This window comes from Neovison vison, chromosome 8, assembly GCF_020171115.1.
Source record: "Neovison vison isolate M4711 chromosome 8, ASM_NN_V1, whole genome shotgun sequence".
Taxonomy (NCBI): domain Eukaryota; kingdom Metazoa; phylum Chordata; class Mammalia; order Carnivora; family Mustelidae; genus Neogale; species Neogale vison.
The window spans coordinates 142,285,454-142,426,874 of NC_058098.1; the positions used below are offsets into that span (position 1 = coordinate 142,285,454).

At 50.9% G+C, this 141,421-nt stretch overlaps 3 protein-coding genes across 7 annotated transcripts; 1 reads left to right on the forward strand and 2 right to left on the reverse strand.

The window, feature by feature from the left end:
- Positions 1–48,405: 48,405 nt before the first annotated feature.
- SH3YL1 (SH3 and SYLF domain containing 1) lies at positions 48,406–82,691 on the reverse strand. Of its 2 annotated transcripts, none has more exons than XM_044262140.1 (10): positions 82,603–82,691; positions 68,590–68,700; positions 65,976–66,089; positions 62,786–62,850; positions 60,058–60,170; positions 59,001–59,129; positions 57,324–57,492; positions 56,650–56,728; positions 55,120–55,176; positions 48,406–49,256 (listed from the first exon to the last, which is right to left on the reverse strand). In XM_044262140.1, coding segments are annotated over exons 1-10 (1,029 nt in total). In that variant the 5' UTR covers positions 82,604–82,691; the 3' UTR covers positions 48,406–49,065. The 2 variants fall into 2 exon arrangements, with proteins under 2 accessions (XP_044118075.1, XP_044118074.1); XM_044262139.1 differs by lacking the exon at positions 82,603–82,691 and adding an exon at positions 69,435–69,673.
- Positions 82,692–83,280: 589 nt separating this feature from the next.
- ACP1 (acid phosphatase 1) lies at positions 83,281–98,516 on the forward strand. Of its 3 annotated transcripts, none has more exons than XM_044262141.1 (6): positions 83,286–83,396; positions 88,925–88,998; positions 89,248–89,361; positions 95,953–96,014; positions 98,029–98,134; positions 98,279–98,516. In XM_044262141.1, the coding sequence occupies exons 1-6, from the start codon at positions 83,354–83,356 to the stop codon at positions 98,354–98,356; spliced, it is 477 nt and encodes a 158-aa protein (XP_044118076.1). In that variant the 5' UTR covers positions 83,286–83,353; the 3' UTR covers positions 98,357–98,516. The 3 variants fall into 3 exon arrangements, with proteins under 3 accessions (XP_044118077.1, XP_044118076.1, XP_044118078.1); XM_044262143.1 differs by lacking the exon at positions 89,248–89,361 and adding an exon at positions 89,087–89,200 and having other exon boundaries at positions 83,289–83,396; XM_044262142.1 differs by lacking the exons at positions 98,029–98,134; positions 98,279–98,516 and having other exon boundaries at positions 83,281–83,396; positions 89,087–89,361.
- A 2,157-nt stretch (positions 98,517–100,673) lies between these two features.
- Positions 100,674–107,769, reverse strand: ALKAL2 (ALK and LTK ligand 2). 2 transcript variants are annotated; one of them, XM_044262145.1, is made up of 5 exons: positions 107,517–107,769; positions 106,136–106,189; positions 105,976–106,056; positions 103,170–103,235; positions 100,674–101,159 (listed from the first exon to the last, which is right to left on the reverse strand). In XM_044262145.1, the coding sequence occupies exons 1-4, from the start codon at positions 107,767–107,769 to the stop codon at positions 103,171–103,173; spliced, it is 453 nt and encodes a 150-aa protein (XP_044118080.1). In that variant the 3' UTR covers positions 100,674–101,159; position 103,170. The 2 variants fall into 2 exon arrangements, with proteins under 2 accessions (XP_044118080.1, XP_044118079.1); XM_044262144.1 differs by having other exon boundaries at positions 100,674–101,162.
- Positions 107,770–141,421: the final 33,652 nt, after the last annotated feature.

A 141,421-nucleotide genomic window follows, 5' to 3' on the forward strand; every position in this document is an offset into this window, starting at 1 on the left:
GTAAGCAAACACATTTGCGGGGATCCAGGAATTGGAGTAGTGGTCAGGGGTCACACATTAGCAGCCTGAGTGCTGACTGGGACTCTGAGACGCTGTTGTCATGACCAACATGATGTACACGCAACTCTTCAGCTCTGGGTCTCTCCAAGCGGGATGCAGACCTTTTTCTTTGCCAGAGGTCCCTTTCTTCTGTACGTCTGGTCAACGTACCCATCTACCTGCTGCCCACCGAGCCAACTTCAACAGTCCCTAACCTGCCCTGGTCCGGAACACATTTAATTCCGTGGCCTCCAGCACAGACTGCCCTGGCACATCCATATTGGTAGACTTGGACCCCAACTGACAACAGTATGGCAAGATCGTTTGGCCTAACTTCCAGGAGACCCAAGAGTCATAAAAGTAATAAAAATAATAATCCTTGTATTTTTCTTACTATTTACATGAAATATTTTCGTTCATTTTTTTCAGTTACAGAATAAAAATTAAACCTTTCTTTTGGATACATGTAAGAAGTAGGAACTTAGACTTAATGTACACTTTTTCTCTACACTTTGTTTTCTCAACATTTATATGTATTATATTTATATTATATCCCTAAGATCCAGAAAATGAAAAAAACGTCATATTCAATCAAAGCAGATGTGCAAATTCCAGGCTTGTCCTAAATACTCAATAAACATTTCTTGAATGATTGAATAAATGAATAATCAGGTAAATGAATAAATGAATGAATGGTTACAAAGATGGTAGGATTTTAGGTAGACTTTTAAGGAAGGACCTTTTTCCTGGAGAAGAAGATGAAAGGCATACCAGGCTGAGATGCAGCATAAAAGAAGGCATAGAACCAAGAACAAGAAGCCCGTGAACATGATTCGTGGTTGACGTCAGGTTTACAAGCAGGAGACTGGTGGCGAGAAGCTCAGAGAAAGTGGGCAGATCGGGGAAGACCTGGGAACGAGGCCAGTGGTCGGAGGAACACACCATCACCGGGGCATTAGCCTTGGGCAAGACAACGATGACACATCATCATGTGGACATGACAGGACAGAAAAAGGCATCTGAGAGGCAGATGCTGACAGACTCAGCTCAGCAGGGACCCAGACGCAGGTGACGGCAATGAGAAAAGGAAGAAGACGGGCAGCTGTTGTAAAGGAAACACAGAAGAGATATTTCAGCGAGAGGCACAGGGGACAGAGGGAGAAAGCCAAAGAAAGATGCCCCCTGTGTTCCATTAATTGTAATTCTTATGTGATACTTACTCATATACTGTTAAGATCTTCACTTGAGGAACCAGAACATACGCAATATGGAACACACATTCTCACCTTCTTTAAGCCACGGCAGTCCTTGGCTCTGATTGGCAAAGGACAATCTGAAATCACAGGAGACATAACTGCAACTTGGGGTTGAGACACGGAAGAATTTTGCATGATTGAGGCAACCCCATTATTTTTTCACAGGTGAGTAATAACTGATCCTGATCTCTTCAGATAGTCTGCTGCACAGTACTTGGATTTCAGCATGCTCAGCACACAACTTGGCCTAACATTGTTCAGAGATTGACCTAAACACGTGGAAGTCTAATTCTGAAACCTGTATTACTGTAATTTTCAGGGTTGGGTTTCATCTAAGTAATGATTTACCTTGGGAATTTTAAAAAAATACACCAATGCTCAGGGCTGCCCTAAAATAAGTGCATCACGGTGCCTGAGGAAGGGATCTGGGCATTGCTACTGTTTGAGTCTCCAGGATGACCTGGCTGTAGCCAGTTTGAGGATGATTCGTCTACATGTGTCCAGGAGGGCTGCTCAAAGGCTGTGAGAAGTGACCAGTCAAGATAGCGTGTTCTAGCACAGAGCTACGCGTCGCATTTTCTGAATCTCTTCTCATTCTTAGGTTAGAAGAGCAACCTCAGCCAGGAACTCGGCACCCTCGACCCCCAGGTGACGGGAGCGGCTTCAGGCCGGCCGTGGCTGGCGTCGTGGCAACCGTAGTTTCGCAGAACGACTTGTGGCTTCCACAGAATCTTACCGCGTCTCCTTTTTTTCGAATCTTCTAGAGCGTAGTTTCCTATTATAGAGATTCCACGTCTCCACTCACTTGGGATCATCTCGAAGCACAGAGACCTGTGAGCAGAAATGAAATGCACTTGCGGGCCATTCGCGTGAAGAAAGAACCAAGTGGCTTCAAGCTCCTCGTGGAGTGGAAGCCTTCTGCACGCGTTGCTGGTGATCGTTACCTGTTCCCAACGCTTCACTCTTGACTCGCATCCTAAAGAGGCATTTGGAGCGGTGTGATGACACGCTCACGACCGGTCTGGTTGGATGGTGCCGTGCATTAGAAGATCTGTCCTCCAGAACTCCCTCGTACCATGGTTGGCTCCATTTTCCTTGGACTGGGTCACAGAACTACAAAGCAATTGCCAGGCCCGGCAGGTTGCAGGTGCCACATTGCAGAGAGAATCCTGAACGGGAAGCCTGTGCTCTGGTCTCACTAGCACAAGTGCCTCCTCAGCACCATGTCAACATCACTTCTGGTTCTCAATGTCTAGCATTATTAACTCTAGAAGTCTGCATTTTCTGAGAGGAGGTACAGTAACTCCGAACTAGCTACTCAAGTAACTTTCTGGATTTGGGTGATTAAAAACGTCTCCCTCCGTTTGTCATGATGAGGAACAGGGGTACAGGAGCTCTGAGAGGAGGCGAGCAGGCAGAGCTGTGCCTCAGCCCCGAAGCACAGCGGAGGCTTTCAGGGAACCACGACCTCTGCCTCGTGGTAGAAGCAGAGAAATCACTGTGTTTAGTCTATAAAGGACAGGAGCGAAATCAAACTTGCAATGTCCATAGCTTGTGAGACCTCAAAATTGTGGACTTGAAATAGAAGGGGAAAATCCTAGCCCTGCTTCTGAGCTACATCTGTTTGGGCAAGGGTCATGGCGATGGGCATCCGGGGCCTGTTCCAATCAGATCAGAAACAGGGGGGCCGCTTCCCAGCAGGAGGGCAGTAAGCCTCTGAGGAAAACCAGCCCTCGGGAACCGCGAGTGGGAGCTGCTCGGGCTGCGGCGGAGGGTGGGCAGCGTGGCCCTCCAACGCCAGCCGTGGAGCCTGCACTGCACAGGAGGAAGCCTTTCTGCAGAAAGACCCACCACCTAAAGGCGTGTTCTTACAAAACCTGCTCAAGTAAGTGGTGTGGGAAACTGTTACCAGGGTGTGAAATGGGCACTGAAGCTGGGGTGGGCAGAGAAGGGGAGACCCAGAGAACACTCTGGCCACACCCATTAACAGCTGTTACCCATTTCTTGGGGCCAGAAGGAGAGGTGACCCGAGACCTCTCTGCACCACTTAGAGCTGCACAGCACACACCCATGGAGACTATCACGTTAGGTTTTATCAGACTCTAATTAGTTTTGGGGGCACTGTGTGGCTCCGTCAATGAAGGGTCTGCTTTCAGCTCAGGTCATGATCTCCGGGCCCTGGGATTGAGGCCATGCCAGCTCCCAGCTCAGCGGGGGTCTGCTTCTCCCTCTGCCCGTTCCAGCTCATGCTCTCTCGCTCACGTTCTCTCTGTCTGAAATAAGTAAATAAAGTCTTCTATTAAAAAAAAAAATAGTTAACTGTGCTAAAATTTTATTAATCAGATTCTTTTTTTTTTTTCAATTTTATTTATTTATTTGAGAGAGAGAGAGATCACAAGTAGGCAGAGAGAGAGGAGGAAGCAGGCTCCCTGCTGAGCAGAGAGCCCAATGCAGGACTCGATCCCAGGACCCTGAGATCATGACCTGAGCCGAAGGCAGCGGCTTAACCCACTGAGCCGCCCAGGCGCCCCTGTTAATCAGATTCTTAAAATGTGCTGGAGAATGACAAGAAGGACGTAACTGAAGAAGCTTTATTTCTTTTCGACTATAAAGTCGGGAAAATTGGGACACAGGGAGCAAGTGTAATTAAGTGTTTGAAATTTGGCGACATGTATAAATAATAATCTTTTATGCAACTTTTCAGAGAGAATGGGATAAGGGGAATAGGTTTATTTTTTAAATTAAATTACATAAAATTATGACATTTGCTTAGAAGAAAGAGTAATAGACACTTTACTGTGGGAAGCAAATTTAAACTCGGTTGAAAACTAACCCGAAGTACAAATCCTGAGCCAAGCAGAATGAATGACCGGGTAGCATCTCATTCTGGTTGAAATCCAAAGTGGCGTGGATCTGGCCTTGGAAGGGCCGACTTAGTCGCCTGCTAGCTGACTCCCCCTCCCCCGTCCTTGCAATTACAGAAGAGACACAGTAAAATGGGAACAGACTTGTGACGTAATGGCAGATGAGCGTGTGATCAGTGAACATCTAGAGAGATTGCTGAAAGACGATAAGCAGATGGGATTGGATTTAAAAAGAAATACAGAGTGAGCAAAGTGGCCGTAGACTGCCACTTTTGCGGGTCCCCTACCCCTGGAACTCAGGCCCAAGTAAGGGGAAGGACGGCTCTCACGAATCGGGGCAGAACCGGCTCTGGTGAGTCACCGAGAATGATAAAGAAGAGAACAAACAAACGAATAAATAAAGACGACCCAGCTGGAATTATTCACAAAGGGGATAAGCCCTCATCTGGGGCCCCCAACGGAGAAGAGGCCCCTCCTGTCCTCATAGTCCGGGCCCTGGGAGAGGGATGCCCAGCGACATTCAGGGAGACCCTGAATAGTCCGGGACCCGTTTCTGTGACACAATGGCATCTGCACCTTCCACGGAGGAACCAGCGCTCTCTGCATTCACCTAGAGAGCTTCCACGTTTAGACAATGGGTCCTCAGTTTTGCCTGCTGTAATGTTTAGGCATCTGCAAGAGAAGCAAAAGGCTTTCCTTGCCCTCGCGGCCCTTTCTGATTCCGTGTGAGCAGCGAACACGACACGCTTGTAGAGCGACACCTCGGCTCCCGTGAACAACGTGGCCTCCTGGGACGCACTGCAGCGTTGTCAGCATGAAGTCGGGTCGGAGACCCCGATGGTGATCAGCCTGGATGATGGACACCAGCCCAGTCCTGAGGTCAGCTATGTCACCAACGAAGCAACCTTCCAGAAAACAAGAACCAACGAAAGCCTGTCAGTCTGGGGTTGGTTCTCCTTAAAAGATAAGCCTTTCTCTGAAATGTTACATGATAAATCAGAGAATCTTTATTGTGGCCAAAATAAGCAAAAGAAACCTTCCAAACTCTCAGAGCAGCCGTCGGGTCAGGAGCGCCTGACTGGTAAACGCCTCTCCCGTGGTAAGGACGAGAGGGTCACTGTGTTGTGCCCGGTCAGGCTGCTGCGTGTGCACACGTCCAGCTCTTGTCTCTGTGTGAGGACACTTTGCAGGCAGCTGGGCCTCTGACCACAAAGGCTCTATCTCCAGCCACGAGATATTTAGCTGACACGTCCTACACGGGGCTGCTGCCAGGGGGTAAGTCCCTGAGACACGGGTCGTCCTGCAGTGCCAGACCAGCGGGGAACGGGCCTTGGGGGGCTCTGGATGCTTCCTTTTGAACCCAGCATGGACATTTCAGATCCTGACCACCTTATGGCCCCAAGGAAGCCCCGGGCCCTCGGTCCGGGTCCTGTGTCGTTCCTGGTCCCCATGCTACCTGACAGTGCTCGGCGGTGGGTGTCGTGTGAAACGGGTGGGAAAGGGAAGAACATAGTGCGGTCCTACGTCTCCCTGAGGCTTTAGGGGCCCATGTACTCCTCAACATAAGACTAGTGCGGAGGCCGGAACTCACAGCTTCTCTGCGAGCTGTTGAATTCGCCGCTGGTCTCCATCTGAAACCCTACACCGATGGCAAGTGTGTTGGGGACTGTCATGCATGAGCCAAATCGGGAAGGACAGAAGCTTTCTAATGTTGCTGCGATACCACTTCTGAGGCAGTGTTGCCCACAGTTTAATGACGAACCGTGCACTGGGGTAATACATCTAAAAGACAAAGCAGCCGTATAGAATCAAATTTTTAGAAAATTTATGTTCTTTGGCTTACTAATTCCACTTCACAATATCTACCCAAAGTAAATGAAGAGATTTGCTTACATATATTTATATGAAGATACATACACGGCAAAAAGAAAGTGAAAAAGAAATAAACTTATTGAAGGCCCCCCAAATAAACAAGTGGCTTAAATAAATTTGTTCTTTTTTAAGATTTTATTTATTTATTTGACAGAGGGAGATAATGAGAGAGGGAACACAAGCAGGGGGAGCGGGGGAGGGAGAGGCAGGCTCCCCACTGAGCCCAATGCGGGATTTGATCCCAGGACTCTGGGATCATGACCTGAGCCGAAGGCAGACGCTTAACGAATGAGCCACCCAGGCGCCCCTAAATTTGTTCTTATTAAATGAGATTTGACTTAGCCAATAAATGATGTTAATATTTCTGATGTGTAGAATGTGTTTCTAGCACAATATGAAGCGAGACAGCAGGAGACAGAACAGAAGGCGAAGCCTGGCCTGGAAGAAATGCTCCCACTGCTGACAGTAATTCTTTTTCTGATGGTGCTGCCCTTTCTGTCCTTTGGGTCCCTGTTGGGGAGGAGTCCCTGCCCTGCCACATCTAGGCGGTCAGGAGCAGTGGGCCAAATTCCTCCTTCCTTTGTACTCAGGCCCTCCGCAGATGAGATGATGCTCACCAGAGAGAGCTTTCTGCTGTGCTTAGTTCACAAACTCAAGTGCTAACCTCATCCAGAAATACCATCAGGGACACGACAGGAATATTGTTTAATCTGCACATCTCCTGGTCTTGTCAAGCTAACACGTAAAATTAACCATCAGATCTATGAGTTCAAGAAGCCGCATCCAGAAACCACATAAAAGTCAGTGTGGAAAGCAAACAATGGAAGTTCAGGTTATATCAGGAAAAGTTATCCCAACACCTGCAAAAGTATTCAGTGTTTTATTCCATTGATGGGATTATTTAAGTTGGGTAAACTGAGGAAGAAATAGGCCATGATCGTTGAACAGCCATACAAAACACAAACTATAATCCATAGCGGGTCTAGAAATGGAGCAACTATTTAGCTGGTCTTTTTTCTATTAGTTCTTACACAGGAATGAAACTTTAATTGAGGACAACAGAATGACACGTACAAGCAAGGCTCCTGCTGGGTGGAGACAAGTCACCGTGCCCAGAGTAAGGACAGAGACCGAACGACCCCACACAGGCAAATACAGGACCCGAACTAGAATGTGGGTCGTGGCTGAAGAAGAAAAGTGCCCCCTTTTCCTTCTAGATCAACTTTTAGAGGATTTTCCTGTCTTGGAAACATTTTTCCTTGTGAATATTCAATGGTGAACTATTTCCATTAATTCTCTTTAGCTGGTTTTAATAAACTAATACTAATGGGAAGTATACTAAATCCTAATGGCCATCAGCCCTTGTCCCCCCTCACTGTGCACATTACCATGTATACACGGAAGGTTATTGATTAATTTGAGATGGTCTTGGTCCCACCATGTTAAACATTAAAAAAAAAAAAAAGAGGCAAGATTGTGCCTCTGTCTCATCCAAGTGAAAATTCTCATTCAAGTAGATCTCAGACTAACCCGCATAGAGACCTTGGCATTCACCGTGTCACTGGACAGTTGGGGCGCAGGCCTCGGGACTCACCGCGCCGTTGGACAGTCTGGCTGCAGGTGGGGGAGAAGGCTCGCGTGCTGGCCACGCAGAAGAGGTCTAGCACCGTCTCTGTCCTCCAAAGCTCTAGATTCTGCGGCTCACGGGGACTTGGCATCTCATCGGTTCCTGGGTTCCCAGGTCCTGAGTCAGCGCACCTTCAGCGTGTGGCGTGCCTGCCCACGGCGAGAGCTTGGCGGCTACCACATCTTCATCAAGGCTGTGCCTCTAGGCCTGGGTTCAGAAATGAGAATTGACATGGAGAATGCTGAGTAGAAGTTCAAGGTCAGGTCTTCGTTTACTTAAAACCAGCTAAACTGGGCTTAAATCCCAGATTTATTGCTCAAAAGTAACTTATTTTGGACAGTAAAAACCCCTCCCTGTCCGTGAAAGCGTGACTGGGTTATGGTGAGGATGAAATCAGTCAAGCTTGTCCGGAGTGAAGACAGGGTCGCACACCGCGGACGCTGTCTTAGCTACAGAAGCCAGCGGGAGCCACTCGGACGGCTGCAGCGTGTGGCCATTAATGCAGGCAGCATGAGAAGACACCATGGCTCTCGGCTACTGAACTTCAGATTCTAAAGTGACTTGAATAGAAAAATGAGTATTTCTGTAAGCCCAGCCACAGGGGGAAAAAAAAGGTAGACACTTCAACAAGAGGAATATTGCCGTCCATTTTATTTCTGAGTTTACTGTCCACAGGAGTTTCAAATGAAAGCCAACAAGAGTGACATTATACGGTGCATATTGGCTCCTAAAACCCCACGCATGGCTCTTCCAGAGAACAAACGCATGAGCAAGTATCTCCCCATTTGATGGTTAAAGACCCTGGGGGCCGGAGGCGGCTCTCCCCCAGGGTCTCACCGTGAAAGAGCAGCACCAGGGTTGATTTCTTTCTTATCTTACCTTACTGCGGTCACTTCCTTTCCTTCCTAACTACGTTCTGCCCCGTCGGCCCCACGCAGGCCATCGCTGGTTGTCGGCGTCCTGTCCCCACTCACGGCCTGTGACACCCAGTGCTCCGTGGGACCTGCGCCCACCCCCACCCTCCGTTAACCGATGTCCAGAGTACTCTTTCCACGCTGTCATGTCTCCAAATGTAAAACACTGTTTCTGCCAGTATTTGTATATGCAAATTTTGTGGACTTTTTGTCTTCATTTGTCCTATTTGCCGCTTTCATTCTGAAGGTACCACGTCTCCAAGTGAATGAATAAAACTGTGGTTATCTCGGGCAGAGGTCCCGTACCTCAGCGTCTCGTCCCCAAACAGACCTAAGTCCACGTGAACCTATGGCTTACGATTCACGAGGAATTAGAAATGTGGTAATAACCGATATAAACACAGCTTTTATTCACTCCTTTTCTGCAAATGTTGGGAGTCTGATGTACTTCAATGTAGCAAAAAGTAGGATTCATTCCCAACTGTTTAGTGTTCTTTAGGCCAAAATAAATTTTAAAGATAGTTTTCTTTAAGGTTTTTTTTTTTAATTTTTTAAAATATTTTGTTTATTTAGGCAGAGAAGCAAGCGGGGGGGGGGCAGGCAGGGGGGAAGCAGGCTCCCCGCCGAGCAGAGAGCCCAACACAGGGCTCCATCCCAGGACCCTGAGACCATGACCTGGGCTGAAAGCGGAGGCTTAACCCCCTGCGGCTCCCGGGCCCCGGTTTTCTTGAAATTGGAAGATCCGGAGGTCCCCATGCGCTAACTCCGCCGACAGCCAGTCACACACGTTTCTTCATTTTATATCGCAAACAGAGCACTCTGAGATCTACTCCCTATTTTTTTCCCAAGTTTTAAAACACACGGAACGTCAAAGTCACCATCTCGACCACTTTTAAGTGTCCACGTTGTGAGGTTTTCCAGGCGAGACACGCGGGACAACGGGGAGGCCAGCGCAAGGGTTATTAAAGGCGCCGGCGGGCGAGGTTCCCAGACTCCGGGGAGGGGAGTCAGGAAGTCGCGCAGGGAGGGGTCGAGTGGGTCTTATTTGGGTTAAGACGGGGCATAGGTTCACGGCCATATACGGTAAGGTACTTGGTGGTCGGAGGGTCAGGGGAGTCCTGATGTTCCTCTCTCCTGCAAAGTTATCGGTTTACTTATGGTGACGAGTCCTCGGCATCCGTCCGGCGGGCTGGAGAGTCACGGGGAAGGAGGAGGGCGGCCTGGAGGACGACGACCCAGTGGCCTTTTTTACTGTTGCTCCTGCACTGCCAGGGCCGCCGCCCCAACACAGGCCAGCGGCATGAGGCCCACCCGGTGGCTGTGCAGCCCCACCTGCCTCCAGAGCTCTTCCCTTCTTGCCGAAGGAGACTCGGCCCGCGGGAGGCAACAGCTGGCCGGTCCCCCTCTCCGGCCCGCGACGACCCTCTGCTGTCTCCTGCCGTGAGTGTAGGTGGCATCTTCGGGGAGCCCTGCGCCGCTCACCTCACCGCGTGCAGCACCCGCCAGTCCCCGGCTGCGGCCGCATCAGGGTTTCTTCCTTTTTGAGGCTGAATCACGTCACCTCGTGTGACAGTCTCCCCGCCCATCTGCCCACGGACTCTGGGGCGGCTTCCACGGGGAGCTCCTGTGAGTGTCGCTGCTACGCACGCGGGGTACACGCATCACTTAGAGACCCTGCTTTCTGGAACCCAGTAATTCTTTTCTTTTCTTTTCTTTTTTGTCCTGAGGGACCGCCAGACTGTGCTCACGGCAGGTGCGGGACTTTCCGATCCCACCAGAAGCGTGTGCCGGCTCCGTTCTCTCCTGGTGAACACTCGTTCCCTGCTCGGCTTCCGCCGCTGCGGGCCTTCCCGCCGCCCCCGGGCTGTGCGGCCCACTGTCCCTGCGGCTGGGCTTGCGTTCCACTCGTCACGCAGATGGTTCGTAAGACACGACAGTTCTGGAACTGCTGGTTCTGGGAAATCGTATTTCTAGATTTCTGTGCCCTCTTGTTTGAATTCTAGTTGCCATTACTGGATATTCTGGGTTAATATCTAATTTCCTTATCTTTATGTTCACATTGTCCATTTCTCTGTGCCTGGGTTCAAACTTTTTGAAAAATTTCTCTTGTTAACTTTTTAAGTTTTTATTTAAATTCCAGGGGTGCCTGGGTGGCTCAGTGGGTTAAAGCCTCTGCCTTCGGCTCAGGTCACAATCCCAGGGTCTTGGGATCAAGCCCCGCATCGGGCTCTCTGCTTGGCGGGGAGCCTGCTTCCTCCCCTCTCTCTGCCATCCTCTGCGTACTTGTGACCTCTGTCTGTCAAATAAATAAATAAAATTTTCAAAAAAAAGAAGAAAGAATTTCCAATCAGATAAGGATTTTGTAATCATTCCGTAGAAAATCAAACAAAGCAATGGGACAATGAGCAATGTGGGGAAGTGGGGTGATTGGATTCTCATGTTATTTTATCTAGAGTCGGTAAGGAAGTTCCTTTGAGGCAAAATATGAACGCTGCGATAGGCAGCCTTGGAAAGGTGTGGGGGAGTGTGCAGGTGGCACGGACATTTTGAGGGGAAATAGGCCACGCAAGGCCAGGCAAGGTTCCACTTGGAAATAGCGACAGTGGTCCAGGTGACAGGACCCGTGGCTGCCACGTGGACACAGTGAGGAGGGATCGTAGTGGAGTCACGCTTCACATGAAGAGACACACGACGTTCTGGACTGGACACGGAGGATACAGACCGGAGGGACCACGACAGCGCAGTGTCCCCGTCTGAGCAGCTGGGAACGTGTGCCGTGTAGCGAAAAGGAACGAGTAAACAAGGGCACGAGGCAGGCTTCGGGCGACGGTGCTGGGGAATCGATGACCGTTTCGGGCTCGCCCAGAGCGGCTGCTGCTGCTTTTTGTCTTGAGTCGCTACGTCCGCGCTGCTCCGTGACGGCCCAGCGCATTTCTGCCATCAGGCCCTCGGGAAATGCCAACAGTTAGGAGAGCCGAGGTAGAAGGGAAAGCAGGAGCGCTAAGAAAGCAAACCCGAACAACCTATTTTGGCGACGTGGCATCTCCGGGAAACGTCACTTTCTGACAATGCGACAGACCAGAACGGCTGGGTGCGCGGGGGGGGGCGCCCGCTTCAAGTCCGGACGCGCGTCTGATGAACCGAATTGGCTGACCCGATTCTGAGGGAACCGAACACCCGCCAAATTAGCAGATGCGCATAGACGTTGAAAATGCATTTTAATTTACAGTAAGCATTTGCCCAGGATGCGATGTGAGCTCGTCATTCGCAGAGTCACGCCTCGGACAAAGCGCCACAGCACACCGCGCTCAGGCTGGACGGGAGGGACGCCCCCCTGAGACGCGCCGAGGGTCCCCCGACCGCAGCAGCCTGGGCCGCTCCCGGAACCGAGGCGCCTCCTCGCCTCAGCAGCTTCACCACCGTCTTCCTAGCCACGCCCTTCGGGGCCCCACGAGCGCCGGGACGAGGTCCGGGAAGGCAGGAGCTTCGCAGAAGAGGAACGTCTCTGGGGCCCCGAGCCTCGCGCTCCTGCTGCCCGACTCCGCTGGGTCTGGTCCGGTTCTCGCTCCGCAGGAGCGGTTCTGCCTCATGGTACTCGCCGTTTTGTCCTTTTCTCCTCCGTCCCGCAGAGTTCTTAGTGCCCAGCACTCGCGGCCGTGAGGGCCATGTTCAAGCAGAGAAAAACCAAGTTACTTTAAAATTAAAGTGGGAATGGTACGTAATTTACTACTTCATGGGATTTTAGTGAAAAGAAACCCCTCTGCCCAGTAAATCTGACGTTCTTCCTTACCCCTTTGGCCTTCCAGAATCTTTACCAGATCGGCTTCGTGGAGGTGGGCGGCTGATCCGCACAAGGCTGCTCTGGGAGAGATTAGTTACAGCCTTTGACGAGTGAAAGAAGCAAATCAAAGTTTGACTTTTGCAAGGACATTAAACATTTTTTTTTTAAGTGCAGAGAAAATTTGGAGGACACTGTTTCCTCACCGAATTGGAGTCGTGCCCCCACAGGAAAGGTGAAATTCTCCTTTCTATTTTTTCACCAATTTCAAAACAATGACGTATCATTTTTAATGTAGCATTCCCAAAAAACATAACTAGTGGTTTGAACATTGTAATTAAAATTTGGAAACAGCTACATATCAATGAATTAAATGCTAAGTTCCAAGGTGTAAGTCTGATTTCAAAACATTTCCACACTGGAATGGATGCTTAATAATGCAGTTGAATATCTGACTTCGCAGGAACACAGACGATGACTTTTTTCTTGCAGGAGCATGTGGGCCCGCAAACCCTGACTGTATAGAAAAGTCACACGGACGTTTTGTGGGTGCACAGATGCCTGCCAATGCCCGCTTCAACGCCACCCACGGAAACGAACCCAGCAGTTAGACTTGCCTTGACCGGCAGTGTCTCTCCCCTCCTGATCTGCCTCAGGAGACCCGAGGGGCACACAGCAAATGAGAATTCTACCAGGACCACCATAGATGAGAACGGGGCTAGGCTCCAGCCACATTTCAGTGACCTCCGTTTAGAAGGGAAAGAAAAATCCACATGACATTTGTGGTAGCGCCTAATCCACAGGTGTGGATGTCACGTCTCCCACTCTGTAAAGATGGCCAAATGACATTTCCTATAGTTCTTGGTAAATAAATGGAAAATACATAATTCTGAATAAAACTGCACTCAATTTAGAATAAAAATTCAAGTTCTAGGTCACCCGGGTGACTCAGTTGTTAATCATCTGCCTTCGGCTTGGGTCATGATCCCGGGGTCCTGAGATCGAGCCCCACATCGGGCTCCCTGTTGGGTGGGGAGCCTGCTTCCCCCTCTCCCACTCCCCGACTGTGTTTCCTCTCTCGGTCTCTCTCTGTCAAATAAATAAATAAAATCTTTTTTAAAAAGAAAATTCAAGTTTTATAGTTCAGAGTTCGAATACTGGAATCTTTTCCAAAGTTTAACATTTTATGAATAACCTAAATATAAAATTTAAATTCAAAGCTTCTGTTAAGAGAATGAAAAGACAAGCCATGTAATGAAAAAAAAATATTTGCAAAACTAATGTATGAAAGGATCTGTTTCTAAAATATACAAAGAGCTCTGAGAACAGCAATAAGCAAACGGAGCAGGTGTGCGGGTGACAGAAGCGCAGGGGAGAACCCGAGCACCAGCCGTCCGCAGGACACGCACACTGAAAGAGCGGGGAGCCAGCGCGCCACGGAGGGGACGGCTCAGCCCCAGAATGCGGACACACGGAGGGGTGCGGCAGGAACGCCGCGGTGTCGCCGCTGGGAATGCAGGGCTGCAGCCGCGTGGAAGGGAGCCCGGCCGTTGCTCGGGAAGCTCGGGTAGATTTGTCGTCCGACCTGGCAACCGCGCTCCTGTCCAACCAACTGAGTTACAGAGTCATGTCCGCACAAACCTGTAGACAAACGCGTGCAGGAGCTTTACTCGCACCTCGGGAAACCGCAGGCGAGGGAGGCGCGTCCCCAGGCGAAGCTCCACGCCACAGCCGCACAACGGAGACTCTCTCCGCAGAAGACACGCGAAGCACCCACAGAAAGTCGTGGAGTATCCAAAACTGCGTATTCCTGAGTGAGGCAAGACTATCTGAGAAGGTTGCACGGTGTCTGACGCCGACTCTATGACCATCCGGGAAGCCTCAAACCATGGAGACAGCACAACGGTCAGTGGTTGCCGGGGGACTGACGCGGAAACAAAAATCGTCTCTGGTTCCCACGCAGCGGCGCTGGCGGTCACGGAGGCGGTGGGCATTCATCCCGTGGCCCGCAGAAATACGGGGCTTCGCTGGCAACACTCATGTCAGTGCTCAATTTTAAAACACACTCGATGAGCATGTGTTAAATCTGTTATTTTAGATATGCCCAGAGTTACGGGCTGAACCACCAGAGAAATGACGGATTCGTAATATTTTTGTGCGCGCTTTGCGTTACCTTTCCCATTCTCCAAATCATTTCCCAAAGGCCGAGATGTGTTTGTATAAATTAGGGCTTTCTGTTACACACACACACACACACACGGATTTGGAGGTTCAAATAAGAAAAAAAAATGCGTGTACGACTCTCACCAAGGTCCTTCCTGAGGACATCTGGAACGAGCCCAAGCATTACCCTGGACTATCTCATGGGAAAACAAAGTGAAGGTCCCGGGGTAGTGCTGGCCCGAAGAGAGGCGTGCACACCGAGGTCCCCTGCAGTCTAAGCCCTTGTCAGTGCCGTTCCCAGGATGGGTCCTTGGGGCTGCAGGCCAGCATCTGCCCGCCGTGAAGTCTTGCAAGGAGGGTCCCTCCCACAAGCCCAGGGGGAGGGCCCGCACGGTGACGGACCACCACCTGGCAGGCGTAGCAAGGGACAGGAGACAGCAGCCAGGAAGGCTGCAGAGAGGGTCCTGCCAGCCTGCTGTGGGTCACCCAAGGGCCAGCGTTCGGCTGGAGACTCTTCACAGAGGAAACCTGTGAACTGGAGTTTCCCACATCTTGGTACGTGGAAGCTTCTGCTACGGATACCTTCGCTTATATTTTGAAAAGAAACGTAATCGTTGCGCATTTAAACATCGTAGAACGGCTAGTGGTCGTCGTCTGGACGTTCAGGTTAGTGGTTGTCGTCGGGATGTTCTTGAGTCTGAGGTCCTGAACTTCACGCCCGGTGGACTCGCGTTTCTCCGAGCCGTGGGAGAGACGTCAGAGTAAGTGCAGAGCAGCCAATGTACGGTGTGTTGTGACCTCAGAAATACAATATGAGAAACGAAGTCCTGGCATGGAGAGAATAAAGTGCTTAAACCCTGTTCGGCAGAGTTTAAAGAGAAACTGTGTAGGTCGTGAAGCTCCTTGAAGTTCTCTTGAAACATGGGGAAGCCACGGGCTCAGACGATGTCAGAGGCCTGTAACCCTCTCACGCGTCCCTAACCTAACCGGGCAGTTTATCTTTCCCTGGGGTGTTTGAATGGAATGGAGGCGGGTGAGTTAACAGAAGAGGGGGTCTGTCCTCCTGGGAACCTCAGGCAGGTCCCTTCGGCGCTGGGACGTGGCCACCAGGGGGCCCTGTGCCGCTGCAGGGGAAGGACCCAAGCGGGCTTGGCCTGTCCTCCGCGAAGCCCCAGGACGTGGGCCACGGGCCCTCTCAGACCCGCCGCCCCGCCACCCTGCACTAAAGGGGAAGAGAAAGAACTGCGGGCTTAGCACGGTGAGAGCAGGCTCTGCCCCCAGCCGGCCTAGCAAAGAAATCCACGCAGAAGGACGGATGCCACATGGTAGGAGAGAAGAACATTAACCTGTGGAACAGAAAACCAGGGTCTGGTCTCAATGTAGCCGCTGAAGAACACTCCTGAAGCTCGGTTTCCGGCTCCGTGGACGGCAGCCGTGGGCCCACCCTCCCTGCGGTCTTCAGCAACAAAGCCCGTGACTTCCCCGCCCGGCGGGATGGAACCAGAAGCGACACAGTGAGTGATCTGGTCATTTCCTTGCATCCCAAATCTTCTAGAAAACCAAGAAAGATACAAGAATTCCCAAATATTTTTTTTTCAAAATACAATATCTGCATTCTTATAGAGAAGAAGAGTCCATTTTGTCTCAAAGCTTTGGTGGCACCACAAGGATGGCCCTAAAGCTTAGTGGTTTCTTCAAAGAAAACATTATATCAAAATTTAATCTGCACTTTCTGAGTGTGAATAACACCACACAAACCTGTGTAATAGATTTAAAACAAAGCAGAGGCTAAATAAGCAATTATTCTCCTATCATTACTTTCAGGAAACTCAGGACAAATACTCAGTAGCGCAACTTTTGGGGACGTTCATATTGTCCCAAAAAGTTGAGCTACAGAGTATTTTTAAATGCTTTCCCCACGCCTAGAAGAAAAGGCCTTCCAAGTTGATGATGACAGACCAAGGGAAGCCTGGGTGGCTCAGTCAGTTAAGTGTCCGATTCTTGGTTTCAGCTCAGGTCATGATCTCAGCGTCATGAGACGGATCCTGCCTCTCTGCTGAGGTCCTCTTCCTCGTCTCCCCCCCTCATGCTCTTATGCTCTCCCTCAAATAAATGAAATACATCTTTTTTATTTATTTTTTTAAAAGAGTTTATTTATTTATTTGACAGAGAGAGATCACAAGTAGGCAGAGAGGCAGACGGAGAGAGAGGGAGAAGCAGGTTCCCCGCTGAGCAGAGAGCCCGATGCGGGACTCGATCCCAGGACCCTGAGATCATGACCTGGGCTGAAGGCTGAGGCTTTAACCCACTGAGCCACCAGGTGCCCAATAAATCTTTTTTAAAAAATAAAATAGCATTACACCAAACATTCACACATGTTGTCCTTCCTTCCCCAGAAACCACAGCACAACAGGCAAAGGGAGCCACGGGCTTGGAGCATAGAGGCCTGTGGAGATGAGGCCCTGATCGCTGGGCCCGAGGCTGCGGGCCACCGGCCTGGAGGGGCACGCGGACAACTACCCAGAAATGGAGGGATCGATTCAAATCTGGATTCAGTGGGGCCCCTCATTACCCCGCCACAGCCCTCTCTGCCGGTAGCATGTAGGACACCAGCCAGCAGGCAGCTGCCTTCCAGCGAGATGAAGAAGAACTTTTCTCCCAAAGAAAGGACACTGACTAGACCAAAGACCTCATTTCCTGATGTTCAGGAAATATCCAGAATAACAGCCTACTCCCTGCCAAATTACCCCAGAGAAAGCCCCTGAGCTGCTCTCACTGATGATAGCATGGACCCCGTCCACCTGAGTAATGGGGTACTGTAAAATGTGAACAGAAAGTAAAGGATCACCAGACATTCGGGGAAACTGCCTACAGGGAAAAGGACGTGAGCGCACACCCGCAGGTGCGCGTCCTCCGGAAACCGGCCCCTCGCGGGCAGCGCTCCTTGTCCCGCTCGTCCGGCCTGTTCGGGGCTTCAGCCCCACACATACATCGCGCTGCCGTGTTTTCACTGGTAGGATAAAGCATATGAAATTGCCAGTCTCACAGCTAAAAGGAGTCTAACATTGCCCATTTCCCATGTTTGACAACTTAAAAGAAATAGGAAGGATCGAATTAACTCGGCGTCTAGGTCAGCAACAAGGAAGCCACGGGACTGGAGGGTTTTAAAATCACCAAAGAGTAACAAGATCTGAGCTTAAAGTTTACAAAACAGGCTGGCGCACAGTGTCTTGTTTGACCTTCCAGCGACTCTGCAATTATGATTATTATGAATATATGCACAAATCTGCATGTAAGTCAGTCTCGAGAAATGCTGACTGACTCAGCGCCGCTGCCGCTAGCCCGCAGCTCTGCCCCGGCGAGTGACTGGTGGGGGCGGGGCCAGAGCTCCAGGTGCCTGACTCCCTGGCCCTGAAGTGACTCGGGGCACCGGGAGACAGAGGCGGCCGGAAGGGTGGAGGACAACATGCAAACGGGGAGAAACGAGCCTGAAACACAGGAGTTCTTGTCACGGAGCCAGAAGTTGCACGAATCCCTGTAATCAGAGAGCCTGGTGCTGGCAGCGACTCTCGAATGCTCAGGGAAACATTCATGACACTGATTCCAAGAAGGATAAACTTGAGATATTCCAGATGCGAAGCAATTAAATCCTCACTTGGAAAGAATGACCCACATAACTGCAAAATGTCCATGTTAAGAAATCAAAATCTATATGCCCACAGCAAATACAGCAAAGAAAAGACTCATCAGCTTTCTGGAGACCAAATTAGCAAATGTGGGAAACATACATGCACACACACAAGCATATACACACCCGCACACCTGGGCAGGCGTGCACACACTCACACACACACAAGCATATACACACCCACACACCTGGGCAGCGTGCACACACTCGCACACACACAGGCACATACACACCCGCACACCTGGGCAGCGTGCACACACTCACACACACAGGCACATACACACCCGCACACCTGGGCAGTGTGCACACACTCACACACACACAGGCACATACACACCCGCACACCTGGGCAGCATGCACACACTCACACACACAAGCGTATACACACCCACACACCTGGGCAGCATGCACACACTCACACACACACAAGCGTATACACACCCACACACCTGGGCAGCGTGCACACACTCACACACACACAGGCACATACACACCCGCACACCTGGGCAGCGTGCACACACTCACACACACAGGCACATACACACCCGCACACCTGGGCAGCATGCACACACTCACACACACACAGGCACATACACACCCACACAGCTGGGCAGACGTGCGAGCACAGATGTGCACACGCTCTTGTAAATACACACATATGCACACATACCTGCACACGTGTGCACACACCCATCATGAGCCATGAAAAATAGATCAAACAAGGCACTTAGGCAGCTGGGGGTGTGCCTTTGGCAGGAGGATTGTTGTCTCCCCACCCTCCTGTTCTCCTTGTTTAGAAATGAATCCTGTTCTCACACTGAGACCTGAGCTTCCTGAATCCGAATCAGCTCCCTTTGGAGACAAGGGACACCTGTGTGACTCACGAGACCTGACTCCATGTTCTCTGCCGCGTGCAGCCTCTAGGAGAGACAGAGAAAGAAAATGTAGGCAGTGGAGGGATGGAGACGGTGCCTGGAAAGTCACTTCCAGCGCGTCCCAGGACCAACTGTTTTCAAATATTCACACAGAGAAGAGAGCACAGTCGGCAAACCGAGACCGAGCGGGGTGAACTCCCCTGCGGCTCAAAGCAGTGGAAGGCGGACGTCTGCAAGAAAGTCCAAGACATGGCTGAGCCGCATTCCACTGTATACATGGACCACGTCTTCTTCATTCCTCAGCCGTCAGAAGGATGCATCCCACCGTCTGCATCAACACGGACGGGACCGGAGGAGATGATGCTGAGTGAAATAAGTCAAGCAGAGAGAGTCAGTTATCATACGGTTTCACTTACTTGTGGAGCATAAGGAATAACACAGAGGACATGGGCAGATGAAGAGAAGAAGCGAAGGGGGGACAGGAATCAGACGGGGAGATGAACCATGACAGACTGTGGACTCCGGGAAACAAACAGGGTTGCAGAGAGGAGGGTGGGGGATGGGAGAGCCCGGTGATGGGTCCTAAGGAGGGCACTGGGTGCTTCATGCTAACAATGAATCGTGGAACACGACCTCAAACACGAATGACGTACTGCATGGTGACCAACAGATCACAGTAAAATACAAGACCCAGACACGAAGCGCGACCACCTGTGTTGATGCCGGTCCATAAGGGTTGCAGGAAGTCCGCATTCCCTCCCCACCTATAGACCTCCAGCTCTGCTGCAGAAAGCAGTGCCTCGGGCTCTGGCTGGGCTGTGGGAACCAGCACCTGCCTCGTCTCCGCCCCCCGAGCAGGTGGCGGGGCTCTGTGCTCCTTGCGCCCGGCACCTGGGGCGACCAGAATTGTCCATGGGGACACTCGCCCCTCCTCTGGGGAGAGGGACTCCCAGCCCACAGTAGGTCGAGTCCAGGCCCTTCGAGGTCGCAGGCAGCTCTCTTCTGTGCATCGCTGGGAAGGCACACTGCGGGATGGTCACGGAAGCTGTGCTCTGACACCCAACTTCCGCTGCTCGGTTCAGATTTTTCATCCCAAGTGAATGAAACAGCTTTGATCTTTCAAATGATCTGTTTGGAAATGTAAAAACAAAACAAGTTGAAACTCTGTGAATCCCAAGAAACCAACATTCAGTATTAGCAGACAGCTCTTATGACCCAGGGCAACGCTCTCAGGCACCTGACTCCTTGCAGAATGAAGGACGGCGGGACGGGCTCTCAGCCGCGCCTGTTCTAAACTTTGCAAACATCAGCAAGTCCTCAGGCTGCTTATTTCTCCTTTTGGAAAAAAAGGCAGTGCCATTTGCGGTGTTCTAGGTCCTGCGAAGATGGATCCAAGCAGAGGTCGTAGAGCGCACAAACTGAAACGTGCAGTCTTGGGAAAGAGGGTTGATTATTTTTAGACATCATGAGCTTGGCTTTATTGACACCTTTTATTAAACAGACCTTCCTTGCCAAACACCGCAAGACCAGCGATGTGGAGGTCCCCGTGGGCGGGCGCCGTCGGAGACGCCGGTCGGTGACACGGGGAGGAAGGCTCCGCGCAGAGCAGCCGCCCCGAGAGCCTGTAAGTTCACAGGGAGCCGTTCTTTCTCTTAGAGATCCGTTTGCAGTTTAAAGATTGTTGTTACATTTTCTTATGTAAGCTTTATGCACTGCAAGGTCTTAATTAAAGATTTTAAAATGTTGAGTAAAATGCTCACCGGTCTAGTTTGTAATATATATAATAAACCTGTCATGTAATTTAATTTTTTTAAACAAGCTTCTTATACAAATTGCCCATGGAACTTTTATTTAGAATTTAAGGTCATTTGAGGCTTAAGGTAATATAAACAAAATTCTCCAAACGGCTAAGGTCCTTTTTGGGGCTGCATTGCTATACACCATCATCAAGCCAGGTTTGGTCAGCTATTGGAAAAACAAATCTTTCTTGGTCTGGGAGCTCGAATGCCTCAGGCTGTGCCAGATGAAGTTTTCATTACTGAGTCATAAATTCCTAAACGCAGTGTATTCTAGAAAAACAGACACACCTTTAACATCAACATTTTCATCTGACAAAGGCTTCACATATTTCTCTCACTATAGAAGTTACAAAAAGGTGACCCTGATTCCCGGAAGGAACTTGCAGAGGACCTGGGCTCATGGAACCGGTGAGACACAGCGTGTGGATCAAGAAGCCTCTGGACCTGAGCAGAAAGAACCCAGAGCGCCGTCCCACCTGCACTAGGCTCCAGAACACGGGCATACTTTTCCAAACTTCGGTTTCCTTCCAATTAACAGAAGACCACAATATTAACCTGTTAGGGCCAATGTGTGAATTAAATGTGCTGCCCCGTGAGGAGCCTGGAATGAGGTCTGGCCCAGAAAGAGGAATCAGGACACGGATTCATCCTGTATCAGGCGCTGGGTGAGGAAGGGCCCAGGCAGAAGGTACTAGAACTTCAGGGAGCTGCCCTTAATTCCCTCCTGCAGTGTCCCCGGGGCGTGAGGAGAGGGGCGACGGTAGGAGCAAGCAGGACTGGGATCCGGCAGGGCCCGGCGTGCCATACCCATGGCCGAATTCACTCGCCTGGATCCCGTCTTCCACGGTCACCTCTGCACAACAGCAGCCCCGAGTCCACTCCGTGTAGACAAACCCTCCTTTCCTGCGTTAACCCAAGAGCAGCCTAAACGCAGGCCTCCTTCACACATTCCCCAAGTGCTTTTAGAGGAGGAGGGTACATGGGGCGAATTAGCAGACGCGACGCGACGCAGACCTAGGAACCGTCTCAGGGGCTTCAGGGCTCTGCCGTGGGAGTCCCCAGTGGGCCTCGGCGCGTCGCACGCTCCGTGGGGACACCACCCGCCGCGTCCCCGTGGTTCCGGGCGCACGGTCCCCGCTCAGCCAACGAGCTCGTCCCTCCGCGGCCGGCGGAGAAAGCGACCCACGGGTCGACCCGAGCGCGAGGTGAAGGGGCGACGGGGGCCTCCGTGGTTAGCTCCGTGGCTCCCAGGGCTGGGGACCAGGAAAACAACACAACGGTGGAGCTTTCCGAACGCGCGCACACGACCGCACCGTGTCCAGAAAGCCGCCGCTCTTTCCTGGCGAGGAGGACCGGGGACGATGTTCTTCGCGGAAGGTGGAAGGTGGCGCTCCCAGGCCAAGGGCTCATCTGCAGAACCGGGTCTCGCTGTCAGTACCTGCAGGCACCTGGGTTCTCATTGCGCTGGATTCTGTACCGTAAAGCACAGGAGATCCAGCTGCCTGGAGGGGAGTGGCCTCGGCCCCCGGCGCGGGGTCTTCGGCGCGGACAGCCTCGGACCGGCCCGCGCAGCGCTGCCTCTGCCGCCGCCGCCCCCGGGGCCTGAACCCAGCGACCTGCTTCGGTAACGGAACGTGGCCCAGGCGAGGGCGAGCTCGTTCCCAGCCGCGGCCGCGCAGAGGCTGCGGCCGCCTCTGGCCGTCGTTCTCGCGCCTCTGCAGGGCTGTGGCCGCGCGGGGAGCCGCCCTCGGAGAGGCCCGCGTGGCCGCCCTGGGAGGGGCCGGAGGCGCTGCGGCCGCGGCCCGGCAGCCCCCGTGGAGGCGACAGCCCCGGGTTAGGGTGAGAGCCGCGGGGACCCCGTGCGGACCGCAGGACGACGCGGATCCGGGCCAACCCGCGGCTCCGGCTCCCGGCCTGGAGCGCAGGAACCCACCGGGCTCCTTGATCTCATTCGTTAATTAGCATCATATATTATTTTTTTGGTTTTAATTTTCTTTTTTTTAAAGATTTTACTTTTTAAAAAAATTTTTTAAATTTCTTTTCAGCATAACAGCATTCATTATTTTTTCACCACACCCAGTGCTCCATGCAATCTGTGCCCTCTCTAGTACCCACCACCTGGTTCCCCCAACCTCCCATCCCCCGCCCCTTCAAACCCCTCACATTGTTTTTCAGAGTCCATAGTCTCTCATAGTTCACCTCCCCTTCCAATTTACCCCAACTCCCTTCTCCTCTCCATCTCCCAATGTCCTCCATGCTATTTGTTATGCTCCACAAATAAGTGAAACCATATGATAAAAAAAAGACAAAAAAAAAGATAGTCTCTTCAATAAATGATGCTGGGAAAACTGGGCAGCTATATGTAGAAGAATGAAACTCGACCATTCTCTTACACCGTACACAAAGGTCAACTCAAAATGGATAAAAGACCTCAACGTGAGACAGCAATCCATCAGAATCCTAGAGGAGAACATAGGCAGTAATCTCTTCGATATCAGCCACAGTGACTTCTTTCAAGATATGTCCCTAAAGGCAAAGGAAACAAAAGCGAAAATAAACCTTTGGGACTTCATCAAAATCAAAAGCTTCTGCACAGCAAAGGAAACAGTCAACAAAACAAAGAGGCAACCTACGGAATGGGAGAAGATATTTGCAAATGACAGTACAGACAAAAGGTTGATATCCAGGATCTATAATGAACTCCTCAAACTCAACACACACAAAACAGACAATCATATCAAAAAATGGGCAGAAGATATGGACAGACACTTCTCCAATGAAGACATACAAATGACTATCAAACACATGAAAAAATGCTCATCATCATTAGCCCTCAGGGAGATTCAAATTAAAACTACATCGAGATATCACCTTACACCAGTTAGAATGGCCAAAATTAGCAAGACAGGAAACAACATGTGTTGGAGAGGATGTGGAGAAAGGGGAACCCTCTTACACTGTTGGTGGGAATGCAAGTTGGTGCAGCCTCTTTGGAGAACAGTGTGGAGATTCCTCAAGAAATTAAAAATAGAGCTTCCCTATGACCCTGCAATTGCACTCCCGGGTATTTACCCCAAAGATACAGATGTCGTGAAAAGAAGGGCCATCTGTACCCCAATGTTCATAGCAGCAATGGCCACGGTCGCCAAACTGTGGAAAGAACCAAGATGCCCTTCAACGGACGAATGGATAAGGAAGATGTGGTCCATATACACTATGGAGCTTTTATTTTATGATTAGATATGAGTATGTTAGAGCATGTGGAAGCTCTGGCCAGTGGATCAAAGGGAACAGGATTTTGAAAACACTGCACCATCCTCTGGTCCGTACTGATAATAACTACTAGGAAAACAACCTGGGGGCACCTGGGTGGCTCAGTGGGTTAAAGTCTCTGCCTTCGGCTCTGGTCATGGTCCCAGGGTCCTGGGATCAAGCCCCGCATCGGGCTCTCTGCTCTGTGGGGAGCCTGCTTCCTCCTCTCTCTCTCTCTGCCTACTTGTGATCTCTCTATGTCAGGTAAATAAATAAAATCTTAAAAAAAAACTTGGGGTAAAATATGGATTTAATTAGCTAAAGTGGACACCAGGGGAAAATTTAAAGAAAGTTTTTGTTGTTATTTTTAAAGAATATGCATTTGTGCCAGAATTCAAGAGCGATTACATAGAAAGTTTATTTTTCTAAGAATATTTATAAAAGGTCTGGAGAGATGTTTTATTTTTATATTCTTAGAATATGGTACACATGTCAAATATAATTGAAATAATACTAAGTTAGTTGTTTTCCACACAAATCGTTATCTCCCTGTTGGCTTAAAACCACTTGCTATTAAGATTTTTTAGGTAAAAACAAACTTTAAATTCCTCCACAACACCAGAATTTTCTCTCAAAGCCATTTGCACCCCATACTTTAAGCAGTGGAGAATCTTTGAAATGAGAACCTTTGGCTGTCCTTGCTCTGTGCTTCTCTCGCGAGGTGTAGAGACCTCCGCTGCAGTGCGCGACAGGGCTTGGGTGCGATCTCCACCGCAGTGGGCGAAACCCAGACGAGCGATCCCAAGGACGCCAGCGTCCCCACCAGGACCATGTGACTCCCCCCCACGGTGCTCTGTCCTCAGTCCCGAAGAGAGGCTGGCGCCTGCTTGTCACAGGGGCACCCGGCGGCTGCCCGGCTGTGCTGCTGCCCGGTACCCAACCCCGCGCAGAACAGCCTCCACCGCAAAGAGTTATCCAGGTCAGAATGTCAGCAGTGCTGAGGCTGAGAAACCCTGAATTAAATGAGACCTCAAAATGATACATTTTTCTCTCTCTGATTTTTTAAAATATTTTATTTATTTATTTGACAGAGAGAGAGGATCACAAGTAGACAGAGAAACAGGCAGAGAGAGGGGGGGAAGCAGGCTCCCTGCTGAGCAGAGAGCTCGAAACGGGGCTCGATCCCAGGACCCTGAGATCATGACCTGAGCCGAAGGCAGAGGATTAACCCTCTGAGCCACCCAGGCGTCCCTCTCTGTTTTTTTTTTTTTCACTTGCGTATACTCCGTAATACCAGACGACAGACTCTAGTCTTAGGCATCTCTTAAGGGAAGAAAATCACCAGCTTTCTTTATTAACCTAACTATGTGGTGACTGTGTGATTTAAAAGCACATTTGCTTCAGCAGCAGCAACAACAAAACAAATAATCTGTTTAAAAATGAGCAGAGGTCGGGGCGCCTGGGTGGCTCAGTGGGTTATAAAGCCTCTGCCTTCGGCTTAGGTCATGATCTCAGGGTCCCTTGATCGAGCCCCGCACCAGGCTGTCTGCTCAGCAGGGAGCTGTTTCCTCCTCTCTCTCTGCCTGCCTCTCTGCCTACTTGTGATCTCTGTCTGTCAAATAAATAAATAAAATCTTTAAAAAAAAATGAGCGGAGGACTTGGACGGACATTTCTGCAGAGAAATACGCAAACGGCCAGGCAGCACAGCCACGGGTCAGAGAAATCAGGTAAAAACCACAAGGAGAGAACAGCCTTCACTCGCTCAGATACTGATCGGGTGAGTAGAAAATACCAAGGGCTGAAATCAGAATTAGAACCACTGGCCCTACCGGTGAGATTGGGAATTCCACAGCCCCCGTGGAGACCAGGACGGAGGCGCCTCAGGTCACTACGGACAGAACGGCCGTACGGTCCAGCATCCCGCTCTGGGCATGCACCCAAAGGACTCAAGGCAGGATCCGCAGGACACGTCTGCAGTCCCCGTCCTCACTGCAGTGCTGTTCCCGGTCAGCAAGAGGTAGAGACAGACAGCCTCACGGTGCGTGGACGGACGAACGGATGAAAAAAATGTGGTCTCAATGTGCAACGGAATATTGTTCAGCTTAAAACAAAACAAAACAAAACAAAGCAAAACAGGCTGTGACACAGGCTGCCACCCGGATGAGCCTCAGGTCTTGCTCCAAGTGAAATAAGCAAGAGGACAGACGCGGGGGAGCCACCGCCACGAGGTGCGCAACGTCTGCAGAGCCCGGAGCAGAGAGGCGGCGGCCCGGGCTGCGGAGGGAAGGGACGCACGGAGGTCAATGCACCCCGAGGGCCAGTTGCCGGACGACGTAGGTATACTTAACCCTCCTCAGCCGCAGACTTAGAAATGTTAGGGTGGCAAATTGAGTGTCCTCTGACCGTCATAGCAATTAGAAGGGATATTCAGAGTTTTAAAAAAGTGCCCATGCAGTCATAGACATGACCTCCCAGACCCAAGACGCTCGGGGCTGGGGGCAGAGCCAGCGGGGGCTGAGGGACGCCCACAGCTGCCCCACAGCTGCCTCTGTGGACGTGGCCACCACCTGTTCTTCCAGATGACGGCCGGCTTTCCCCTCCTCTGTCTGCACCTATTCCTTGCTTTCTTTATTTTTTAAGATTTTATGTATTTAACCCACTGAGCCACCCAGGAGCCCCAGGATTTTATGTATTTATTTGAGGGAAACTGAGAATGGGAGAGAGAGCATGAGAAGGGGGAGTCAGAGGGAGAAGCAGGCTCCCCGCCGAGCAGGGAGCCCGGTGTGGAACTCGATCCCGGGACTCCAGGATCATGACCCGAGCTGAGGTCAGTTGCTTAACCGACGGAGCCCCCCAGGCGCCCACGTTTGCACCTGCTTCTGTCCAGCTGCCTCCACCCTTGCCACGCCCCAACCGGCCACTCCTGCCAGAACTGACCAGAGTGAACTGTCCCGTCGGCACAGGAGGGCGGCCCACTCCACGAGGCTCTCCTGCAAGCAGGGTCACTGCTTTAGGGAGCGAACGAAGGAAAGACGGCACTGTTTTCTCTGCAAGAGAGCGAAGAAGGCAACCGGAAGCATCTACTGTCGGTTGGACACCCGCCTGCTGCAGGGGCTTCTTCCGAACCCGTGCAAGAACCTGGTGGCCTGAGCTGCCGAGGGCCTCGCCTGGGGCCACGGGGCTGCCGTCAACCAGCCTTCCTGTCCCACCTCTGTGCTTTCCCCATGTCGAGGGCCTCAGCTGCTTGGATATCCTTAGCAGTTTCTCCATTTTAGCCAAATTGTCTCCTATTGGGACCAGAGGATGCCCTGGCCGTCCCGTCACCTCTGCCAGTCTGTTGGACAGGGTGTTCGTCAGGGGACCTCTGGGCTGTTTGCAGCTGGGGGATCGTGAGGAGCGCTGACGTAAGCATTCATGTGCACGTTTGCTTCTTCGCCCCGGGATATACGACCTACTCTCCGAGGACGCTCTCCATGTTCCGCGGATTGCTGGTCACTGTGCTGATGTGTCTGACCTGGCAGAACTGGGACAACGTAGACAAGTGGCCGCGCTGTGTGTTGCCGGCGGCCGCGCGGACAGTGGCCGGTGCTCGTGCTCGCAGTGCACACCCAGCGCCTGCCCGGAGAAAGAGCCCCTGGAAGAGGTGCGTCTCCCCGACGGCTGGGACCCCAGCTTCGCACCGCGCCCCCGCTCTCCCACGGCCTCCGCACGTGGCCTTCACGCCCTGTTTCTCGGGAAAGCTTGGGCCTGGCGGCTCCCCGGTCCCGGAAGATCAGCGGAGAACTTGACTTGCTTGACGACCCCACGGCCGGGCTGTCCGCCCCTCCCCACGGCCTTGCACCGGGCGTCGGGAGAAGCGCCGCGCTGGGCCTGGGACCCACACCAGCCTGGGCTGCCCCTGCGAAGGGGTCAGGTCCGCGCTCACGCCCACGGACGCCTGGACTCGCCTCCCCGCGGCGGCCTCCAAAAGCTCCTCTCAGGGCACCTTCCTTCACCCAGAGCCCAGGGTGACTATAAATAGGCCAAAGGCCCAGCTCTGCTAGTCAGAGTCGTAAACAGTCCTTCCTGGGACATTATTCCCTTCAGAAAACATCTGACTCCTACAGTTTTCTAGCTCTGGGGGAGGCACAGAAAGAGAGGGTTATTTTAGAAATTATTTTTAACCTTCCAATTTTACACAGTCTTGGCCCTTCTGTGGCCCAAATGGACATTTTCCCATAACTAATAACATGCCATGAGCCTGAGGAGAAGCTCGACAGAAAAACCACTAAGACTTAAAATGTATTTTCTCCTATGAGCTCACAACCTGTGCTGAATGAACAAGAGAATCAAGAAAAATGAGGTTTTTTTTTTAAAGATTTTATTTATTTATTTATTTATTTGACAGAGAGAGATCACAAGTAGGCAGAGAGGCAGGCAGAGAGAGAGGAGGAAGCAAGCTCCCCGCTGAGCAGAGAGCCCGATGCGGGGCTCGATCCCAGGACCCTGAGATCATGACCTGAGCCGAAAGCAGCAGCTCAACCCATTGAGCCACCCAGGAGCCCAAGAAAAATGAGTTCTTAACGGGGACCCTGTTTTGATGGGCTCTGGGCACGCAGCAGGGTCAGGAGATGGGAGCCACAGCCTGGGACGCTCAGTAGGTTTCGGAGACGGGAATTGGGTGGGACAGGCCCTCGAGGGCCGGGAGCCTGTTCTGGTCGGTTACGACAGTCTCCCAACGACTAGTCTTCGAAGGAGGAGGGCAGGACGGTGTAGACACTGACGGCCGTGCCCGAGCAGGTTTTCACGGGTGTTGCCACTGTCCTTCCCTCCACTCTGATAATTGCTCGCACTTCAGTCAGCTGCAGAGAGCCTGTGTAGAGCTTTAAAGAGCAACTAACGCAGAAACAGTAACATAAAAAAACCCTTGGATTCCGTCTTTTTCCTCAAATTCTCTCTACCCCAAATCATTTGTTCATACGGATAAATCACGTTTACCTCATTCGAGCCCTTGCTTGGAGCGAGTATCCCGGGACGGCGTTCCCTCTGCTCCATCCTCTAAGCATCCCAATGTCCTGCTACTGCGGCATGATGTCTGGGTTCTCGCACAAGAGCCGTAAGAGTGACTTTGCATGATCCCTCACGCTCACGTTTAGGTCGTATTATGATATTCCGTCTTGACTTGAGTCCTTTTGATCATCATCTCATTCTCCCTTTATTTTCTTGAGGTGCATGTCCCTATACTTAACCAGCTAATATCAGAGACAGACTTCAGTTTTTCCAAACTAATGCATATTTAAGGGATTGAAGTGTTGTGATTGGCACCATCCTCATACCCGGGGGAGAGAAACGCAGGATTTTTCCACCTCTCAACAGAGCCCTTCCCGGCCCCCTCTCCTCCCCTTCCTTGCGCCCTGAAGGCTGGCTTGTTTCCAGCCCCACAGGAATCACCTAGAAGCTTCCGGCTGGCTCAGGATTGGCGCCCCTTGCCGTGGTCACCCCCAGCCACGCTGTCTGCCAGGCTGCTCCCCCTGGGCCTCCTCTGGCAGCCCAGGGAGGACTCTCCCCAGACCGTCATGGGCAGCTGCACTCCATTTCCCTAAAACTGCCTCCCAGTGTCCACAGCCACAGACCTCTCTCTTCGCTCACAGAGATCCAGCTCGCTCTTTTTTGTGAGACTCGAAGTCAGACAGGACAGCCTTGGTCTTCTGAGCTGCAAACCTGCCAGTCTGTCAGCACTTGAACTCCGAGTTCGTCTTGCCTCCCAAGACAGCCAATGGCCTGGTCTGGGACAAATCGCCCTTGTCTGGGCCTCCATTCCGCCAGTGTGCCCCCACCACCGGCATCGAACCCCTACAGAAGGGCCTCCTGGTTCCCTGCCTACTGCTTCTGCCTTCCCCTCGCCACCTTCACAGCTGTGAGATCTGTGAGACCCCCACCCTGTGCCCAGCTCACCCCTGGAAAGGCTGTTGGCAGGACCATCCATGGCCTCCACGCCAGTGACCCAAGGACCTCTCCTCCGTCTTTGTCCTGTTCGACATCCCAGTGACCGCTGGCCTCACTGTGGCTGCCTCTCGTTGTAACTACTTTTTCTTCCTCAGCTTTCCTTTCCTTGAATCTTCCTGGCTTTGCTGACCACTCACATCCACAGTCCTGCTCAGTCCGGCACAGACCTCTCCCCAGACCTGACTCTCTTCCTCTGTGCTTTACTTCTGGTAAATGCACGCGTCCTGGGACGCCTGGGTGGCTCAGTTGGTTAAGCAACTGCCTTCGGCTCAGGTCATGATCCCAGGGTCCTGGGATCGAGTCCCACATCGGGCTCCTTGCTCGGCAGGGAGCCTGCTTCTCCCTCTGCCTCTGCCTGCCTCTCTGTCTGCCTGTGCTTGCTCTCTCTCCCTCTCTCTCTGGCAAATAAATAAATAAAATCTTTAAAAAAAAAAATGCACGCGTCCTGACCTCAACTCGCTGAGCTGTCCCCTTGAGAGCCCCCCTTCGACAGGCTCCCGCAGAGAATTCCTGTGCAAGTCCCCCATTTAAGCACGCGTCTGCCCTTCCTCCCACCACGCGGGTCCTTGCCCTCCCTCACTCTCCCCTTCACCCTTCGATCCGTGATGACGTTGGGGGTCCCCACAGCTGCTCTGCCACCTCTACTCACCCACTTTGCCTTCCTTGAGCCCCACCCCCAGCACTGGGTCACTCACCTACCAGCGGTCTTGTGAAGGCCTGAAACTCGGGGTCTTGGCCCGTATGAACCTAACCCTGGACCATATTGACAGCCCTTTGTCCCAAAAAGGATGCGTGTTTTCCGTGCCTAGTACCAGGCTTTACACTTCAGAATGGGAGTTTGGGGGCCACGCGGGTGAACTCAAACCCCAAGTCGAAGCATGATGTGATTTTTTTCCCCTCTTTTACCCCGTTTTCCCTTCGCTAGAGAGAGGTGTGTAGTTCTATGAGGTTGTCTTCCTTCTCACAAGTGCTGGAGTTGTCCCCCTTTGGAGGACCTGGATCCGTTCGACGAAATCCACGTTCTGGCACCGAGGACTACTGTCCTCCTCCAGCCTCTTCTCACAGATCAGACTTCCAGGCTCACTGTATGTTTCCACATGTTTAGCCATAAACTTTTTAATGTTTTGTTTGCTTTAATGGTTTTTCTGGCATCTTTGTGTGTTCCGGGCTGGGGAGGGTTCCCTGGTCCACGGATACGCCATGTTTTACGGAGTGAGCCCTCTCTCCACCGTTTGTTGCTTGTTGTGATGAAGGACTTTGTGTCATTCCCAACCAGTTTAGTTCAATGAAATGCAAGACGAATACAAATGTCCTACATGCATCTCTGAGTCGGTGAGGAGAGGGTTCATGTGAAAAGCCTCTTTCATGAAGCAGGGGGGCTTCATAGCAATAGGGAGCGCTCTCTGACCCCGACATCTTCAAACATCTCCTGGTCCAACACACTGGGGGGCTCTTCCTTCCTGAGGAGGAATCAGCAGGCCAGGAAGAACGGGATGGGCAGTGGAGGAGCCTGATGGGCAGGAGGTCAGAGAATGTTGGTTGCAAGGTCAGCCGTTCCCCAGGGAAGCAGTAGGGGGCCTGTTGCTCAGTCCAGTGCTCAAGGGAAGGGCAAAGGCCCTTTCTTAAGGGGGAATCTTAGCCGAGGTTTGGCTAACAAGGATTTTGTTCCAAATATCAGTGCAGACAGAGCAGTTCAGCTGCGTCATTAATGGGACCAAGAATGGGAACTTGGAGGGTGTGCGTCTGGCCTTGTTACTGGTGACCAAGGAGCACTAAGGACCTGGGGGGGAGGCAGCTCTGTCTCGAAACAGGAAGGGGGGCTGCCTCACCTTTGCTCTTTTCCGGGAGCGTGGGCGGGCGTAAAGGCTACATCTCCAGCAGCTACAGAAATAACTGTTGTCCAGCGTAGACCTCATCCTGTGTCCGAGGTCTAACGTCCGCGCCCTTCTCTGTGCTGCAATTCTGCGGGTTCTTATCTCAGCTCTCTCATCGGCCACAGAAGAATTAGCCCCCAGCACGTCTGTAACTCTGCTGGGGGTGCCCGACCCCTGCCGGGTCAGCTGTGCGCATGGCACAGGTGGGCGGACAGAGTGTCCTCTTTGGTGGAAAGAACACTGCTGCCCCAGGGCTGAACTGAAAATGGACCTCGTTCTGCAGAACACGAGAACCTCCGTGAGACCGCGATGACCCCAGGAACAGAAGTTAAGGGTTTTAATTACTTTGTTTCTGTAATCACGTGGCGTGTGTCTCTACGCATATACCGCACACTCGATCTTTTTCTAGTAAACGTGGGACAGCTTTTTGAAGTCCGAGGTTTAAGAAACCCTCCCAGAGTTGCTGCAGACGAAGAGCCTGGTCCAAGTGGGCCCCACAGAAGCACCGGAGCCCCCCAGTCAGGCCTGGGCCAGGCACCGCTGCTTTCAGAAGGGCCAGCAAGGGTCCCTCCTTCAGTCCACCACACAAAACAAGGACGCACAAGCAACCCCTGTGCTTCTCCGTGACTTCTATTGGGTAAAAGGCAGTTGCTTCTAATCATTTGAAATTAAGGGCGATCAGGGTACCTAGGGGGGCTTCGTCAGTGAAGCGTCTGCCTTTGGCTCAGGTCAAGATCCCAGGGTCTCCCAGGAAAGAGTCGCACGTCAGGCTCCCTCCTGCTTCTCCCTCTGCCTGTCTCCCAGGCTCATGCTCTCCTTTCTCTCTCTTTCAAATAAATAAATGAAATTTCTAAAATAAAATAAAAAGTTATCTGTTGACACGTGCTGTGAGAAAGTTCAATGAAATGCAAGACGTGTGTGTGAACTGATGAGGATTCCTGGTTAACTTCGTTTCAGGACTTTCGTACCACGAACCTGCGCACAGTGTAATACACTGACCTTGTTTCTAAGGAATCACCAGTGTAATTTCACAGGTAGGTCTCTTTCTCAGGATTTACGTTATAATTGTAATCCCCTTAGAGGTGCTGGGGAGGCGTCCCAGCTAGTTTGGCAAAGCTCAGCCGGAACAAAGCAAGACCAAGTGCTACCCTGCTTGTATCCATGTTTGTGCTTCAGAAAAATTAATTCTACTTGAATTCTTATTGTAGCTGTTACCATTATAAGAAAATACGACATGCTTTACAATGTTGGACCAAAAAGTCTCAGTGCACAACCTCAGCACCCAACACACAAAATATCTCCAGCTCCAGTTTCTTTCCAGGTTCTGGGCAGCTGCACAGCTGCGGCCACGGTGCACACAGGGCTGGGGGAGCTGGGTCTCTTCTGGACAGTACGCACCCGGCTGTGCTGGTATTTGACGGTCATGGTCACAGCGTTAATGGCGGGGTCACAGGTCGGTTTCTCCAGGCTGATAAATAAAATGTCCGTGTGCTGGTGAGCAACACAACATTGTACCACAGTGGAAAACACAACCCGAACCTTAGGCATTTAGAGAGTTAAATGTGTGACACGCACGGCCACAGTAGCCTACGCTCGTGTACTTGACAGTTCAGTAACTAGACCACAAGGAAATCAGTTCATCTCACTGCTGGATCCTTCTTGTCGAGTCGGCAACATGAGCTCCCCCTTGCCTGGGCCTTGCTGGGTCAGTGCACGGAAACAGAGATATTAGACTCGTTCTCTCTGTCATTCTCAGGGTCCCCTGCATTCCCACAGTTTAAAGTTAATTTTAAACCTTATCCTTTCCCACATTCTTTGGTTTTTCTTTTTTAGATAACGTGCATGTAATTAGGAAAATAGATTCAGATGGAAGCAGGGCCGTGCACGGCACAACTGCCACGGGCTGCAAGGACGGGTCCCTCCTCTCTGTGCTTACTCTGGGGGATAAGCAGCATCATCACCGCTTTAGAATGTTAAGAAAATAAAAATCCAAAACACTGAGTACAGTTGAACCCTGCCAGCCTGTTTGGTCGTCTCTGAGTGGCTCAAACAGACCCCACAGGCCGTTAGGTCTTATTCAGCCTTAATTTCTCTGTTGCTTTTTCTTGCAAGGGTGCAAGCAAGCTAAAGACTCGCTTCAGTTCAGTTGAGCATGCTGCTGACTGGACACGTGCCCTGACGAGAGGAGGACGGGGACAGCCCTGCCATCGGAGCCCAGTGTTGGGAGGGACACAGACAGGAGAAAGTTGTGGGAAACGCTTGGCTTCCATGGGTCCAGGGCAGGAACGAGACTGTCTTGCATGGGGTGGGGAAGACCTAAGTGAAGCCAGGCCAGTCTCGCCTTCATTTCGTAGCCGCTAAGGTGGAGTGAGGACCTCCAGGCACGGAGCTCATGGCCCATCCTCGGTAGATGTGTGACAGAAACTCCAGTCAGGCCGCTCGGCGCAGGGACTCCTGAGCTAACAACCCCGTGTGGTGCTCCGCGGGCTCCTCCAGCTCAGGGACGCAGGCGGGTCTGTCGGTGACCGTGTGGGACGGCGGCGAAGCCGAGGAGCACGGTCTCCACTCGCGCCAGGAACTGCACGACCCGTGGGTCGACGGTCGACGGTGATCACCGCTCGAGTGGGGGGTTTCATGGGGCGACAGGAGTGGGGCTTCCGTGGGGCTGCTGAGCGTCTCCTGGGTGCCCAGCCCTCGCGTTCGTTATCGCGTCTCGTACCTGCTTAGCAGATGAGGAACCGGGATTCAAAGACAGCAAGTCACCCAGATGGGCCTTGTGGCTGGTGGGCGCCGGGGCCGGTGTCCCACCCAGCGTTTGGGCTCGGGATCTGGCGCTCGTCCCCCCACAGCACAGCGCAGGGGCTCACGGTGACGCGCACAGCGGCAGCCACTCACAGAGCAGGCCCCTCGACGGACACCGGGGAACAGCGCTGGCGGGCTGTGGCCGTGAGCGCGGCGGAGAAGAGCTGGTCCCCACGGGGTCCCGCGGACCGGAGTCCCCGCGTGGCCTCGAGACAGCGCTGCAGACAGTCCTCACCGCCTGTGTTCGCACAACAGTCCTGACCCGTTCAGCCGTGGGGCTCAAGGAGAGTGGTTTTCTTTTTTATTTTTTTAAAGATTTTAGTTATTTGACTTAGAGACAGAGAGAGAGAGAGAAAGAGCACAAGCAGGGGGAGCAGCAGAGGGAGAGGAGAAGCGGGTTCTCCACCGAGCAGGGAGCCGGACATGGGGCTCGATCCCACGATCCCCGGGATCACGACCAGAGTTGAAGGCAGATGCTCAATGACTGAGACCCTCAGGAGCCCTGAGAGAAAGGTTTTAAAAATAAACGGTAAGCTGTGAAGCCATGAAGCCTGAGACACACACGTTAACACTTTCATTTGATCTGATGACAGCGTAGACATTTTTACATGTTAAAAACACTGTTCACCATTTTTAACGAGTACAGTTACAGAAGTTCTGACTTTGTGTTTTGTTGAGGTTTTACGCAGACTCTTTGATCACTTCTTCTCCAGTCGTGTTGTATTGACTTACGCTGTGGCCAGCGGGAATTTTGGGGGCATCTGGTGGAGAGATCAGCCCTTCAGAATCTGCACTGGCCCCGCAAGGCTTAAGTGAGTGTGGGTCTGAGCTCACAAGGAACGCCAGCCTCCCATACTGGGAGCCGGACGAAGTCCCGAGAGACGGGCCAGCAGGACCCGCGGCGCACGGGGCTGGGGGCTCTCCGCACGGCTCTGACCCGGCCGAGGAAAGAAAGAAATCACTCGGAACTGGCTTCATTTTTTTTTCAAACTTATCTCCAAGTCTGAGTAAGTTTCCCAGAAATATTATTTTAGTATTTGATGAGCCAACAGCCTAAGGGCTGCAGACGGACTTCAGGTGGCCCTTGGGAACCCCAGCGAGAAGGGCCCCTTGCCTCACGCGAAGTCGCCGCTGTCTCTACCCCCCCTTCGCTGACGTGGCCCACAGGAACTGTGTCTGAGGAGAGACAGCTTTGCTTTCACTGTTATGATAATAAAAACACAACTATGAAATAATGCAAATGTGCAAATAAAACATACAGAAAAGCCAAACTCAACAGTGACCCAGCCAAGTCCAGCCATGACCCCTAACAATGCCAAAGACAGACTCAGGCCTTAAAGGTTTATTCAAACAACACTTAAAAATATGTAAACTTAAAAACAAAACTCTATGCAAAAAATTCAAATGCAAGTCTGTATTTTTTAAATTTTGAAATAATTTTAGACTTGCAAGGAATTCACAGAAGTAATACATAGGTTTCCCACATACCCGTCTTCCTCTCAAGTTAGTATCTGATGTGACCTCAGTACAATTATCTGAACTATGACCTGAACGACAGGTCTCAGTCTTCACTGCCACCCTCACCGCCCCGGGACCCCGCGCAGGCCCCACACGGCCTCTCGTTGCCGAACCCCCTGCTCCCCGTGGCGTCCGCGGTTCCCGGTCTCTCCACATCGCTCGTGAGAAGAGGGGATGTGTTGAGATCGTCCCTCGATATCTTACCACCGAGGACCCCCACGCTGACTCCTCGGCGGCGGCAGCCTCTGCTGGGTTTCTCTGATGCTCCCCTTGTCATCACGTGTGTTGACTGACCCATGATGCACACATCGGGTGCCCCTAATTCTAATCCGAGACTTGGGTTTACTCCTGACCCTGGCCTGTGCTTGCCGCTTCTCTCTCTAAGGTGGGGATGAGCACAGCTCTCTTATGTTCAGGGCATCTTCCTGTTTCTCCGACCCTGGTACACACATGGGGTCTTTCTTAATGCTTATCCGATACCATTAAACAGCTGATTTACCAACTAGAATACAGTACTTGTGTACAAGTTTTTAATTTCTTTGCTACATTCACACTACGGGATCAGAGAGACACCGGCAAGTTCCTTCCCTTCCCGGCCCTCTGGCTCACATACACCATCCCTCGTAAGACAGCAAGTTTGCCGTGTGGTTTTCCAGTCATTTTAGGTCACTTTCCTGATCTCTGGCTCTGTTTAAAGTGAAGTTTTATTTACGTTGTGGCGTTCCAAAGACGTCTGCTGAGGTTGGTGGAAGACAGCCCTGTGGAGGAGAACGTGGGCATCTTGGCACCGTGGCCAGTGTCCCCCTGGGCTCCCGTGGGGCAGAAGCACTTCTGAAAGTACTCGGAGCAGAGACGGGACCCCAGACAGGCACAAGGTGACCTGCAGGTCATCCAAATCAGACACATCCACCTTTCCTGGCTGCTCCCCACGCACAGGGACACTTTCATCTATGTGGTTTGCTTCTCTGGACATTGGACAAGGGCAGTTTCAAGGTCCAGCAGAGATTAAAGGCTGAAACTCCAGGGGCTGCCATGAGGATGTGAGAGGAGAGAAGTATGTTTGTGGGACGGGTGTGTGCAGACTTGCAGACCTACAGGAATCTGTGTGGCTTATGGCTCGTCTGTCGTTCTCACCATCCCACTGCCTGGAGCTGCTGGGGCCTGACCTTCCCTGATGGTTTTCAGAGCCGGACTCCATGAGGAGGTGCCCCCCCCCCCCCGCCCGGGCAGGGCTCTTCAGGGAAAGTGTGGGAGGCGGGGCTCACCCTCTGTTTTTATCAAGGGTCAGTGGTTTTCCTTGGATAAATGCTTCTCAGCTTATCTTATGCTTAATTGTCAGAGTTCAGAATAGTTGTTTTTGACAATTTCTTCGAGCTTTTTCATGGCTTTTTGAAGAGAGTTACCGTGAGCTTCTACGCCGCCATTCTGCTTGTCCCCGGCCAAGACAAAAATGTTGTCTTCCCTTTGCCTAAAATAGATATTCTACTGCAGACTGACTGTGAGCTCCGGGTACGGAACTTCTCAGACCCCCGCGTTTGCTTTTTTAACCCCCTCCTTTGCCGCACTCTAATTGATTCAGTCCAAGGAGTGGGTTGTGGGGAGGGGGACGAGGCCGAATTATTTTCACCCTGCTTGAGTTATATCCTATTAGGTTTGGCCTTGGCTCTAGTCTGTAAATATATTTGGAGAGTGAAATATCATTTTACGTTTGTGCTCCCTGACACAGTTGCTTGATCCAGGAATGTGCTAATCAAGACTTTTACAGTGACACCCAACATGCTAATGAAAACTGTGAATAGGGATAGGCCCGGGAAGGCCGATTATCCTTCACGTTTTCCGCGGTTTGTGCTGGAGCCCAGCAGAGCCTTTCTGAGATCAGGGTCCTGCTCAAGCCCCAGGGGCAGCGGAGCGCAAGGAAGCCAGCAGAGTGTTCACAGCGCGCACGCGGCAGGTTTGTCTCGCGGCTTAGAGAAGGTGGGACACCGTGAGGCCGACTCAGACTGAGCTGCACACGCGCTTTTGTGGGATCTCGGGGACGCCACACCAGCCGCATCCTTCCGCAGCGCTCGCTTTAAGACACCCGCGAACCACAGAGAGGCACCCAGGTTTGGTGAAAGTGGGTGTCGAGATCTCTTAAGTACTATTTCTCAAACATCGATCATTTCAGAAGAGAATTCAATTTTTTAGTTCTGATGTTAAGTCAATCTCCAAAAACCAACTTGTGTGTTTGAAAAATCACAATTATTTTTCCTCGTCTCATTATTAAATTCTCATTAATTTATAATCAAAATCAAGAACAAATTTTTAAAAATCCTTCTGTTTCCAAAAGTTCTGTTACCAGGAGTAATGGGTTGTTCTTCTGTTTGCTAGGCCATTCTGCAAGGTCTACAAAGAAAACGAAAAGACCCATTTTTCCCTCTCTACTGCCACCTGGTTTGAGGAAATACTTATGACGTAATGACAATGTGGAAACTATTTCAATCTGAGATATTTTCAGTGACTTTCTGTGGCGTGAGGATGTAGTACTTTGCTCTGAGCATAACTGACAACGTTCACTGTCATTTTAAATCTTCAGCCGGCTTCATGGTACACATCTCAGGGTGCGAGTGGAAATGAAGCTTAGAGAATACAGTTTTTCTTTGGTTTTATTCATACTACCCAGAAATCAGAACATGAGCAGCAGACGATTTAGTTACTGAAATCCTTAAGTATAATGCTTAAGTATTACCCACATTTGTAAGTGCCTATACTTTGTATAATTTACACAATGTAGATTTTTATTAAAATACCACCTTTTGTCTTACCCTAACTAATTACGTTTACGAAACGATGTGTTTGCTGTGATACCTGCATGTTTTTTTCTAACTCACACAAAAATACTGACACCTTAACATTTGCACACGTCAGTCCAGACTCTCAGTTCGAAGGTAACTGAATAAGTGAACATCCCCCTTTGTCCTCTGGGGAATCACTAAAAAGCCACAAGGGCAAAGCATGTTTACAACATGATGAAAACTCCATTTCTAATAAAACACATCAGCAGGCGTAATCCGCAGATTCCACGTGAATTCTAAGGAACGTCGAAGAGAACGGACGTCGGGCGGCGCACAGAGAGAACCTGACAGGAGGCAGGTGTGGAAAAGCAGACACACTTCTGGGTGCTGAGAAGCAAAAGCCGGACAGGAGGCCCCTGGGGAGCCTTGCCGAACACCCAACCCGACCCCACACCAGCCCTTTCCACAAAAGATAGGTGTGCACAAGGAATGAAGACAAACCACGTACGCAGAAAGCAGCATCCTTCTGTGGCAGAAGGAACGTGAGCTTCTGCATCGTGCAAACCATGTGGGGAAGAGTACAGCTCCTCTCACCGCACAGGAAACTCTAGAAAATACTGGACGTGAAACACCCACTCATTCAGTGATTAGGGACATAGAAGAAAAGGGACAATATTAACAAAGGGAGGAAAACTAAGCAGATGCCACATGGTTTCCAGGGGGTTGGAACCGCAACTAAACATTTCATCGACCACAAAATCAGTGCTGTGGTAAAAGAAGATCAAGAAGCAGAAAAGCAAAATCTTCAGGGAGAGACGGTGAGATAGCACAGAAGATGGAGCCCGAACGAGTAGAAGTCAGAAAAGTAAGGTCCCGTCCAACATGGTCGCAAACCCAGAAGCAGCATCTGGGTGAGGAGCTGCCTCAGGAAACGCAATAGAAAGCAGAAAATGAAAGTTGGAAACAAGTGAAGAAAGGTTGGAAAGACTTTCCAACAGTGAGTCAGGCCTCAAAGTCTTTGTGGTGATGGGGGCAGAAAGGGGAGAAACAGGAGGGCCGGGGAAGCCGTGCTGGCCTGGCCTAAAGAAGGGGTCCGGCAGGCAAACAGACGGAGGGATCCTGTGGGACGGACCCCCGGGCAGCCAGACCCGCACTGGACTCCAGTGGAAGCTGGAGCTGCACGGGGAACACAGGACAAGCCGCCACGTGTGCAGCCCAGAGGCTGGCAGGAGACCCCAGAGAACCGGAAACCCCAAACGGTCACACGTGGCCAAAAGGGTTGGTGAGGAACGGGCTCTGCACACGGAAGGGGAAGGACGCCGGGGTCCCACGGCCGGCTGGCGCCCGGGCTCACACCGCCGTGGGGCCCCCGGACGGGGCCTTTCAGCGGGCAGTACTTCTGGGCTGCGAGAGCAGGCAGGCCCTCGGCAAAAACGCACTTTCTCTGCAGGTCTGCAACCGGAAGCCGAGACACACACACAGTTGCCAGGACATCGATCTGTTTCCTATCAAAAAATCGCCGAGCCGCATGAAAACAAGGCCAAGAACTGAGCAGAGTAAAGGGCTGAGGAAGGACTTGCAGCGTCCGAGCTCTCGCAGTCGCACAAGCACAGCAGAGGCCAGCGGAGAGACGGCAGCACGCGACACGCACAAGGAGCAGCACTTCTCGAAATCCGGCTGCAGAAAGCGCAGTGAGTACAAAGTGGGGAGAACCGAAACGTAGACTCGATGGTGCGTTGAGCCGCGGCCACAACTGAAGGCGAGTTTAGGGAGCGGAAGGTCGCGTCTGGAAACATTCTCCGAAGCACAGTCTGATGAGACCAGGGGACGGGAAGACGCGCGAAAAGCGTGGCCACGGCGAGGAGGCGCTTCTGCGAGCTCCGGGGAGAAAGAGGGCACGAGAGACCACGACAAAACTTTAAGGACGTTTGCTCAGAACGTTTCCGAATGGTTGAAAAGGCAGCCCTTGGGTCCAGGGAGCCCAGGGAGCTCTCATCCCAAGGAAAAGGGTCAGCACTGAAAATAAAGCCACTGACGATCAAAGGGTTTCGCCGCGTCCCTTCTCAGGACAGACGGAACGGCTGCAAACGGACCATCGACCTAAGTACAACCCCAAGCGGTCATGCCGCAAGGAGAGCCCTGAGAGGCTCCTCGAGGCTGAGGGTTTGGCGGAGACGGTTCAGGTTCACAGGAGAAAAATCGACAAAGAGACTTGACAAAACGCTTGCGCTCTGAAGTGCGCCGTGAGAAGAACGGGAACGCGGGCGGGAACGCGGGCGGGAACGCGGGCCGCGCGCCGTGAGGAGAACGGGAACGCGGGCCGCGCGCCCTGAGGAGAACGGGAACGCGGGCGGGAACGCGGGCCGCGCGCCCTGAGGAGAACGGGAACGCGGGCCGCGCGCCCTGAGGAGAACGGGAACGCGGGCGGGAACGCGGGCCGCGCGCCCTGAGGAGAACGGGAACGCGGGCCGCGCGCCCTGAGGAGAACGGGAACGCGGCCGCACGCCACGAGAAAACCCTTGCACATCGGATAGCTGGTTTTATCCAAAATGTATAAAGAAACCGCAGGACTCAAAAAAAAAAAAAAAAAAGCAAAATGAAAATGAGGAAAAAACGGGCTTGGGGAGTCCGCTGGGTGTGGTACAGGATGGGCCGAGCACAACACGGTCCGTCGGGAAGCGAACACGGAAGCCGCGACCCAGAGCTGCGGGGCTGTGGGACGCTGGGCAAGGCCAGCGCTCCGGGCCTGATTCTCACAGCGTTTGCCCACGGGCGCCCTGGGTCCCACCTGCAGCTGCGGTCCCGCTTCCCACCCCCGTCCTCAAAGCTGCCTGTTGTCCAGCCAGTGAGCGGCTCTGGAGCCTGTGTGTCCCTCACCCCCCGCCCGGCAGCGTCCCAGGAAACTTGTCTTCTCCTTCCCCCTCCCCCTCTTTGTCTCGGCGTCCGGTCCCGTAAGCTCCCCCCAGGGTGCTGTGCCGTCCACGGCCACGTCCCTGACCACACCCCGCACAGCAACTATCACTGGTCCCCGATTCTTCCCACTTCTTCGCAGGTCCCTCTCCAGACACCCCAGATTGCAAGAGACCACGGGGGTCCTGGCTCGGCCTCTGTCCCTCACCAGGCCTGCCCATCTGGAAGTCTCCGAGCTGATGCCAAGGCTAAAGCAGGGGACAGGCTGCAGCCACCCTCCGTCCTGCGCACAGCCCGAGTCCCACTGAAACCGCTCACGCCCGCCCTCCTCCCAGCCACACACCTTTTCGCCTCGCTTGAAACCCTGGCGGGCTTCCTGCCGTGAAAAGAAGGCAGGAGCGAGGGACGAGCCCGCCACCCGCAGCCTTTCTGAAACTCTCCCCCACCCTGCATCAGCCCCTCCCTGGTGACAGAGGGCGTCTGCTTCCCCACCTCACCCTTCTCAGGGAATTCGGTGCCCACAGGTGCTTCTGCTCGGGAGACATTTCCTGCAAAGCCCCCAGCACCGCCCCCCCCGCCTCTGTTTCCCACTGGAGCATCTTCACCTCCAAGAGACCTCTGCACCCCCTGAGGAGCTCTCTTCCCCCACCCAGGAACTCGTTATGTCTTCTTTCTAGCATTTCTCTTTCTAAAATTATTGGGGTGGTTCTTGTTTTATGTCCTAGGAACTGTGCATCCCTCCTTCAGGCTAGCTCCCCAGCACGCCGATAATACCAAGCAGAAGAAGCCCTCAGAAAAGTGTTTCCACAAACCACCTGAGTCCGCCTTGGAGATGAGGGAGTTGCCAAAGAGCAAAGAAAAACCACCCCCCCGGGGACCCCGAAAGTCTCCCCCACGGGCCGCTGTCCTCAGGCAGCGGACTCCTTCCCGCGCAGGCGGGCCTGGCCGGCGTGAGTCGGTTTGGGCTGGAAGCCTCATTCCTCCAGGGATGACCACCGAGGAGACGAGGAACCTGTAGGAAGGGACCCTGAGAAGAACTCGGGCTCGCAGACGGGTATCCTAAGGAGGCCTTGTGTGCAGACGGAGAGAGAAGAGCCCCGCGGGCTTCTGCATGAGCCAGGCCGTCTTCTGTATACATTCGGCAAAACACCTGTGAGCAGAATAAAATTGCTTCTTCCCTTTCCGATGTACCTTATCCAAACTCTCAGTGCCAGAGAAGAGTTGAAAGCGCATCTGGGATTCTTCCGGTGGCAGAGAAACACTAGTAACCGCGATCATCGGAGCGAAGCTTCGGGGGCTGCTTACCGAGTACACAGACGCCCGGCCCAGGGCCTCTGTGCGTGCACCCCTGCTCCCAGCCCTGCAGGGCAGGTGTGTTCTGGAGAGGCCGAGCGAATTCTAACCTGTTGCAGGGAGTCATTTGCCAGCCACAATGTGCGGTGGGCGCAAAGTCCAAAGTCCACTGTCGGCCTGCAAAACCATGTCAGAGGACGTGAGGATTCTGCCCAAGGCCAATATTCACATTTCAAAGTTTCGGAAGAGGTAGCCATCTCATAAATTCACAGGACAGTCAGATTCCACTTTTGCCTCAGATTTAGGCGGAGTGATCTGACTTTTGGTTGGAAAATCCATCATGTCCAAAGCTCTTGGGTACAACGTCCTCACTGCAGGGAACAGGGGGGCCCAGCCGGCGTCTCTCTCACCTGATGGACTTGTTAGAGTGTGTTACATTGTTGGAGATGTTTTCAGGAAACCCTGTGGCCTCATTTGAACTCTCGTAGAAGCAGTAAGGTAAACCACATTTAAACAAAATTAAGACCTTTCTGCAAAAAGGATTGGTGCGGTGACATCGGAACACTTGGGAAGGAGTTGCTAACGTTCATTACAATCTTTGTAACTGTCTGCAGCTCCGACGGACAGCGCGCGATGCTGTCTCAAATCCCCAACCAACCGAGGGGGAACCTAGACTGCTTAGGTAATCAGGTAAACAGGAAGCCGAGAACGCTGACATCTAGGAGAGAGCACATGGGAAATGTGTGTTTTACCCCACAGATGGCAACGGCCAGTTCAAAGTGGTTCTTGCTGCTGGGTTAGAGTTTCTTTTTTTTTTTTTAAATGTTGTTAATTCTAATTGAAATCTTTGTTAAAGTTTCCAAATTGTAGATAATATTGAAGAAATGCTCATGAGCATTTTGGATGGAAAAATGTTTATCTTTTTACAAAAAAGTTGCCTTTTAGTGAAGTCTAAAATGTAAAACATCTTCATGGTTGGACGATTTGGTTGAATTCTTCTCAGTACAGACTATAGACTAAGAAGAGTGTTCTAGGGTCCAGGTCTTGGTAAAAGCAAGGAAACTTGGGCACGCTCTAAATCTCCCAGGCCTTCTCTCTGTCTTCTGCTCAGCTGGGAACTAGATGTCCCTTCGGAGACAGACCACTGGGCCCAGCACTGTAAACAGACGGGGACACAGCACCTGCTCTCCCCACCAAAGCGCTTGGCAGTATGCGGTGTGGGGGCAGTAATTAAAGTAGGCAGACGGCAAATTAAAATATCCACAGTAATGAGAAAGTGCGAAAACGTAAACGTAACAAGAAATACGCAAGTTACGCGAGGGCACTTTAAAACATCCCTAAAAACAACAAAATTAGTCTTGAGCCAATGGAGAGATGCCCTTTATCCTCGCTTGGGCAACTGACAATCATAAGGGTGCACGAATTTAACAAAATTCCACTAAAAAATACACCAAGTCTGTTTTCTGGAGGTAGTCAAGCTGATCGTAAGTTCACATGTGGAAATAAACACAAGGAAGAGCCAGGACCCTGCAAAGAAAGCAGTGGGAAGAGTTGTGGTCAGTTACAACGTGACGTCCCCTCGTCACCTGGTGTGCGAAGTGAGTAAGCAGCCGTGACTTTCCTGCACTTCATTTAAGATTTCACCCATTTATTGACAGAGAAAGAGCCCAAGTAGGGGGAGGGACAGAAGCAGACGCCCTGCTGAGCAGGCTCCTTGCAGGACTTGAACCCAGGACCCTGGCACAGAGATCTGAGCTGAACCCACCAAGCTCCCAGGAGCCCCTTTCCTGCAGTTTAAATAAGCATATGTTTCTGACCTTCAGTACAGCAATTCTCTTTTTGTTGTGTCTAAGTTACTGTTTTGATAATTTTTTTTTCAAGATTTTATGTGTTTATTTGACAGAGATCACAAGCAGGCAGAGAGGCAGGCAGAGAGAGAGAGAGGAAGCAGGTTCCCCGCTGAGCAGAGAGCCCGATGCGGGGCTCGATCCCAGGACCCTGAGATCATGACCAGAGCTGAAGGCAGTGGCTTAACCCACCGAGCCACCCAGGCACCCCTAAGTTACTGTTCAATCCATTCTTTATCTTCTTGGGTTATTTTCTTTTCAATTCCAAGTTTTCCATTTAGTTTTCTCCTATTATATCAACTTTCTGTTAAATTCTACACTTTATCGTGTGTGCGTGTGTGTGTGTGTGGTTTCAAGTTCTTCTTTCAATCCCAGCCAGTCGGCACACAGTGTGAGTTTCAGGAAGAATCTGCTGACTCATGCACCCGGGGGCCATCACAAGTGCCCCCTTCGTCCCCACCACCCAGCGCCCCCACCCCAGTCCTCCTCCCGGCAACCCACAGTTTGTTCTCTGTAGTAAAGTCTGTCTTGTGCTTTTCCTCTCTTTTTCCCTCTATGTTCATCTGGGTTGTTTCTTACATTCTACGTATGAGTGAGACCCTATAGTATCTGTCTTTCTCTGACGGACTTATTTTGTTTAAATCCTACCATCTAGTCCCATCCACGTTGTTGCAATGCCAAGATTTTGTTCTTTTTATGACTAATATTCCATTGTACGAACATACCGTAACGTCACCTTTTCATCCTTGAGTGTATACATCATCACTTGTTTATGATAACTCAATGGAAAAGGAATACTGTATCATCTTTGTAAGTTTAAAAGTTTAAATTTTGTAAGCTTACAAGTATGTGAGACCATAGCACACAGAGCCCGGGGACACAGGCGCACACAGACCTTTGAGGAAGGAGAGGTCAGGAGGGCGGAGGGGGACACTTGGTTTTGTTTCCTGCTGGGTGACAATAACGCGGGTCTTTGGGCTTTTCCTCCTGTCTTCAGAGTTGCCTCTGAACAGATGCTGGCACGTGTGTGATGTACGGCTGTCGGGAAAGCTGGTGAAGGTCACGATGTAGTTAAATCCAGAATATTCTGATACTGGAATGAGGATGGGAAAATCACAAAACTCTAGGATAAATAGTAAAAGTATTGGGGCCCCTGGGGGACTCCATCGATAAGCATCCGCCTTCGGCTCAGGTCATGGTCCCAGGGTTCTGGGATCGAGCCCCGCGTCTGCTCCCGGCCCGGCAGGAAGCCTGCTTCTCCCTCTGCCACTCTCCCTGCCTGTGCTCGCTCTCTCTGTGTCTCTCTCTGTCAAATAAATAATTTAAAAAATTTTTAAAAAGTATTAGTAACTATACAATAGTTTCAATGGATATGAACTGTAAAAAAATATAAATTGTGACATCAAGGAGAAAATGAGGGTTTAGAAAAGCTTTTATGTACATCAAAGTTGTTATCAGTGTAAAGTGCACAGCTGTAGCTCTAAGATGTTTTGTGTAAGTCTCACGGTAACAAGCAAAAACCCGCACAAAATGCACAAAAGCAAAGAGAACGGCATGAAAGCATACTGACCGCGACGGAAAGCCATCATAAAGGGGAAGGCGAGAGAAGTGAGACAGAAGAACTACACAACAGCCAGAAAACAGCGAACAAAGTGTTCACAGTAAGTCCGCGACATTCCAAAATCACTGCAAAGGTAAATGGACTGAAGTCACCATCAGAAGCCTTACCGGGACTGAGGGGACTTTAAAAGACTCGAGTGAGTCTCACTTCAGACGTGAGGACACACTCAGACCACGAGTGCGGGATTGGAGCCCTAAAAAGCCGGGGGTCCCTAAACTTCTGTCACACAGCACAGACTTCGGGCCAAAAACAGCAACGAGACGAAGGTCCCTACGTAATAACGGGGTCGGCGGACCGAGCCGAGGGAGCAGCTGCGACGCCGCACGAACACCAGAGCGCCCTGACCGCACACGGCCGAGGCTGGCGACCTGAAGGGAGGAAGAGACCGCAGTGCGGGCCCGGGGGAGGGGAGCGGAGGGGAGGGGCAACCCCCCCGTGCGACAGAATGCAGCATCCAGACAGAAACTCACGAGGAACTGGACTTGGGCTACTTGTCAGAGCAGCCGGACCCACAGACATTCCGTGCTGCGGTGGCAGGACTCACAGCACATTCTCCGGGACAGAGGAGCCCACGAACCACGGCCTGATACATTCAATAAGGCCGAAATCCCATCAGAGACCCTTTCTGAACACAGTGGTACAGCAGCAGAAATCCAGTACGAGAAAAAACTGGCAAATCCGTCCGTACGTGGAGATCAAACGAGAAGCACACGGGACCCGCCCGCCGCCGTCATCACCCCACAGGGAGAACGTGGAAGTGTGTCCCCGAGATCGGTACGGACGAGGGTGCTCACCCTTGGCCCTTCTGTTCAACTCGGTGCTGCGAGTCCCGTGAGGACACTCGGGCAAGAAAACAAAGCGCGAGGCGAAGCGGAGGGAAAGACACAGACTTCCGGCTGGGGAATGACTCAAGACCACATGGGGAAGGGACAAGCACGGTAACCTCCACTTGCAGATGACAAGCTGTTGTGTATAGAAAGCCCCCGTGTCCGTTAACAGATGAATGGGTAAAGAAAATGTGAGGAGATTATATATATATATATATATATGGAAATCCTGGAGTTTGAGGAAATATGGATGGACCCTGAGGGCATTACCCTAAGTGAAACAAGTCAGTACAAGACAAACACTGTATGATCTCGATTACACGGGACTCTAAAAAAGCCCAAGCTCACAGAAGCAGAGAGCAGTGGGGTGGGGGTCACCGCAGGCTGGGAGGTGGGGGAACTTAACATACTGGTCGAAGGCTACAAATTTCCAGGCATAAGAAGAACAAGTTCCAGGTCGAGTGTCCCGCATGGTGACTAAGTTCGGTAATATTGAACTGAGCTCCGCTGAGAGAGGAGAACATCACTGTTCTCACCAAAAAATAAATAAATACATAAAATATTTGAAATGATGATGGGTTAATTAACTCGGTGGGACCCTCCGCAGTGCATCTGTCCATCAAACCATCACACTGTGGTCTTTAAATACTACTACTGCTACTGCTACTACTATTAAATAAATACCAGTGTATTTGTTAAGCATGTATTCGTAAACCCAAAAAGAAAACAAGTCAGGCAACCAATCACCGTGCTGGGTTTTAACCTTCAGGCCAACCACAGGACCCCTTACTTTACGCAGAGAAAGTACGAAAAACAAGACATTAACTTATCATTTAAAGAACATTTATTTAGGCACAACTAGGCCATGTCAACATAAGTTGATTCTCCTACTAGAAATGAACAAACATAACCTCATGCAGAAGAGAAGTCAATGTCACCTTTGTCCAATGCAGAGCAGCTGAAATTCGCAACAGCCTGTCTCTGCTACCAACCCACATAGAGGTGGTTTTTAGGAAATAAAGATCATCTTTAAGGATTCACACTCTAGCTTGCACCTACAACTAGGATTACTAAATACCTTCCTTAAGCAGATTCCTTCTTCTCTAGGCACTTTGCAAATAGAAATACATGAGTCGGTATTCACAGCCTGCCCCTAAGACCCTCAATTAGAATAAGCAATCACCACATACAGAGCCACTTGCGGGCTTAGCAATGCTTGAAAAGGATCACAGAAGGACTGTGACCACATGAATTGGAGTATATTAACTATTAAATAGGATGTGTGATAAAATTCGTATGAAGTATTTAAACGTATGTAAGTTAACCATTTATAGAGAGAGAAAAAATCTTTTAAATATTTGATAAAAGTTTCAGAAAAAGAGCAGTATTTTAAAACTTATATTAAACACTGTCTAACTGCAGAGTAAATCCTGTCCGTGGAGAAATAAATGTTTTATAATTCTCAAAGAAGAAAATAATATAAACTTTAATTCATGGCAACATAGTTGGCTGGAAAAATGCCAGTTTGACCTCGAAGCTTTCCCTCCCACCAATCGAACTGTGAGTCTGTTTTTGATATAACCGTGATTCTGTCTCCCGCTTGAAAATTCAAGTCCCCAGGCTGTTGTCCCTCGAAAGAATACAACGCCGTCACTTCCACGGGCTCGTCCAGATAGCCTGAAACAAACAAGCAGAGGTACTTAGACTACGCACATGTCTGATGGGAAAGCCTGGGAAGGGTGTGGAGCTAAGACGTAAAGTAACTTCCGTACTTGATACTCTAATGCCTTCGCACGTGGGGTCTGTGAGATTTTCATCCTATTATTAAACTCGTGTTTTTCTTCTTCAAAAAGAGCAAGTGTTTGGTAATAATGCTTCCTAAATCCACGCAAGTCAAACTGCATATTTTTATATACTTGACTATGCATTTAGCAAATATTCGTGGTTGTAATTGTTGGACTTCTGAATGATCTCCAAGATACCACAAGCTAACCCTTGAACACAGGTGTGCGCTTACACATGGAATTTTTTTGTGATTAACAGTATGAAAATATAAATGTATTTTCTCCTTCTTTCCTTTTTTTTAAAAATTAATTTATTGACTTGACAGCACAAGAGAGCACTGGCAGAGGCAGAGGGAGAAGGAGAAGCAGACTTCCCGCAGAGCAGGGAGTCCCAAGGGGGACTCGATCCCAGGAGCCAGGACATAGAATCAAGTGATATGTGGATTTTCAGCTGCTTGGGGTTTGGTGCCCCCAAATGCCACGCCCCACATTGTTCAAAGGTTAACTGTATTTACATTTTCCCCCTTTTAATCGAATGGTCATTGTGGCTTCCATGAACTGTAGCTGTTAGAGAAAAACACATTTATGGTCATGATTGTATCATACAGGATTTAATTGAAAAACCATGCTCCAGGATGGAAGTAGACGTTATTACGCTAAGGGAAATAAGTCAGTCAGAGAAAGACAAATATCCTATGAGCTCACTCGTATGTGGAATTTAAGAAACAAAACAAATGTGCAAAGGAAGAAAAAAGAGAGAAACACACAGAAACCGAGGAACAGACCCAGACTCTAAACTCTAGAGAAATACGGTTACCAGAGGGGCAGTGGGTAGGACAGGGATTGAAGAGAACACATATCGTGCTGAAAAATAAAACAAAATGTTAAGGAGAACAGAACAGGAACCGCGCTCAGGAGCCGTTGGCTTTGAGGGCTCCGGCTCCGAGACACTTTGCCGGTTCAGGAACGCTTTCCCCACAGGCTTCACGGCTGCTCGCTCTACACTGTCGGAACAGAGACAAAACTCAAACCAGCGCAAGAAGAAGGTCTGCATATGCTTAATCAGAGTTTCTCTCTCTCTCTTTTTTAGGATTTTATTTATTTGACAGACAGAGATCATAAGTAGGCAGAGCAGCAGGCGGGGTTGGGGTGGGGAGCAAGCTCCCTGCCAAGCCGAGAGCCCGATGCGGGACTCGATCCCAGGACCCTGAGATCAGGACCTGAGCCGATGGTAGAGGCTTAACCCACTGAGCCACCCAGGTGCCCCTTAATAAGAGTTTCAACATAATGTGTAAAATTTTTTGTATTGTGTTAGGAAGAAAATACTTTGAGAACTGAGGAGTTATTATGAGTAAAAAACAGTAACTTTACGAACTGTGCACCAGCAAAAGAAATACAGAGAAACAGATACTTTCTGTTCATTCATGCTTGTGCGCATTTTAGGCAATTCGATGGTTGTTAAATGCGTCTTAGTAGAGGCACACTGAAAACATAAATAACCGAATTCTGAAACTCAGTTACTTATGTAACCCGATAATACTATAATAATAAAAGATAAACCACATTTGGCTTGTTGGTAAGAAATAAGTCAAGACTTGAATTACAGCGCGCTGAGCGAGATTCGCCGTGCGACAGTCCTTCCCGTGAGAGCGGGGCCCCGGGTTGTCCGAGTCCTGCGGAAACCCCCCAGCAGCAACCCAGGGTCACATCACAGAGACTCCGGGGGTCGTTATCTTTTCTACCACAGACATGCTCTGTGTCTGTGGTTTATACCAGGTGTACTTGCAGTCTGTCCCTTTTAAGGAAGAAGGGCAAACGTGTGTCACCGAAAAGAAGAATCCCGACGCAGCCTGGGTATCACCGAGACCGCGCAGGCACAGCCAACACACCCTAACGAGCCCCCGCTCCTCTGCGTGTGACAAGCGCAGAGGGACACCGAGCCAGTCCTCACGACAGGCCTCTCCGTCGTTCAACCAGAGGAATGCAAGCTGCCGTGAGAGGGAACGTCGCTCTGAACAGCATCTTCTCATCAGTTTACTCACCACCCACACACGAACCTCAACCTCTTCAACCCCAGGTAATGGACACCCTCAAGAAACTCCTCCTCTCCCGTCTCCAGACTCTCGGACGACACAAAGCACAACCCGGAGGAGCCCCAGTGAGCATCAGGGAATGTTCTGGAAGTCATCGCCATCTCAGCAGCCACACGTGTCGCACAATGTTAAGACCTCTGAAGGGACGAGGGCAACGGTGACAGATGCAGGCTGCCTCTGAGCTGCACTTTCCAGATGGACGAAGGACAAAGTGCTGATGGGAACACGGTGCGAGGGCAGAGCGAGCCGTTTCGAGGGAAGGCGGCGGCACCATGGGGCTTCCCCCACCCAAACTCTGAGCAGAGATGAGGCAGAGGGGGAGGGGATCGTGGCTGGTGGAGCGAGGGGGGAGTACGGGCAAGACAGGCAGCCAGGGGTGAGCCCAGGAAGACTCAGAAGCTGAAGCCGTTTCGGGGAAAATCCACACACAAGAGCACGAGGCGGGGAGCCCAGCCCGAATGAAGGCCCTGGAGGCCGCAGCCCTCAGGCCCCGCAGGACAGGCTCTACTGCTGTTTCTTCCGGCAAAATGACTTAAAGTTCTCCTTTGCTGTAAATATTCGGGATATTTCCCATAAGGAAAAGTTTAATGCCCACAAAATAGATTAAAAAAAAAAAAAAAGTGGGCCTTTTTCTTCCAGGAGGGGGGTAAGACCTTCCAGAAAGGGAAAGCCCCCCAGGGACCACGGAAACCGGCCCCACTGCTGATGAAAATATCTGGCATTCACTGATGCCTTCCCTTCTGAGTGATACAGGCCTTCTAGTTTCCTATTCCTGTGCTCAAGAAATACGGAGGCTTGGGTGCCTGGGTGGCTCCGTGGGTAAAGCCTCTGCCTTCAGCTCAGGTCATGATCTCAGGGTCCTGGGATCAAGCCCCACATTGGGCTCCCTGCTCAGGGGGGAGCTTGCTTCCCCCTCTCTCTGCCTCTCTGCCTCCTTGTGATCTCTCTGTCAAATAAATTAAAAAAAAAGAAAAGACAGAAAGAAATATGGACAGAAAGAAAAACCCACAATCATGGAGGCTCTTTGAAGCAATTAGCCATTTTCCTCATCATATCCAACTTGAATTCAAACACAGGTTACTCTTCTCTCCCAGGTCAGGCCCACAACAGGAAACAGATCACAGGCCCCAGGGACAGGCAGCTGCCCTGAGGCTTCTAATTAGAGAGGCCACGTCTACTGGGTCTCACTGCGTCCCTCCCTGATGCTTCCTCTGTGCTCTGCGTCATGTAGTCATATGTAAGCAGCGTCTCTGGCCCCGACACGGTTCAGGAAAGGAATCCCAGCCTTCGGGAGGGCGTCTCAAGGCAAGCGGAAGTAAGAGCACAGACACACCCTCGGTTTCGGGTACATTTACTACAGCAGTGAGCTGCGTGACTGACCTGAGTTTCCAGGTCGGGGGTGGGGGTCTGTCACTGTGGGGACCACATCCTCTGGAAGAGGATGACAGTCCCTGGGGACTGAGGCAGATAAGGCCACAAGGTGAGTCCACCAGAACCAGCCACTCTCAGGTGGTAACATCTGGGGCATTTGTGCTTGTCGCCACTGGGGCAGGCGTCCTATCGGCACAGACTGACTCAGCCCAAGGCACCCTGCAGCACAGGATGGCTCCCGTGGTGGATGTGTCCAGACTGTCACTGAAAACAGGGTGAATGGGGGGTGGATGGTGAAGACTGACACAGGAGGGCACGGGGACAAGGTACAGTAAATCAGGCTGTGCACTTGCAAGGCTGTCTCGCTGAGACACCCAAGCACCAGACAGCTGGAGCTTCCAAAGGGTAGAACAAAAGTACACGCAGTTAGGAGAATCACTGCTTTCCCCAACAGCCATGCAGAAGTGCAGCTGGTCAGCGTGTATGGGTCAAGCAGAGAGCAAGCCTGCGGCAGCCTGGACGTCCTGGTAGGTCGTGTTTAACTGGAGGCTCAGGCCTGTGCCCTGTGCTTTTTCTCTGCAGCAGTGCTTGGCCAGGATGTAAGAACTGAACTTGCTAAGAACTGAACTGGTTTGACAGCCACTTTAAAACAAAACAAAAAACCCAAAAAACAAAAAAACCCCACAATCATGCAAAGTAAGTTTTATTTTAAAAATAGACTTTAAATCTTCCTTTCCATTTTTTTTCTTCAACGTCCCTTATATTTGGAGAAAGTTATCCTAGTATCCACTGTTTGTACAAATTAATTCACCCTATACTCAAAAATATAAACAAAACCTGACCGGCCAAGAACTGTCTGTGGTCGCATGGCCAGTGCTCAACGTCCGAGCCGGTTTCCAGAGCCCACTCAGGGTTTGCTCATTCTAACTTCACACCGCCCTCAGTGCCTTTGAGGGGTGTTTCTAACATTCCCGAGGCACCCAGCCTGCAGGTACAGGCCCTTAGAGAACCCTGTGGGAAGGGTGTCACCTCTACTTCTGCTGTCCCTTGTCCTTCAGTGTCCCTGCTGGCCCCATCTCCCTCAGCAACTCAGCTTGTCTGTTGACCTCAAATTTAAGAACCGCTTTAACTGCAAGCTATCTAAGTGTAGGTCTAATTCCAGCAGAGTCTCCTGAACGACCGGGACATAAAGTTCTAGACGTGCATGCTACTTGGGTATAAGCATTTACACGTTCGCCCCTCTTGCTTCTGAAGGGTGTGTGTCCGACGGTCAAATTACTGGCAAGGTCAGTAGTCTCCAGCCGGCCGCAAATCACATTCAAGAGAGCAAACTACATTTTAAAAGCCTGTTAGTGTTTTCCCGCTGTGCGGGAGCCCAGTGTGCTCAGACTGTCAATCCCCGCGGTGGCCCCTCCGACGCAGGGCGAACGCAGTTTTCCCGGACACCGCCCGGCGGGAGCCAGGATGGAAGCAAGTGGGAAGTCAGAAGCGACTGAACCAGGAAAGCGTCACTTCCGTGGAAGGAACTGTGCTTACCAGACATTTTTGAAATATCTTTACAAATTAAAACCAAAATGTGTACGTAGCTACCTTGAGGTCCGTTTCCATGAAAGCAGTGATGCCCCGTAGTTTACTTTCCCAGGAGTATGGGGTTCTGTGACTCCAGTGACAAAAGGTGACGGGAGAAAATAAACGGGCTATGCGACAACTGGTTCACCTTTGCCCTCATTTTGTGTCGCATTCACATTTCTAAATAATTGCTGAATTCCCCCAGGAACGTTTTGTTAAGAATACTGAAGTAAGACAGCAAGTCCTAGTAAGTTTTATGTAGTTGCCAATAACGGCAAAATATCTGAACATGGAAAAAAAAATCCTTAAAATATAGAAAAATATAGAAAAATATTCACGGGGCTAAAACCCAGACAGGCGTGATGATGATGAAGCTGTCATTCACAATGAACAAACCTTGTCATTCTATGGTGACAAGATCGTAAAAGATCCTGCGGTTTGTCCTCGGGCGGGCCCCTGCGAGTCCGAGGGGCTCCTCCCAAGCCGGGGTGCCAGCCCCTCCCCCCGCAGGACCTGCCCATGTGCCCCGTACGGCTCGCGTCGCCCTCCTTATCGCGGACGAGTGCAACCAGGAGAGCCAAAGCGTTTTCCAAACAGGGGCTGCTTCTCCCACGCAGGAGGAGCCACGTGACCGGAGGCGCGACCGTCCAGAGCTTTACAAACCGCCCCTTGGTCAGCCTGTGGCCGGAAGGCGCGTGGGAGTCACGTCTGACGCGTATTTACCGACTCTGTGCTGGAAGCCGGGGAGCTCAGGGTAGAGCTTGCACTGGTTTCCGTGACCTGCAAAACAGGGAAAAAACGGGGGCGGCACTGAGAAGACGCAGCAGCGTATGGTCCGTAAAAGCAGGACTTCCCACCCCGAAGAATCAGTCCTTGAGCACACTTTCAATCCCGAGGCCCGAGGAAACCGGAAGCGCCCCGCCCTCAGGCAGAGGCGAGCCCCCTGCTATCCCGAGGGTTAGACACGCCGCGACCACGCTCTCGACCTTGGCGCGACCCGGTCGCGGGAACACGCACGACACAAACGACCCGCGTTTTTTAAAAGTGTGGCGCCCCCAAGGCAGTGATTTTCCGACATCCCCGTTTGCTCAAGTCAAACTAATTTTCTAACGGCCCGTGTTCGCGCGCTAACGCGGTTCAACGTGACCCTAACCCCGCAGACGGCCGCTCCGGGGCCCGTTCCGGCTCCGTCACGAAGCCGGGCGCCCGTCTCTCCTCCGGGGTCAGGCGTCGCAGTAAGAAGAGGACGCGCCGGCCTCGTCCCCGCGGGCCGCGGAGCGTGTGGAGCCCGCGCTGCGGCGGGAGCGCGGCGTCCGGCGTCCGGGCCCGGCCTTCGGGGACACGACGAGCTTACAGGCCTCGCGCGGTCGCCCGGAGTTGGCACAGACGTGGACGCGGGGCCGCGTGACCGAGTCACCCCGAGTGGGAAACAGGCCGCCGAGAGGAGGGGCGAGGAGGGGCGGGGTGACGGGCGGGAGGAAGAACCGCTGGTCCCGGGCACCGCCGGGGCTCCCTTCGGGCAAGGGAGCGGCCTCGCCAGAGCCCCGTGAAGGGGCGGGACGCGGCGCCGGAGGAGGGAGCGTCTCCCGGCCGCGGGGGGCTCCGGTCCTTCGGCGCCTCCTCCCGGACCTTCCGGTCCCCCCGGCGAGGGCAGGCGCGTCTGCGCACGGGTCTCCCCGCGGCTGGCCGGACGGTCGTTCGGGGCCGGCCGGAGTCGGGCCCGGCCTCCGCGCTCCAAGGCTCGCGAGCGGGAGCGGACGGCGGCGGGAAGCGGCGCCCCCCTCGGCGGCGGCCACACGCACGGCGACCCTCTGCGCCGGGGACGCGGGATCCCGGGCGTGACCGTGCCACGGACGTGCGAGGGACGAGACGCGGAGGCCGAACCCCGGCGTCCCGCAAGTCCGCTCTACGCGGAAGCCGCGTGGGCACCTGAGCTCCCGAGGACACGCACAACGCTCCGAAGGCGCACGCGCGCGCACCCCGGAACCAGCTGCTTCCGACCCGGGCGCGTCCCGCCCGCGGGGTGACGGCCTCTGGGAGAAGCCGCTTCCCACGAAGCTCCTCGTGCCTGGAGGAAGCAGATTCTGCAGACCAGACGCTTCCGGCATCGAGAACGGGTCCCGGACGGCGAAGAGGCCGCGCCTTCCCTTCTCTCTTCAGCGCCGTCCGTCTCGGACCCAAAGTCCGACGGCGGAGCTCGACTCGGGAACCGCCACATTCCATACCGCGTCTGGGTCGCAGCAGAGGACTTACTCTGGGAGCCGGCGAGCCGCGGGCCTCGTGCGGGGGGCGGCTGCGGTCCCGGCGGCGGCTCGGGACGGAAGTCTTTGGCCTGCGAGCAGCAGAAAGAAAAATCGTTCAAGGACTTCTTCACGTCGGCGCATCTGACGGCGGAATAACCCGGGACGCCTGCGGGGAATAGCGCCCTCGTGGGCTCGCGCCCCCCTCGGGCCACACTCGGGTGGACCAGGGGCCACGCGAGGGGGCTGCCGGGTGACCCGCCCGTCGCTCGTCGCGGAAGCGCGCCTCATCCGGGCGCCTCAGCCACGGTCCGGGGGGGAGGGGCGGGGACAACGGAGGCTCCGCGCGTCCGCGGTCACGCTGCACCACGGGGTCCGCCCCAAGCCCCTGCCCGCCGCGGCCTCAGCGCTGCCGTCGTGGGCGCCGCTGTCTCCCGCTCGCAGCCGCACGCCGGGGGCCGACGGCTGTGGGAGACGAGCGGCCGGAAGCGGGTTACGAGTTCGACGTTTCCACGAGGACGTCCTGTGAGTGGACGTGAGAGGGAAGGCGGGGGTTCCGGGGGGCTGAGATCCGGGGCGGCCCGCGCTACGGAGCCACGTCCCGGGACCGCGGGGACACGGGACCACAGGGACACGGGACCACAGGGACACGGGACCACAGGGACACGGGACCGCGGGGACACGCACCACGGGCCGCCTCCGCTCGCGCGCGGCTCTCCTGGCGTTGGCTCGTTGTCCGTCGCGCTCGTACTTCGCGGTGAAGGAATCCAGGATCTCATAGAGGTCGCCCGCTTGCGCCGGCCGCGGCGTTTCTCCGAAGAGAACGTCGTAGGCTCGGACGTCTCGACAGTAAAACCTGGTGGAAAGGGTCGGAGGCGGCGCTTAGGGACCCGGGGCATCTCTCGCGTCCAGGTCGGACCGCGCCTGCGCGAAGGCCCGCCTGCGCTGCTCGCGCTTCCCGCGACCTCGTCCCACCCCCGCGCGCCCCCGCGCTCCCCTCAGAGCCCGTCCCGGAAATCCTCGGGCGCGCGTCGCCGATCACGGGCACGTGCACACGGACACACGCGTGTGCAAAGGTCCCCCACTGAAGCCGACACACCTAGAAGCGCAAACTTCGTACAGATTTTTATCTTTAAGTTTCCTTGCGGAAGCGGAGCTTTGTAATACGTAGCAGCGACGACGGCTCCGTGATCCACCACGTTCCCGGGGTCAAAACTCGGCTGAGTAAACGTAGATTTGCTTTAGTTTGTTCAGGATTTATGGGAACTTCCGTGAGAAATTCTCCCCAAGGCCTAGAATCCAGTCTCTAAAAGCATTCCTCCTCCTGGCTTCTGCGGTTACTACGACCAGAAGGAAAACATCCCCCGGCCCCGCAACCCCCCGGCTTTCCTGTTCCTCCGACTTCCCCGCTGCCGTGGCCCGCACGGACGGCCCGCACGGACGGACCGACGGACGGACGGACGCACCGGGCGCTGGGGAGCTCGCGAGGGACGGCCGGTGGCCTCCGCGCAGGCTTCCGACCGGGGCTGGCTGTGGCCACGGCTCGGCGCCCCCCGGGCTCCGGCCCCGACTCTGACAGGCTCTGGAGAAGTTACTCGGTCTGTCCGCCTCTTCTCTCTTTCTGGGCAGCCGGACTCCCATTTTCGGGGAAAACTAGCCAGATGCCAGTTTAAAGTACAAGTTCTTCACCTGTTCGAGTGTTTCTAAATCCCCCCTTTTTAAATTTCTTTTCAGGGTTGCAAGAGTCACTGTTCAGGCACCAGCCCCGGGGCTCCACGCAGTGCGCGCCCCCCTCAGTACCCGCCACAGGCTCGCTCTCCCCTTGTAAAAATAAAATCTGTCTCAGTTTCATGGAAGAAAGACAAAGGCAAAGTGTCATAACAGCCTCTCGTATTCGGAATATTTGACTGAGCTACAAGGTGTATAAAACATACTTCATGATAGAGCCAACTAATGAGTATTATGGAGCCATTAACTTATATTGAAGATTCGTCTACTGCTAAGTGGGAAAAGAAAAGGACTCGCAATTGGCTCTGTTGTAATTAGAATCGTATGTGGCCAAACAAGTGGAATGTATGCTCTGAAAAACACTGTAAGGCAATAAAGCAAAAAGTGAATCATGTTACTCTTAAAGAAGTAGAATGGCTTTTTTAAAAATAATTTTTGTATTTTCTACATTTTCTTAAGTACATGTTACTTCATATTGAATCTTTAAATAAATACACAGTTCGAGTTGCATGCTGTGTTAGAAACGAATACACAAGGTTACTCTGTAAACTCGGAACCACTACACGGACCTCTGAGGGGTCACTTTTCTCATCCGGCTTTCCTGAAATCGGTGAGAATTACTTGGCCCGCACTTACTTCCGATTGGTGTCTTTCCTTTCAATCAAACAACTGCCCTCTAAAGATACGCCAGCAAAGAGTCCTCTTGATTTGCAGTACGTAAAGACAGCGGCAGAGCTTCTCAGGGCAACGTTTCCTTCTAAATTCCTGCAAAAGAGAAGGTTTTGCGTCCTGGAATCCGGCGGGCCGGGCCCTAAGATGACGACGTGCGCGGCATGCACTGCAGGTCACTTCGCTCAGAGAGATCTTGTCCTGTCCTTCCTTCACGTGCCTTTCTGTTTTCCTTCCTGCTCTCCTGGGCTAGTCGTGCTCAGCGTGGGCTAGAGCAAGGACAGGGCATGGGGAAGGACACATTATGTAAAACCATTATAAAAGGGTGTGCTGATTCGGAGGACTGCGTTGTACCGAACACACAGAAAGCGGATACTTTCCGACTTTGTCTCCCTTTCTTGAAACAGGAATGTACCTTTTAAGAGTACTAAGGACTGTGGGTTCTTCTTACACTGAGTATTTTCATGGAATTTAGAAAACTTTCTAGAAAACTGCATGGTCTGAGTTTTCAGCATTTCTACATTGCTTGAATGACCCCACAATAGTTGTACACTACTTAGTTGTGTTTACTTGTAACTAAGTACTCCAGAAAACTCCATTAACAGGGGGGTAAAATGCTCTCTATGGAATATACACATCACTCTAGTGAAAAGCTTCTATTTCCAATTTTCCATAATTCAGTCTGAAGAAAGTTTTTTTTCTTTCTTGATCAATGCTGCCTTTTATCAGTTAATTAAATTGGACTTGGCTCCTTCAGAGCTTAAAGGTAAATTTTATGTTCCATCCCAGTAGATATAATGGCCTACATTTTTTTTGTTTGTTCCAGTTTCAGATTTTCTCATTTTATCACACTGGCTGTGCTTTACAAATTTCTTATTTCCAAACAACCTCAAACCCTCCGGGACATATATAAACCATAAACCAGTTTCGTTTCAATTGAAGCTTCCTCTTAGGGCAAAACCATGTATAATCTTTAAACCATTACTATCCAACAGCTGTCCAGAAAGTACTTTATGGTACTCACCTTCCCAGGGGCCCAACTGCCACAGTAAAATTCCCTCCAAGGGTCAGGTTACCACCTTTTGCAAAAGCTTCTACTGCTCTGTCATAATTCAAAATTATTACCAAATCTGATACCTGAAAATGAAGAGACCCATTTCTTTAAAAATAATTATGTACAAATGTCATTTAAAATATATGCTGATTAAAACTCAAAATATATACCATATGATGTAGCAAGAATTTCAGTGTAGACAGTGAAAGAAAAAGAGGGAAGAATCATTTTCATTTTGAGCAGAGGACGTAAGCCACGGCTCTTTCCACGGGTTAGCACAGCAAACACCGCTGAGCATTCACTATGCACCAAACACATACTGAGGGGCTCCGTGCACACTCCCGGTCCTCTTGGCAGGCTTGTGATGTAGGCAGTGACAGAGGTCTAGTGAGGTGACTGGACTGTCACGGTGAGAGCCGGAAGAGATCCGACAGAGGTCGTCAGGAAGATTACAAGTACTCCCTTCGACTACACATGCCAAGAAAGGCAACCAGCTAGGACTCCGGGCATAAGATCCAGGGTCCTCAGTGACATTTCCACACTGAAGTCCCTGGCAAGGTCACGTGTCTACACTGATAAAGAGCATGTCGTCCACTTTCTTTTAGGGGCAGAAATTCAGAATAACAGAAGGAAGCTAGTTAACTATTAGTTCATGCCCCTACTGACTTAATTCTCTAAGTAAAAGCAAAAGTCAGAATGTGGGAATAATGCCCCAGACAAGCCAGCATGGAGGAGGTACTCCCCGCCGCTGCACACAGCCCAGTGCGAGCCCAGAAGCGTGGAGAGCCCTCGGGGCTGGAGGCCCAAGCCCGGTCCGGCCCCCTCCTCGAGAGCTGGGTGACCGGCGGCATTCTGACCACTCTGCATCTCTCACCTTTTCCTGCGCACACTCACTTACCCCTCTGAAGACCGAGGGTGTGTGTCACACACACCCTAGAAAAGGAAAGGCATACTGACTGAGGCTAAGAATTTGGGCTAAAAATCGAGCTCTTTGGGTGTGAATTCTACTTCTGCCTCTTGCACATCATGGGATCTTAGGCAAACAATTGAGCATCTTGAAACCTTAGCTCGTTTCTCTGTTTTAAGGTGGGTATGATAACAGGAGCCACATCGGTATGTAGACTCTGCATACACGCAGGCACGTGCAGAGACACACGCGTACGGTTGTTTAAAGGGTTAGCCGAAATCCTCTGTAAAGCCTGGCGTGTTCACCACAACTCAATAAAACATGAAAGGCCAAACAAACTGGTGTTTCAAAGATTACTTAGTTCATATAGTTCTTTAATGTTTCTAATGTTTTCAAATCAGTTTTTCATGGGACCTACAGAAGATACCACCAAAAGAGACCACGCTTGAAAAGACCTAATAGAGATCCCAAACAAGTAGATTCTTTAAAAAATGCTTAATTTGGATCATTTTATGAAAAAAATACAGTTGAGTTCCACAGCACGAACTAAGTACCCCAGCAAACTGACCTCCAGGAAATACTTCACCGTGAGTCCTGTCAACTGTTACTTGCATCTCACATATGGGCAGTTTCTAAAGACTGCAGTGTCAAATAATACAGAGTTACCTAGCATTTTTAAGCAAAATTAAGTCATTTTTCCCATGATTGTGTGAGCTATCTCTTACGTGCATTTTCAGGTAATACATATAAAATTGTTTTGCACAGTGCTTGGTGTGTACACACGCAGAGAGCGCACAGCTCTGGCCCTGACCGTGTGAATACCTGACTGGTACTGTCCTCTCCACCTGTGGCATCGCAGTATAATTAAGGGAAAACTCTAAAAGTCAGTTAAAGAAAAAAAAAATGACCCTTTAATTTTCTGGGTCACCTCAATTCAGCTCTCTCTGAAGAAGAATAAAATGACCCTGTGTTCCTTGGTGATGTCGCTTATGAGAGAACCAGGTCAAAGCTCCACAGAGGTGGGAGAGGGGCCAGGCTCTAGGTTCGTTTCCACAACTTAGAGGAAAAGCAAACAGATTCCCTGAAAGAAAACTGGCAAGAGTTTTCTGGCAAGTAAACAGTGTAAGAAAAACACCCGGAAATGGGATCCGCTTTCTTAGGAGGTCTGCAATGAGATGTCACTGAGTAAGATGCCAGCTCTGCCGTTAAATTTAACCCTTTCGTTAAAGAATGGAGCAAGCCCGATCCCCCTGCAGGAGAAGCTGGCGGAGGCGTGCTAACCCCAGACGGCCCCCGGGAACAGGGTGCTGTGGCCGGGAGCCCACCCGAGAGGCCGTCATCACCAGGAGCCAAGTCACAAAACGAAACCATGCAAAGTGGGCATTTGAAGTAATCTGCAGGCCGGACGGGGCACAACCGTGGGGCTACCGCACCTGAACGCACACTGTGTGAAGCCTGGTGCGCCCGGGGCCCGCTCTACAGCCCGCCACGGACATCAGCAGCTTTGCGAGCCCAAGCCACAGGCGGTCAAGGACAGTGCGGTCCCTGTGAGGCATATCCGTTCCAGAGATGTGCGGAAGGTGGGCGCAGAGCACAGGGTGGATGGGCCGAGCTCTACTCCCCATGAAGAACACGGGAGACACCGGGCAGTCCTAAGAGGGCATCTCTCCGGAAAATGAAATACGGATTCCGTCGGTGGTGAAATGAGAACAGGAGGTAGTCTCGCAAGTTCTGTGCAGTAAGTTTCAGCTGCTTTTAGAGAAAACCGCAATTGTGTGTTTCCACACTTACCTCAATTCCCACTTCGAACCCTCCGCCGAGCCCAGCTATCCCAATGGCTGAAGGCGCAGACCATTCTAACAAAAACGGAGACACGGACGTTACTCTAACTGTAAAGCCCCTTGGCACACAAACATGGGAAGGAAAAATGCTACAGTGAGAATGAACAGTGTTTCTTTTAAAAAATAATGAGACTGTGGCATTTCTCCCTGCAATTTTAATATTATTTAATAAGCGTATATATATCTGGTTAAAAGTATTTTACTGATTACAATATCAATTCACAGCAGCATTTCACAGAGCGAGTCTACAAATGAAGGAAGGGATCCACGTGCATGGAAGAGCCAACGACACCATTAAATCAGGGTACAAGACCACAGTTTGGTTTAAAGTTTTCTTTTTTTGTTTTTAAGACTTTACTTATTTAGCAGAGAGACAGAGATCACAAGTAGGCAGAGAGGCAGGCAGAGAGAGAGAGGAAGGGAAGCAGGCTCCCCGCTGAGCAGAGAGCCCGATGAGGGGCTCGATCCCAGAACCCCAGGATCATGACCTGAGCCGAGGAAGAGGCTTGACCCACTGAGCCACCCGGGCGCCCCAAGGTTTAAAGCTTTCTAAGAGCTTTCATCTACTACATTCACCCTTCTGTAGTCAAACTACTGAAAAAAAATAGGATAAGTTGCGTTTGCTTTGACTGAAAGGTGCTAAGGTCGGAATTAGAATAACGTATTTCTGCGGGTGGGTTTCTGTTCAGAAGTTGCACACAGACAGCACCCTCCTCCAGACCCCCAGCACCAAGTAACAAACCATGGGTGAAGTTCAAAGGGTCATCGTTTCCTGCAGTATGAAGCAGCTTTTTAAAGTTCCTTTACCAACTGCTACATAAATTATGAAACTAGAGGTATATTTTTATGACAATTACCATAGACAAATTTGTGAACAAGATATTATCTATTTCATCAAAATTCAATGTACAGAATGTTGACAAAACAACTTTAAGAAATGTGACATTGCTGGGGCACCTGGGTGGCTCAGCTGTTAAGTCTCTGCCATCAGCTCAGGTCATGATCTCAGGGTCCTGGGATCGAGCCCCGTATCACATCAGGCTCTCTGCTCATTGGGGAGCCTGCTTCTCCCTCTCTCTCTGCCTGTGTCTCTGCCTGCTTGTGATCTCTCTGTCAAATAAATCATTAAAAAATCTTTAAAAAAATGTTTGAAAGGTATTAGGTATTGAGGCTCACAGACTCACAAATCCACGTCCCTTAATCTTTATAAACGTGTGTAATATATCCAACTGTGGAACCCTCACGTACTAAACACATATAGCATTTGACCATTGCAACTTTCAATATTTATATGTTTTACAAAATAATTGAGGTGTATAATTCTATTTTTTAGTTAGAACTTTATCATAGATGTAAGAGAGCAAAAGGAGTCAAGAGAAGTTTATTATAATCACTTTTAAGGGTAACACATTAATAAACTGTTTCTATTGTAAATCTCTGAGGACAAAAACTGGTCTTTTTGTACCTAGTAGAACAAGAAATAGCCTACAAATTCAAGATTATTAAGATTTTAACAAGATAAATTTCCTTACACTTGAAAACTAAGTACAATAATTCCACTTGAATTAGGGAAAAAAATTAATTTGATGGGGGGAGTGTGGGATCGTATAGATAAAGTACTTTCTGAAAGGCTTCTTAGCTTCCTAAATGTAATTTTGTATTCTAGATAACAGGATATTGCTTGGATATATTCAGAACTAATCTACCAGGCTTAGGGGAGTTTCGATTACAGAAATTAGTGTCATATAATCCCAAAGTTGTTTTCCATTTCCTATGTTAAGAACCGTCCCTGTCTGAAGACTGCCCATCTGGCCAGGATCTGGGGAATCTGCTGTTTCATCTGGGCAATTACAGCCGGAGCAGCTGGCCTTCAGGATGGCGGGGAGGGAAGTGGAGGTAGAAAGGGCCACCTGTGGGGCACCTGGGTGGCTCAGTCGTTAAGTATCTGCCTTAGGCTCCGGTCATGATCCCAGAGTCCCGGGATCCAGCCCTGCATCGGGCTCCCTGCCCAGCGGGAGGCCTGCTTTCCCTCTCCCACTCCCCCTGCTTGTGTTCCCTCTCTCGCTGGGTCTCTCTGTCAAATAAATAAAAATAAATAAATAAATAAATAAATTTAAGAAAAGGCCACCTGAGGTTCTGAGAGACCCCGGAGGTTGTCAGGCCTCCCCCTCTGCAGATGGTGCCCCTGTCCACCCCCAGGGGGAACAGCTCACAGACACTGAAGACCCTCTGAGTGGGCCTCCACTTTGTCTGGTGTGACCCGGAGGTCTCTCAGGAAAGTGTGTGCAGTGCTCCAGAAGAAGGGAACTTGGTTGTTTCCATGTCATTGGCAAGGACTAAACCACGAAATGCTGGGCCACAGCTTCGGGGAGAGACTCCAACTTACTCTGGGGACACATCACAGGACACAGTGGACCTGACCACCGAGGTTCAGTGGCCACACGCCCCACAAACTCCCAGATGTATCTACGGTCATTGTCCTACACTCTCTTCCAGATTAAAATTAACTTACCTACACTAAAAAAATCTATTAAGAGAGAAATATGTTCAATTATATGAGCAAAATGAGAATGTTAAATCAGTATAAAAAGCATTTTTTGGGTTATGACGCATGTGCGTATATTTTAAATGTTACTATAAATACTGGCTAAATCTTTGGGAATTAAGGAAAGTATGTTTTGATTTCATCTCTGACAAACCAAATGTTAGATTTCACCCAGAAAGTAAAACCAAATTGTATTGTCCTGATGTGCTTCCAGCTTTAAAACACAGGCTTTAAACAAAACTTTCAGGTTTTATCGTTTCCTACGGGAATAGCAGAAAGTTTCCAGATGGCTCTGATCTTCTTATCAACTTCCAGAGAACAAAAGAAAAGTTGTACCACAAAGCTGAAAATAAGATTCATATTCAACACCAGAAATGCAGATATGGTCACATTCAGTATTTGCTCCATGGAAGAAGTACAAAACGTATGTAAGACAAAGCAGATCTACGCCTGCAAGTGTCGTCCAGCATTTTAAGAGGAGACGAGAACGGGAAGCCCCCGCCTTGTGGACGGGACGTACAGAGTGCACATTCCAGGGTGACAGCAGTAGGAGACTCCCCGCCAGGGGTGTCCAAAATGAAGACAATCAACTTACTTCCGTCCGGAAGACGAGCCAGCACGACCCCGCTGCCTCCTCTAGCAGTTACTAGAAATCCAGCTTTTATCACCGACAAAATGGCAAGGCCCTTCGCTTTAGCGATGACGTGGGCTGCAAAATTAAAGACATCAGGCAGGTGAGCGTCTGGAGTGGACTTGCCTGAACAGACGGCGTTAAGCAGATGGGTGCACAGAAGTTCTGACGGGCAGGACCCCAGGCTTCTCAGGACCGTCTCAGTGGCACTGGTGGGCCAAAGACAACTCGCCAGTGACACGGGGGCCCGATCGCCCTACCGCTCCGTCCTTCCCTGCGCTCTTTCCAACGCCCACAGAACCAACGCCCAGATATGCCCACAACGGGCAACAGGTGGGTTACGTGACGAGATTCTTTTAGTTGACATGTACTAGCAGGACAAATGATTTGGAGATTTCAATTAATTGAGAATATAACTCATAAAAAACAGGTTAATGTTTTAAAGGAAATGCAATCCATACGGAACCAAGTACGAAGGAGAAAGCCAGCAAGTGTGACCTGCACACGGCAGAACCTGGGTCTCAGAGCCGCACAGCTGGTTCACCTTTTACCAACACGAAAATTACATGTGAGCACAGAAAAACGAAGTGATTCACCACTTTAGAAGAGTTTTAGCTTTCGTTCAAGTATTCAAGTACCACGTGCGTCCCAGTGCACTGAGGACAGAGATTACACACTTGGTTACATCACATAGAATGAGTTATCAGCACGCGCGCCCCCCAAACACGGCCCCCCCCGGGTTCCCCCACACAAAACCGCATCTCCCAATAACAAGGGGAGACGGCTTGATGTACTGTCCTTGGTCAAATATTCCACCAAGAAATTCCACATTGGACCTGTACTCAAATACAAGGAAATGCTCTTGAGGAGGCTCTGGAAAACACGACGTTTCTCGTGTAACTATGCACGCCACTTCAAAATGTCAACGGCAGCGTCTCGGAGAGAACATGCTCACAAGCATGACGTCTGCACGTGGACGTGTGGAGCCTCAGAGCCCAGCAACGCACAGCAAACGAGGCTGGGCCTGCCTTCCTCCGGGACTCCGCGAGGCTCCAAGTGCACCGTATGAGGCTGGAACCTTACTGTCTGTCACGGAGGGTTATTTCTACAGCCACATGTTGGCAGAACATCTTCTCCTACAACTCACTCTCCACTCTCCGCCCGCACGGTCAGGACTGCCTCTATTTAGACAAACAAAAGTAGATGGACATATTTTCAATGCCAGGTTTGTTTTTTCCATCCAAATTCAGGGACACTAAAATTCCAATAATGCCTAAATAATTTGTGAATTAGCTTTTCATTTATAATATAGATGCACTGATTACAGATTCCCTGATAGAATTTTACTGCACAAATTCCTTGAGAAATAATCCATACTCAGATGTTTCTATGCCGGGAAATACAATTTGCCCATAAACTGGGCGAGCAGGCTGTGTTTGCTGAAACAGCTGACACATGTCAGAAATGTCTGCTGTCTCCTGTTCCAGAATATCGCCACCGAAGACTCCGTTTCTCTGGCTGAATTTTCTTCAGGCCCTAACACAGTACTTAAAAACTGGTATGTGCGGATAGATCACTGGAGGTCTTGTGAAAAATGCAGATTCTGACCCCTTAGGCCTCAGTGGTGCCTTGAGGTCCTGCGTTTTTAACAAGAACCCAGGGGATGTCCAGCGGCTGGTCCAGTCTGCACGTGGGGTAGCAAGGCTCCTCGGAGCCTGTCTTCATGATGGCAGTAGTAGTGTCCAGACCCAAATAATAATAATAATAATAATATTTATATAGTATTATATATTAAATATAATAATATTATTACAACAGCAAATTAAACTTTTTTAACATTTAAAGTTCTGCTAAACAACTTTAAAAAAATCTGGTGTAAGAAATTAGACTAGTTTTAAAAAAAGAAGTTAAATCCGTTTTGTGATGCAGGATCCGTTTCCCAGGCCCATGATTAATGAAGAGGGAAAGCAGCCTGAAGCAGGCCCCAGGCCAGTTTGCGTAGGAATCTTTGCTCCCGGTACCACCCGTAGGAACAGTAGGAATAACTGGGAGCAGCTGGTTCCCAAAAGCCCATCCTAGCCTCTGGCCTCCTGCTTCTGCCACAGTCCCGCCAGGCCGCTCTGCTCCTAGGGTGTAGGGGGCAGGTTTGGGGGGGCGGTGCTGGTAGAGGTGCTGTTATTTTAATGATCCAAAGAACCTCGTGCACAGCTGGGTTAGGAATGATTGACTCATGTCTTCCCTGACCTCAAAAAAAGAAAACCCAAAGTTAAAATTGGTTTCTGAGATTGGCTAGTGATTCTGCAAGATAAGCTTGCCAAGGCCTCAGAAACCGAGGACGATGAAGGGGAGTTTGGGGAAGCCCAAGTGGGCCCAACTAGGAGGAGGCCGGAAGGGGGGCTCCACAGGGGAGGAGGGTGGGGGAAGGTGGGGGAGGGTGGGCGCCCCAGGAGCCCAGCCGGCAGACCACCAGGAGGAAAGCAGTGCTCTGCGGGCCTGCTGCCCCTGGGGCCTCCGTCTGAGTGCACCCAGCAACTAACGCACGCAACCCAGAGAAACGAGAGGCACATATTTTATTTACCAGGAATGATCTTATCAGGTCCGTTTCTGGAGGTTATTTCCGTGAATTCTCTCAGAATTTTAGCAGCCTTTTTTGCTTCCGATTTCAAATTGGAAGGTATAGGATTATTCACTGAAAGATTAAAAAGGAGATTTTAATGAAAAAATCTAGTAAACAGAGATAGATATGTATTATGATTTCAGTTTTTCTCACGCACAGCGGAGCATTGACCAATTCCATCCTTCTAGACAAAATAAGTGACCTGAAGACCCTCAAATTATTGTCCCTTCTGTTTTCCTGATAACATCAATTCACTCTGAGACTGGGAAACCCTACATTCTCAAAACCCCAGAAATTATAAAATCCTGGGATTCTAAAAGATCTTAAACAAAGTCTGGTCCGATCTCCTAATTACATGTCTGCTCTCTGTAATTCTTAGCTCACCACAATACTAGTTAAAAGACATTAAAATCTGAAGAATTAAGAAAAGGTGTAACTTACAACTGTGTATAATAAAAAATACAATATTTATCTGGATGTTTTTGTCAGAATACTGAACTATCTGCATAGATTCTCCTTGTGAATAAAATTCTGAGACTTGGGAAGTGAGCGACCAGTCCTGTGTTTGCACAGCCCCAGCTTTCAGGCTTGCCTGGGCGTCCTCCAGTCACGCAAGCAGGGTTTGTCCCCCAAAATGCACAGACAACCCTCCCAGACCCGAAGTCTGTGTGGACGGATCGCCCTTCTCACAGGAAAAGCGATCTGGAGAGCCAAGGAGACCACGAGGCACCGATGTCGAGTCTGTGGCTCAAGCCATCAAATGCCTTTTTTATTGCAAAGACAACGTTTTCAGCTCAGAAGTTCACCTGCTTTGGTTCTTTCCGTTTCTGTTCTCAATAGATGCTGGTTGTTCTTTAAATACTTGAGCATATTTTAAAGGGTGTGTTTTTTAATCCTTGTCTGATAATTGCATCATCTCTGGCCTTTCAGGATCTGCTTTTGACAGCTCTTTCTCCTCGTTATGGGTTAGATTTTCCTGTTTCTACCCACTTCTAGCAAAACCGGACGGTTGCCGGACCCGGTGAATATGCTGCGTGCTGGGTCCAGGCTCTGTCGTCGTCTCTGGGGCAGATGCCCTCGGCAGCAGGCAGTGCCGGGAGCCCTGCGTCAGCTCAGTCTTCCCAAGACCTGCTTTTGCGGGGGCCGGGGCGCCTGTCGCGTGCTGGGGACGGAGCCCTGCAGCCAGGCGTGCCCCCCCCCCCGGCTCTCCCAGTGTCCTGGGGCTTCACGCGCTCGCCCCCCGGGTGCGGGAGCTGCGGCCCCTCCGGCTCTGAACTGAAAACTGGTCACCTCCTGGCTCCTCGGTGGTGGCTCTTGGCTCCATGGCACCCACGGGATTTGCGGGGTCCTCCTCGCAGAGTGCTGGAGGTCGCCGTCACCCTGGCCCCCCCGGGCCTGCGTCTGTCTCCTGCAGCACACATCCCGGCCCAGCCGCAGGGGAAGGTGCCTTCGGGCAGGAAAAGAGGCGGCCTCCCGGCTCCGGCCTCCTCCGAGGTCCCCACCACGCTCACCGGGTGCCCCACGGTGCGAGCACACACCCGCTCTCTCTTGCCCAGTTTCGAGGGTTCACAGAAAGTGGCAGCGCGTTTCTGTCATGAACCCCCAGCGTTTACGGGCCGAGTAACGGGAAGTCTCGTTGCGCCCCGTCAAGTCTCTGAACGCTGTTCTGTTTCGTATTCATCTGTAAAGTAAGCAAATGAACCTTCTTCTAGAAGATAAGTCACAAATATTGATTTGCTGTTTGCCATTTCTCTTTTGAATTTTCTTATGATGGTTTTTCTTTTTTTTTTTTTTTAAGATTTTTAAGATATTTTTTAAAGATCCATTGACTTGACAGAGGGAACACAAGCAGGGGAGCGGAGAGGGTGAAGCAGACTCGCGGCCGAGCAGGGAGCCCGTGTGGGGCTCGAGGCCAGGACGCTGGGATCACGACCCGAGGCAAACTCAGACGCTTAACGGACCGAGCCACCCAGCTGCCCCTGATGATGGTTTTTCTACTTCTGTCTTCATGAAATCAAGTTCATCTTCTCTTCTAAGTTTTACAAGTGTCTCTAACTAAACGAAATGATTCCCAAGTTCATATGGAAAAACAAACAAGCAAGAGAACATAGAGAAAAAGTATGTAAAAGAAGCACGAGGGGACAAGCTCTGCCGGAAGCTGCAACGGACGGTGATGCCTGCGTATTGTACCGTGGAGCAAAAACAGGCGGGAAACCCCGTTTTACAAAATAGAAAATTCAGAAACTGACTCGAACATATAAAATAATTTACTACATAATAAAGACAGCACCTTAAATCCTTGTAGAAAAGCTGTATTACACAATAACTGGTGATCTCTGGGGAAATTCATCCACTGCTTCATACAGCAGACCGCTGTAAACTCCAAATTCATCAATGACTTGAAACGCCCAAAATCAAACCATGAAAGAGCCAGAAATTACATGAGAATTACTTTTCAAAGTCACAGTGCAAAAGTCCTAGGTATGACCAAAAAAAGTCTCTATTTTTAAATGATCAGAACGTACGGCACAAGCATAGTGTGAACAAAAAGGGAACTGTACACACATGCAAACACGGAGGGAAACGGCCCCTCCGACTCTGGCACCCACCGGCACTACTGTCAGCCCGACGCTCGTTGACCCCTGCTGCTAAACGTGTGCCCTATTTCCATTTCCAGCTTCTGTAGATATAGTTGTTAGCTGGCAACTGTCTTCAGATGGCACCCCAAAACACCACCCACATTTAGAACCACTGAGTAGCACCATAAAAAACTCCACTGTTACAGTTGACACTGGGAAAGGCAAAGTCCGTACGTCAGAAAAACAGGATGACAAATTTTATTTGAATTTATTTAAATACTAGCGAATTTTTCTTTTGTTTGATTATATTTCCTGTTTCACATATTTTCTGTTCATATACTTTGACTTTTTCTGGTTCCATACTCCTTTTGCCCATAATTTTAATAATGTTGTAAGTCTATGTCTCAACTTGCTTTTTAAAAAAAAAAAAATATTTAGAATTTTCAGCATTTGTTTTTATTTATATGGCAATATTTCTCTGGGTTTTCTACTGTTTCCTTCTTTCTACTACCGTGACTAAAGGCCTTGATTAAAAACAAAAACAAAACCAAAACTGATACAGCCAATATTCCACGTTCTCTACTCGAGCTTCTATTTTACATTAAATATTCGGTCCAGGGCGCCTGGGTGGCTCAGTGGGTAAAGCCGCTGCCTTCAGCTTAGGTCATGATCTCACGGTCCTGGGATCGAGTCCCACATCGGGCTCTCTGCTCAGTGGGGAGCCTGCTTCCTCCTCTCTCTCTGCCTGCCTCTCTGCCTACTTATGATCTCTCTATGTCAAATAAATAAATAAAATCTTTTTAAAAAAATCCTTTAAAAATAAATAAATAAATAAATATTTAGTCCATCTCCAGCTTTCATTGGCATAGGATAGGAAGAACCTCATATTTTTTACATATACAACACAACTTACTGAATAATCCACAGCACTTAAAAATGTCACCTTCATGACAAATGCAAGGAAAATATATTCATATATGTACTCACATACTTAAAAATATATGACAGAGATGATGTGGTAGTTTAATAAATTATTCTGGAACAAATCGTCATTCAAATAAAAACAAAATAAATTTAGATTATAATATCACATCATACAAAAAAATTCAATACCTGATTGCCTTAATACTAAAGGCAAAGTTTAATACTTTTAGAATAAAAGTAACCGAAAATATTTTTATTTTCTGTGCAATGAAGGGTTGCCCTAAACAATGCACAACAATAATAGGAAACTACAGATATATTCAGCTACAGTAAAGTCAAGAAAAAGTGTGTCAACATACATTTGAAAATAAAATACAAGGGAGAGGTCAGACGATATCTGTCATATGAATAAAGGGCAGCTATCTAGGGTTCAGAATGCACAGAATCTTTAAAATTCAGTAAAAACACACATAGTACAATGGAAAACTGGGCACAGTATTCGATCAGCTGATTCACAGAGAGGGAAACTCTGAGGCCGCAACCACCTGAAAAGCTGGACGTGCCCCGTAAGGCCATCGTGAGTCACCAGTGCTCATTCCCTGGGTCGGCAGGCGTGGGACGGTCTGCCGGTCATGACAGGAGGAGGAGGGCCCCAGGGAGGACAGCAGGCGGGGCCGTCCCTACAACATGCCTACTTCACTCCCCGCTGAAGTTGCCAGTAAAGGTCCCCAGGTGTGCTCACTGAGGCCGGGGTGAGTTGAATGCTGGCCCCCAAATTCGTGTCCACCTGAACCCCGAGAATGGGACCTTGCACGGAAAAAGGGTCTTTGCAGATGTAACGAAGGTCCCAAGGGGAGCTCCTCCTAGGCTACCTGGGTGGGTGGACCTGAATCCAGAGATGAGTTTCTTTGTGGGACACAGAGGAGGGAGCACAGTGGCCATGGAGCACCTACGGGCCCCGCATGCCCAAGAGCCCAGGAGAAGGGGCCCTGCAGGCCTAGGAGGGGGTTGGCCCTGCCCAGAGCGGATCAGTTCCCACCAGCGTGCAGCACCCGGAACCAGCACCACGTGTGCAGAGGGGTCGCTGAGGCAGGGCTCCCCCGAGCAATCGAAGAAGAACACGTAGAAACACACACGTTCAAGGAAGGACACGATTTCCCTCAAGAAGAGGCTGAATCAAAACGGTCCGGTGTGGCCCTCAAGCCCGTTCTCCATAGATACCGACCAACCGGCAGACACATGCCGGAGCGGGAACGTGGGAACAGACGGAAAACGGCTGCATGAAGACACATGGGTCATCGTGACGTTCACGGCAACGTTTTGAGGCATGAGCAAAAATAAGAATATGTTTTATATAAAATCTAGAATTTATAACAAAATACATATATTTGTGTGTAAAATTTATGTATAAAATCTACATATGTATAATCGAAGTATGATGCTATTGGATTCGGGGGTGGGGTGGTCCTGGGGAAGGCGTCTGGAGGGGCTTGAGGCTTGGACCTTCCTCCCTTCACTGTGTAGTGGGCCGTGCGTGTTGATTATGTTATGCTCAACAGTCCCTTGTGGGTCTGAAATATTGTATAATGAAGACTGGCGGCAGAAGCTGAATGTTACGTAATTAAATATTTGCTCTATTAGAGGCACCTTATGAGCCCTGCTGTAAACATTCATAGTACAGGTAGTGACCCCGTCAGTTGTCTGTCATTTCGAATCTGACCTCGCAGGGCCACGACATTCGTTGCATGCAGAGGCATGGAAAAGCAGAAACTGTACGCTTACCGCTGACACACTCCTGTGCACACACAGAGACCCTACCCCCACCCCGGCCCCGCACACACAGGCAAACAGGCCTGAACAGAATCCCAAGGGGAGGACTGGGAGGGAAGCTGCACACTAAACACTTTTTTGCTGTGGTTTGCATTTGGATGACACGGACAGTTCTGGAATCTGAATTTTTAGGAGCTCATAGAGTGTTACTCCTCATCTTCTCAGTCATGTACTTATTTAGAAATAAAACTATCCCATCTTCATGACGGTACAGAGATACTGAAAGCTGATAGTCTTTTGGGACTGCTCCTTTTATTGGCAATGGCTCCTTCTAAGCACAGAGATGAACACAGAAAAATCTTCAGAAGCACAGGGAAGCTATCTTAAGACAGCCATCAAAATTATGTCAACCTACTAGCAATCTTTAAATCTGTCCTATTATTAATGCTTTGATTATACAGTTTGGATTTAGAGGGTCTCAGAAAAAATACAAACTAGAAAAATTCCTTTAAAGTCCATTTTATGGGGGTAGTTTTTAGCCATGACTCCAGCTGGTACACTAATGACATACAATTGTTTTATGTATTCCCCGTGACCTAGAAAATACATAGATGGCAAGGGGCGTTTCCAGCCTCCAGTTTTCCACATCTCCTGCACAGGACGGGGCCAGCGTACAGGAGTCAAAAGTCACGAGGTGAGCACGCACGGTGACAGCAGTGGCTTCGTCTCCCTCTTGGTGGCTGAGGAGGAGACGGGCTGTGAGTTGGGAGATGGAGCTGGAGAACTACCACAGAGTCGCCTGCCCCTGAGGTACACGCCCCGCTGTCCCTCGCAGCATAACGGGACGGGGCGTCCGAGTTCCTCACTCCTGTGCTGCCGGAGGCCGGGCAGAGCAGTGCACCTTTCACGGGACGGGCCAGCGGCGCCCAGAGGTTCCGTGTCGCAGGCTGTGTGGCTGGGCCAGCCGCCTGCCCACGTGGGTCCCCGTGTCCCCGCGGCACTTCTCTCCACCCTCCCTCTCCTGTCGCTGTCGCCGTCCCAAGGGGGATGGACAGCGCCCAGGGAGAGCAGCCCGGACCCAGCGCGCACACTGGTCGGCGGTCCCTGCAGGAGAGGCTCTGGCTGGGCTAAGTGACTGAGATCTGGAGGCTTCTTACCGCGGCTAATATCCCCCTGATCACCACGTTTCCAGCATCACTTCTGCTCTCCGAAGAAGACAGATGGTGGGGAAGAACCTGCGACTTTCATTCTCGGACTTAATTTGGCCTGTCCTGCATCCGTGCTGTCCGTTCACTGCTCTGGAGAGGCGGGAACGTGGGCACCGCCACCGAGCGCAATCCGGCCTCCGCTAACGCGCTCAGTTACGGGGTTTCCTCACACACTAGTGCACGTCCTTCTAAGAGGAGCCCAGCAGCAGCTTTGCCTATTAAACGTAAAACGTAACAAGATGCCCCTTCTCCACACCAACGCCTCTCAGTGTGCCCCGAAAGCAACGGGCAGCTCTAGGGCCCTACCCCGTGCTGTCCTCGGGCGCCCGAGCTCCGCGGCAACCCCCTCTGCCCTCCAGAGCCGGAGCGCAGCCCGGGGTGAGCCGGGAGGAAGAAGGGGAGCAGCAGGTTGCCAGGGCGGTCGGCGATGCGCCCAGGGCTGAGGGAGCGCTCAGCAAGGACGGGTTTGGAGGGGGTGCACACTCCTTGGAGGGGACGGCCACGTTCTCCCAGGCTGGACCTGCTCTGGGGCTGGTGGGCCACCCTTGGGTGGGGGGGCAGGCCGTCCGCAGCCAGTGGCACGGGCCTGTGGTTGGTGTCTGGGCGCCGGCAGGAGCTGTGAGTTCTGGTTTCTGAGTACAGGGGCCTCTCCTGGGCCTGCAGCTGGGTGTGGCGCCCTCTCGCCACACGGCTGACCCCTCGGTCTCTGGCGATGTCCCTCCCATGGCCACTCCTGGGGAAGGTCGTCCCTGTGCCTGCCTGAAAGGATTCATCCTCTAAGGGCTGCTGCTGCTGATCCCGGAGCCCACACTGAAGGGCACCCTGGGAGCTGAGGGGCAGGAAGTGGGAAAGGGGACCCCCCGCCGCGGTCGGCCAGCGGTAGCCCTGGGCCAAGTGCAGCTAACATCTATGACCTGTGGGCTGGGAGGTAAGACGACGTCTTACCTTTTACCTGCTAAACAAATTAAATCAAAAGGATAATAATATTTTGTGTGAAAACACATCCTCATGGACGTAACCGGTAAGATCAGTTCTGGCTGAACATGCGTGATTTACTTTGATGAGAAGGAACATTAACTTTGAACCTCAAGTAGCAACATGTTCTCCCAAATCACATCTGACTCCTCACAAGACTTGCATTACAAAGAAAATGGCTCAATCACTGTACTTCACTTTTTATCAACTAAAAAAACTGGTCATTGTTTTCTGTCTTGTTGTGGAAGTGTCTACATATAACCTCAAATATTGTTTCTCGGCTTGTTTACCCTAATATATGTACTATCCGGCCCTTTAAGGAAAACCATGGCTAACCTCTGGCCTCTTGAGATGTAACTCATTCGTCAAGACCAACTTAAAATGCTGCTTCTAAGTGAAACCATCCCGCACAGCCCTGGGATCGCGGAGCTGCTGCCGGGGATGAGTGCGGGGACGGGCCGTCTGAGCAGGGACGCGGCGGTGGGTCCACGAGGCAGCCTTCCGTCTCCTGCGGCCCCCGGGGCTGTCCTTCCCGGGGCTGCAGAGCTTCTCCACCGGGGCTTCCACCAACCGGGCAGTGACCCGTGGAGCCCAGGGACAAACCTGCCCCCGGGTCTGGTTTCTGGGTTCTCACAAGGACCCGGCAGCCACCATGGCTGCTGACACGGCCTTGATCCACCTGCAGGAAAGAGTGAAGAGCCAGGGGCCAGGCCTCCTCAGTCTCGCCAGGGTCCCCTTGTCCCCCGGCCCCCACCCTTTTCCTCCTGTTCACCAGCCTGGCCCAAAGGTGACCAGTTCTCGTACAGCTAACCCCAAGCCTCCTGCCTGGTTTCTTGGTTCCTCGTCCTGAACCCCTATGATCACTTCTCCACAGAAATGTTCCACTTAAGTAATAGCTCAGAGAATGGCACCCCATTGCTTACCTCCGAGTTTTCCCATCATCTTTAGTCTGCACCACAGCCTATATCCTTACGCTGTGGGTCAACCGCACGCACCTGTCTGCACCTGTATCTGTCACGTCTGCCAATCAGGGACTCCTGTCTGTCTGTATCTACGTATCCATCTGCCTCTCCGTCCCTCTCCTCCGTCTCCGTCCCTCTCCTCCGTCTGCCGATCATGGTCTTTCTTGTGCGTCTCCCCCGCCACAGGCAAGCACGTGGGTTAAGTACTCTGACGATCTCGCTGTCTGTGGCATCTCCAGCACACGCCATCATGACACACGGTAAAGCGGCCGACTGTTGGGAGCCAGAAGGCCTGGTCGAGGGCCCCACTAGCTTCGGGTTTGAACTGATGCAGGCCTAATCCTGCCGAGGGCCGGATCGCCAGGCAGATAAGCACGGCCTGATAGTCTCCGGCCTTTTCCTCCCATGCCCGTGTCTCTCTCAGAGAGCCCCTTGCTAATCGACCACAAACATCTCTCGGGCTTGCGGGCCGGAGCAGCCCTGAGGAGAATCATTCTGCACCTCGGACACTGGGGAACTTTAGGTGCGCACCACGATAGACGGTTTCCTCCCTGGGCTGATGTCTGTCCAAGGCCTTCACAGCGGAGCCACTGATACACACCCTGCCTACTGCAAAGGGAACGCCTTTTTGTCCCTAATTCTCTCCTATATACTTAGCTTCTCCAGACAGCTTCTCGTTTTCCATTAACCTATACCCTGTTTTCCTGTAGACCCCAGAATTAGTTACCAAAAAGCACATATTTGTGCTACCTCCCATGGCTTTCTGAGGGACATGATTACTCAAGAAGCAAGACCCTCCTATCCCTAACGCCAGCCTGTACCCATTATAGCTTAACTAGAATGACACGTGCTGAACAAAGAGAAATTGTCTGATGAGTGCTTGAGTCCTCTGATGTCCTTTGCATGAAGGTAACCCCCTGCCCCAAGTAAGCTGCCTACATAAGATGCTCACTGAGCGGCAATAAGCCGGAGATGCCTGACCACTGACCAAAACTCACTGTCTGGCCTCTCGTTCCTCTCGCCGACACTTCCCTTCCCTCGGGGCACCTGGACCTGCCGAGGCTGGACACCGACACCGGACACATGTGTTAACTGTATAAAGTATTTGTACAGCTTTTGGGAATTAAGAGGTCAAAACCCTGTGAGGACTAGATGGAGTTCATATACATACAAAATCCAATGGATTTAGAAAAAAAAAATGTGCTGATTAATAGAACATTTCTCTGCCTCTCAGATGTTATAATATTTCCCAGACCTCATGAGAGAGGAGGGCCAGAGGGAAGCAAGGGACAAGTTCATGGTGCAGTGCCTTCAAGTAGCCCTTCCCACATCCTCTAAAGAAAGGGAGGAAGAGAATGGGGAAGGAGGCCATGAGACCAGGACTGTAGCCCCTGCATGCCCAGGGCCAACAGGGCTCACCCCATGAAGCTCCTGCCGGCCCAGGAGGCATGGGAGGGCTGGCAGTCCTGCCCGCAGGAGGACACTGCACTGTCCTCTTGGCCAGGACTGTCAGAGCCTTGTGCATACAGCAAGGGGCAGCTCGGCAGGGTCCCCAGTGTCAGTAGCACTTGAGCATCCAGAGCAAATCTGAGTGGACAGTGCTAGCCCAGTCCTGGCGTTGGCCTGCAACATGACTTCCTCCAGGGAGAAGGCAGACACACAAATCGGACAGAAAACCAGGGCTCAAGACACGTTTTCATATTTTCAGCACTTGAGTTTATGATTCGAAGCTCACACACCCAACTATCTTCTCTTCCTACTTCCCTTGTGCTCCCAACTTTTTCTTTTCGCACCACTAAACTACAAGCCTCACGGACCAGAAGCAGGAGGTTGACTGATCTGTGCCCTGCGGCGCCTCGTGCATATGTCTGGGCGCCCACGACAACGTCCTGAACTGGATTAGCAAACTGGGTAAGAAATGTGTTCCTGCTCCTCCTGAAGGCCTCCGTCTCATTTCAGAACCAGCACAGGTCGCCTCTTTCACAGAAGCCATCTCTGGAATGGAGCAAGTGACCCAAGTGTGCAAATCAGAACAAATCTTGGGCCACAGCAGAGCTTCAAACCAAAGCTGACCCATCGGCATCCCACCAAAGGCTTGTGCGGAGCTGCTGGAATTCCTCTCTTCCAGGCATGTCCCTTTGGACTTGCTCCAAGACTTTGTCACCCCAAGGGGAGAGCCTGAGAGCACAGCCATGCAGAAGGGTCCTGCCCCAGAGCTGCGGAGAGAGTGGGGCTCTGCTGGCCCGGCTGGAGCCCAGGACTGGGGAACAGCTAAAGCCACAGCAGCGCGGGACTGCCCAGTCACTTGGCCCAGCACGGCTTCCCTTTCTGCTAAAGCCAATTTGGATCAGATTTTCTGACACAAGCAACTAAAACTTGGTAAATAGTACATAAATCTTATCCCCGAAGACTTTCTGCTGTGAACCCTATCAAGCAAGCAGAACTGAGCCAGTCAAGTAAGCAAATTCCACAGCTGAGAGCTGCAAACATCCTGCTGTGGAGAAAGGTCGCAGCCTTTTTTGTAAACACGGAAAGGGGGCTGTGGGACTTGGGAATTCAGATCTCGCCTGCAGGGCCTGCACACCACAGAGTGGGTCTCTAAGCCCTGTACACTGGGGGTTCAGCAGCCCGGTCACGGCCAGGATGCCTTCAGGTTCAGCTGGACTACACGAGACTCCTGATACTTTGTTTTAGCACAGACTTTATTAAATTGCTGATGAAGTCATACTGCCTGGCCATAGTTACTACAGTGAATTTCTCTGTCAGAGTCAACAAATAGCAGTAACAATTTAGACATGACCCTCCGTTCCTGTCCTCAGCATCGAATCATGGCCCACCCACTTCTCTCCTGCACCATAAGGGTACAGACAGCACCGTCTGCTCCAGAGGCATCACTCTGACCCTGAAGTTATGAAAATACAGGTCATTACTAAATAGGCCTTTCAACTTTTAAATCATAGTAAGCATCTGAACATTTATAAAAGTTTTGAGTCTCTGAATCCCAAGGTGAAGCCAATTCTCTAAGAATATCCAAGTTTCCTCCTGAGAGCGAATGGCTGCCAAACCTTGAGCTAAGAAACTTAGCGTGGCTCAGTGGGTTAAGCCGCTGCCTTCGGCTCAGGTCATGATCTCAGGGTCCTGGGATCGAGCCCCGCATCGGGCTCCCTGCTCAGCGGGGAGCCTGCTTCCTCCTTCTCTCTCTCTGCCTGCCTCTGCCTACTTGTGATCTCTCTCTGTCAAATAAATAAATAAAATCGTTTTAAAAAGTTTTTTTTCTTTAAAAAGTGATTAAAACAGGGTGCCTGGGTGGCTCAGTGGGTTAAAGCCTCTGCCTTCAGCTCAGGTCATGATCTCAGGGTCCTGGGATCGAGCCCCGCATCGAGCTCCCTGCTCGGCAGGGAGCCTGCTTCCCCCTCTCTCTGCCTGCCTCTCTGCCTACTGTGATCTCTGTCAAATAAATAAATAAAATCTTTTAAAAAAGTGATTAAAACATCTGAAAATGTCCTTAATAAGACAAATTTTATTTTAAATTAAGTTTCTAAAATACTGGGAAGAAAATTTTTACTTTGGAAACCTGAAAAGCTTGAAAGGAGCTTAAGCTGGGGACATGATTTACATGTTAATCATTGGCAATAAACTAGGGGCTGGGCTGCTGGGGCCAACTTGCCACCTGGGGAGAGAAACTGACCACAGTTAAGCACCCTGCACCCACTTCTCAAGGTCAGGGCTCCCCAGATTTTCCTTCATATCAAGTACCAACAATGCTATGAGAGAGACGCCTACAGAAAAACGTTCGAAGTTGAGAAATGGTTTTCCTAATGCCCATTAATTATTGACCAAAATATTAAGCCTTATAACTTACATGAAATAAAGGTTAATTCACTGAATTGATAAAACCCTAACCAAAATCAAAGGAACTAGATGCTGCTAAGGAAATACAGAGAATAATTAGATTAAACTTTAGTCAAAGGAAACGTCATACATCTACCTAATTTTCAAGAAGGCTCTGGCATATCACCCTTCGCTCAGAATCTTGTTACAACATTACCGCCCGGAGTGCCCCTGCCACTGCCCGACATAGGGACCCTGCTTCTCAAGCGGATTCTGAGCTTTCTGTGGCCTTGGTTAAACGACTTCCTTTGACTCAAGGGGACGGGACCGGTCAGTTCCAGAAATCAAATCCAGTCTCTCCGGTCACATCAGCAGCCTTCCTGGTCCTCACTTTAAAGTGTCCATACTTTTGGCCGTTTGAACCCCAAACATTAGTGCGCCCTGCGATTCTGTCCTCCCCCTTCCCCCCGACCCCAGGCCCCAGATGTGGGGCGGAGAGACGGAGCTTTCAGCGTGGAGACCCTGGATTTACACCCGCTTCATCTTCTCAAACTGAGGAGGCCCCTGGCTCACGGCCGGACCCCATGCACGTCTGACCCCCAGGTACCAGCAATGGGCTCTTCTGCCAAAACAGAACGTGTGCTTGGGTTTTAAATCGCACAGGACCGGGTCGTACCCTGACGCACTGGCCGACAAGGACGTCTGCGACCGACCAGCGTCCCCGGCGCGGTCGACTTCAGCGAACGCGGGCACCGGACGGCTCCGGACCCGCAGAGACGGACGCGCTTCCGAGTCTCGCACCAGACGAGGCCGAGGGTGAGGGTTTTCTCGGACGGAGCCTGTTCACACTCGCGAACCCCACAGCCGGTTCCCGTGGGGAAACAAGGCGGCCGGACAGGAGCCGCGGTCACCCCGGCTGCCCTCACGTCCCTCCGGCCCACAGGGACGGAGGCTCCAGGCCACCGGCTTCGTCTGGAGGGCGCAGACCTAACTGACCTCCGCGCTCATCGGGGGCCCCAGGCCACGACCACAGACCCGAGGACGAGAACGCAGGACACGCGTGTCCCGGAGGCAGAAGAAACCCCGGAAAGCCCGTCCCCTCCCGGCAGAACGTCCCGGGCCCGGACTCGCGGGCGGACTCGCGGACCCGGACTCGGGGGCGCAGGGCCGGTCCGAGTCCTCCTTCCCCTCGCAGCCCGGCGGCGGCTGGACGGCGCAGAAACGCGTGTGGAAACGAAGGGAAACGTCCGCGGCCGCAGGTGCGCCTCCTGTCCTGGCGGCCACCCCCGGCCCCGCGCGCCCGTCGCGCCGTCCAGCTTGGAGAAGGCGCCGCAGCCCCGACAGCCCCGCCGTCCCGGGCGCCGCGCTGCCACCCCGCCCGCCCCTTGTGCCCCCGGAGGCTGTCCACTCCCAGGGGTTCCCCCCAGTCTGGCCGGTCCCCGCCCGCGGTCCGGCGCGCCCGCCTCGCCGCGTCCCTCCCCGAAACCGACGGGGAAAGACGGTCTCGGACCTCGACGGTCACGAGCGAGAGTCAAGTCCGTGAGCCGCAGCGTCCGGGGCGGGGGCCGGTCACTCCAGTCCAGGGCGACCTGCGAGCGGACCCGCGTCCCAGACGCACCCCGGCCCCCGCCCTCCCGCGCCGACCGCCGGCCCCGCGGCCCGGCTCACGGGGAAGGGGCGACCCCAGTCCAGGGAGCCGCCGGCCTCGCCCACACCCGTACTCACTGGCGACCCCGAGCCGGTGCCCTCGGCGCCCCGACGCGCACAACCGCCGCCGACAGGAAGGGCTGCGCGCTGGGCCCGCCCCCCGGGGCAGGGCGGCGCGGGCGGGGCGCACCTGGGCAGGTGAGGGGGCGGGGGAGGCGACGCCGTCCGGCCCCGAGCGCGCGTCCCGGAACTGGGCACAGGCGGGCAGACGCCGCCCCGAGCGGACGGCGGCGGACGGCGGGCCGGGGGGACTCTCGGGGCGCCGGCGGGCTCCGCTCACGCCCGGCTCGCGGTGTGGGGCGACGGGGGACAGTCCTGACCCTCGGGCACCCGCCCGGGACCCCGCCCTCAGGCATGGGTCACCGGCCCCGCGCACCCCCACGGCGGGCTCCGGGCGCCCTCCCCCGCCCTCAGGCGACCCGAGTCCAACCCCCACTGGGCCCGCCCTCTTCCAGGTAACTCACGGCCCCGCCCCCTGTCCGACCCTCTCCTCGAAGACCCTCCCTCGCTCCAAGGCCCCTCCTCCCACCTCCGACCCTTTGCCCCGCCCCTACACCGCCCCTTTTCCCGGGGCGCCCCTTGGGTCCTCCTGAGGACCTCGGTCCCCCCAGCCTCAGTACTGCGCAGGCGCAAGGCCCGGACGCGCGCCCCGAGGAAGCGCGGAGGCCGTACTGCGCAGGCGCGCGGGGCGCGTCGCTGGAGGTGCGCATGCGTCGCGCAGGAAACGTGCCGACGCGCTCCGTGGGCGCCTGGGTGTGCGCGCGGGAAGATGGCTGAGCCGGTGCCCAAGTCGGTGCTGTTCGTGTGTCTGGGTGAGACCGCGCTGGCCCAGCCCCGCTCCGGCTTCCCCAGACGCTCGGGCCGGGTCCCATGGGTCTTGGGCTGCGCCGCTGGGCCAGGGACGGTGATCGGGAGGAGGCCTGGGACGCGGAAACCGGAGGGTGGGATGGAGCGTCCCGGCTCGTCCCGGCTCTCCCCGTCCCGCGCACCTGCCGGCGGCTCTCCGCGCGGGGCCGAGCCGGCGAGCTTCTCCCTCCCCTGCCCGTTTGCGGGCGGGGGTCCTCTCACCCGCTCGGCCCCGTCCGAGCCGGTGCCCCTCACCGGCGCAGTCCTGTGCGGGGGGTCCCCGTCACCCCAGCCCGCGGGGGTCCCCGTCACCCCAGCCTGCTCACCTCGCCGCCCTCAGCCGCGGCTCCGACCCCGCAAGCCGGGGTCCTGCGCACTGCACCCGCCGAGCACCCTGTTTCTCCCTCCTCGAGTGGACCAAGGCCGCGGGGCCGGCGCGTGCCCCCAGACCCATCGCAGCCCCGGTTCGCTGGCTCGTTTTCTCGATCCCCCCCTGCAGACGGCGTGAGCTCCGGCGGCCGGGACGGCGAGGAGTCTGGACCTCCTCCAGGGAGACCCGACTCTCCAGTGTCTGTGTCACGGGACGCGTGCCCGCCTTCCAAATTAGAACTCACTTTCCCTTCGGGTTCGGGATTCTTCCTTTGCCGTGGCGCCGCGGGGTTGTGTTTCTCAGTGTTCACGCCCTGTCTCCTTGACCTCCGGAGAGGAAGGTCTGGGTCATCAGTTGTCCAGTTCCTTAATGTCTTCTGATGAGGCTGCATTTCCCGTGCACCCAAGTGTCCCTTCCTTTCTGTGCTCGCCCCTTCGAGAAGAGGACGCGAGTCTGCCCATCTGTTTACGCTTCCTCTCCACTACCCGTGCCTGCCCGTGCCTTGTGATTTCTGTGTCCCAGCGGTTCTGGGGCTTAACGCACCTTTGTGTGGTTGTTTCTGGGAACCCGTATTGCGTTTTCCTTGGGAAGACTTTCCGTAAGGTTAGAGCCAAATATGCTTTTGCTTTTCCCAGATGCTCTGAGTGGAAGTAGTTTACCTATAACCCTTTGTGGACACCTTTCATTATATCAATTTCGTTATATTACTTGATAGCCTCTTGGGATCACACCTGGATTAGCCCTCTTGAGGGCCGTAACTGAGGCTTATTTTTCTGCATTTCCAGCTTGAAGACAATTTGTGACGACAAGTAGGTATTTGCAGAATTGACTTTTTGTCAGGGGAAAAAAGAAAAGGGCCACCTTGCTTCACTTTGGTAGTGGGCATCAATTGATTTTTAAGCTCTCCATTGAAGACTGACTCACAGGATCAACAGATTGGTTAAGTGGCTGTTCAGTTCATGTTGTGCGTCTGACGGGGTCCATTGCCTTGTTTATTTTACTTAGTGCTGTCGTTTATGCGAACATAACGCTCATGGTGGTTATTAGTGGGGATGTGTACCGTGTATAATGTGTATTTATCTTCCGTACAATTTTTTTCTTTTTAAGCAACTGCTGTATTACCAGGTACTCTCCTGAGTGCTAGGGATGGGTAGTGAGCAAAACAGGAGTTCCTGCCTCTGCACAGCTCACGATCTGTCACCTACAGCCAAGCCCTTGGTTACTCACTAAGCTGGTGTTGTGTCTTGAACAGTAGAGCAGGGGAGGGAGTGGGAGTGGAACGCACTTGTAAGTAGAGCGGTCAGGGATGGCCTTGCCTACAAGGTGACATTTGGGTAAAGACTTGAGAGTTGAGAAAGCAAGCCTCGGGTCTTTGGAAAAGTGTCCAGGACTCGGAAGAAAGCGGGTGAACGGTTTTGAAATGTGAGTGCTGATCCGGTTCATACGGGCAGAGAACCGCTATGGCCTGGCCTAGAGACCCAATAGCTTTTTCAGTCAGATCTTTCTTCGTACCTGAACTCGAAGGTAGTTTGAGTGACTGTTTTGTCGATGCCGCCATAAATACATAACTAGAAGTGTTCCGGTGCGTAGGGAAGCTCATTCCTTACGTAGAACTGAACACTCTGGGGCAGGCGCCTGTGAGCTCCTTATGTAAAGAACTAGAAAGTAAATATTTGGTGCTTTGCGAAAGCAGACCTAGACAAAACATAAACAATAACACGTGACTGTGTCCCGGTAGACTTCACGTGTGGACACTGCAGGTTGAATTCCGTGGGATTTTCTCATGTCACAAGATATCATTCTACTTGTAAGTTTTTTCAACTGTTTGAAAGGTAAGAATCATTTTTGCTTCTGTGGGCCGTACACAGAGGTGGTGAGCATGGACCATCGTTTTCAGATGCTGTTATAGGGCCCATCGAGGACATGTCTGGTGAGTCCCCATGAGGGCTTGGACTTCCTCGGAAGGAGATAAACCACTGGGGGATGAAGCCACTGAGCAGAGGTGGAGCACTTCGAAAGACGTGTTCAGCTGCTGTGTTGAGATTAGACTGAGCAGGGGTGAGGCCAGGGGTGAGGCCAGGGGTGCAGAGGAGTGTGTGCTGGGTCGGAGAGGGCACCACGGGTGGAAGTGCTGAGTGGTCCTATGTTGGGCAGGTTTGAGGGGTCCGTGAGTGCTGTTCTCATGATACCCTACAGACACAGAGAGCAATAAGAAGGGTGTATTTTTGAAATGAAAAAAAAAAATTATTCCTTCAAAGCATTTATTTGGGCTCTTTTCACACTGAAGTGTAGAGAGGAGTTTCCGATGTTTTCCTTTGGTAGGGCTAGTGGCAGGAAAGAACCGCTCTCCTCATTTTGGCAAGATCGTTGGAAGCGTCCATGGTTTTGTGCCGTAGAGATGCACTGACCTGTTGAAGGCACAGGTGTTTGTGTCACAGCCAGTGCGGTTGGACGTGGTAACCGTGAGTGCTGCCAGGTTACCTGATACTCGTTAACTGGTACTCATCGATGCTTCAGATGTGCTGCACCTTGTGGGGTAAGAGACACAGCCCCAGCCCTTGGAGAATTTCGTTTTTTCCCTTTGTGAGGCTCAGGTACTGAGTACATATCACGCTGCCTGATATGGAAGAAACAAACTGAGACTTAACAGATTGAGCTTTTTTCTAAAGAAATCTGAAGATGATTTTTAAGGTTTTAGAACTTTTCCAAAGGTGGAAACTGAATTACTGTGTTTTACTATGAGCTCTGTTTTTAAATAGTGCATTAATTTGGTGATACCAACTTTTTAAAACAAGAGATCAAGTTACAAGGAAGGAGGATTCTGGTAGTTCCGTAAGTAGTATCACTTCTCAGTTTTATAGTAATTTTTTTTCCGTCTCTACTTAAACATACATCTTGCTATAAATATAACTATCTGGGAAAAAATATTTATCTGAATGAATATGCCTTGACTTTAAGGCAGTAAGTAAACCTACTTTTGTTTTGTGGGGAAAGCTGTTATTTTGCAGTTAATAATTATTTTTAAAGGGATGAAACTAGTTTTATGAGATTGTAAGTGTTTATTCTGGAGTTTTAAGATTTTTTTTTTTTTTTGACAGAGAGAAATCACAAGTAGGCAGAGAGGCAGGCAGAGAGAGAGAGGAGGAAGCAGGCTCCCTGCTGAGCAGAGAGCCCAATGTGGGACTCGATCCCAGGACCCGGAGATCATGACCCGAGCCAAAGGCAGAGGCTCAACCCCCTGAGCCATCCAGGTGCCCCTATTCTGGAGTTTTAAAATAATAACCGTTGTCTTAAACTGAACAGAGTGGTTGCAGATAAAAGTATTCCCAGGGTGTATGGCGACAGATAAAAGAGTTACCCATCTGTTGGAGCCTTTCAGTAATTAACATAGCGGGGATGATAATAGTTATTTTAAAAACTAAACAGAAATTCAGAATGTGGTAGGAAGAAACTTTACAATACAAACGAGCTTATAGAGGACGTTGGGGATTAATTCCTGTCCGTTTTGTGGTTGAGTGGTTGATCGACTTCACTGCTGTGGAAACCACAGTCTCTGTGGGGAAGAAAAGTCCTTTATAGGTACATTATAAGGCCCGAGACTGACGTGGAAGCGGAAGAGTTGAGCAGTAGAGTGAGTGTTGCGTTCATGTAACAGCGCGTCAGTTGGGTCTTCAGCCCATTGGGAGATCCAGTTCCACATGCGTATCACAAGCCCGAAGATTCTAGCGTGAGTCAAGAGTGACCCGTGTCTTCTTACTCAGCTCCTGTCTGTTCCTGGCGTTATTTGTGTTGGCCTCTGTAGGCTGTCTCCACCTGTGATTCCAGGCTCTCCAGCCCTGCAGTGTCCCTACCTTATGGTCTCTGCAGACCTTGCCCGGTGCTGGGCTTCTGCGCCGTCCTGCCGAATGCTGGACATTCCCTTCCCACTCGGCCCTCTGAGTGCACGTTCTGGGCCCAGTTACGGTTCCCGGAACCCAGACCCAGCAGCGCACATTCGTCGCTTGTTCCTACAACCCCTTAGCTTAATGTCCAGCAAAATCCTCTCCCTAAGAGATCAAGTCCAGTCTTCCCTTTTTTTCTGATGAGGAATTTTCTCATTACCTTGTTTCTGCTTTTAGCACGATTCCTTAGGGTAATGGGAGTGTTTTGTTACTCCAGGAGGCCTGTACACAGTTCATGCGTGGAGGGTGAGGCAGGGTGGGGTCTGTGAGCCCCACGCTGGGGACAGGGGAGCTGGAGAGTTAATTCAGCTGCAGACCCATAATTCCCTCACTCACGCCTGCCTAAGGAAGCTCGGTGAACCCTTGGCACTGGGGCTCTGGGGAGCCTCCTGGATCGACAGTACCCTGAGTACTGTCCCTGCTGGATGACGAGGGTGACATGTGTCTGAGGACCAAAGAGCTTCAGGTTCAGAATGCTTGCAGAATCTGCCCTATCTGCTTTGAATCTCTTTGTTATGATAAAACTAGAATCCTAAGTCTAGCATTTTCCTGAGTTTTATATGTTCTTCTAGAGAATTATTGAATGTGTGGGGACGCACGGATCCGTAGCTAGCTGCTCCGAAGGTGAGCTAGGTGAGGGTGGTCCTGGGGATTCCCTGAACTTGTAGCTGATGTCGGAAGTTCTGGGCAGACTTGGTGACCTGGAGGGCAGCACCCTTAATACAGCCGGCCAACCACCCAACAGACTGCATCCTGAAATGTGTGTGTGTGTGTGTGTGTATTTTATGAAACAGTATTAATCCTTATGTATAACTTACTTGAAAATACATATTTTAACCCTGTTGTATTTCATTTTAAAATAGGCTCATTGCATCCCACTTCCTTGATTTCATGAGTTACTTCTGGGTCACTGAGAGCAACCTAAAAAACAGTGATTGCAGTTGTAATTGATTTTTTTACCTCTTGGTTTTTCATACTTTGAATGCATGGGCAGCGGGTGTCGAGTCATGGGGCGGGGGTTTGGTCAGCAGTTTCCGGAGGTCCTGCTGTGCACGCACTAGTGGGAAGCTGACCCGCTCCCCTTAGGGAGGTGCAGTTGCTGTGTGTCGCGTGGGTGACGTGGTTGCTGGAATCTGCCCTAGCGTCAGCCCTGATGCCCACTCTGCCTTCCCCTCTTTTCAAGGTAACATCTGTCGGTCGCCCATTGCGGAAGCAGTGTTCAGAAAACTTGTCACTGACCAAAAGCTTTCAGATCACGTAAGTACCATTCTCCATATTAAAGAGGCCAAGCCGACTGCCTTTGTGGCAGGAAATTGCGAAAAAAAATTCTTCTTTTCTCCTGCAGTGGAGGATAGACAGTGCAGCGACGTCCACGTACGAAATAGGAAACCCTCCCGATTACCGAGGGCAGAGTTGCATGAAGAAGCATGGCATCCCCATGAGTCACACTGCCCGGCAGGTACCGTGCGGGAACTTGAAGCTGCCCGTGTGTGTTCTGTGTTGCAGTGGGTCATTGACAGCGGCGCTGTTTCTGACTGGAACGCGGGCCGGTCACCAGATCCAAGAACTCTGAGCTGCCTCAGAAATCATGGCATTAACACGGCCCATAAGGCAAGACAGGTAGAAGAGATCTCATTTACTTTCTAATCCTAGAGTCCCCTAATTTGAGAACTCGTGAGCTTAACCACACTGACGTGCTAATGAGTGTTTATTGTGGGTCCATTGACGTAGCCACGGGTTCCCCATTTTGTTTCATTGCTGGTTTCACAGTTCTGAAAGGTGGGCATGATCTTGGAATTGACTTACTAAAATGCATTTATTTTTATTTTATCTATTTATTTTTTAAACAATACAAGAGAACAAATCTACACCTTTATTTATTTTCTTTTCATTAAGCTTAAATCCTTGGTGGTTCAGCCTCACACGGATTCTGGGCCAGTTTGATGGGAGCCACTGTTTCCTTGAACTCCGGTCACTTTTCCCCGATTACTGTGGCTTCGCTTGGCTTGCTGCCAGGAGTCACTGTGCTGTTGTTGGCCTTGTACACAGAAGCACATCTCTTGCCGTCTAGAATTCAGTTTCTTCTGGAGCATAGACACCTTCCGTTTTAAGAAGAGTTGTGTGCTCCCTCTAGTTCTGGAGACCCCACTTACCGCCAGCAAAAATGGCCTCGGACCACAGCCTTCCAGACACACTCGGCGTTTTAGGAGTGCGGCTCCCGGCAGGCCTCCCTAGGCCCCAGGAGGGCGGAAAGAGAAAGGCTAAAATGCGTTTATAGTCACATGGGTGATCCTGGTGAGAACCCTGCCTAGGACCTGGAGATCTGAGTCACAATCTTCTTTCATTTCTGTCTGTGGCTGGATCATTGAAGCCCTGGTAACTGGTCTGCTTATGGTGCAAGTTTGTTGCTAGAATAAGTGTGTTTCAGCTGTCGGGTGACGCAGGAGCCCAGGGTATCCTGGTCCCATTAGCGATGCACGTCCTGCAGGCTGGCAGTAGGACTTCTGGGCTGTGGGATTCTGACGTGCCGTGCAGAGGAACGTTGTGGGATGAGGCAGGTGCGCTGGGTCTGCTCCGTTCAGTGTGGAGGCCGCTAGTGGCTCCGCTGTACTGGCAGTGTGGCCCGTGGGGCGGAGGGACTGAAGTTACGTGTTAACTTACCTGAGTAGCCGCCTGGACCTGGTGAGCGCCCAGTGGGCGGCGTGGTTCCAAGATTCACACGCAGCGGCCGGGGGGAGCGTGAGGGTTGTGCCGCTGCAGCCTCCGTGGGACACCAGAGCTCAGGGCAGGCCCGCAGAGCGCCATTGCTCGGAGCGTGCCGCCAGTGCCGCTGCCTGCTCTGGCCCCTTCCGTCACCACGGGGACCGGCTGCTGAAGAGATGTGCCTCGTTTCTGACACAGGGTGCTCCGTGGGCCATCATGCGAGGAAGGCTACATTTATCACTCTCACGACTTTGTGGACACTCAGCTGGATGTTTACAAATCCGGCCGGGGCGCCCGGTAGCCCAGTTAAGCGTCCAGCTCTTGATTTCAGCTCAGGTCAAGATCTTAAGGCCATGAGATCGAGCCCCATGTCAGACTCCCCACTGAGCAGGTTCTGCTTCTCTCCCTCTTTCTCTTCTCTGCCTCTTCTCTCATTCGCTCACTCTCTAAAATAAATCTTCAAAAACAAATGTAGAAAGAGTTAGAGTTAGAAGTTAGAGTCTTTTCACTTCTTTTGTGTCCGGCCTCACAAAATATGCAGGTCTGAGGACCAAGCAAGGCCGCGGGTCGGTATCAGAAGCAACAGGCTGTGTCCAGGGATGAGAGGCCTTTACGCTGAGACGCCGCCGGCTGCCTTGGAAGTCAGTTGTCAGATACGTACCTGGTCCGAGGCACGGCTGGCGGCGTGCGAGCTACAGTGCAGGGTTAGTGTCCGCACGAGAACTTTGTGGAGGGGGGACAGAGACGGGTCGTCGTTACCTCTGACCCGGTCTTCACCGAAATCTCCCACTGCTCTGCCGCTGAGCGTTGTGCTTCTGTTTCTGACCGTCTCGGTCTTTGCCCTCCATTACCTTGTTAGGGAAGGGAGGGGTTGGTGACCCTGTTTTGCACATGGAGGAACAGTTCTGGAGGGAAAATGTATAAATTATCAAACGTCACCCAGCTTCAGAGGCATAAAACTGGGATTTGACCATAGGCTTGTTTGTTTGTTTTAATAAAAACATGTATAGGTGTGAGCCAGAAGTTCACAAAAGTGCCACAGAAACACTTCTGACGCGTTAACAGTGTCTCAGAAGCCAGTGACACACGCGCTGTTATGGGTTAGATAAATCGACTCTGGAATCTGTGAACTTCTCATTTCTGGCTGTCGGATGACTCTGTATGTTTACAAGTTAACTGCCTTGAGGCCACACCTGCTTCAACATCGAATCTTCATTGGACAGAATAGTTCACGTTTTGTAGGTCACGTGTCCTCGTCTCCAAGACCTGCACACCTCGTCCATTTCTACTTCCTCTGTCCTAGAGAACGCGAACTCATTCTCAGTAGTTCATGGTTTCAGATTTCCGTTAACACTTCCATGTCTTCTGTTTTTAGGATCAGATTGTTTTCTGTACAGAAGTACATAATTTGGGTAAAAATGAAATATTTTAAATACACATGTCTTTAGCTAGAAACTTCTCATTTTTAGAGATCAGTTGTAGTTGTTGGTTTTAGAATATTCCTACACAATCTGTTTCTTTCCCTTTTTCTTTTTCCCTGTTCGTTTTAAGAAAAATTTCTCGGTTTTTTGTTTTTTTTGTTTTTGTTTTTGTTTTTTTCAAAACACTGGTAAGGTGGGGTGCCCGGGTAGCTCAGTGGGTTAAGCCTCTGCCTTCAGCTCAGGTCATGATCTCAGGGTCCTGGGATCGAGCCCAGCATCGGGCTGTCTGCTTGCCAGAAGCCTTCTCTGCTGTCTCTTTGCCTGCCTCTCTGGCTACTTGTGATCTCTCTCTCTGTCAAATAAATAAATAAAATCTTTAAAAAAAACAAAACTGGTAGTATGTTTTGTAAATTATTATCATATTTTCTTAAAAGATTTTATTTATTTGACAGAGAGATCACACACAGGCAGAGAGAGAGGAGGAAGCAGGCTCCCTGCTGAGCAAGGACCCTGATGTGGGCTCAATCCCAGGACCCTGAGATCATGACCTGAGCTGAAGGCAGAGGCTTAACTAACCGAGCCCCCCAAGGACCCATGCAGGCTTTCTCTTTAGCAGTGGTCAGAATTTATAAGGGAACTATTCTGTTACATTTCTTAAAATTTCCTAATTTTAATTTTCCCAATACTACTTCACCCTGGGTTTAATAAACAAGATATGTTTAGGGTGCGTCAGGGGTTTTGGGTGTCTGATTGCAGCCAGTTAGTTCTGTGGAGACGTTCACTGTGTCACACCGTCCTTCTCGTCCACAAACCTTTGACACCTGCACGTGTCATCAGTGGGTTCTTGGGACCAGTCACACTCCTCCTCTCCAGAGGTCACTACTCACATTCTTTCTGCCTTGGAATCCTTGTGTGTGACTCTTTCTGTTGGTCTTTCTCTGAGAGTCTCCGTGGCCTCTCTTGGAGCCCCTGCTCTGAAGCTGCTCTCAGTACCTTGCTCCAGTCCGGCGCTGCGGGCCTCACCCGGTGGACACTGGGCTGCTGCTTGTTTGGGCTGAGAGCCGTGGCGGGTACACCTGTGTGCAGCTTGGCTGGACGCCCACCCGTGTCGCACCTGTCGGGCGTTGGCCTCATTAAACCAGTCAGAAATTTCCCTCTTTCTCTGTTCTCTTGAGAAGTTTCTTGATCACTGACAGTATTTCTGCTTGAACGGCTGTGCAGGGGTCATTGAATCCGTTGTTGCTGTTCCTTGAAATTGCCCTTATTTTCTCTGCTGTCTTTACGTTTTTCTTCTGGATTCTTTTTCTTGTCTTTTCCCAGCAGTTTTACTGTGGGAAGCCCAAGTATGCATCCTGAATTTGCACCCTGGTAGTTTCCATCGGTTTTGGAAAAGTCTGTGTTGTTTTCTTTTTGTATTTTCCTTCTCATTCTCTCTTCAGAGATTCAACTTCTCTGTAGTTTGGACATAAATCTCTGATGCTGTCTTCTCCATTTTCCCTCCTTTCCACCTGCTGGTCCCGGCTCTGTGGGGTGTCCATGGTGCTGGACTGTTCCCCCTCCTGGGCGGGGTCTTCCAGGACCCCTGCATGGAATCCCCCCGCAGCCCCGTGTGCCGTCAGCAGGGCTCCTCCTCCTCCCTCACGGGCTTGCTGCAGCCTCCCTGTGGCCTCTTCGCTTTGCCCTGAGTAGTTCCACAACTTGGCAGATGGTTTGAGAAGAAAGCTTGTGAGTGTCGGGCTCTGTCCTACCAGCCTTGATGTCCTGCTTCTCCGGCCTTTGGGGTTGCTACCTGGTCCCTGGAGCTTCTCTTTTCCAGCAGTGGCCCTGTGCCCAGGCTTCTGGAGCAGGCGCTTGGCCTTGGCACCGCTGACCCTGCATCTGTTGGTGCTCTGTTGTGGGGCTGTCCTGGGCCCGGTGCGATGTTTGGCGGCATCCCTTGTCTCTTCCCGCTGGGTGCGGAGCACCCCTTTGCTCCCCAGCATAGCAACCAGAGATGTCTCCAGACCTTGCCAACTGCCCCCTCTTTGAGAATCACTGCCCTCAAATTCTCCAAGTATCCAGGAGGTCAAAATTATTCGTGAGTAAAGGATCCATTCAAACTGTCAGGCTGACCAGTGGACTGGAACAGAGTAATAAAAGTTTACAGCTGTTTTTCTTTTCCTACTCTGTATTGCAAGTAACCTTTTTTTTTTTAAATATTTTTTTTAAAGATTTTATTTATCTGTTTGACAGAGAAAGATCACACGTAGGCAGAGAGGCAGGCAGAGAGAGAGGGGGAAGCAGGCTCCCTGCCGAGCCGACAGCCCGATGCGGGGCTCGATCCCAGGACTCTGGGATCATGACCTGAGCTAAAGGCAGAGGCTTTGACCCACTGAGCCTCCCAGGCGCCCCTCTCAATCATTTTAATATCTAAAGATCATGTATGGTTTTTATAGGTAGCTATCGGTTCTAAGGCTGTCTTTTCATCCGTAATTGCAGTAATTCTAAAATTAAAAGCGGTGTTAATCCTAGCACGTTTCTCATAAACTGGGGAAATAGCTTATAGTATTGTAATAGATGTTGAAATAAGCTAGTGCCTTGGGAGTGTTAACAAAATACAGTCCTCAGCACTTGGACGTGCTTCAGTAAGAACTCATGCAAGTGTATGTTAAGAGCCACAGTTAAATTTTTAACAGAACAATGAGTATAGTTATTATTTGTTTGCTATACTGATCATTACAAATAGTATCAGTACTCTGTTAAATTAAAAAATTTTTAAAGTACTCATTTAAAAAAAAGGGTTCCGGGGCGCCTGGGGGGCTCAGCTGTTAAGCCTGTGCTGTCAGCTCAGGTGATGATCTCAGGGTCCTGGGATCCAGCCCTGCATCAGGCTCTCTGCTCAGCAGGGAGCCTGCGTCCCCCTCTTCCACTCTCCCTGCTTGTGTTCCTTCTTTATTCCTTCTTTCCTTACATATTTAATTTCTTTATTTTTAAATTATTATTTATTTGACAGAGAGAGAGATCACAAGTAGGCAGAGCAGCAGAGAGAGAGAGAGGAAGGGAAACAGGCTCCCCACTGAGCAGAGAGCCCGATGCTGGGCTCGATCCCAGGACCCTGGGATCATGACCTGAGCTGAAGGCTGAGGCTTTAACCCACTGAGCCACCCAGGCATCCTGCTTGTGTTCCTTCTCTAGCTGCATCTCTGTCAGACAAATAAATAAGATCTTTAAAAAAAAAAAAAAGTTTCGATATCTTCTTTGTAGTTTCCTGGCACTCCTATATTTTAGATGATTTTTTAAGTGGGGAAGGTTATTACTGAAAATCACATTGTTAGAAATTATTTCTACCTTCATTATGTGGCCTGTCTGTGTTCCTTTCTTTCTAATTCTGCCAGTGTTTATGAAGGCAGAAATCATCAAGTAATTTCCCTACTTAACATTTTAGTGGGCTTATGTTGATGAACTGTGATGTCAACAAATTGACCGAATCAGTAAAAATACTGAGTGGCCTCCTCTTCCGTGTCGTGTTGAGACTGTGCGTGCTCAGGGGAGGGAAGAACCACGCGTCCAGGCCCTTGCCTGTTTCCTTCTCGGGGACTCTTCTGTGAACACCCTGCTTCCCATTTTCGTTTCCCGTCTCCCCCAGAGCTCTTCACATGGCTCTGCTGGGTGTTGCCTGCCCTGTGCTGGGGGGAGGCCTCCAGGGACAGTCACCCAGCTCTTTGGGGGTTTGTCACTGGGGCTAGGATGTTCCCTTCTTGCAGAATGAAAAATGGGGTAAAACAGTGAAGGGGGTTAAACGTGGGACAGTTTAGTATGTTAAGTGAATTAAACTTTGTTACTAAGAAATTGCGGGAGATTATAAACTTTGTGTTTACATATTATGCTGTTAGGCTTATTCCAAGGAACTTATTAATTAAAGTTCTTTGCAGTACAGTGTCACAAAATAGGTTAACTCTATTTTAACTTTAAAATACCCTTAATTATTTAACTTAAGTCAGTTGACAGGTTCAAATATAGCAAATTTTTTGTGTTTACTGCTTTGGAACCTCTAGGTTTGGTTGTTATAAATATAAACACTGTGTTTTTGACTTCTATTTAATTTTAGGTTACCAAGGAAGACTTTGCCACATTCGATTATATACTGTGTATGGATGAAAGCAATCTGAGGTAATCACATTTTTAAAGGGTATTTCTGATCAACTTCCGGTTCAGTAGTAGGCCCATTGTTTGTTGTCAAAATGACTTTTTTAGTATCTTGGAGTTTTAAAAGTCGTGATGGTCACAGCGTACAGAATTGTGCGTGTAGAGTAGTAAGAAACGAGCGGGCGGCTGAGCACGGTCTCCCAGCGGTAGACAGGCTTTCGGGGGCGGGGGAGCCCGGTGAGCCGGTGCAGCCCGGGGGCCGGCCGGGCGGGGAGCAGCTTCGTGGAAGCTGGGGTTGGATGTGCAGGAGAGCAACCCCGTGATTCCTGGGCCTGTGGTGTTCTGTTGTCTCGTGGGATCCTGTTACTGCTGCCCCCAGCCCCAAAAAGGAGGATGGGCGAAAAGGGAAGCTTTTGACGCTCTGGATTGTTGCTTGCGTTCATGGATATAAAAACAAACCCAAACAGGCCAGGCTCTTAGGTAACGGGCTGACTGTGCCGTGGCCCATATCAGGTGCTCTGCACACCAAAGCACTTAACGCTCGTTCTGCATCTTATCAGAGAGGCACGAGAGGTCACGTTACACGTGGAGCAGATTGGTGTGGCAGAATTTTAGCCTCGGCTTTGTGAGGCAGAGCCTGCGGTGCATCTCACTGTCATCTCGCGTGGGGACGTGCATTTGGGCGACAAGGAACTTGGTAGCATTTCTTGAGTGGCATTGTGTCCTGGCACAGTGCCAGGCGTGGGGACCCACGGATGAGGAATTGCTGTTCTGCCCACCCTTGACGTGTGCAGGCTGGCGTGGGCTCCTCGCGTTAGCCCGGACTTGCCCGACGGTGTGAGACCATGTGGTCGTGCCAGGAGCCAGCGAACGCGGTGTGTGCGCAGGTGTCGGGCTGTGGCGGGTGACACCCGAGATAGGAAGCGGTTCCGGTTGGAAGGCCGGGGCCCTGCGTGCCTTCGTCACACGGCCGTGTGTGGTCTGCCGCGCTGGGGAGCGGGACGGCTGCCTGCCCGCTGGCTCGTCGCGCGCTGCCGGCACAGAGGAGGCCCGGGACGTGCCCCGGTGTGACTGCAGGGATCTCACGGAACCGGTGCTAGTTCACAGGACTCCACGGCTTTATGAATAGAAACTGTTTCTGCTTTTAACTGCCTTTGTAGGCGTGTTCAGCTCCACTGCTGCTTTCATGAATCAGGAACGTCCCCAGATACATGCATTTTCTCTATTTATACTTATTTATTATATTTCTGTTCTTGTTTTTCAGTTGTTGGTTTGTCTCGTCCTCACTTTTCTCGTGTGCGGGGATTGTCAGCAGGGGCCTCTGTTAGCAAGGTGTTCAGGGCGGGAGGGCGTCCCGAGCAGGGTCTCCATGCAGAGCGGCTGGAGTCCACACGTCTGCCCCGGTGGCGGGGGGACGCGTCCTGGAGCTCGGAGGCCTGGCCAGCCTTCCCCGCGCACCAGCAGCGTCTGATGTGTCCGAGGTGCTCCGCGGAGGTTTGGCCGCCCAGGAGCTTGGCGCTCTCCTCACGGCCGAGCGAGTGCGAGGGAGGGGGTGGCGGGCAGGAGCTGTGCCCCCAGCTCGCTGGGGCAGAGGCTAGAGGGGTACGCGGTGGCACAGGGAGGCTTTCGCCAAATGCGGTGTCAGGACGCCTTGGGACGGGACTGGCAGCCCTCTGGGACTTACTGCACGTGGCTTTTGGAGTCCCGTTCTGCCACCTTTGTCTAATGTCTGGAATAGGAGCTTTCTGACGTCATCGTCTCCGTGCACATTTTGCAGGAGGGTAGAGAGTTCTGGTCTGACCGAGGGATGCGGATTGTGGGTAAAAGCATGAGAACATGCCACCGTTACAGACCCTCTCGCTGGTCTCGGAAACCTGTGGTGCGAGGGTCACGCAGGTCCGCAGGGGTTGGGTTTCCTTTGTAAATCAGGTCACTCTTGCCGGATTCTGATACGGCTGTTCCATAAAACCCTAGCAGATGTCCCTGTTTAACTTGAAACCATCGATCAGAAAACTAAGTTCATGTTTCAATTTTACAGAGACTTGAATAGAAAAAGTAATCAAATTAAAAACTGCAAAGCTAAAATTGAGCTACTTGGGAGCTATGATCCACAAAACCAACTCATTATTGAAGACCCCTATTATGTAAGTACACCTCTCCCCTCTGGTCCGGCGCCATGTGAGCGGCAGTGTGGGGACTTGCTGTGTGTCCTGCAGCGACAGATCCAGGTTCTCCTGAGGGCGTGGGGTTATGTGGGTTTTGTTCTTTCTTCTTCCCTGTGCTTTTAGGGGAATGAGTCCGACTTCGAGACTGTCTACCAGCAGTGTGTGAGGTGCTGCAAGGCCTTCCTGGAGAAGGCCCGCTAAGGCCCCACCCGCGCCCCCCTCGTGCCCCGCTGGGCCCCGCAGGCTCTCCTGTAAGGCTGCATGCCTCCTTCACTCGACCCTCAGCTGCTTACCTTAAGTCATTGTAGACGGAAATCAGTTACTGTGTTTGACAGACAAATAAATAAAAATGTTTCGTGCAGACGGTGTATGGGGTACGTGAAGTGTTCTCAGACCCGTTGAGCCTCCCACTTGGTCCCAGTTTCAGAAACGGTGGAGCAAACAGAATAGCACAGGCACCAGGGCATGAGGACCCCCCACGTCCCTCTGGCACACGAGCCCCAGCTCTTCCCTGAGGTGTGCGCCACCGATGGGGGCCGTGGCCTCCGCTGTCTGCTGTGTGCGCCGGCCAGCCCCGCAGCCGAGACTCGCCGGTGCGCACGGTTACGTGCGGCGGTCGCAGCGGTGGTCCGCGGCTTTCCTGCCCGCGGTCCGGCGCATCAGGATGCCAGCTTGAGTGCACTCGGACGTTTTTCCCCTAGAAGCGTCCGGCCAGAAAGAAGGAAGCCGTATGCTGGTCTGTCTTCCGTCAGTTCCAGGAACGTGTCTGCTTTTCAAGCTTGTGGAACCCAGATGCCAAATATAGATTAGCTTAGTGGGGAAAAACAGTTAAAAGGTTGGGAAAAGTTCTTTTATGTTGGGATGCTTAAATATCGAGACAGGACGTGTTCTCTCATCAGTGCTTCCAGACAAATAGGTGATCTCTGTGCACTTGAGGTAACCGATCTAAAACTCCTATGGCAGAAAGATTGTTTTCAAAATAAACTGGGGATATTGTAAAAATACAACTACGAAGCATGGTGTCTGCCTGCTTTCTTATTGGTATGTGAAGAAGAATTGGAAAACAGTGGCTCTCTTGTCCCTTTCAAGTGACCTGTGAGTTTCTGTGTGTGTGTTTGTCTTCAGTGTTAGGGAGTGGAAAAGCAAGGACAAAGGTCCGTTGCTTCTGCTGCTTTGTGAAAGAAGTTTGCGGCCCGTGCGGCCATACACATGTCCTTGGCTGACCGCACCGTCTGGGGAGTGCGGCAGTCTCCTCCTTGGAGCTGGCTGTCCAGGCTGGGCCTTCCCGGGAGGCCGGCTGGGTGAATGAGAGCTTGCCGTGCTCCCGGTCTGCCTCCTCATTCCCAGCCGCTGGCCCAGAGTCCAGGGAGGAGTGTGGGCCGTCGTCCTCCACAGCCCAAGTGGATCCTTACTCAGAAGTAGGAGGACTTTGGAGGAAAGGCTGCCCCATCCGGGTGGCTGCTTCTCGGTGTTGTGGAGCTGCCTGTCCTCAGAACCTGGGGGTCGCGTGTGGGGGGTGGGGTGGGGGCTTTAAGTCCTGGAGGGTGATCGTGGAGACTTCGTCAGCACCCCTCCAGGACGTGTGTCTGGCTCCCTGTGCGATTTCCCAAAAGCAGCCCTACCTGAAAACCTTTGCAGGCGAGCGGGAAACTTGAGAGGTCACATGGATTGAGAAATTGGTGACGGTGTTCTGAAAAGTGAAGAGTGGAGTGGAAAAGATAAAGTCATTAGAAACTAGGACTAAGAAAGAGCACGGCCGAGCTAGCTCAGCCCCAGGCCTTCAGCAGCTGCTTAGTGATCTAAAGGTAATCCCATACTCCGTCCCTTCAGGGTCAGACAAATCCCCGAAGTCAGTTTTCCTTACGGTTTGCATCTGTATCTCAAATACGGACCTCGGACCTCTCCCGGGAGTTGTGTCTGCTTTCGCCGTGCAGCTGTGTCCAGACGAGAGGTCCTGTGGACCGAGCAGCTCAGTGTTGAGTTCACCTGTCGTAAATGGAATGCAGTCGTATTTGTTCAAAATGTATCACCTGTCAAAATCAGCTGCTTAGAAGTCTTACCTGTTAGCTTTTTCGTGGTCGCGCAGTCACACAGGAAGATGCAGAGGCAGCCTCATTTAAATACTCGCCCCGTACTGGCCTCTGTCTTACGACGTGGCTGCCATGACACAGTAGCTCTCCTTTTAAAAAACACCAATTTAGTTGTCCCTTCCGAGAACTCCTAGCCTTCCCCTTTCATTGGGAAGGGGATCGATGCCTTTTATATCCCATGACGGTCTGCTGGTGTTAGGATCTCTTTACAGGCCGTTAAGTCATGAATTCCCGCTGGTAAGCTTGGTAGAAGTAGAGTCACTTGGAAGACTTGGTTATCACAAACACTTGGTTTATTGTTTTCTTTACAGCATTTACATATTGCACAGATATCCAGATACTATCTCACATTTATGATACAAAGGACTAATGAAATTAGCCTGGATATGTTCACAGACTTACACTCCACTGTCTCCTAAACGCGACAAGTTTTTTTGTGGGTTGTTTTGTTTTTGTTTTTGTTTTTCCATGCAATTCCAAATAATACTCTGGGAATTTAATTGTAAAAGTAACAAAAATATTAAATCATACCAAATGCTGTATGAAAATATAGTTTCAGATTCTGTTTATGTTTCTAAAGAAATACTCTTTGAGATTTCACCTACTGAGGAGGATGAAATAGCTTTGTCTGTCGGATATGGCACTACGCATTGGATGCGGAGCCCTCGCTTCTCCCCAGCAGCACGGACGGCAGGTGTTACCGTCAGGGACGCTGATCTACTGAGTACACATCTGCCAACAGTGTCGACAACTTATAAAACTCAAGTTAAAGGGACTATGGAAGAGTCTGTCTGCAAAAATAAATCTCTTGTTCACAGGGGTCATGTTCGTGAAGGCAGCAGGTTCTGCTCCCTGTTGGTCTCCAAGGCACTTCTCATGGTCCGTGGGCTCTCGGTCCTCCGCAGCTCTGCTCCCTGCTGAAAAACACATTTCGTCTCATAGAATTCCAGACTTTCTTACCAATTCTAGAAGACCTGTGCGTCAAATGACATAACATAATGTGTCTGAAAACACAAGCGATCACAGTCTCCATGTGTATTTCTCTCTGTTCCAAAGTGTCGTCTGTCTTACTGTGGGAATGACCAAGTTCTACCACTGGGACACACCTGCTGTGCTGAAGGAATGAAAACCGTCACTGGGGCAACCTAACGGTCACTACTCGGTTCCTCCTCAAGTCTGAGGAGCAGCCCGCAGTCCTGACGTGTGTTGGCGGGTCCTCTGATTTGGGCCACAGCGACGGACAGTCTGGCAGTCCTGAGAAACCACTCCGTGGCCCTTATGCCTCCTGTCTGCACGAGTATTTGCAAAATGCTCGTGGACTGAACTGGCTACTTGTTACTCAGAACTCCCATTTCTAACTTACCTGAGCCTTTGAACTTAACTGAGCTGCAGGTCTAGGCAATGAAGTGGTGCGTGGGAGAGGTCCCGAGTGTGTGTGTCTGGGGGAGAAGCTGGGAATCTAGTGTTTCTTTGGCTGGAGACAGTTAACAAGAGAGGAGTTGCTTTGGAAGGGAGCACAGGACATTGGTCTTCCCTCCTGTAAGCAAATGGACGTGCTTTTCCGAGGATATGCCTGGTTCATCTCTGGAAACCGTGCTCTCACTATGAAGGCAGGCTTAGGAAAAAGAACATTCCCATCTCCCCTAGCATGTCACCTTCACACACTTAAGAGAATCCAGCCCTTGCTCTAGAAAGAGGTCTTCTGTGTGCCGTGTAGGCAGTGAGAGAATCCACACAGGACTCTGATGGGAGGTGAAGGTGGAGGTCAAGGTAGTGCCCGGCACTTCTCAGCTCTGGCGTGAAAAGCCATGCTTTTACCTCCCCCACATGACAAGGCCGTGGACGCTTCTGTGAACTTGCAGGGATCCAGCCTCACAGTCCTGCACTAAACCACACGCTTCTGTCTTTAGCGGTGGGACTTGGACGGGGAGAAGACGGTGCTGGCAACGGCACTGGCTGTGCCTGCGTGCCCAGACGGTGGCCGTGGTTTGGCTCAGCCCCCTGGGCACTGTCCAGACCTTTATGGGCACAGGTTTTCCCACAGCGAGCATGTCTGTGTGGAAAGAACACGACTCCCGCGCCCACGCACACGAGGCGGACGGGGTAGCCACGGCCTGCATGGTATCACGTCCCCTCTGCTCACGTTTCCGGACAGCCCGTAGGTTTCCCGGGAACGGCCACCAAGGACCAGAAGCGGGTCTTGTCTGGGGGGGGTAAACGTGGCCTCTCGCAGTGCCCTGCGCACACCAGACACATCGGCAGTGTGAGATTATGAGACCGTTTCGTGCCTGAAGTCCACGCATTTGTGCCAGGAGGAGAAACCGGCCGGCCGGCAGCGCGGCTGGTCGTTGGTGCGCATCAGCGCTCAAGAGGCCGAGGCTGAAAATTTAGTTCCTAAACTCAATATGCTTTTATATTTTACTGCTGGAGGCTGTGGGAAAGTAACTGATGGAAACAGAGCGAGAAGAGCTATTCTTGGCTGTTCCTTATGAGCTTCCGGCATAACGATCGATTCCAACTCACACACTTGCCTGATCTGTCTGTAAGGTTGCACGGGTGTGGTTAGTCATGTGCTCACTTGGGAGTGTGAGTGAAAGCCTAAAAGTGAACAGGCAGGGTTTCAGCCGTGTCTCGTGTATGCATGAAGTCATGTGCTGAAATGAGCCAAGCAGGGGGTGCGCTTCCAGCGAGCGCGCTCTGCCCGCCCAGCGCTCCCGGGAGTCGCTCGCAGCCGCCGCCGGGGGCACCGCGCATGGGCTGGCGGGGCGCCTCTTACTGACGGCCCACATGCGTGTCAGGTCGACCTTACTCCAAGGAAGCCTACTTAAGCCAAAGGAGTATTTCGGAACTCCCATGAATTTTTCATGTCCCAAACGGGATTTGGGTCCGTGGTGTGTGTCCCCGCGAGGCTGCGGTCAGCTTACCTTAGCCCTCCATGCACATTGGACTGACAGCCAGCCGCGTAAGAAGCCGGGCACATCTTTTATAGTCTGTAGGGAACATAAATCGTGGACCCTTGTCAGTGACCTCAACAACCCCTGAAGTATTTTTATATCAACTGCTAAAGACATTGATTTCTTTAAATATTCTGAATTCCCTGGGAGTGAGCCGTGGACGGTCACCTGAAATCATGGGTTCTAAGTTGTTGACTGAATCGTTGACGCTACTTGAGGGCCTTTCAGGTCCCCTGGCAGGAGATAGTGATGGGACTGGCCGCTGGGTGGGGAGGGGCGGGCGCAGGGTCTCCATGCGCCCATTTTCCTTGCCCAGTGGCCCCTCACGCTCATCCAGTTGACTCTGGTTTTGCTCCCTAGACCGTCTCCCGTGCCCCATGGGACGTAACTTTCAGGGCTCCTGCAGGCTGGGTCCCCGCTTGGGCTGATCATACACAAAACCCTCTGCATAAAAATGTAAAGAAAGTGGGTCAACAAGTAACAGAGCAGAAAGACCCAGGTTAGATGGCGAGAGCAAACAATGTGCTAATTTCTGAGCACACATGGGTTTTCCTTGATATGTCACCTAATTTCCTGTTAAATCACTCCATAGGTGCCACCTCAGAGAAAACAAAGGAGGTTTGGTGATCACGGCCACAAAGGAATTTCCTCAGTTTGAAGTTCTGTGGAAAGCTACAGCAGTTGATAAATTACTGACGTTGACTTCTCAAGAGTCTCAAAATCCTACTTAAAAATGGAAGAATTCATGCTCTTAACTGAAATTCTGAATGAAAGTGTAAACTGATAGCAGTGAATTCGCACAGTATGTCAGACAAGCCGCTACTTCCAAAAATGCAGCTCCTGATATTTACACAACATAATGGTTTGTGTTCGGGGGGTTGGGGGGGGGGGATGGCCTGACAGCTGGAGACTGGGTCATCTGGATTCCTGGGATTTTTTCCCTCTTCCCTGGTTGCACCAAATGTTTTAGAATGCGGCTTTCCTAGATAGAGTACAGCGGAGGCCGTGTCATGTGAGTTCAAGGTAAAGCACATCCAGAGACCATGAAGGTGACCACCCAGCCCCCCGACCCCACCCCAAGCCGGCATATCTCCAGCTCTAACATAATCGGGATCTTGTCCAGGTGCAGCCCGGGGAGAGTTCAAAGTTCTGCTCTTCCCAAGAGCTGCCTTTGGGACCATGCTTTCAGTGAGAAGGCTCTGGTTCCTTCCCGTCCTGACCTCCCAGGATTCCAGTTTTCTCCCATAACGGCCTAAAGCAACACAGAAGGGGTCCAGCTCCGGCTCTCTACCTCCCTGTGGGAAAGTGTAAGTATCCACTCCCCCAGTGCACACACCTGCGGACTTCCATGCCTCTGAGGGGCCTGAGGGGAGCTGTGATGGACCCTGGTGGCCGCCTCTCTTAACGGGTGAGCAGAGATCTGGGTGGCGTGTGGTGAGTCACTCTGAGCAAAAGGAGGCAGTGAGTGTGGGCGCGCACGGTGTCCTGGGGGAGGGTTGGCAGAGTCGAGTGTGGGTCTGTGTATCAGGGCACAGGGAGCTGAAGCATGTTGTCCGTTTCCTCATCCATATATGAAAAGATTAGAAGTAATGACCCCCAGAGATCACTTTCAGATTTAGAATCTCTGATCCTATATTGTAGGATGGTATTTAAAAGCGTAGACCCATTTAAACAATAAAAATGAGAAGGGTTTTTGGCCTCTGGAATAGTGAATAAGTCTCAAGCAGAAGAAGAGTCCATGTCAGAAGAAGGAAGTGGGGGAAGGCCCATGCCAGGTGCGCAGGGCACGGACGGGAGAGTGGACCGAGGCCGGACTGAAGAATTAATCCGAGCTCCGTGGCACGTGCGTGCCGTTGGCCGTGGCTGAACCCTGTGCAGCTCTGAGGACTTGAAGGCCGAGCACCCCAGCTCCCTGCAGAAGGCGGCGCTCCCAGTCTCCGGCCACCCTTGGCGGTGCGCCCAGACAAGGAGCGCCACACGGCAACACCGAGGGTTTGGGGCAACCTTCCTCCCTGAGCAGAAAACTTCCACTTCATAGAAAGTGCCTTTTTTTTACTTCTCGTTTTTTGAAGGCAGGGCAGGAAGTCTGGTCTGGACACTCAGGGTAGTCTCCGAAAGCAGCTGATGAGACATCTGGGGCGTCTGCCCCACCTTCCTCCTGGGACTCTCTCGTGACACGGAAGGTGTAGCCCCTCCAGGAGAAACGGGCTCGGGTCTCTAGCTGGTGTCACTGTAGCCAGTAAGTCACTTGTCATCATTACGTGTTTTGTGAGGAGCACTAGCAACCCTCTTTGGGGGAATAAGATACACTTTGTTACAGATCAACAGCCAGAAAGCTACAGCTGGGTGCTGGACAGGGAGCGGAGCCCTGCACCCCGGGGCTGCTGAAGAGCAGCCTGTCCTCCGGGCGGGGCGGCCCCAGCTACCGCAGAGCCTTCCCCTGCGCTGGAGCCGGGGCAGCGGCTCCTTCTTAATGTCTGCTTGTCATCGACACAAACACGGACACCATGCCGGTTCATAAGCCAAACGAGAATGTGAATGGAAGAGTTGAGCCCACTCCAAGAGTTGATCAGTTCCAGTGAATGTGAATAATTTCCCCTTCGGCACTAGCAGAACGCAGCCACCTTCCTCTACGGGCTGGTCCCCCTAACCCTTAACCCCGTAGTTAGGAGGGAACATATATTGGCAAAGAGCAGATTGAGAAGGAGGGGCGGGGACAGGAGAGACACATGGACCCGCACTGGTCTTCCCGAGCGGTCAGGAAGCCGTCACTTACATGCAGGGATGGTGCAGTCTCTGGTGTTGTGGTAAAGTCTGTGAAAGTGTTTGCTGCACTTTGGGCTGAAGTAAAGAGGACCTGGAACGTGGAAGAAGCAGCAGAGTGTGAGGCCTTGAGGACGCCGGAACCTGGGCACAGGTGAAGGAATGACGCTTACCTGTAAGGTGTTTGAGGAACTTGTCCTTCATCCTCAGATCTCGAGGAACAATTTCTGTTTGAGGGAAAGAGCCTAGTTACCGCATTGCTCGAAACGAGCATTTTTTCATGTGCTCTCAGTGTTGAAGACGGTTCTCAGAAACCTCATTAACCAGTCACGCTGCACTGTGTAAAACACATCGGAGCCTCCCATCGCTGTACGTGACCGGATGTGAAGACTTGTAATCAGATCCCAGTTTCCTCAGATAAAGTGTTAGCTATTCACAAAGCTTCAATATTGTCTTGTCTCTGCCACTCGTAGGAGGACAGTGACCAGGAAGTTATATCAGGGCGAAGAGGTGTGTGGGGGGGTGTGGTTGATAGCCAGCTCCTGATTTATAAATCGTGTTTAGGCGTTTTCATTTTGGACAGCTTGGTGATCAAATACCACAAGCTCTTAAAGTTCCCAATCCTTCAAACAAACAAAATTGTCATAAGACTTTGTTTCTAGGTATATACTTAGAAAAAGGATTAAATGCCTTCAAAACCACCTGTTACGCAGGCTGGGGTAAATGCATGGAAAGAGACATTTAACCGGCTGGGAAGACTCACGTAGACCTCCCAGAGAAAGACAGCGCTCGGGTTTTGCTTGGGAACTAGCAAGGCTCTCATTCTTTCTGCTTCTGGGCGTGGCTTTTCTTCTTCGCAGTCAGTCACCTGTAAGCATCTCTCACACACGGGTTCTGGGTGGTAACTTGAGCGGGGACTGCGTGTGGTCGCACTTTGTTCTACCTCGAACACTGCTCATCTGAGGAGGCAGCATTTCCTACCACGGCTCCCGAATGTCAGTCTGTATGAAATTGACCTTATCACATTTGACCTAATTGTGTCAGGAAAGCATTAAAAGCTTGCACGCTTTCTCTGGAAATTTCCCACGGGGCACCCACTCTGGGAAGGCTCTGCCGTTGGCAGAGAGGGTGAGGGGAGGGGGTGGCTCCGAAACATTTCTGTCTGGGCTGAAAGTGCTTTGCTGAAAATATTTCCATTTCCTAAATGCCAGATGACAGTTCTGTGCCAAAGCTCCCGACCTAGGTAACAGCTCACGTGTCTTGCAAGTGGGGTAGGGACAGGTACACGCCAGGCATCAGCCCGTACCCACCACATATTTTTTTCTAAAAAAAAAAAAAAAGCCTAGGTTTTCCCAAGCACTCGAAACGGTTTTATCTTATTAAAACACATCTGCTTTCTCAAAGTCGGTTCTGTTTCCAAGCAAACGCGAGTTCAGGTTCTGCTGAGACCTGACAGGTACGCAGACGCGCGGGGGTTCCCTCTCCAGCGCACACGCCCGGAGAAGCCTCGCCCGCAGGTCCCTCCGTCCGCGAGCCCGTCGCCAGGACACTCACCCACTCGCTGCTCCTCGGGATAAACCGGGTAGTCCGGGACCTCCCTGCGGCCCAGAGCGTAGTCGTGCGGGCCCGGGAGTTGCAGCCTCTTGGACTCGCCCGAGTGGTACTTCTTGAGCTCCTGGAGGATCTCCACGATGAGCCGCAGCACGGTCTGTCCGTCGGCCGCCTCCCGGGGCTCGGCGACCCCGGGCCCCGCCGTCCCCAGCACCAGCAGCAACCCCAGGAGGAGGGGGCGCCCGGGCCCGCGCATCGTGCGCTCGCTCGGCCGGAGGGAGCTCGGCTCGCTGGAGGGGCTGCGTGCGGGGGAGACCGGGGAGAAAGTCGGCGGGTGGTGGCGGGGCGCGGGGGAGGCCCCTCCGGCGGAGCCCGCGGCCCCCCGCCCCCGCGCGCAGACCAGCGGCCGGCGGCGGAGGCTGGGGCGCGGTGTCCCCGGGGCCCGCGCAGGCCCCGCCACGGCGCAGCCGAGAGCCGGGCCTCGGGCGCCGCCGCCCCGCTGCGCGCCTCCCCCGGCCCGGCCCGCCTCCGCGCCGGCCTCCCAACTTTCCGAGGGCCGCGCGCCCGCCCGCACTCCGCGGCGCACGCCACCGCCACAACTTTCTCAACCTCGAGAGCCCGGCGGCGCGGCCGCGTCCACTCCGCGGCGGGCCGGGCGCGCACCCTCCGGTCCGGGGCGGCCGGAGGACGCGGGGAGGGTCCTGCCCGGGCCCCTCTCTCCTCTCGACCCCCGGCGTTACGCTCGCCGGGGAGTGGGGGCCGCGCGCCCCGCCCGAGCGGCCGCGCTCAAGTTTGCCTTTGTGTGGTGGTCGCCGCCTCCTCCCGGCCGGGTGTCCCCCCAAAACGCCCCCCGCGCCCCGGGACCCTCGCGCCAGCCGCGCGCTGTGCCAGATTTTAGACACCCCCCCGCCCTCGGGGAGGGGACAGACCCCGGCCCACACCTGCCCGGCGCCGCCCGCGGGGCCACCTGCGCGACGGAGCGCGGCCAGCTTACCTGCCCCGGTGCTCCGGAGCCGCGGGCGTCCTTCGGCGTCTGTCCCGGCGTCTGTCCCCGCGTCCCGGAGCCGCCGCGCGCCCCGCTACTCCATGGCCCGCGGCGACCCGGCGTGCGGAGCGCACAGGACGCGCGGGGATGGAGACGCGGTGGCTCCGCCGCTCGGAGCGCTGGACGCGCGGCTGCCTGGGCTGCGCTCCGACCGCGGCCGCTTCTTATGCCCGCGCCCGCCGACGTCAGGCCGGTCCCCGAGGGCTCCGCGCGGGGCTTGAATTAGAAGCCGCTCGAGTGCTCGTACCCCTGTGCGGATCTTCGTCAGACACCCCCCTCCCTACCCCCGACTGTCCCCCTCCCCCCCCGCCCCATCCCCTCCCCTCCCCCATCTCCTCCTCCGTCATCTCCTCCTCCGTCCCCAGCTCTACCCTCTCCCCACCCCGCCGCGCGCCTCCTCCCCTCGGTCTTCCCCTCCCCCTTCTCTCCCTCAGTCTGTTTCCCTCCGTTCCTGTCACTTGTGACAGGATGAGAAGAAACGCCTTTACCAGGAACTCAGATCTGTTTTTGTCTAAATGTAGATCTTGGGCTATTAAAAAAGGAGCTGCCTGATTGCCTCGACATTTAATAACTCAATTAGCGTCTGTCCTTTCGGAGGGATCTTCCGGCGTGGCTGGGGGCCACTGTCAAGACCCCAGGAGGTGTGCCCCGCCCCGGGTCTGGAGCCCGAGGCCAGGTCCCCGAGGCCGGGCAGCCCCCGGGGCAGGGGGCTGGGTTAAGGGCGGGACACGAGCAAGGCCCTGTGACCTGGGGATGCGCACAGGTACCCGGCAGGACACGTGGCAGCCCCCCCAGACCCCCCAACCAACACGTACGGACGAGCCGAAGCCCCTCCCGCAGGGGACAGCGGCCCGCGCGCCCGGCTCTGGGGACCAGTCGCTCGCTCCCCTTCCTCGGAAACGCCCGCGGCAGACCTCGGGCCACCTCCCTCCGGCCCTGTCTTTCCGAAAGTTTAGGTTCTTTGGATACAGGCAGGCACATTTGTGAGGCTTCCACAGCTTATCTGCTTTAATTTTTTTTTCTTGTAAAATGTATTATCAATCAACTGCGCGCTTTCCCATTTTATTGGCGCTTTCTGGGCAAGAGCTGGACATCCTCCAAGTCAGCGATCTGAGTGGGAAAGGTGTTCTCAGAAGGACGCCAGAAGGGAGGGTGCGCGCAGGAACTAAAAGCCTCACCCTAAATGCGACCAGCACCCAGGGCCGGGCCGGAGATGCGGCGGCCCGCGGTGCGGACCCCTGAGCCGGTGCTCGGGATCGCAGGGGCGCGGACCCCCAGGGAAGGAAGTCTCTCAGTCTGTATCTCTTTGCGTGCCTGTCTCTGCTGTCTCTCTGTCTCTGCTCCCTATCTCAGTCTCTGTCTCTCTGTCTCTGTCTCTGCTGTCTCTCTGGCTCAGTCTCTGTCTCTCTGTCTCTGCTCTATCTCTGTGTCTCTCTCTGTCTCTGTCTCCCCTCACTAGTTCCGTAGGTGTTTGTCAAAGTGAAGCTGGGGTAAACAGAATAGAGACAGAAGATACTAAAATGTGATCATCCAAATCCCCCCCCACACCTTTGGGGGATGTGTATACTCCGCTCTCCTTAAAAGGAAATGGTTTGATTTCTCAGTGAGCCCTTCTTTTGGCAGGCAATATAACTAAAATGTGAACGTTTCTGCTAAGATAAACTCAAAAACAAGGGGAGGGGATTCTTATCAAACAGTTCTTGCTCAGATAAAGTAGGATATATTTTTTTTCCTTTTTCCCTTTCCCCTGATGGAGGGGTGCTGGTCTGTTGCCCAAGCGCCGCCTAGTGACAAAGCTCCCGTCTGTGGGGACCTGCAGTGGCTGGTGCAGGAAGCCTCCTTCCCACCCAGCAGAAGGGGCACATGAAGCTTCTGTTGTAGAACATTCTGGTGTAAAATGTCTTTGGGAAATAAATACACACACACACACACACACACATACATATATGTGTGTGTGTATGTATACATATTGCTATAGTAAAAAAAGAAAACAAGCCTAATCACATATTAATTAAAGTTAAATCACATATTAATTACATAGAGTCTTTCCTTTTAAATACTATTTTACAAAATCAGATGAAATCAATGAAGAGGATTAAGAGGCGCAAAGTTCCTGTTATAAAATAAATACGCCTCAGGGATGGGAAGTACAGCTGGTCATACTGTAATCGTGTGCGGACAGATGCTCACTACGCTTATGGTGAGCGTTTTCTAGTATATGTCGTGTGAGATTACTATGTTGTACACCTGAAACTAGTACTACATGTCAACTATGCTTCAATTAGAAATAACAAATTAATTTTAAGAATTAATTTTTTAAATTTAGGTTTTTCTAAAAAATACCAATTAGAACTACTCCCCCCCCACCACAAATTCTACCAACCAAGGAAGAATAGTAATTAATACTGTCCTTTTTTCCTTTGTGGTTTTTAAAAAAGATTTTATAATTTATTTGAGAGAGTGAGGAGCAGAGAGAGGTCAGCAGGAGAAGCAGACCCCCCGCCGAGCAGGGAGAGGATGTGGACTGGATCCCAGGACCCCAGGATCATGACCTGAGCTGAAGGCAGATGCTTAACCAACTGAGCCACCCAGGCGCCCCATCTTTGGTGGTTTTTAATGGGACAGACAAATGGATTTTTTTAATGACTCCATTCTATCACCCAATCGTCTATGCCAGTACTGTAGCCCAACTCATCAGATACTTAGGCGCGTAAACAAGAAGGACAAAAATGGTGCTTGTTTGGTGTTTAGTTTCACAAGATCCATGATATCTGGAACTTAGGGATCAGACCGTCATGTTTTAATTCATTCATTTTTGCAAAGCTCTGTTCTGAAATGATTCCAGGAGACACTCAGTTTATATAAACCATTTTTACAGACTTTCTCAATGAAATAAAAAAGTGCACTGAATTGTCATCTCAGCTGACTGTTCAGTTTACGGTGTTATCAGGAAGAGCCACTTGGAGTTCTCCAGCCACCGGAAATACGGGTTATGCCTCCACTGTTAGCACACTCCGACTGGCTAAATTAACGGTCTGTGCTGGTTCAGGCAAAGCAAAATCAGTGTAAACAGGCTTACGTGAAAATACGAGTGATGTTTGACAAGCGGCTTGGGCTCTGCGCTTCTTTCCTGTAACGTGGAGAGGTGGGGTTGGACGGTGTCTGAAATCTAAAGCTGAGTAACTCTGTTACCGAAAAGTCAGAAAACAAAAAAAGCAGTACTCCTGCAAAGACCTGAAGCTATTCACTAAAATAGTCACTATGAGTTTCGTCATCTGTTTTCATGCAAGAAGAGGTGATACATTCATCTTAGATAATTTAATTCCCTTCTTTAGTCAGAACAGCCTCTACTGTGAAGGGTTCAAGAGAGACAAGACAGTGACACGGCCCTAAGTTCTATTGGCAAAAGTGGCTTCTGCTAGATTTGATTTAGTTTTGTTTCCTTTTTGAGAAAGCTGTGTTAGATCATAGAAAGAAAATTAACAAGAAAGGGGAAAGTTGTGTTTAACCCACTTTTATTGTAGATCTATGTTGTAAGATGGGCAAGTTATTTTTTTCCAACTTATAAATAGTATAAAGCTCCAGTGCTTCGATTACAATGACTTTTCACTCTTCCTGTAAAGGTATAAATTTCATTTGAGATGACTAACTACCTTCAAACACTGCTAAAATAGATAGATATTAGCTACATGTTTTTCAATGAGTTATTATATTTGTCCAACCATTATGCTGATCATTTAAGTAACTAAGTTAACTAACTAATCATTTAACTAACTAAGATGGTATTGGAGAGGAAAATATTACCTTTCATTAAGAACAACTTTATGTTGCTATAAAGAAATGTTACTAAATACTCACCTTTCATCAGCTCTGTTATTGTTATCGATACATTGTTAGCACGTTGGGAATGCACTAGAAGGGTATGAAGCATTTAGGAAGACACAGTTTCTAACAGCGTGAGTTTTCCTGGTGTCAGTGTCAGCGCATCTCTGATGGCAATAACGTGCGTCTGCTGTCCCACGGCGCACTCCGGACGGACGGAATACACCTTCTACCCGATCCTCTCTCTCCTGTGCAGACGAAGCACACTTTGGCGAGGGTGTGGGGGTCCTCCACCTCCTTTTTCTTTCTCGATACATGCTTTATACCTGCAAAGCCACACTGCAGTGCCAGTCCAGCAGGGACAGGAGCCAAACAAAGGTCACAAAAGAAGGCTTGGAATGCTCTGTGACATGACTGGTTTCCTCTCGCTCAGTTTTCTTACCCTATGGCCAAGAGGAAGAGGTTTGTTAACGGGGAGGCTTAAAAGGAGCATGGGCTTGACTTTGTTCCCTGTGCGGAAGAGCAGACTGCAATGAGAAGGCAGATGCACTTTGAAGAGACAGTGTCCTGGTGTCCACTTTCCTTCAGGAGAGCAGCATACAGAGGGAGCGTGAACACGGCTGTGGGTCACGGACATTGGCAGGAGTTCTTATTCCCCCTCAGCAGCCTGCGAACTTGGGCAAGACAGTGTCTCTGAGCCCAGTTTCTTTATGCCTAGAAGGGAAATGACTTAGTAGTATCACGTCAGGGGCTTTGTGAATAATAAATACAATAATCTATGTCCACCTTTTAGTTCAGTGCCTTAAAAAAACTGATTGAACATTTCTAACTATTACTAAATCGTTCATAGTGTATAGTCTCATTAAGTCTTTTTCTGTATTTCATAATTTCTTACCGTATTTCATAAAAAAAGAGCATTTACCTGTATTCTCTAGTTTCGGGGGCAGCATGATTTTTAATTCCTTCAAAGCTACACAGAGAATCTGTAGTTAGGAAGGGGACTGAGATATTCTGAATTGTTAAGTATCCACATACCCAGTAATCAGAGTCGTGAGATCTCAGAGCACTGAGCGAGGGCTCACCCAGTGAGTAAGAACTTATGCCCGTGAGTGACGGTTTAGACCAGTATGAGAGGCTCACGGCGGTGAGGGAGGACTCACGCTGGTGAACAAAGACTCACACCAGTGACGGAGGGTTCACACAAGTGTGAGGGCTCAGAGGAGTGTGTGAGAGTTCACGCCAGTGAGGGAAGGTTCATGACCGTGAGTGAGGACCCCCGCCCGTGAATGGGGGTTCACACCAGCGTGGGGGCTCCCCCCAGTGAGGGCGGGCTGCGGCGAGCTGGACCGTGAGGCAGCACACCGCCTGCTTCTGGGTGAAGGTGAGAGGTATGTGTGGTTGCCAAGGGATACGAATTCGTCCGCGTGATCGGTAGTTGGCTCACCTCACCCTTGCTTAGAATCATGGAAACATCTGACTATGGCAATAATGCTGCTTCGGATCCCTCTGCCGCTGTCACCGTGCAGCCCAATAGAGAGGACTTGGGATGCTCAGCACCGACCCGAAGCAGGCGGACCCCCGGCTCTGATGGAGCTTGGAGTTCCAAAGGGCAGCAAACGGAAACCTTCCATCCTCCCCGGAGAAGGGGAGAGCTCCTGCGGAGAGCCCTGCGCTCACCCGCACATTGGGCTGCTCCTGTTTTTCATCCCTGGCATGCAGGCTGGCAGGGGAGGCTTTCTGCCCGGAGACTCCGTGCTGCTGCCCGTCGGTGAGCGCAGGGATGAGGGGACCGGGGCTCGCCTGCGTGTGGAGCTGGAGCTGCAGGCCTGCAGGGCTGGGGAAGGGGGTGAGGCGTGGAGGGAATCCATGTGCAAGCCTGGCACATTTGGAACATCTGGGGGTCAAGAGGACCTGAAGAGCGAAGGAGGTGTCTTGAGTTCCTAGAGCTTATGCCACCGAGTGGCCTGGGAGTCTCTGCACCTGCTGCGGCACAACACGCCGGCGTTCAGGTGCTGGGAAGGAGCCCTTGATGCCTACCTTCCCCTCTGTTAACAAATGACCAGTCGGACGGCAATTCCAGTGCCTGTAACGGATCCTTTTCAGATGCTTTATAGACCTGAAGTCGCCTTAAGGCCAATATTTTGCGCCCTCATCCCCGCGGACACCCGGCTCATAGTCGGGCTTGGCGGGCCTCCACTGGCTGTCCTGACCCCCGCTTACTTGAGCTGACGGGAAGCCGCTGCCGTGATTATGTATCTAATACGATGCGTTTCACTGTTGCTACCTCCCATGGAACCATTAGTTCATGTTTACAAAAGCACCATTAAGAGATATCCGAGGAGGGGTAAGAAGGACCTATTGCAACGATGTTTCAGGAAAAAATTAAACAATATCTTGTACAGCAGGGTTTTGGCAGATGGCAACGGGTGATTATTTTCTCCCCACAGAGCAGGAACGTTTGAGTTTGAGAAGAGAGCCGGTCTCTAAAAAGGGCAGATTATTTGTGTGTCCTTAAGTTGCTATGACTTTACGAAGATCAAAATGTATTTTAACTGCCTTGAACGTTTTATTTTTTCTTCCTCCCTTTCTTTTCTTTCTTTCTTTTTTTTTTCTTTAGAGAAGGAGAGAGAAAGGAGGTAGAGAGGGAGAGAGAATCTTAAGCAGATTAAGCAGACTCCAAGCCAGGCACAGAGGCCAGTGTGGGGTTCGATCCCACAGCCCTGAGATCATGACCTGAGCTGAAGTCAAGAGTCGGACCCCCAGTTAGCTGGGCCACCCAGACACCCCCTGCCTTGCACATTTAGATAATTGATATTATGCTGTATTTATATTATAAAATAAAATCCAAATGTATCTACAAGCAGGAAGTAAGTATGGCTTTCGTTATTCAGAACCCTTGACATCTGACATTCTTCAGGCGGGGCCCTTACTAAATGTCATCAAACATTATCAATAACCACGATGCTAATGAAAATATAACCAATCGAATGATAGTCTGGATTGAAATAGTCATTTCTGGAATTGACTGGTGTCATTTTAAAAGCATTTCTAGTTGAAGAGTTAGCAATACAGGGTTTCAAGAGATCTGTTCTGCTGAAGTTCACAGAGCGCGTGGCCGGCAGATCACGCTTCCTGCGACTGCAGCGCCGCGCGGGTCCTGGGAGCACTTCTGACGAGGGGTTTGAGGCACACAGCACAGTGGGAAGAAAGTCCGTTTTTATTGTTAGCACGCTGAAATCACGGACTGATGGACTATAGTGGATGTAAATTTAAATCAATCCAAAACTTTCACTGGGCCCAGCTGTTTTCTAGTATAACTTGCATGTACAAGAAGTAGAAGAGCTCTTTACATTTTTGACTTTTATTTGAACCCTTACATTTAGCAGGTTTGTGAAAGAATAGTCCCATATGTAGGGTTTGGTAATTATAAGTTCCTCCATCTTTAAAATACATTTAACTTTGAGAAACTGAGGTATACTCTAGCAATAGCTACTCCACAAAACGCAAAAACATTTAGATGAAAAATGAAAAATGGAATCAATCATTCAGATGCTTCCAAATGTTTGGCATCTGTAGAAACTCTGCCCGAATGACTGGCTCAATTTTTTATGAAGTGTTTTTGCAGAGCTGACCCTGAGAATATGCTTGTAATTACTAATGTATATCCCTGAGAATATGGGTGAAATTTAAGTCAGATAGAATCTTAAATACGCTAAGGATGTTTGTTATTTAAAGAATCTGTGGTTAATTTATTTTTAAAGAAAATAAGCACTTCATAAAGAAAATTCATTTTTTCCTTCTTTTTTGGTGAATTTAAATATATGTCACTGTAGAGATGGATTTTTAAAACACTTGTGGCTATTTTAGAATAATTTTGATTATTTCTTTTAATTTTACAATAGTTATCCTAAAACTAATATTAAAGTTATAATAAGCTGCATAAGAATGTTGTTTTTTTATATCTGTATGAGCAATGCTGTATGTATATTGTATCTTTTGTATCTGTATTAGCAGATAAACAGCAATGTGTTATTTGCTGCTGTAGAACCCTGCTTTTCCAAGCCTCATCACTACCAAGCAGACTCTAGCTAGACTTGGTCTAGGGCTTTGGGGAGTAAGGGCAAGGGGTTTTGGAAAAATATGTAAGAGTCTACCGTAACTCCTAGTGTTACTCAAGCAGGGTGCATCTTTCCCCTCACCGTCACCATCATCACGCTCTATGAAATCTTCTGCAAAGGAGAGACTACTCCTACATTGCGTACACATTCTTTACGCATACACCGTTCTCCCCAAGGAGGGCTGACTTGCCTCAGTCGGGTCAAACGGAATCTGTGCCCGCACACACACACCCTGATGCTGTTTACACCCCACAGCGGACCTAGGGGCTGCTCCCTTCTTGGAGCTGCTCCCACTGTGCGGTGGGGGCTGCCAGCTGCCACCGATGCCATCTGGGACCTCACTCCCCAAAGTCATGGGCCAGCTCCATGTCTTCTGGGAGCTGTTGGAAATGCAGACCCCCGGCTCCACTGCCCTGGAGTTTCCGAGTCTGCTTTTTCCTAAGACCTTGTTCCCCTGAAAGGTCAGAAGCACTGATGTTCCCGATTTTAAATTCATTAGATGATGTTACATAATGTCTATTGACTTTTAGGCGAAGATTCTCACCAGCTCCCCTCCACTCTGTCCAGTGCGCATGTGGCATTTCTTTGTTTTCTCTTCTCCACTATAATTCCAGAGGTTCGGTGCGGCTCGCGTCCCTGACTTCTCGCCCTGTACATGTGTGTTCCCTTCACCCCCTCCCACCTCCAGCTCTGGGCCTCTGCTGTTTGTTTTCACGGTTGACAAGTCGTACCACCGATGAGAATATCGTGTTCGGGCTCTAGCTGACCTAGTTGAGAAAGAATGATTCAGTGATGATTTTCATAATAAGTTACAGAAAACTCAAAAGTAGCTTGAAAGTGTGTATGCGAACTACACACACACGTAATGTCCCAATATGTACATCTCCACGCCCGTCACACCCCCGAGAAGGTAGCCGGTAGCCTCTGGGGCTCACCAGTGCCTCGGGGAGGTGAGGTCCAGCACCGCTGTCCAGTGGACGTTTCGTCAGGGTCACAAGTTCGCTGCCTCAGACTGAGGGTTTTTTCTCCCGGGATCAGGCAAAGGGTCATCTGTGCGACTGGGGGTCACTGTGCTCTAGTGTTGGTTCTCTTCCTCCGCTGCTGACGCGTGTTGGGAACGTGGAGGGCAGCTCATTTTGTCTGTTAAGCGAATGGGTTTCTGGAGTGGGGGAACCTCAGGAGGACTTTGGACTGAAAGCAACGTGCAGGTGAGAATTTTGTAAAGGTCCTGAGGAGGGATGTGTAGGGGCGCCTGGTGGTCAGGAGGGACCCCATGCTGGGGGAGCTCTTTACTGACTCTCTTACTTGCCATTAGAATCTGGAGGGAAGAGTTTGATACTGTGATTATTTACCAAGTTATGGACAAGTTACAGGCCTCGTGTAGTACCAGGAGCTTCTCCCACCTCCAGACCCAAAAGCCTGAAGGTGAGAACAGCAAGTATGGCCTTTGGTGGGAGGAAAAATCACCTTGAGAGGAATTCACAGGGCTGGTAAGCACCCCGAACTTTCCTCCCTCCCTCTGCTGTTCTGTTGGGCTTCCCACTGGCTGGACCTCTCTGGAAGCTGGAAGGAAGGGGTCATGAGGTGGGGTATATTGAGTCCACTGGAGCAGACACAGGGAGAAAAGTTTGCAGAGCCTGTCAGAAGGGCAGACAGTCTCCTGTGCTTCTTGCTAGCGGACACCCATCTCAGAGTGGTTACACACGTTATTTCTTATGCTCCAAGAAAAATCCAAGTTGAAGCCATTAAAGCAAAAGTGAAATCCAGGATGTGTGAAGCAGAAAAGCCGTGGGACCGTGGTGGTGCTGGGAGCTTGCATTTGAGGGGTGGGTGCGCAACCCTGGCCGACCTAGTTTACGCAGAAATACTTCTCCACTTAGCTGCTGGCCTCCCTGGTCCGTGCAACCAACTAGCCCTGCCAGAGATTTCTTTCCTGGGTCCGTAAGCCAACCTGCCCACCAGGCATGAATGGTGGTGACTTGGAGCTGGTACTGTGAATAGGAACCTAGATTACGGTTGACTCTTGCCTTTTATGCCTTTCATCAGGAACTGAGGCATCTCCGTTTTACAGATGTGCCTCTGTGTGTGTGTGTGTGTGTGTGCGCGCACGCGCACGCGCAGCTGACATGTCTTTGTATGAAAATCTCTGTTTGTTACTCCTGATTTTGATCAGTCATAGAAAATACTGTCTTGGAAGCAGTGCTCCAAGGAGCTGCATGATTTACGGGGAAGTCTGCACCTTCTGGTGTTAGGTCCCCAACCCTCCTTTAATTTAGAACAACTCTGGTTTCATTTTTAAATTGAGTTTCTGTTAATTTTACACTTAACAGAAAATTTTGGAAGTTTCACTCCTTCATAAGAGTTGAAAGTTAGAGATCTATTCTCATGTTCTCCCTTTGGAGATTTATTCAGAGAGGTTAAGTTTCTTAAGATCACACAGCTTCTTTTCTTTTTTTTTAATTCTCTCTCTCTCTCTTTTTAAGGATTTTATTTATTTATCTGACAGAGAGACACAGTGAGAGAGGGAACACAAGCAGGAGGAGTGGGAGAGGGAGAAGCAGGCTTCCCGCTGAGGGGCTCAATCCCAGGACCCTGGGATCATGACCCGAGTGGAGGGCAGATGCTCAACAACGGAGACACCCAGGCGCCCCGATCACACAGCTTCTTAAGGAGCAGAATCAAGGCCAAGATTCAAGGCTTTGGATGTGCCCCTTCCACTAGGCTCCATAGTTTCTTATGCTAATTTTTAAAGGTACTCATGTAAATAGGCTTATTTTATAAAAGAATAGGAACTGGGTGTCTGACTGGTCAACAGTGTTCCTGGGGGACCAGCTGCGTAAAAGAAGAACGAGGGGCCGTGTCCCCACCAAAGCAGTGTGAGGCGAACGTGAGAGCCCAAGCCGTGCCACATGGGCTGTCCTGACCGGGGGTCCGGAGACCCGGCCCCTCCAGCCCACTCGCCCAAGGCCCTGGTGCGCACTGGAGGTCCCTTGTCACTGACATTCAGTGACATGAATGAATTTTCAAGCGAGGTTTTCTGGGAAATCTCAGTGCCCATTGGTGGCCGAGAAAAATTACCGTCTTACACATACTTAGTATTTTATGTTGATTTATTTCTTAGTGTAATTTAGGAAAAATGCCTTGGTCTGTGTGGCCCAGTCCTACCCAGACAGAGCACGTGGGCAGGGGAGACTCTGGGCAGGGAATTGTCAAGATAAATTTATTCAAGAAGAACATCAACCATGATGCTACCTGGTTTTGAGGCAGGTTACTCTGATCCCTTAGACTTCCTCCGTTGCCATGGTAACCACTCAGTTAATTTATCCTCCCTGTTATATGGAGCTTTAATTAGCATTCAATTTCGTCTTTCTGCCGGCCAGGAGGCTTGAGTCCGGGGTTCAGAGCCGACCATTCCTCTGCTCAGCATTTCCTTCCTGAACCTTTTTTTTTTTTTTTTTTAACAGCTGAACAGTTACTGTGCTATGTGAATGGCTAACTTTCACTAATAGTATCTCTAGAAGTACAGTATGATATAGTATTTCTTTTTGCTTTTCACTGTTAAAGAAAAACACACTTTGTGTTTATACAGAATAAACCAGGTGCTCCTCCCTGCTCTGCCTCCTGGCTTGGAGAACCCTCCGTGGCTTGACGCGTTTCGTGTGAACTGAGAGACAGAGGCAGCTCGCTTGCTCTCTGGCCCTGGCTCTCTCTGTCGCTCCCTCTAATATAAACTCTTCAACCTTTTGTACATTTTTAAATAAAACACAGCTCCTTTATTTTGCCTAAATGTTTTTACTGAAAGCTTCTTGCTTATCCAGAGATCAGCAGTTTTCCTCGGCCGGCCATCACTCAGAGTCCGATTGGAAATCCACGTTGACAAGTTGACCATTTAATTGAAGAATATGTCTTTGATGTACAACATTTTCCTCTACTAGAGGCTATAATGTCCCTTAAATTATTCCATAGAAATATAAAAATAATAAAATGATAAGTGCATTAATCACCCCATGCTCACAGTTGCCTTGACGTAATTCCATGGCTTTGAGGACGTGAAGCGGCTCCTCGGGAGGTGCTGCTCTGCCTCCGTTTCACTCAAGACAGTCAGTAGTTACAGAGAGCAATTTGTTCTCAACAAAAATGTGAGCCTCCTTCCCCAAAAGGACAGGATGGGATGTTTTTCTTAGTGGATCAGGATTGGCCAGAGTTAGTCTTAAGAGGTGACCCGCTAGGTACACATCAGCAGAATCAAGGTCAGCTCAAGGACGGAGATCTTGCGCCTGTGCTGGAACACATGCCCCGGGACAGTGAGAGGCTGACGGGCTGCACGGGGAGAGCGACCGCCTTGCTGTGCTCTCGGCGCTGCGTGGCCACACGGTTGCTCAGCCTCTGTGCTGTGTAATTCAATGCCATAGTTATTAATGACCTCATGTTATTACAGACATGAAAGGAATATGCCTCCAAAAAGTGATTTTAAAAAAATCTTTACATTTTTATCAAAGTTCTAACCACCCCACAGTGTTCAGCTTCATTCCCTTCATTCCTCCTGATGGAAAGGCCAGTCTTGTTGGGAGACAGATATCCTTTTGCTGTAACTTAGTAATGAATAGTTACTATAATTTATTGGGATGACTTTTTTTTTTTTAAAGATTTTTATTTATTTATTTGACAGAGAGATCACAAGTAGGCAGAGAGAGAGAGAGGAGGAAGCAGGATCCCCGCCGAGCAGAGAGCCCGATGCGGGACTCGATCCCAGGACCCTGAGACCATGACCTGAGCTGAAGGCAGCGGCTTAACGCACTGAGCCACCCAGGCGCCCTGGGATGACTTTTTTCTTAGCTTTCCTTAGCACACGTGTAACATTGTGGCTGGCGGCTCGCTGTTTGAAGATGCATTTCTGGCTGTGAATAAGGATGAAACTCTACTAGAGAACCAGGCTTCTTGTAAGAAAGCAGTGACCGAGGCGTTGAAAGCGTGTAGAGAGTAGGGAGTGGCCCATGATCTCTGCGGCAACTTAACCGGCACCGATGCTAGATTCCTGCGGCGCATCTGTACTGCTCCTTGTTGTGGGCACCTTGGAGCGCCTCCCTCTGCATCCTGCGTCTCAGTGAGACCCGGACAACCCACCCCGGAGGGCCGCTGAGACCCCGCCTGCTGGCAGGCTCAGTCCCTGGAGGCCGGGTGACCGGGGGCAGCGTTCACCTTCGAAAGGGCTCTCCAGGCGCGCAGCTGAGAGGCTGGCCGGCTGTCCTGCAGACACTTCCACAGTCTGTACCTTCTGATGACTTACTTTTCTGCTTCAACTAAATACAGTCTATTCTTTCATTTGTAAATAGAAACAGAGAACGGTATTTTTTAATGTGAAACAATTAACAAGTATTTATAGAATACCTTCGGTGCAGAACATTGGAACTTACTAAAACGTGCTCTGAAGACCATTCGTGTCTGAGACGTTGGCCGGGCAGGGGACCGACTGACGGCCTCAGCAGACATGGTCCCCTTCACCCTGTATGGCCTCCCCCCAGACTGCAGCCACATGCGGGGTCCCCCGCAGAATGGCCTGGGGGCTCTCCTAGCAAGGACAAGGTTGAAGGTCGACCACGGTTTCATCTTACGGCTGTGAGCAGAGGACAAAGCGGCCCGCGGCAGGGGAGCCTGGGCTTCCACTAAGCCGGCCCGCTCCGCAGCAGCGGCGGAGGCGAACCGAGGTGCAGAGGACGCCTCAGCCGGATGCAGGTCACGGAGGCCTGGGGTAACCGGCGTGAGAGCCTCTCGTCCCCTGGCCCGGGTAGGGGCTGAACCCCACCGTCGTTCTGCGGCCCCGGACTCTCATGGGGGTGGCCCGCGTGCCCGCAACTGCTCTGAGCTGCAGACGGACGCGTCTTCTTCCGACAGACCTTTATGGAGCGCCCTGCTCCGGGGGCTGGAAACACGGCAGTGACTCGGTGGGGTCTGCCTGTGCGAGAGAGAACGGTGACAGACAGAAGAGGAAATGACATGTGGGGGATGAAATCCTGGGGGCCCAGACACGGAGGGCTACGTGCCGCTGGCCGGGGTCACGGACTCTCCCTTGGCTTCTGTGCGGTCAGTGTTCTGATTCTCCCCATGTGGAGACGCGGGAACCCAGGCCTGGGGCCTCCCTCACGTCCCCCCTGCTGCATTAAGCCGCCAGCAGCTGAACGGAAACCCGGCCCTGGGAGTCTAGCGGGAGCGTTAGGGCCTGAGAAGGCTGAGTGACACACGACAGTGACTTGTCACAGAGAGGCTGTGACAATGGTCCTGCCGCGTCGCCCCCGCGTCTGGAGGCCGTGTGCGTGAGGACGGTTTGCGTTCGGTCCACTCGGGGCACCTGAGCCGGGCACCCACACCATCTGCTGGGTCGCTCCTCTGATCGGAGGACAGCACAGAACTTCTGTGCTTGTAAAACATCTGGAATTGAATTCAGATGGGAAAAACCCTACATGTAGGCCGTCTTCAGGGCAGGGGTCGGCCAGGCCGTGGACTGTTGGAGACTGTGCCGGTCCTGGGAGAGCTCTTCCTGAAAGGGGCCTCTCGGGCTGTTCAGAAACTGCCAGCGGCCTCCACGTAAGCGAGTCCAGAGCAAACAGAAAGATGGCAGGGGCTGCTGAGGCCCAGGCTCGGGAGGAGGAAGACATAGTGCTTCTGTTTATGCGAGCCAGACACAGAGTGCCTGCCCGCCTGCCTCCTCTGTCGCCAGGCTCGGGGCCGAGACTTCCAGTTGGGCCTTCTCTGCCGTGGCCGGGCTGCAATCTGCTTCTCTCTCCCCATCTCCGCTCGCCCTGAGGGGTGCCCAGAGGCCTGGCTTGGAGAGGGCCACCGGCAAGCCGAGCTTCCTGACGGGTGTCTGCTGCTGGGATCTGCAATCCGCGAGCCCAGCCCTGTCCTGCCCTCCCAGGGGTGTCTCTGATGTCACGGCCACGGCCCCCAGGATGTCACTGGGTCTCACTTTTCAGCTTTTGCTCCCAAGTGTTTGTTTAACGTGGGCTTGATTTCTCCCCTTGTGCTTTATAAAAAGGATGTCTTTGAATGAAGAAGAGGAGAAAGAAGGATGAACTTCTGCATGTAAACCTGAGGTCATCTGATGCCTCAGTGGTGACCCTTGTTATGAACTTCTGCCCGAGAAGCTTGTGGGGGTGCAGCCAGCACAGGGAAGCGAGGGCGGCTGCTCCCGCGGGGCTGGGAAGGCTCCTGCTCAGCTTCCCCGGGGCCCATGATCCCCGCAGAGCGGGCCACGCTTGGGGCATGCTAGGGACAGGCCGGAAACCTCAGAGCGCCCGTCTGTACGTATTTCTGGCCCATCACCTGCAGGGGTGTGTGGGGTCACGAAGGACGGGTGTTGCCGACCCACCGTGCTTGTGTGCACCCGAGATGCGAGCCCGCAGCTGGCGCGGCTGAAAACGGCGGGGGGGGGGCCCACCTGCGCTTCTCTCCGGACTGTGAGCGGGCTCAGGGCAGGAGCAGCTCCGTTCTCTGAGAGCCGTTCCGTGTTCAGCTGAATGTTTGGACAGAGGAGACGCCCCACTAACGTTTCTGAGTGACTGAGTCCATCGCTATCTTCCCTCAGTTCAACTACCACGAGTGGACATTTTTAGACTTTTAATTCTTTTCAAACCCCAAGAGCTTACCCAGGGGAAACGGGCAGTGCTGTCCCGATCTAAGAAGAGGCCGTTCACGTAGAGTCATGGGGGATCTCGCAGAAAGATTATCCAGACGGGCCGGATGAATCACGGCCGCAGTCAGTGTCTGAAGACGAGGCTTCTCCCGGGCCGGGGCTGCGGCAGGAGCTGACCCGAAAGGTACCGTGGGCCCCAATTGTGTATTTCTCGTGGGGGACCAAACTGGGTGCCCTGCACGACACGGAAGGAATGCTGAGCGTCGAGGTTAGGGCTTGTCCTTTCAATAGTACTTCATAGTGTTCAGATGCATTTCGGGTTCATCACGGAGCAGATGTGCACAGAGTGGGGACGGCGAGTGCTCAAGGGTTCGGGCCCTTTACCACCCGCCCTAGTCTGAGTATCGCAGGAAACTTCAATCCAGATCGGCAGGAAAAAGCCTGGATGATTTAGTTTGTCTGAGAGACAGAGAGAGAGAGAGAGAGAGAGAGCAAGAGCAGGGTGGGGGAGGGCAGAGGCAGGCGGAGAGACAGCGTCTCAAGCAGACTCTGCACCCAGCGCGGAGCCCGAAACTGGGCTCGATCCCAGGACCCTCAGATCATGACCCGAGCCAGAACCAAGAGCTGGACACGCAACCGACGGAGCCGCCCAGCCGCCCCAAGCCCCGGACGTTCTCCGAACCACCATCTCGGGGCTGAGAGGGTTGAAGGAGCAGCGGACTCGGAGAACGTTCAGTCGAACACGGCTCTTCATTGTCGTGGGACGGAGCCTGGGCGAGAAGGCAGAGACCAGGTCCGTGTGTCCTGAGCCGCTGGTCTCGGGTGTGGGCGGCTGCGGGGCAGGGGTCGCCACACGCAGGCCCAGGTGTGGGTCCCAGAGTCACTAATTAGCTTCTGGCCCTGACCAGCCCTCTTTGGCCTCTGTGCTCTACTGTGAAATCAGAAAGTAAAACTGGAACATCTCTCAGGACCCCGCTGACGGTGTCTTCTGATGAGTCACCACTCACTCAGGTAAAGGGCATTTTTCACTTCTCAACTGCATGACTTCCTGTTGGAGTCAGACCCGTCAGCCCGCAGTGGGGGGGGTGGTTCGAAGCTGGGGTTTACTGAACCCCTGTCCTGTGCTGGAACAGAGTGGGTCTGTCACTCTCAGCCCTGCTGCGGGAGGGTCTTTAGGGGCCCCAGGGACCGTTCCAACGGTCAGATCTGGACTCTGGCCTGTCTGGCGGGACCCCACCGGCCTGGGAATACACGTGAGAAGGTGGGAAGGGCTTGAGCAGGGCTGGGGCCACCCTCTGCCCCCTGGACCTGACAGGATAACACACCATGACCCAGCGGCTCCTGTTCCGGGCTGGGAGCTGCCCCCGGAAAGGTTCACCGAGTCGGAGGCCACAGTGAACCCTGTGGATCAGCACCGGAACCCGGGTCAGTGCAGAGAGTTTGTCTCTGTCATTCTGCCAAAATGTTTTCTTGTCTTTAAGAAAAAACTTCTTTTTGACTTTTTATCCTCTAAGATTCAAGTTTCCTACTGCCTTGAAACTTGTCAGCTTTGTTTTAGAAGAGATAAGCCCTCCCGCTGGCGTCTACGTCGTGCTGGCCAGCGCCGCCGTCTGAAGAGAAAACCTAAGTTTCACGTTTCTTAGAGAAGAGAAGCAGATGCCCACAGCGTCTGCGGCCGGCCTCGAAGGGGCAGCCTTCGAGCAGGAGCAGGTGCCCCGGAGGACAAGCCTTCCCCGGTTGCACCGTCCTGTCAGCCGCCCTCGCCCGGTGTGCCGGCCCCAGGGGAAATCCCGGCCGAGGCGTGTGGCCCCGTGCCAGGCACCCCTTCCATGTCCACGATGACCGATGCCGACTAGCCGAGTCTTAGGTTGTGCAAGCCTCCTGTCCACGGCGGAAGACGTCGCTGCTTGCGTTCGTGTCCCTGAGCGGGCGCTGTTCCACTCAAGGGCCTTCCACGGGCGCCACAGCGGGAGGACGAGGTCCCCGGCCACCACGTTCAAAGGTCAAACAGAAACATGCGTTCAGCCTCCGTCCGTCGTGTTGCTTGTTTTCTTTTCCCGTCTGGTGCCCAAATAAAGACAAAACCGCACGTCCCTTTGCATGGAGGCCACTCGCTTGGCATCGGGCCAAGTCACTTCTGCATGCCGCTCCCCCGATTTTCCTCTTCCCGTGGTGGCTTAGTAAGCGACAGGAAAAGCTTCAGGCTGTAGACTGCCCGCACCGTGTTTGCCGCGAGGCCGGAGAAAGGCCAGCCCTGCCCAGGCCCCGACACGGCGTCTCCTGACCCGAACCCGCGTGTGGAGGTTCTTCACGCTCACGCTTCCTCGTGGCCACTTGTGAGCGACGCCGCACACGCTCGTGGAGAGACGGTGACTGAAGTCGGGGTTTGGGTTTAGGCTGGACCTGGGCTGCTCTCCAGGGACGCTGTGCAGTGACACAAGGACAGGCTCACCCTCTCCGTCTTGTTCAGAAACCCCCACCTCGAAGGGAAGGAGAGATCTGAGAGTCAGAAAACGTTCCTGTTTTTCAAAAGCAAAATCCGGTTAGGAAACCCTCCTTCCCATCCTTCGGGCCAGGGCACAGCACAGAGGTGAGGCTACTACCGAGTCTGGGGCTGCGAGCAGACGAGCAGAAGGGGAGGGACAGGCCTCGGCTGCTCTGGGGACACGGAGCTGGGTGCCATGGAGAGGAGGTCAGGACTTCTTACCACGCCAGGCGGCATCTTGTGAATGCCACACCATGGGCATTTTTTAAGCTTGATTTTTTTTTTTTTTAATAAAAGTAAGAAAAAGGGATCTACAGACTCTTGAGCAATAGGAACCCCCTTTTCTATAAACCCAGGCAACTTTCTCTTTTGCCACTTATAGAATATATAAAAGAAAGACACAGAAGTAGAATATGATTATTTCAATTTCCTGTTTCCGCTCAGATGTCCTTTGTCCTGTGGTTTCGGGGCAGACGCGGATCTATTCCTAGGACATCTTCGGACCTCGCCCAGGGACGCGAACGGCTGTGCTCCCTTTGCGCGTCCCTGGCTGCTTTCCTGCGTGAGGTCTCACCCTGGGGTTCGTGCTTTGGCCCTCAAGAGCCACCCTTGGCCTGCCCAGGGCCCTGTGTGCGGTGTGAGTGGACATCAGGCGCGGTTGCAGGTTCCGACCTGTGAATGCTGACTGTGAGGGACTGGCTTCGGACCCACCTTTCTCACAGGTCGGTCTGGGGTGAAGCTGCCACGTTTGTCGTGCCAGAAGCCACCAGCTTTTCTCTTTTCCTTCCATCGGTTCCCACAGGACCTGACCAGCGACCGGAGTCAGACGCTCGGCTGCAGCTGAGGGGTCGCCACGGAGACTGTGGCTCCTGCTGTTGGGCTGGGTCGGGAGCCCCACACAGTGCTGCGCAAGGCAGAGCGGGAGGTCGGGGAGAGCAGGGCTCGGAACCTCTCCCGTGTGCTGCTGTCATCCCTCCACGTCCCTCTGACGGTGAGTTTCAGAACGTGTTTCTTCACTCCCAGGACACGACACAGTGAGAACCCTGCAGGGCTCCTGGCAGCTCCGGGCGGCTCCCGGCCTCTGAGGATATGATCCCATCGCACCAACCTTGTGCCCGGGGCTGGGCCCAGGGACCCCGCAGAGGCTGAGGGATTCACCCCAGGGGGTCGACAGGACCCACACACCCCTGGGTCCGCCCGTGGCTGAAGCCTTAGGTGACGATGGCACGGGTTACGTAATCGGAACCTTCAGGAGAACATCTTCTTCTACTCACATACAATTTTTAAACAGATAAAGTGAAAGATGTTTTATAGAAGCTTCGTTCAGGAAATACAAGATGTCGGACCTTCTTTCGTGGGAGTCCCAGTGGGACGTGCTTTGTCCGTAATCACAGAGAAGCGCGGTGGACAGTGCTAGCTTTGCTGCTGACGAGCACGGGCAAGCGTCTCGTCCTCTGCAGTTCTTGGTCTCTACGTGTGTGAGCTGGAAATGTGCGCACGGGTCCCAGCCCTGGGGACGTCCAGAGAAAAGGGCAGCTGTGAGGTGTGGGGTCACTTCTCTCCCTACTTGTTGCTGAGTCTATGACTCCAGGTCAAAGAGGCCGTGCACAGCAGGGTGAGAAATACGTGCCCGCTGGAGACGGAGGACGGAGCAAGGATGGGGACGGCCAGGTGCGGGCACGGGGTCCGTGTCCTAGGGGAGCCCAGGCAGGAGTCCGTCTGTGCAAGCGAGTTTTAGGTTCTCGGTTTCCTCACACAGAACCGGAGTGACGCCCCGAACACATGGGGCTCTTGGGAGCATGTGCCAGCGCATACTTGAAACAGGGTCTACACAGTGACCAGCGGAAGAGGACAACTAGTGGTGATTTACCCCCTTTTCAACATAAATCAGAGTGCTGTTTCTCAAGAAGGTATAAAACTGCTTCAAAAAATTTAAAAATCGATTACACATCTAAAATAGTATGAATTGTTAGATGTTAAAATAGATGGACTTTGGATGTGAAATACTAAGATTAGTATAAAAGGCGCCCTTGGAAGGGGGGAGCAGCATTGTCCCACCATTGTTCCCTGCAGGAGCGAGTAGCCAGGCAGCTGCCCGCTGGGCTGCCCACCCAGTGGATCGGGGGAGGCGGTGGCCCATTCGAGAACCAGCTGCTGGCAACACCGTCTCAGGATGCTGAACCGGTCCGTACGGAGCTGTGGCTGCCGCAGGAGGCTCTGAGTTCCGAGTCACAGCACAAAAGATCCAGTGTTTGATCTGTGGGTCTCCAGAAGCAAAGAAGACAGAGGAACGTGTTGCTTCTTCGGGATATGGGGTAAAAGGATGAGAATCTCAAGGTGGAGGGAATCGCTTTATGGGCTAGTTTGGAAGGGGATTGTCCGCCCTGGGAAGATGTGTCTCTCGCTGTGGGACCACCAAGAATCCACTCGATGTTTCTGGAAGAGAGCACTTGGCTTCTCTCCTCTCGGCCAAGCCTGGCCGTCACTGGTACTTCCATAGGCCCGCAGGGGATGCTCTCAGAGTCCCCCTGCTGGACGCGTCATCAGGTCCCCTGGTGCTTTGTCGCAGGCCAGTGTGGGCCTTTGCTTTTTCAGATCATGGCACAGCAGCTTTGTGCACTGATTCCATGAGCCTCCCCCAGAATTACCAAGTCCTTTTCAGCAAATGGTCGGTGCGGAGTCTGGGCTGGGACAGGGAAGGCATCTCATGGCTCTTTCAGTGATGAAGCTGCGGTGAAAAGGCATTCAGACCTCGTGTCACCACGGGGTGCCAGGCTCTGGGTCGTCCCGGGTTCCTCCTTGCCCCAAGGCAGGGTTGAAGCAACAGCGTTTGAGAAGAGAAACCCTTAGAGCAGTAAAGGAGCCTTAGAACCCCTAGTCTATTCACTTTGAACTAGGGTTTTTTTTGGAGTCCCAGGGATATTCAGAGTTTTTGGTGGGGGTAGGAGCAGACCGGCCTGACCTTCAGAGCCCCGGCGTCGTGGCATGGTTCTGGCACCGGGGCAGCCGCTGTTTCTAGTCCCGAAGCAGGAGCGCCGCGCGGCCAGGAGGAAGCCCCTGACCTGAGAACTTCGTGGGGATTCTTGTGAAGGACGGAGTGTTTGTTTCCATCCTCTGCATGTCCCGGAGTCTGCGTCGATCTGTGACTGCCCCTCTGGTTCCCCAGATGTCCCGCAGGCTCGGAGGACGAGGCAGGTGTTCCGAGAAGCGCAAGCGCGAGGGAGTGGGAGGCCGCACGTGGGAGCCCGGCAGCTCAGCTTGGAGGACAGTGGCCGTGGGAAACGCTTTTGCTTTAGATTAAGCTTTTGTTTTGTTTGTGGTATTAGATGTTGCCTAACCACGAGTTCTTACGCCCGGCGAGAGTCCCGCGGCTTGGCCTTTGGTTCCTAGCACAAGCTCTGCGCACGGTGTGGACGACTGTGCTTGTCCGAGGGACGCGCGGTGCCCGCAGCCCTCGCGTGCGTGTCCACAGACCCTCCAGAGCACCGTCTACGGGGGTGAGTGTGAAAAACAACTCTTCGCTGCTAACGCCGGCCTGAGTCCCGGAGTTCCGCGGTGACGCTGGCAGCTCTCCCGGGCCGGAGATGGACGGGGCGCGAGTCCTTGCTGAGCCGAGCTGGCTGGCAGCGGCTCACAGAGCCCGTCGTCTCCTCCACCTCGGTCTTGCAACACACGACTCAATGTGTCCAGATGTTCTGAGTTTCATGGTGTACGGATCCAGGACCCACAAGCCAGAAATCTTATTTTCCACACCCTTGGGATGCCTCCTGCTGAAACTGGACTCAGAGTTCCTGACAACGTCAGGTCCGTGACAACAACTCTGTGGCGCAGGTGAGGAGGGACAATGGCGTGCGTTGCCCATCTTGGCTCTGTCTACCCTGATGTTGTCTAGAAGGTCCTGTGAACACACTGTTGAACTGGTAAGTTTTGAATTCTCATGACTCAAAAGACAAACCATATCTGTTTGTTTTTGTTCAATTTTCCAAGTTTTATATAGAGTTCCCATAAATAAAACATTGTGCTTTGAGAATGTGAGGGCATGAAAACAGATAGAGTTTAGCCAAAAGCAGTACCTAATATTCTAGTCTCCTGGGTTGTTTCTTAGGAACCCTGATTTTTATACCAGAAAATAATTTAGGGTTCCAAAAGGTTACCAACTGAATTTTTCATTTCTTTTTTATTTATACATGAAGTCTTAAAATATTTATATGTAAAATCTTCTTGCTCCCTACAGTAATAAGTAAGAGCATGGGAACTCCCACAGGTATCAGAAGCATGACCACAACATAGTGCCCCTCACAGGCTGTGGCAGAGTTTGGATTCATATCCTGACTCAGCTGTATGATGGGAGTGAGTTTCAGGTTTGTTTATTTATTTACTTATTTCCTCAGTGATACACATTGATGGTGTACCCATGAGATATATTAAAAAACTTGTTATATTTAAGAGGTTTTTGGATTAATGACCAATAGTGTTTTTGATAGAAAATAGTGTTTTTGATAGAAAACCCAGATATAGTTTTGTTCTCTGCTAAAGCAACCTCATGAAATCATATTTAAATATACAGATATATTTATTTTTATTTTTATATATTTTTATATACTTTTTATTTTATATAGTTTATATATTTTTATATATTTCTATATATTTTTATTTTTAGCACCATTAATTTTTTCACAGGGACATTATAACTTCTACCTATATGCTGATTCAATAACAGCATTCAAAAACAAACATAGGTGATATTTTTGGCTGCTTGGAGAAGGAACTGTAACTGATGGGTTATTGGAGATCTTTATTTTTGAAAGAAGGGGGGAAATCAAGAATGGGTAAATATATTTAAAAAGTAGGGTTCCTCATTAAAATGAAAATTTAGGTGGGCAATCTGGGATGACCTAAGAAAACATGTCACTTTTTGAAGGTGAGAAGAGATCTTAGAAGTCAAACATATTCAAATGAAATAATTCAGTGAATAAATTTAGCAGAAGTTTTTGTTGTTGTTGTTGTTGTTCTGTTTTGTTTTGTTTTGTTCAAAGTGTGTTTAACAACATGAGAAAAGTGTCAAGCAAAGAGACAATTGGACTAACTTAGAAATGGAAAGACGAGAGGATGTATACCTCAAGCAGCTAATTAAGTGAACAGTGCTCAGTGAGATAGTGTATCAGTTAGTTTTGGCTGTTAACAAATGGCCTCAAAACTTAGTAGTTAAAACAATAGCCATTTTATTTAGCTCACTATTCTGTGGGTTACTGGGTGGTTCTTCTGGCCTGAGGTAGTTCAAAAGATCTCTGAAGGGCCATCTTTCATCTGTGAAGAGATGACGTCTACTGGTGGCCAAGGGCTAGCTGATGATTAGCTGAAGTTCTTTAGCTCTTCTCTATCTAGTTTTTCATTTATCAGCATAGCTTAGCCTCATTAGCATGACAGACTTAGGATTCCAAGATGTGAATCTAACCTTGTCAGTAATTGCGTTAAACATAAATGGGCCAAATATTCCAATTACAATGCAGTGATTGTCTAAATAGACTAAATAGAAAATAAGGCTACCTGAGACTTTAAATATAACAAATAGGTAGAATGTAAAAGGATGGAAAAAGATGTGCCATGCAATGAATATAGGAAACTTGATGTGGGCAACTTAGTACCAGACGATGTAGACTTAAAGACAGGGATTGTTACCAGAGATAAAGAGGAACATTTCACAATAACAAATTGGTCATTTTTTCAGGAAGACATAGTAATTGTTATGTGCAGGTATCCAAATACCTCAAAAGAGCCTCAAAATGCATGAAAAGAAAACTGATAGAATGAGAGAGAGAAATAGACAACTCTAAAACCACAGTTGCTGATTTTAATACCCCTTTCTTCATAATTGATAGAACAACTAGGAAAAAATCCAGTGAGGATATGGAAAAATTGAACAATGCTATCAACTAACTTGATTCAATTCACTTTTTTCTTTTCAATTTACTTTTATAGAACATTCCGCACAACTAGGGAGTAGACATGCTTTTCAAGTTCAGCTGAAATATTTGCCAAGTTAGACCATATGCTAGATCATAAAATAAATCTCAATACCCTTTGAAAGCCTGAAATCTTACAGTTTCTGTTCTCTGATCAAAATAGAGTCAAATGAAAAAAATCAACTACAAAAGAAAAAAGAAAAGTCTTCAAATGCTTAAAAATTAATAAATTTCTAAATAATTCAGGGGTAAGGGAGGAATTTAATGAAAATAACTTAATGAAAATAACTACAATAATAACAGCATTTAGAGGGAAATTTAATGATGCTTCTAATGATGATAGTAGAAAAAGAAAATAGTTTAAACTCTCCCTGTGTTTCCACATGAGAAACTAGAAAATGGGAAGTAAATTAAAGTCAAATAAACAGGATTAAAGAAACTAATAAAGAACTGAAATAAGTAAAGTGGAAAAAGGCAAACAATAAAAACAAAATACTGTGAGTTGGTTCTTTGTAAAGAATAATAAAATAGATAAATCTGGAGTGAGACTAGTCAAGAAAAAGACTAAGAACAGAAACTATTAGAATGGAAGAGGGAATATCACTGCAGTTTTTATATAATTTAGAACAACTATAAGGGAATGTTGTAAGCAAAGTTGTTGCAACAAATCTGATTACTTAGATGAAATGGACAGTCTTTGACACATAGTTTACCAACATTGACACAAAAATAAATAGAAAATTTAAATAGTCTTATGTCTAATTTAAAATTTGAACTTTTGTATTGAAGATTATTAAAAAACCTTACCACAAAGAAAAATTTGAGCCCAAATGGTGAATTTTAGAATGATGGAAGAAGTAATATTACAAAAATTACCAAAATTGGCAATGAAGAAATACTTTCTCACTGATTTTATTCACACAGCCCACACAGCTCTGACACAAAAACATGATAAAATAAAAGGATAGTATAACATTGCCAAGTAGGATATATTCCAGAATTCCAACAATTAACTTAACATTTGAAAAATCCATCAATATAAAACAATATATTAACAAAATAAATAAAAAACTATATGATAATTTTAATAAATGCAGAAAAACATTTGACAAAATTAAAAATTTATTTGTGATAACAAATTTTCAGCAAATGCAAACAAAAAAATAAAAAGGGAACTTCTTCAATCTGACAAAGGGCATCTATGAAAAACCTCAGTTCACTTAATGGTAAAGTATTGAAGGCTTTTCCACTAGAATCATGAACAAGGCAAGGATGTTCTTCCTGATCACTTAAATTCAACATTGCATCAGAGTAGCCAGCCAGTGCAATCAAACAAGAAAAATAAATAAAAAAGCATATGAATCGGAAAAGAAGAAAGAAAACTATGTTTATTTACACGGGGCACAATTACTTATGTAGGTAATTCTGAGAGATACACAAAATAACTACTAGAAATACAAGTGAATTTAGCAAGGCCATAAAATACAAAATAAATATAAAAATTAATTGTATTTGTATTTCTATAGACTAGCATCAAGCAAAAGGAAAATAAAATAGAATTTAATTACAATAGAATTAAGATGGACTATGAAATATTCAGAAGCGTATTTTATAAAAGTGGGAAAGGATTATTCAAGACATTAACAAATATTTAAATAAATGGAGGGTTCACCTCCCCTTCCAGTTTACCCAAATTCCCTACTACTCTGTAACGCCCCTTGTCCTCCATGCTATTGGTTATGCTCCACAAATGAGTGAAACCATATGATAATTGACTCTCTCTGCTTGACTGATTTCACTCAGCATCCATGAGGGACTATGGACTCTGAAAAACAGTCTGAGGGGTTTGAAGTGGTGGGGGGGTGGGAGGTTGGGGTACCAGGTGGTGGGTATTATAGAGGGCACAGCTTGCATGGAGCACTGGGTGTAGTGAAAAAATAATGAATACTGTTTTTCTGAAAATAAATAAATTGGGGAAAAAAATAAATGGAGGGAAATACTACTGTCATTAACTTAGAGATTCATTTTGTTAAGAATTAAAATACCTCCAATTTCTTATTTAGATTCAATGCACTCCAAACAAAATACTAACAGGCCATTTTTATAAAAATTTACAAGTAATCCTGTACTTTTTTAAATTTAATTTTAAAGTAATCTTGTACATTTTTAAATTTAAATTTAAAGTAACCCTGAACTTTAATGGAAATGCAAATGGCCTGGAATAGCCCAGATACTTTTGATTATGAAGAAGAGAGAAGAGGACTCATCCTACCTAATTGCAAAACTTACTAAAAATCCACAGTAATAAGGACAGTGTGGTGTAGACAATCACATCAGGGCAACAACAGATAGAGAGCTCAGAAATACACCGCCATGTGGATGATAAATTGATTTTTGACACATTTTTAAATAAGTGGTAAAAGGTGTTATTTTTTTTTTTTAAATAATGTTGGAACAGCAGAATAAACAAATGGACAAAACCAAACAATTCTATCCCTACCTCTCACTACACATAGAAATAAATTACGGTTCATATACCAAATAAAAACAAAGCTTATAAAGCTCCTTGAAGAAAACACGGGAGAATATTCTGCAGCCTTTATGTAGGCAAAGATTTCCTTAAACGAAAAATACAAGCGCTGGCCCATAAAGAACAAATTGGAAAATCAGACCTCATCAAAATTTTAAAATCTTTAAGACGTATTGTTAAGAAAATACAAAGTCAAGTCACAGAATGGGAGGACACATTCATAATAATAACCTGACAGAAGACTTACAAACAGTAAATAAACCACCCAAAGAAATCAGTAAGAGTAGAAACCGGATAGAAATGATTCAGTGACTCCTGCTGATGTTCTGGTAAAGAAGACACGAAAGAAACGTGCCAAGGTGGTAAAATATGTTAGATGTCAGGGAATGCAGATTCCTATCAGAATGTGACATTACAAGCTGCTGAAATCAAGGATGTAAACACACAAACGCGGAGGTGCGGTTCGGAGCGCCCGAAACGTCCACGGTGCCACGGGACTGAGCAACGGCTTGGCCGCTCTGGGAAACGGGGCAGGTTCTCGCGAGGTCAAAATACACCTGCCGTACGACTTAGGGTGCACTGTGGTGTCTACACACGATGTATGGCAAAGGTCTGGCCACAAAAGCTTCTCAAGGGTGCGGTAACTTCTCTCGCGCCCCCGGGGCTGCAAGGATCAAAGACCCGTCGGTAAAGATGTTGAAAAACGCGGCGCAGGCCTTTGCTCCGCGGTGAAAGACGGCCCGACGGTGACTCAGCGCGGCGCGGGAGAGCCCCAGAGCACCCTAGAGCACCACGGGGCCGAAGGACACACGCCCGGAGAGTGTGCGCCGTCTTCTCGCTTCCCTCGGGAGAGGGGGAGAACGGACAATCCGTGCTGACAGAGGCCCGTGGTTGCCTGCGGGGGTCAGCGTCCACCCTGGTAGGAATAACACAACTTTGCACGACACACATGCTTTCATACCTTGACTGGTGCGCTGGGTCCAAACGGGGGCCCCAAGACATCCAAGCCCCAGTCCTTGGGCCTGTGTGTGTTATTTTCTATGGAAGGGGGACTTTGCAGATGTGATCAAGTTGGTGAACTTGGAATATGGAGACCATTCTGCATCGGTGCGTCCTGAGAGGGGGCAGAGGGAGGGCTGGAGACAGGAGAGCAGCAGACGAGGTCCTGCAGGAAGGGGGGAGGCGTGGTGGGAGGCAGGGCCGGGAGCCCCGTCGTGGACAGCCTCCAGGAGCTGGAAACGGCAGGGAAACAGACGGCCCCAGGGCCTCTGGAGGGAGAAAGGCCCTGCCAACCCCTGGACTCTGGCCCGGGGAAGCTCGTTTTGGATTTCTGGCTGCCAGTTGGTGAGAAAATAAATGTGCGCTGGTTTAGCCACCGCGTCCGGGGTGAATCGTCGCAGCAGAATCCGGAAAGTCGTGCCCTGGCACATGGTTTGTACGGTGGGTTCGTCCAGAGAGCGAAAGCCACCCCCAGCGAAGCTGTGAGAAGGATACCACAGTCCGTGGCCGCCAGGGGCCGGGGGCAGCGAGGCCGATGAACTCCCGGGGCGGTAACGTGCGCCGCGGCGAGCCGTCCTGTTGGACGCGCACCGGGGCGGGGGCAGCACCCCGTCTGCACCGTCAGGGAGACTGCGGACTCAGTGGTGTTGATGTGTGTGCGGGGCTCATCCTCGGTAACGAGCGTGGCTTCTGGCGGGGCTGTGACTGGGGGGAGGCTGTGCCCGGGGGCGTGGGGGCGTGAGAACCCCGAGGCCGCCCTCCCAGCTGGGCTGTGAACCTCCAGCAGCTGTAAAAGATAAAGTCGTTTAAAAACGTACCCTTGAGATCTGATTGTGACGGAGTGAAAATTTTACCTCAATTAAAACCCTCAAAAACAGCAATCAAAAAAAAAGAAAAACAAATCTATTCCATGCTCAGACAGACAATACACACACAAGGCAGAGCTCACGTTGGAGGTGCCCTTCTGGGGGAGACTCAAGTGTATTTTGAGTGTGATTCTTATTTTTCAAAGCAAAAAGTCCTCAACAGAACCTGTCAAATCTCTACATCGTCCCTCTAATTTAGTCCCTTTCCCAGGCTCCTCTGAACTACTGGTTTTGATCCCACTTTCCATTAACTGGCAAACCCTCTGCCCCCGTGCACCGGAGGGACAGGGCTGACCGGCCTCCTCCCCTCTCGCGGAACCTGCTCCCCGCCCGCCTTCACCCCGCGGCGTCCAGCCCCCGCGCCTCTCTCTGGACGGCGGCTGAGCAGAGCAAGAGAGAAAGCGAGGTCATGGGAGACCCGCGCGCCCACGGAAGGGCAGCTTCCCTCGGACGGAGGGCGAGGGAGGGCGCGGCAAGGGCCGAGCTTGAGCCGGGACTGAAGAGTGCAGGGGAAGGAGATGCGGCAGGACCGGACGCTCGCACAGAATGTCCAGGAGGAGACGGCTCTTCCCGTCATGGCCCAGGGCGCGAACTCCACACGGCTCGGGGTGAGGAGGCCGCAGGGAGCCGGCTGGAAGGAACCGAGGGCAGCCGGGAACCCCGTTGCAGGGGTGCACCGAACCACACAGCGGGGCCCAGACAGAGGGCCAAGATGCACAGAAAGAAGGTGCCGGGGACTGGCTGACGGGCAGGCAGTTTGCGGGACAAGAAAGACAGACGAGCACCCAACACCCAAGGCTCTGTTGGGCACATTTCACCCTGGGACACTCACTGTGGGTGAAAATAAGGGGGTTGCCTGTGCCTGAGTCCGTGTGGAGACAGGACGGCAAGGAGTCACGGCCAAGGTGAGACATCCAGCCACAGAGAGAGACGGTCCCAGTCTAGGGACACGTGGGTGGGGAGGGTCTGTCCGCGGAACCTGCCCCGCAGGTGTGCCCTCCCTCTTCTCAGCCCACAGGCTTCTCTTCTTGTGGGGTGGCCCCTTTCTCTTTCATTCACAATTTGCAGTAATTGTCCTTGTCTACATTTCCAAATTTACTAAGAAAAGGTTTAAAATAATCTCTGAACAGTGAAAACCAGAAAGGACTATAAAAGGTTAAAAATAACTTTGAACATGTTTAAAAATATAATTGCTTTGGATCCACAATCTGTGGCTCTCAGCTGCCTCTGCTTGGTGCCAGCGCTCTGTGCCGGAGCTGACGTCCCTCCGCTGACTGGGACTCAACCAAGGGCAAGCTCGCTCCTGCCGGTCCTGAGCTGAATGACTGCCGCAGGTCGCGGCTTCCTGACTGATGCGCATTTACACCTCGGGCCGTGATTCCAAACCCCTCACGTCTTTGTGTTCCTCGTGCATGGGGGGGGGGGGGTAAAATAAGCCATTCCTTATTTTATTTCCTCTGCAGCAGGCCAAGCATCTAAATCTTCCTATTGGCTGCGTCTCCCTGCAGGTGCTGCCTGGGCTCTCTGGATGGGCTGGTGTGAGCGTCCAGGACTTGGGAGGGGAGGCCAAGTCCAGCTCCCCCATTCCTGGAGTTGCCAACCTTCTCTGGGATGTTCGAAGCCATCATGTTCCTACCCCTTTCCCACTACACCTGTTCTCTTTATAGAGGTTAAACTTCCAAACTGTCCTTCTTTAGCAAGAGACGCTGCAGACTAGGTCACATAACACTGGGAAGAACTCTGGTGCAGATTCACCTGCACAGGTGGCCTCGGTGGAAGTCACTGCGTCAGAGTTAATGATGGGCTGCCTGTCCCCCAGGCATCTTCACGCCTGCGGAGGATGGAAGCGAGCACTGCAAGTTCCCTGAGCCCTAGAGATGCCGGGACAGAAACGACACTCCTAGAACTCAGAGCCCTTTAGCAATGGAACAAAATCCAAGCTCAACCTCTGAATGGGGTTAAGTGGGGCCCACTGCAGGGATGATGAGTGACATGGAACGGGGTGTTCCATGAAAGAACTACAGTGAGCACCAGGCGTACCACCAGGAGAGACAGAGAACAGATAGACAACAAGTAAACGTATGAATTTGAAGACTTTGCAAACAGAAGAAAATGAAATAATCGATACCATCTTAAGGGACGTTAGAGAGGATATCAGAGCCCCCCAGTGAGAACAAAACAGTGTTACACAGAATCATTCAGAGGACAATGAACCCTTAGATATTACATATATATATAACATATATAATTTGTATGTATGTGTAAGCTTATTTGTATGCATATATATAACATATAATTATATATAACATTATGTGTGTGTGTGTGTGTGTATAAAACACAAAAAGTTAACTCAGTTAAAAAGCTGGAAAGTATTGTTGTGGAAATCATCTTTGGAAGCTAGAGTTAGAAGAAAAGATGGAAAAGATGACAGAGAAACTCAAAATTCGCGCAGGTCCTAGAGACACATTGTATTATAAATTAAAATTCTAGAATGAGAAGGCAGAGGAGTTAGAAGGAAGGAAAGAACTGAATTGGTTAAAGGACAAATTTCCAGAACCAAAAGTTATGACTTCCCAGTTTGAAAGAAAAAAACTGAGGGCCCAACACAAAGCATGAAAATCTAGCCAAACCAAAGCACAGCGTTGGGAAATTCCAGAACAGTGGCAAAGCAGAAAACTCTAAGAAAAAAACACAAAAAGGCCAGAACCATTTACATTCCACAAGCAGCAATGGCATCAGAAATAAGACAACTCAAGTTTCCAGGAGAAATGATTTCCAACTGAAAATACCATACCCAAACTATCACAATTGGGGCAGAACATAGGTATCTTCAGGTATTATCAAACTTGTTCAGACAAAGGTATTTGCCTCCTAAATGTCCTTTCTAAAGGAACCACTGGAGCATGCCTTTCACCAAACGGGGAGAACAAGGATGCAGGAGAAAGGAAAAGGCATTCCCTGGGGTGGATGGGCCATCCTGGAGGAGCATTTGTGTGTCCAGTTTACAGGATATCCAGTGTAGCTAGTTCTGTCTCCAAGAAGGAAAGAGTGGGAGAAAACTCGGTGTGTCTGAAAGCCTTGAGAGAAGATTTCGTATTGTATTACTTGAGTAACAGCCAAATAAAAAGAAGGCAATTACTAACTCCAGAAATAACAAAATCTTCTTTTAAAAACAGATTCATACTCTATTGTATGTCTTATGCCAATTGAATTTGCAGTCACAAAATGGTGACTACTAAACACTGATTTGGCCTGAAGTACAAGATACGTATTTGGAGAAGACGGGGAGTCCATGTTGGAGTCTGGAGAGGGAGATGGGGCCAGTGCCAATGGCACAGTAGTGGGAATGGAACAGAACATGCCTCGTCTGGAAATTTCAGAAGTGCACATTCAGACTAGTGATACAGAGATGTGGAATCACCGCGCAGTGGTGGGAGCTGAAAGGAAATAAACATTTTCTCTGTGCCTCAATAACCTTGATAAAAATAAAGAGTAAAACTTGCAATTAATGAAGACAAAGCATAGGTGCTTATGGTCGAGTGGCTAGAATCTGCTCTCTGTTCTGGACAGAACTCCAGCACTATCCTTAGGAGCCATTTAAACAGCATAATCTCCAAGAAAAACACAAAAAATGCAGAGATTTCACACTACACGTGCTGGAAATGGTACACTGTCCCAGGACAGGAGCTGAAGCAAGAAGGCAGAAGGCAGCCTTGATCTCTGCATTGAACACGGGCCTCGAGCAGCTCAAACTTGCCTCTCTGAGCGTATCTTCAAGAAGCCCAGTAACGAGGGCTGATGTACAGACTTCAGGGTCCAAGTAAATTCTGGTGAGTGGGTGAATTCACGAATGATTTGTAATAAGTTTTAAAATTAGAAAGTGTGAGTCATCCTACCTTGTTTTTCTTTTTCAAGATTGTTTTGGCTACTTTGGGGCTCCTTAAAATGTCATATGAATTTCAGAATCACCTTTTCCATTTCTGCAAAAAAAGTCCTTAGAATTTGGAAAGAGATTGCTCAAATCCATAGATCACTTGCCATATGCATAATATTGAGTCTTCTAGTCCATGAACATGGGATGTCTTTCCATTCATTGAAGCCTTCTTTGGTTTCTTTCAACAATGTTTGTAGTTTCAGTGTCCAAGTATTTTATTTCCTTGGTTCAATTTCTTTCAAATATTTTATTCTTTTGGACTCTATTATAAATGGAATTGCTTTCTTTTTTTTTAAATCTTTTTTTAGAAGATTTTATTTATTTATTTGAGAAAGATCACAAGTAGACAGAAAGGCAGGAAGAGAGAGAAAGAGAGAGAGAGAGAGGAGGAAGCAGGCTCCCCGCTGAGCAAAGAGCCTGATGCAGGGCTTGATCCCAGGACCCTGAGATCATGACCTGAGCTGAAGGCAGCAGCTTAACCCACTGAGCCACCCAGGCACCCCTGGAATTGCTTTC

Excerpts from the sequence above, each read along its gene's own strand:
- SH3YL1 (XM_044262139.1), bottom strand. The coding sequence starts at position 69,498 with ATGCTCAAGTATTTAAAGAACAACCAGCATCTATTGAGAACAGAAACG. Across the intron at positions 56,729-57,323 it reads GCGAGCGGAGGCGGCCCGTG|GCCAAAGACTTCCGTCCCGA; the intron begins GTGCGTGTCCCC and ends TGCTGCTCGCAG. Across the intron at positions 49,257-55,119 it reads CGGCTTCCAGCACAGAGTCG|GCTATCTGGACGAGCCCGTG; the intron begins GTAAATACGCGT and ends TGTTTGTTTCAG.
- ACP1 (XM_044262141.1), top strand. The coding sequence starts at position 83,354 with ATGGCTGAGCCGGTGCCCAAGTCGGTGCTGTTCGTGTGTCTGG. Across the intron at positions 88,999-89,247 it reads ACCAAAAGCTTTCAGATCAC|TGGGTCATTGACAGCGGCGC; the intron begins GTAAGTACCATT and ends TCTGTGTTGCAG. Across the intron at positions 96,015-98,028 it reads ATGGATGAAAGCAATCTGAG|AGACTTGAATAGAAAAAGTA; the intron begins GTAATCACATTT and ends TCAATTTTACAG.
- ALKAL2 (XM_044262145.1), bottom strand. The coding sequence starts at position 107,769 with ATGCGCGGGCCCGGGCGCCCCCTCCTCCTGGGGTTGCTGCTGGTGCTG. Across the intron at positions 106,057-106,135 it reads GTTCCTCAAACACCTTACAG|GTCCTCTTTACTTCAGCCCA; the intron begins GTAAGCGTCATT and ends TCCACGTTCCAG. Across the intron at positions 103,236-105,975 it reads AGACTGCACCATCCCTGCAT|ACTATAAAAGATGTGCCCGG; the intron begins GTAAGTGACGGC and ends TGTTCCCTACAG.